At 51.7% G+C, this 139704-nt stretch overlaps 1 protein-coding gene and 1 pseudogene across 5 annotated transcripts; one reads left to right on the top strand and one right to left on the bottom strand.

Moving 5' to 3' along the window:
- Positions 1-35415: 35415 nt before the first annotated feature.
- Positions 35416-76831, bottom strand: SEMA5B (semaphorin 5B). 5 transcript variants are annotated; one of them, XM_075555648.1, is made up of 21 exons: positions 76658-76831; positions 70971-71070; positions 67005-67050; positions 55190-55252; positions 54748-54846; positions 54069-54282; positions 53216-53501; positions 50258-50393; positions 48063-48270; positions 47738-47945; positions 41385-41502; positions 41089-41270; positions 39641-39784; positions 39355-39502; positions 38969-39194; positions 38618-38836; positions 37930-38100; positions 37710-37859; positions 37358-37402; positions 36710-36915; positions 35416-36487 (listed from the first exon to the last, which is right to left on the bottom strand). In XM_075555648.1, exons 1-21 carry the CDS (start codon positions 76809-76811, stop codon positions 36329-36331), a joined length of 3282 nt encoding a protein of 1093 aa, XP_075411763.1. In that variant the 5' UTR covers positions 76812-76831; the 3' UTR covers positions 35416-36328. The 5 variants fall into 5 exon arrangements, with proteins under 5 accessions (XP_075411763.1, XP_075411765.1, XP_075411768.1 ...); XM_075555650.1 differs by having other exon boundaries at positions 37710-37856; XM_075555653.1 differs by having other exon boundaries at positions 37930-37997; positions 38623-38836.
- LOC142455649 (U2 spliceosomal RNA) lies at positions 45610-45744 on the top strand (annotated as a pseudogene).
- Positions 76832-139704: the final 62873 nt, after the last annotated feature.

The raw sequence follows: 139704 nt of genomic DNA, 5'->3' as shown, positions 1-139704 counted from the left end.
GCAGGCTGGGCACGGGCGAGTCCTCGGATGGGAATCTCCTCAGCTCTTGGGCAACTTCCGTGTTCTCATCTCTGAATGTGTGTGTGTGTGTGTGTGTGTGTGTGTGTGAAAGGAGGAGGGTACGCATACTTAGCTCACTTTTATGATGAAGCAAATGGGTGTACAGCACATTCTGGAGGTGGTGTCCCCCTCCTTTCCCTCCCTTTTGCCAGCATCTTCTCCCTGGATGAAGAACCGATGAACACAGGCTGCGTCCGTCTGCCTTAGCCCGCTCAGGAGGCAGAGTGCAGGCTGCCCTTGCTTGAAACTGTTCTCCCATTGGGCAGCACTATACAGCGACTGATGGCAGTTTTTCAGAATACAGATTCCACTCACTAGTTTTCCTTACATTGCACAGTGGATCTAAGGATCTTTTAAGATCCTGTCAGTTCTGAGTTCTAGCAGGCAAGAGACAGGAAGGAGGCACTAGAGAAAGGGAGGGAGAGGAGGAGAGAAATTGTCGTCTGGGGAACAGTGTGAAGGCCCTGTATGGGGCACTTATGTCTAATGGTGTCTCAGAGAGCCGTTTCATGCATCATTTATTGGGCTGGTCTTATTGATGTGTTCCTTAAAGGGAAGCTAGGACATTTGGGGGATGTTTGTCAAAGAAGCAATGCTTACAGTTCAAGATCATCTGTTCAGTGTTTTCTTTGATGTTTCAGTGGTTCCGAGTGCAGCAAGCAGCTTAAGGCCCAGTGCTTGCCTCAGTAACAATGACGGGTGCTTGCTTTGGCTGAGTCTGTTCGAAGCACCCACCTTACCTCCTCAGCTCAGCCCTCACAGCACACTGATCAATAGGTTCTATTCCTCATTCCATTTTGTACCGAAAACAACAACAATCACAACACACAAAGCAAACTCACTGCTATCGAGTCGACGCCAACGCACAGAGACCCTACAGGGCAGGGTGGAATGGCCCCTGTGGGTTTCCGCGCCTGCCGCTCAGTACAGGAGTAGAAAGACTCCACCTTCCTCCCTCTGTTTTGTACAAGAAGAGCAAAATGCCCGACACCAAATCGTTGAGTTGAGGTTGAACCACGGCGGTGTGGCCATAGAGCCCTGTACCCCAACCACTAAGTAGTAGGTTTGGGGGAGCGATACGACAAATGAGTGAGAAGGGCTCTTAGCTTCAAGGTCGCCAGTTCAAAACCACCAAGCCTGCAGAGTGAAAGGGGTTTCCAAGGGCAAGTGAGGGGCCACCAACCTCGTGTTTGCCCGACTGTGTGTCAAGTTCTGTTGTCTCATCAACTGATTTCGTCACAAAAGCCCCGTGAGGTAGGTGTTCCTACTTTCACTTCACAGGTCACACAGCGGATACATGAGGGAGCTGCCGTTCCCAAGTCCCGGACGTTCTTCTGCGTCCGTGACCTTCAGAGCAGGGCCCACGCACGAAAGAGACACATGGCAGTCTGGTTTAAGGAAACCGAGTTTGTCTTCCCAAAACTCACCGGAAATGGCCGTGTCCTCCGTTCTCACCTCCTCCCTCACACTCACCCTTCTACTCCACACAAAAGGCAGCGCTCTCCTAGTTAACACCGTTATTACGGAGGCTGTGGAATGTAAATCCTCCCAGAGGCCAAAATAAAGGAGACTGTGGCAGTTACATAACCTTGTCAACTTGCGAAGGGGTGGAGTCTAGCCTGTCAATCAGGTCACAGGCTGATGACCTCATTTGCAAGCACTAAGGAGATAAATAGCTCACTGGAGGCCAGATACACTCTCTGCTTCATCTCCCTGCTGACAAGACACATGGAGCTATGCTGATGGAACCAGAGCCCTGGAGCTGGAGGAGCCACGTGGAGACCCTTGCCAGTGCTGAGGTGCATCCACCACCACTGGATCCACAAGACTCCATCCACAGGCCTGTGATCTTCCTGCATTCGGCATCATAGCATGTGTTGAGTGAGTCTGAAGAGGAAATTATAGACTGGTATCGGACATATGGGCTAATATGGGACTTAAGGACTTGGTCTTAACTGGGCTGGAATGTTTTCTTAATATGCAATTATTCTTTATACAAAGCTCTTTCTTATACACATATGAGTGTCTATGAATTTGTTTCTCTAGTCTACCCAGACTCACTAACACAGAGACCATCACAAACATGCATCTACACAGCCAAGAAATCCATTTTGTCAGAGTGAGTGCAAGTGGGCAACATAAGCAACTCAACACAAAGGATTAAAAAAAAGACATAGAGAGTGAGTGCAAGTGGGCAACATAAGCAACTCAACACAAAGGATTAAAAAAAAGACATAGAACCAACTGTGTTAGGCTGGGTCGTCGAGAAAGACACAACCAGTGACAGTCACCTCTGTATAAGAAATAATTTTATTTTATTTTTAATCATTGTATTAAATAATTTTATTAGGGGTTCATACAACTCATCACAATCCATACATACATCAATTGTGTAAAGCACATTTGTACATTTATTGCCCTCATCATTCTCAAAACATTTGCTCTCCACTTAAGCCCCTGGCATCAGCTCCTCATATATACCCCACCTCCCCACTCCCTACTCCCTCATGAACCCTTGATAATTTATAAATTGTTATTTTGTTATAGCTTACACTGTCTGACGTCTCCCTTCACCCACTTTTCTGTTGTCCGTCCCCCAGGGAGGAGGTTATATGTAGATCCTTGAAATCGGTTCCCCCTTTCTACCCCACCCTCACTCTAGCCTCCCCGTATCACTACTCTCAGCACTGGTCCTGAAGGGATCATCCACCCTGGATTCCCTGTGTTTCCAGTTCCTATGTGTACCAGTGTACATCCTCTGGTCTAGCCAGATTTGTAAGGTAGAATTTGGATCATGATTAGGGAGGTGGGGGAGAGGAAGCATTTGGGAACTTGAAGAAAGTTGTATGTTTCATCATTGCTATGCTGCACCCTGACTGGCTCGTCTCCTCCCCACAACACTTCCATAAGGGGATGTCCAATTGCCTACAGATGGACTTTAAGTCCCCGCTCCACACTTCCCCTCACTCACAATGATAAAATTTTTTGTTCTGATGATGCCTGATACCTGATCCCTTTGACACCTCGTGATCACATAGGCTGGTGTGCTTCTTCAATGTGAGTTTTGTTGCTTCTGAGCTAGATGGCCTCTTGTTTACCTTCAAGCCTTTAAAACCCCAGATCCTGTATGTTTTGATAGCCGGGCACCATCAGCTTTATTCGCCACATTTGCTTATGTACTCGCTTTGTGTTCTTGCATTGAGGGAATACTTGAGCGGAAACCCAATGTCCATCTGCTACCTTAATACTAAACCTATAAATATTTGCATATAGGTCTATTTCCACATCCTCATATGTAAACATATTTACATAAGTACAGGCCTTTATTTAGACCTATATATATTCCCTTTGCCTCCTAGCTTTTTCCTCTATAAGAAAGAATTTTATATCAAGGAGTCATCTTTTATCAAGACATTTCGGTCTCGTTTAACTCAAGTCTGATGCTAGCTGGGACCCTCTCCAGACTCACGTAGCTGCAGGCTGATGACAATGATGGGTGAGGCGGGGAGGAGGAGCATCACAGCCCGGGGGTGCAGAGTCCGTGGATTTAAGGTTGATGGACACATAGGCCACAATGGACTGTCACAGAGTCCCACTGAGGAGGAAGGTGCAGTAGCAGAGAGAGAGTTCCCAGTCTCTCTCACTCTTACACAAAAATACATGACACCAAGGGGGGCGGGGGTGGGGGAATTAGGTGGAGAGAATGCTGACACATTTTGGGGGCTGTATCTCATGGCATGAAACAATTCAATCTGTATATAAATTGAATGGGAAACTCATTTGCTTTGTAAACATTAACCTCAATAAAATATTTTTCTTATTTTTAATCATTTTGTTGAAGGCTCATACAGCTCTTATCACCATACATACATACATACATACATACATACATACATACATACATACGTGTCAAACACATTTGTACATTTTTTTGCCATCATCATTTTCAAAACATTTTCTTTCTACTTGACCCCTTGGTATCAGCTCCTCATTTTCCCCCTTCCTCTCCCACGAACTCTTGATAATTTACAGATTATTATTTTTTTCATGTCTTATACTGACCAATATCTCCCTTCACCTACTTTTCTGTTGTCCATCCCCCAGGGAAGGCATTATATGTGTATCATTGTGATTGGTTCCCCTTTTCTCCCCCCACCTTACCTTTACCCTTTCATTATTGGTCCTGAGGGGTTTATCTGTCCTGGATTCCCTGTGTTTCCAGCTCTTATCTGTACATGATCTGTTCTAGCTGAATTTTTAAGGTAGAACTGGAATCATGATAGTGGGGGGGGGGGAGCATTAAAGAACTAGAGGGAAGTTGTATGTTTCATCTGTGCTATACTGCACCCTGACTGGCTCATCTCTTCCTTGTGACCCTTCTGTAAGGCAATGTCCTTGTCTACAGATGGGCTTTAGGTCTCTACTCTGCCCTCCCCCTCATTCACAATGATTTGATTTTTTGTTCTGGGTCTTTGATACTTGATCCTACTTTGACACCTCATTATCATACAGGCTGGTGTGCTTCTTCCATGTGGACTTTTTTGCTTCTCAGCTCGATGGCCACTTGTTTGTCTTCAAGCCTTTAAAACCCCAGATGCTAGTGTCTTTTGATAGCCAGGCACCATCAGCTTTCTTCACCATATTTGCTTCAGTGATCAGATGGGAAGGTGAACATCACTAAAAGCCAGGTTATTAGAACAAAGTGTTCTTGCATTGAGGGAGTACTTGAGTGGAGGCCTAATGTCCATCTGCTACCTTGATACTTAACATGTAAATATATGTACATAGATCTATTTTCTTATCATCATATATAAATACATGTCCATGCCTGTATTTTGACCTGCATAAATGCCCATTTGCCTCCTAGTTATTGCTTCTATTTCCTTTTACTTTCCTCTTGTCCCACGATCATGTTCAGGCTTCATTTGGGTTTCAGTAATTCCACTGTTACATTGCCCTTGATCAAGCCTTACCAGGCCTCCTGCACCCTCCTTGCCATCGATTTTACATCACTTGTTTTTCCCTGGATTTGTTACCCCCCACTTCATTTCCCCACCTCCCTGTCTCCCATTTCCCCCCTAGAACCGTCGGCCCCATTGGTTGCTGCTCAGGATTACTTATCCCACCTATCTTATCTCGATAGAACTTCAGAGGCTATAATAGCACAAAAACAAGACAGAGCAAAACAAAAAAACAAAAGACCAAAAAACGCAACAACAGCCAAAAACAAAACCAATAACAAGAAAAGAAGAGGTAAAACCTAAAAATAGTTCCAGGTCTATTTGTTGGCTTTTAGGCTTGTTTTCCAAAATATTTTTCTAAACCAACCAAAAACAAATCACCCCAAAGACACCCAAGTGAGTTAAACATGGAATTGCCATTTTGGGTCCATCCCTAAAAGAACTGAAAGCAAGAATTTAGACAGATACTTGTACACCCATGCTGATTACAGCCTTATACAACAGTCAAAGGTAGCGCCAGCCTGAGCATTTTATCAACAGACGAGCGGTTAACCGAAATGTGGTACGTACATACCGTGGAACAATGCTCAGCTGGGAGGAGAGACGAAACCACGAGGCAGGCCACAACAGCACGAACCTTGCAAGAAAGATGCTGAGCAAAGCAGTCAGTCACAGAAGAATAGATAGTGTATGAGAATCCTTGGATGACTAGAATAAATTAATGTTTTGAAGCCAAAGTTTATTCCTGGCTACCAGGAATTAAAGGGATGGCGAAGAAGGACTCATTACTTAGGGACCCTAAGCTTCTGTCAAGGGTGACGGGAACATTGAAAATGGACAGTGGTGGTTACACAATATGGTGACCGCAATTAATGACCCTGATGTACATGTAAAAATGGTGAAATCACAAATGTTCTGTCATATATGAACTTATAAAAATAATTAGACGAAGTCATGAAGCAAAATAGATAAGTACTGACTTCAACAATTTTAACGCAAATGGCAAACTAGGGAAGAGAAAGATGCACAGATTTATCATAGTATTCAATTATCACAAGTTTAACGAGAACAAGAAAATTGCAAGCATAAAAATAAAAAGAATAGCTATTCAAAGGAAGAGAATAAAATTATAGAAAGCATTTTCATGGAGGTCCACATAATGGTCTTACTAGTCAAAGGGTTGTTTGTTTGTTTTTTAATCGTTTTATTAGGGGCTCATACAACTCTTATCACAATCCATACATACATCAATTGTGTAAAGCACAGTTGTACATTCATTGCCCTCATCATTCTCAAAACATTTTCCCCTCCCTCCCTGCCTCATGAGCCCTTGATAATTTATAAATTATTATTTTGTCATATTGTGCCCTGTCTGACATCTCCCTTCACCCAATTTTCTGTTGTCCGTCCCCCAGGGAGGAGGTCACATGTAGATCCTTGTAATCGGTTCTCCCTTTCCACCCCACCTTCCCTCTACCCTCCCGATATCAACACTCTTAACACTGGTCCTGAAGGGATCATCTGCCCTGGAGGATTCCCTGTGTTTCCAGTTCCTATCTGTACCAGTGTACATCCTCTGGTCTAGTCAGACTTATAAGGTAGAATTGGGATCATGACAGTGGGGGAGGAGGAAGCATTTAGGAATTAGAGGAAAGTTGTATGTTTCATCTTTGCTACATTGCACCCTGACTGGCTTGTCTCCTCCCCGAGACCCTTCTGTAAGGGGTCCAGTGGCCTACAAATGGGCTTTGGGTCTCCACTCCACATTCCCCCCCTCATTCACTATGATAAGATTTTTTTTGTTCTGATGATGCCTGATACCTGATCCCTTCGACACCTCATGATCGCACAGGCTGGTGTGCTTCTTCCATGTGGGCTTTGTTACTTCTGAGCTAGATGGCCGCTTGTTTACCTTTAAGTCTTTAAGATCCTAGACATTATATCTTTTGATAGCAGGGCACCATCAGCTTTCTTCGCCACATTTGCTTATGCACCCATTTGTCTTCAGTGATCGTATCCTGGAGGTAAGCACAGAGTGATATAAATTTTTGTTCTTTCATGCCTTATAACTAATCCCTTCAGCACCTCGTGATCATGCAGCCTGGTGTGCTTCTTCCATGTGGGCTTTGTTGCTTCTGAGATAGATTGCCGCTTGTTTACCTTCAAGCCTTTAAAACGCTATATCTTTTGATAGCTGGGCACCATCAGCTTTCTTCACCACAGTTGCTTATTTACCCACTTTGTCTTCAGTTATTGTGTTGAGAAGGTGAGCATCATAGAATGCCAATTTATTTCTCTAATTTTTTTTCTTTTTTTTCCTAACCCTAACCCTAACCCCATAGAATGCCAATTTAATAGAAGAAAGTATTCTTGCATTGAGGGAGTGCTTGAGTGGAAGCCCAAGTCCTTCTGCTACCTTAATACTAAACCTATAAATATAGGCACATAGATCTATTTCTCACCCCAGAAGAATTTATTTCAAAGGACGGTATTGAATCTGCAGTCCTTGATCTTCATCAGCAAGGGCTTCAAGTCCTCCTCACTTTCAGCAAGCCAGGTTGTGTCATCTGCACGTCACAGGTTGTCAATAGTTGACGCCACATTCTTCTTCACATAAGCCAGCCCCTCAGATTATTTGCTCAGCACACCAATTGGACAAATATGGTGAGGAGATAAAACTGTGACACACATCTTTCCTGATTTTAAACCATGCAGAATCCCCCTGTTCAGTTTACACAATTGCCTCATGATCCATGTACAGGTTCTGCTTAAACACAGTGTTCTGGAATTTCCATTCTCTCCAGGCTATCTATAGTTTGTTATGATCCACACAGTTGAATGCCTTGGCATAGTCACTAAAACACAAATAAACATCTTTCTGATATTCTGTGTTTACACCTAGATCCACCTGCCATTAGCAACGATAGCCCTTGGTCCACATCCTCTTCTAAATCCAGCCTGGATTTCTGGAAGCTCCCTGTCAAGGTACTGCTGCAGCCATGGTTGAATGATTTTCAGCAAATTTACCTGCATGTGATATTAATGATGTTGTTCTACAATTTGTGCATTCTGTTGGGTCACCTTTCTTTGAAAGGGCACAAAAAATGGATCTCTTCCAGTCAATTGGTCAAGTAGCTGTCTTTCAAATTTCTTGGCATTGACAAGTGAGTGCTTCCGGTGCTTCATTGGTTTGGTGAAACATTTCAATGGGCATTCCATCAATTCCTGGAACCTTGTTTTTGGCTTAAGAGCCCTGGTGGTGTAGTTAGTTATGAGTTGGGCTGCTAACTGCAAGGTCAGCAGTTCAAAACTACCAGTAGCTCCTCAGGAGAAAGATGAGGCTTTCTATTCCCATAAAGAGTTATAGTTCCAGAAATCCACAGGGGCAGTTCTATCCTGTCCTTTAGAGTCACTATGAGTCAGCCTCGATTTGATGGTAGTGAGTTTGGTTTTTAGTTTTATTTTTGGTTGGCTTTGGCTAATGGTTTCAGTACAGCATGAATTTCCTCTTTCTGTACCAGATATCCTCCCACTGATAATCAAATCTCTGTCAATAGTGTTCGTGCAGCAAATCTGTTCTTGAGATGTCCTTGAAATTCAGGTGGGATAGGCTCAAGGTCGAATTTGGGTCTAATGAACTTGTTTTCATTTTCTTTGCCTTCAGCCTGAACTTACATAGGAGCAATTGATGGTCTGTTCCACAGTCAGCCCCTGGCCTGGTTTTAGCTGCTGATACTGGACTTCGCCATCATCTCTTCCCACAGATGTGGTCATTTTGATTTCTATGTTTTCCATCTGGAGAAGTCCATGTTATAGTGACCTTTTGTATTGTTGAAAAAAGGTATTTGCTGTGAACAAGTTGCTGGCCATCCTAAATTCTATCATGCAATCTCCAGCTTCATTTATATCACTAAGATCATATTTCCCGATTACTTTTCCTTCTTCTTTGTTTCCAACTTTTGTATTCCAATCACCAGTTATTATCACTGCACCTTGATTGCACATTTGATCAATTTCCAATTGAAGATTTTTGTAGAATTCTTAAATTTCTGTATCACTAGCTTGAGTGGCTGGTGTATAAATCTAAAAATAGTTGTATTGACTGGATTTCTTTGTATGGAAATAGATATTGTCCTATCACACACAGCATAGTCCTTCAAGCTAGATCTTGAGATGCCCTTTTTGAGAGGATGAATGCCATGAAACTTGAAGCTGTCATTCCTGACAGAGTAAACCATGTGAATTTCTGATTCAAGATGGCCAGTATCAGCCCACTTTAGCTCACTAATGCCTAGAATATCAATTTGCATTCTATTCCATTCTTCAACATCCAGTTTTCCTAGATTCATACTTGGTACATTCCAGTTTTCAGTTGTTAATAACTATCTGCAACTATTTCATCTCATCTTGAGTCATGTCTCATCACCAGCACATGAAGGTCCAGAAAGGTTTACGTCAGCAGACTGTACTCCATCTGTGTCATTCTGGTTGCCTCGACTTTGAGAAGGCAGCTCTTGCTCAGCCACATTTTGAGGGAGACTCATCTTCTGACACCGTGTCTGATAATGTTCTGCTTCTGTTCATGGAGTTTTCTGTATCTGTCAGTGTTGCACTGCTAGCCAGAAAGTTTCAGTGGCTCGTTTCTGTAATGTGGACAACCTATTCCTTCTCATAGTCTGGTAGCTGCTGGAAGCTGTTCATTTTGCCTAACCCTTCTGGTATTTGAAATACCTGTGACATAGCTTCCAGCATCACAGGGACACACAAGCCACCACAGGAGGACAAACTTGAAGACAAGTGGTGGGCGATCATCCCTACCACCCCAAGAACAAACCCACTGCCATGGAGTTGTTTCCAACTTCTGACAGCCCTGTATCATCCCTACCACCCCAAGAACAAACCCACTGCCATGGAGTTGTTTCCAACTTCTGACAGCCCTGTAAGACAGAGTAGCGCTGCCCCACGGAGTTTCCAAGACTATAATTCCTTACGGAAGCAGACTATCACACCTTTCTCCTGTGGAGCAGCTGGTAGGTTCCAATGGCTGGCCTTGCACTCAGCAGCGGAGTACTTAAGCACTATGCCAATGGGATTCCTAATAAACAGATAGGGCTTACAAAGAGAAACCAAACAAACACTGGAACTAAGAGGTACAATAAATGATGTGAAAAGTTACCTGAAATAGTACAGCAGCATGTTTGAGCTGGAGAAGAATAAACCATCAAGCCAACCAATGTATGCTTTATCAGAGTCCCAGAAAGAGCAGAGCGAGAGAGACAAAGGGGCAGCAGGACTCTGGACAAAATAAAGGCTGTAAATATCCCCAAATTGTAAGAGATATGAATATATTCAAGGAGTTCAACAAAGTACAAATAAGATAAAGCCAAAGGCATCAAGAACAGCCCTCAAAAGCAAAGAGAAAGAGAGCATTTTGAAAGCAGTAAGAGAGAAGGAAATTGTCACCTACAAGGAATCTTCAATAAATTTAAGTGCTGATTTCTCCAGAGTCCCTGGAAGCCAGAGCCAGTGGGATGACATATTTAAAAATCTCAAAAGAAAGAACTGTCAATCAAGAATTCTATATCCACCCAAACTTTACTTCTAAAACGATGGTAAAATAAAAGCATTCCCAGGTAAACAAAATATGAGGGAGATCGTTATAATCTCCTTTTTGAAATTTAGAAATACTAAAGGGATACTTAAGGTTAAAACGAAAAAGACAAACTCAATTATATGAAGGGGGAGGGGAAGCTGCCCAGTACAGAAAGTAACAAATATTCTCAGAATAAGAAGCCAGCGACAGATCTTGCAAGCCCTATTTTGTATCATTTCTCAGGAGCTTTGTTGATTGAAGAGAGGCCCGCTCCTAGGCCAGACTTTCTCTGTCACAAAGAGCAACGCTTTTTTAAAAATGGGAATAGAAAGGAAATTCCTCAATATGATGATGAAATTTTGTGGGAGGGAAACCAACCTACAGCTAACATCTTAATCTATAGAGAAGACTGAGAGCTTTCTCTTAAAGATCAGGAAGAAGACACATATGTCTACTCTGATCACTGCTTTTCCATTTTGACCAGGAGTCCCTGATTGAATAATTAGACCAGGAAATGTAATAAAAACTACCCAGATTGGAAAGGAAGAAGTAAAACTATTTCTATTGGCCTATGGCATCTTATATATATAAAAAATCTACAAGAAAGTTACTAGGGCTAATAACGTAATTTGGCAGAATTTCAAAATACAAGAGTAACACAGAGAAAATGGGTTTCACAGTGTGATAGTTAGGTTTTTGTGCCAACATGGAACCTGTAAGAAGATATAAGTGAGGTTTAGCCTGTCAATCAGGTTGCAGCTTGATGACCTCATTTAGAGGTGCAATTTATATAAATGGCTCTTGGGAGCCTGGTCCCTCCACGCCGCCCCCCACACACACACAAACCTCTGCCATCACCTTCTTGTGGACCAGCCATGCTGGATGCTGGGACCTGCTCAAGCCCTGTGGTGTGGCCACCACCATTGGATCCACACCACTCTGCATCCACCAGCCTGTGATCCTCCTGCATTCTGCATCATTGCACGTGGCTGTGTGAGTCTGAAGAGGGACTGATGGACTAGTATCGGACTGATGGACTTGAGTTGGCCTGGGCTGGGATGTTTTATTGATGTATGATTACTTCTTGATGTAAAGCTCTTTATTAAACAGATAGGAGTGTCTCTGGATTCATTTCTCTCATCAGTGTGGCCCAACACAACCAGCAATGAGCAATCGCAAAAGAAGATTAAAATAGATTTTCCTCTAAGGGTCCTATCAAATCTTCTGAGTCGCTGTTGTAAATGTGACCCCATATAGAGAGTATCTAAAAGAAAAATGCTCAAGGCAGACCTTGACTTTAGAGAATATTTAAAAGATCTCAGGGAAAGTTTCAGGAATTCCTTTATTCTCTGTGGCTGCAGACCTAAGAATATTTTTAATCATGAAGTAAAAGATTTGCACACTGAACATTGGAGAGCATTACTGAAAGGAAGTAAATAAGTGGAAAGATAGTGTGTGTCCATAGATTAGAAGACAATATTGTTAAGCTGTCAGTACTACCCAAAGCCATCTAAGACTTCACTGCAATCTCCATCAAACTTGCAGGCGTACAGAACAGGAAAGGCCAATTTTCACATTTATATGGCTTTGAAAAGCAATACAAATAGCCAAGGCAATCTTGAAAAAGAGGAGCATAGAAGAATGATCACTTCCCACTTTCAAAACATACGATAAAGCTACATTAATCAAGACACCCTGGCATGCTGTAAAGATAAGCAGGTAGACTGATGGAATAGAATTTAAAGTCTAGAAATACACTCACACCTCTCTGTCAATTGATTATTTTTTTTTACAAGGGTGCTAAGTCCTTTCAATGGGGAGACAGTAATCTCATCAATAAAAGGAGCTGGATACCCCATGCAAAAGAATGAAGTTAGATCCATACCTTACTAGCTTTAAGACCTAGTTTTAAACAATGTATTATTAGACATAACTCTAGAACCAAGACAAACAAAAGAAAAATAGATGAATTATACATCACATTTAAAAAAATTTGTCAAAGATCTTTGTCAGGAAAGAAAAAAGATATCCAATAAAATGGGAGAGATTATTTGAAAATCATCTATCTGATAAAAAACTTATATATGTGTTTATATATATGTCCATATATACACCAAATTCACTGCCACCAAGTCAATGCCAACTCATATGTGACCCTATAGGAACATGGTATAACTGACCCTGTGAGTTTCTGAGACTGCAGCTCTTTGTGGGAGTAGAAAGCCTCGTCTTTCTCCCACGGAGCAGCTGGTGGTTTCAAACTCCGGACCTAGAGGATTGCTGCCCAACTTGTAACCACTACACCACTAAGGCTACATAATTCAACAGCAAAAAGACAAGCAATCCAAAAGAAAAAAATGGGCAAAGGACCTGAACAGACATTTCACTGAAGAAGATATATAGATGACCAAGAAGTCCACGAAAAGATACTCAACATCATTAGTCATGTTTTGTTATTACTGGTCAAATTGATTCTGACTCATGAAAAGCTCAAGTATGCAAAGTGTATCTGCAGATCTGTCTTCACAAATACCTCAGGGAGAAGTCAGACCACTAATGTTTTGCCTAAACCTTTCACCTTTGACCTTCTGTGTGACCTAGGGACCCAACATTAGTCATTGTTGTTAGGTGCCATCCAGTTAACCCCTATTCGTCGTTATCCTGTGTACGACAGAAGGAAACACTACCGGGTCTTGAGCCATCTTCACAAGTGTTGTGTTGGAGCCATTGCTGCAGCCACTGGGACAGTCTATCTCATCAAGGGGCTTCCTTTTTCACGCTGACCCTCTACCTTTCGAGCATGCTAGCCTTTTCCAAGCACTGGGAATGGTCTCTCCTAGTAACACGCCCAGAGTATGTGCGATGAAGTCTTGCGTCTTCACTTCTAAGGAGCATTTTGGCTGTACTTCCTCAAAGACAGACGTGTTGATTCTTTGCAGTCCATGGCACTCCCAATGCTCTCTGCCAGCACCGCCCTTCAAAGGCATCCTTTCTTCTCCAGGCTTCCTCATTCACTATCCAGCAAGCTATTGTTAACCCTCAAAATAACATCTTTGTCCTTTAACACTTGTGTTAGGCTGGGTTGATTAGAGAAACAAATTCCTAGACACTCATATGTGTCAAAGGGTAATTGTATATTAAGAAAACATTCCAGCCCAGTTCAGATCATGTCCATAAGTCCGATATTAGCCCATATGTCTGATACCGGTCCACAAATTCCTCTTCAGACTCATGCAACACATGTAATGACGCTGAATGCAGGAAGATCTCAGCCCAGTGGGTGGGAAGTCTACTGCAGTGATTCTCAACCTTCCTAATGCCGTGGCCCTTTAATACAGTTCCTCATGTTGTGGTGACCCCAATTTCATTGCTACTTCATAACTGTAATTTTGCTACTGTTATGAATTATGCCACCCCTATGAAAGGGTCGTTCAACCCCCAAAGGAATTGCAGCCCACAGGTTGAGAACTGCTGATCTACTGGATCCAGCGACAGTGGAAGCATCTCAGTGCTGGTGTGGGTCTCTACGTCGTGGTTCCTTCAGCTCCAGGGCTCTGGCTCTATCAGCCTCTCTCCATGTGACTTGTCACCAGGAATGTCACGCAGAGAGTCAGTTTGTCCCGCCTCCAGTGAGCTACTTATCTCCTTAATGCCTCCAAATGAGGTCATCAAGCTGCGACCTGATTGATAGGCTAGACTGCACCCCTTCGCAAGTTGACAGTTGGTTATGTAACTGCCACAACACTTTAGAGAGCTCTTGTGGAGCAGATTGAGGAAACCCAGGTGGTATGGTGAGTTAACTGTTGGGTTACATGTCAAAGGTGCCAGCATCTCAAAGGTACCAGCTGCTCCAAGGGAGGAAGGTGAGGGCTTCTCTACTCTGTGGTCATTACATAATTTCATGTCAACTTGATGAAAAGGCTGAGGGGTGGAGTTTATCCTGGCAATCAGGTCTGAGCCTGAGGATTGCCTCCTTGTGGGTGTGGCCTTCTCATGAGGATTCTGGGAACTTCCTCTTTTTCTCCCTAGAGGTGGGCACACTCTTCTCTCTACTTCACCTTATGGTTGGCCAGCTGTGTGATGTCACACTCAGAGAGCTGAAGGGGCCGCCGCAGAGACCCACGCCAGCATTGAAATTCTCCCATTGGCATTGGATCCACAAGACCTTGCACCCACCAGCCTGCGATCATCCAGCATTTTGCATCATTGCATGTGACTACGTGAGTCTGAAGGAGGATTTTTGGACTAGTATCAGACATATAGGCTAATATCGGACTTATGGACTTGATCTGGACTAGGCTTGGATGTTTTCTCAATGTACAATTGCTCTTTGATATAAAGTTCTCTCTTACACATATATGAGTGCTTCTAGATTTGTTTCTCTCATCAACCTGGACTAACACCTACTCCCATAAAGGGAAACCCTCAGCATATCTCAGAAGCGAAAGAACTGAAGAAAACATTCAAGCCTTGAGTTGAAATGTGGAAAGATTCTCCTGGCAAGAGAGTGAGTGATGCAGGAAGCATCCAAAGAATAGGGCAAGAGTCCACAGAGGCGCTGTACCAAGAATGACTAGATCTGCCGCCGTTTCTAGCAGTAGCACATGAGCCAGAGCCAGCGGTGCTGAAGGAATAAGTCCAAGCTGTACTAAAAGCACTAGCCCAAAACAAGACTCTGGGAACAGATGGAATACCAGTTAAATGTTTCGACAAGCTCACGGAGCACTGGAAGCACTTACTTGTCAAGCCAGATACCTGGCTAACTGACTGGAAGAGATCCCTACTCATAGCTATTCAAAAAAAGTGACCCAACAGAATGCACAAATTATAGAACAATATCATTAATACCACATGCAAGCAAATTTTCCTGAGTATCACTCAACTATGGTGACAGCAGCACATGGATAAGGAGCTGCTAGCAGTTTAGGCTGGATTCCCAAGGGGATATGGAACAAGAGATATCATTGCAGATGTCAGATGGAACTTGGCTGAAAATAAAGAATACTAGAAAGAGGTTTACTTGTTTTTTATTGACTATGCAAAGTCTGTATGGATCATAACAAACTATGGGTAGCTTTGAGAAGAATGGAAATTCCAGAACACGTAATTGTGCTCGTGCAGAACCTGTGCGTGGATCAAGAACTGGTTGTGTTACATAACAAGGGGATATTGCATGGTTTAAAATCAAGAAAGATGTGTGTCAGGCTTATAGCCTTTCACCATACTCATTCAATCTGTAGGCTGAGCAAATCACCAGAGAAGCTGGATTCTATGAAGAAGAATGTGGCATCAGGAGTGGAGCAAGGCTTATTAACAACCTGTGATATGCAGATGACACAACCTTGCTTGCTGACAGTGAGGAGGGCTTGAAACACTTGCTGATGGAGATCAAGGATTGCAGCCTTCAGTGTGGATTGCAACTCAATGTGAAGAAAACCCAAATCCTCACAACTGAAGCAATAGGTAACATCGTGATCAATAGAGAAAAGACTGAAGCAGTTGAAGAGCTTGTCTTGGTTGGATCCACAATCAATGGAAGCAACAGTCAAAATAGCAACAGATGCATGGCCTTAGGGAAATCTGCTGCACAAGACCTCTTTAAAGTGTTGAAAAGTAAGGATGTTACTTTAAGGACTAAGGTTTACCTGCCCCAAACCGCGGTATTTTCAATGGCCTCAGGGGCTTGTGAAAGTTGGACATTAGCTGGGGCGGAATGAAGAAGAATCGATGCATTGGAATTAGGCACTGGTGATGAATTTGGAAAGTCCCAGGGACTGCCAAAAGAACAAACCGCATCTCTATGAAAGAAGTACAGCCGAATGCTCCTTAAAAGCAAGATGGTGAGACTCAGCTCGTGGTCTTTGAACCTGTTGTCATGGAAGACCAAACTGAAGAAGATCATGCTTAGCAGAGTGGAGGGCAGAGAAGAAGAGACAGACCCTCCAGGAGATGGATTGACACAGTGGCTGCAACCATGGGCCAACAATGGCAACAACGAGGCCAAGGGGGCAGGACCAGGGAGGGTTTTGTTCTGCTATGCAAATGGTCGCTGCGAGTCTGAACTGACTCTGCAGCATCGCAGGACAGCAGCAGGTGCTCTCTGCTTTCTGTCACTATAGATCAGGGGTCCTCAAACTTTTTAAACAGGGGGCCTGTTCACTGTCCCTCAGACCCATTGGAGGGCCAGACCACAGTTAAAAAAAACAACTATGAACAAATTCCTATGCCCACTGCACATATCTTATTTTGAAGTAAAAAACAAAATGGGACAAAAACACCCGGCGGGCCGGGTAACTGTCCTTGGAGGGCCAAATGTGGCCCGCGGGCCATAGTTTGAGAACACGGGCTACAGATGAATTTTCACTTTCTGGAATTGCATATAAATGGACTCATCTGGTATGCACTTCTTTTCAATCGGGCTTCTTTCACTCGGCATAATTATTTTGTATTCAGTCGGATTATTGCATGTATCAATAGTTCCATTTTCTTTACTGCTGGTTTGCATTTAATGGTATTGGTTCAGCTGGTGGTGGGTAGCTGGGTGGGGCTCTTACAAATAAAACTGCTGTGGACATTGGCATAAGCATGTGCGTTGTTTCTCTTGGGTAAATACCTACAAGTGGAATGACTGCATCATCTAATAAGTGCCACGCTGGTTTCCACAGGGACTGTGCTCGTTCACATTCTCATCCGCCGGGTGCAGGGACTGCTGGTTGTTCCACGCCCCCAGCACACGTGGCATCATCAGCTTTTTACATTCTAGCCATTCCAATAGGGTGGGGTGGCCTCTCACTGGTTGTAATTTGCATGTTCCTAATGACTAATGATGTTGAACAACTTTCCACGTGTTTACAAGTATTTGCCAGCCTCAAACTGTCTTTACTGAAGGATCTGCTCAAATCTCTTGCCCATTTTGATACAATGGGGTTTTTGCTTCTTTTTATTGATTGTTACCGTTCTGTTTAGATGCTGGATTGGTGAGTATTTGCTGCTAGTCTGTGGATTGTCTTTTCATCCTCTGACAGTGCCTTTTCAGTTAGAATGTCTTAATTTTGAAGTCCAAAATCCTTCTTTTGCCTGCCTGAACTTCCTTGTGCTCTAAGACCTTCTCTGTCGCTCTCCTCCCATCTCTCCTTCGTGTGGCTGGCTGCTGTTGCTTGCCTTCCCTGACTCCTTCTCATCCTAGGAAGAAGTAGTATTTCATTGACGCCTCCGCTCTCCGAAGTCATACTTTATATTGAAGAATGATCACCATCTCTATTGTGCTTGGTGTTGTGCATAATGGTATGTCAATCTCACATCCATTTGTTTACACCTGAATGTTTTGTCATGCGACAGGTTAAAAATTAATGCAATCGTGAACCAGCCTAGCCCAGACACTCCTCGCCCTAGACCTGCTCCTGGGGTCTCTGAGACTATCGGTCTGTAGGAGATCAGCCCCTCTTTCCCCTAGCCCAACGTGTCGCTCAGTACGCCTGAGTGTCGCACTGATGTACATCTACTTCCTGCCCACAGGATGGAAGGGCAAACAATAAGACATCTTCCAAGCTTCAGAATAGTCTCTATTAACACAAAACGTGGTGGGGGAAGTGGAAAGACACACAAGTTCAAGGCATTGAAAACACCAATGTAAAGTTTCCAGTCGCAAAAGATGAGCCCTTCCTATATCTTTTCAAGTACCTTGCCTTTGAACGTCGAGTGGTACATTGAAAAACATTTTCCTTTAAAATGCCAGCATTCATGATTTGCCCAAAATTCCATCATGGCAGCATTTTTCATGTAATTTTTCTTTTTTAGATCGTTGTATTGGCCTACACTTCACCTCGCGTAGATTGATCATTGAGCCACATTAAGAAGAGGGGTGCCATCATCACCACCATCAGGTTCTGGACATTGGTCTCCCAGTCATTGCTGTTAGCTCCCCACCCCTCCCCCACCCTGCCGGACTCCTAGGCAGTTTTCAATGTGGCTACTGTCTCTGTAGATCTACCTCCCCTGGGTTCCAGATACAGAAAATCATACAAAACCGAGGCAGGCAGCAAGCCAGGAAGAGCAACAGCAAACCCGGCAGCAACCACTAGGCAAGACCAAAAACCCTCAGGGAACAAGAAGGCAGAAAGTATTAAAATGGGTCAAAAGGAGATCAAACTATTTGCTCTTGCCTTTTAACTTAACGCCTCGGCCATAATCGATTGGCCGGTGCTCTCTGTGGGTAACGAGGGCATTCACACCCTGGACTGTGGCCACAGGGGACCCTGCAAAGGGGTTTTGGCCTTCCACCGTCATCCATAGCCTTCCATTGCAGCGTTCTTTGGGGTTTTTTTTTTTTCTTTTTAAATCCACCGTGAAAACTTTTAGATGGCAACTTATAAATTGTGTGGCGGCAACTAAAAGTTGATCAGTTCTTTGTGAGAGTATGTGGTAAAACAATAAGCAGGAATAGCAGTGATGATGATAAACCACTACTCACTGCACCGTCTCACATACAAGAACAAAGGTGGTGCGGCCGAAGTGCTGGGCCCCAGAGGGGATGTCCAGGGGGCTTCGTTGAGCTGTTTCTTTCTTATGGTTCTGGGAGATAAACGCAAATGTGCCACAGTTCTCTCTTCTCTGAAAATTTGAAAGTAATGCTCATAATAAAGTAGCATGCCGACAGGAGCTGCCAGGTGTTCGCTCCAGATTCAGAAGAGGACGTGGAACAAGGGGTCTCACTACGGATGTCAGATGGACCTCGGCTCAGAGCAGAGAAGACCAGAACAATGTGGACTTGTGTTCCACGGACTGCGCAGAGGCCTTCAGCTGTGCGGACCAGAGTGCACCGTGGATGACCTTGAAAAGAATGGGGATTCCGGAACACTCCTTTGTGCTCATTCGGAACTCGTGCATGGATCGAGCGGCAGTTGTGCAAACAGAACAAGGGAATGCTGCGAGGTAAAATCAGGAAAAGAAAAAAAATTGGTGTGTCAGGGCTGTATGCTCTCACCAGACTTGTTCAATCTATATTCTGAGCAAATCATCAGGGAAGGTGGATTATATGAAGAAGAGTGTGGCATCAGGACTGGAGGAAGGCTTATTAACAACCTGCGGTGTGCAGATGACCCAGCCTTGCTTGCTGAAAGTGAGGAGTTGAAACACTTGCTGGTGAAGATTAAAGAGTGTCACTTTCCATGTTGATTACAACTCAATATAAACAAGCCCCAAATTCTCACAACTGAACCAATAGGCAAGATCATGATCAATGGAGAGAAGATCAAAGTTGTCAAGGATTTTGTCTTACTTGGATCCACAGTCAATGCTCATGGACACGGCCGTCAAGAGTGCAAAAGCTGTATTGCATCGGGTAAATCTACTGCACAAGATCCCTTTAGGGTATTGAAGAGCAAGGACGTTCCCTTGAGGACTGAGGTATGCCTTACCCAAGCCATGCATTCTCTATTGCAGCATATGCATGTGAAAGTTGGACACGGAATAAGGAAGACCGGCGATGAATAGAGGGTGCTGATTTGAATGGCGGTGCTGGAGAAGAATAGTGACAGTCCCATGGACTGCTAAAAGGACAGACGGACAGGTATTGGAAAAAGTAAGGCCAGAGTGGTCCTTGGAAGCAAGGATGGCAAGACTTTGCCTAACAAACTTCAGACATATGGTTCGGAAAGACCAGTCCTTGGAGAGGAACATCATGCTGACTGAAAAGGAGGAGGACCCTCGAAGAGCTGGATTGATCGACAGTGGCTGCATCAAGGGGCTTGGATATAGGGACAATTGTGAGGCTAGCGCAGGACCATGCAGTGTTTCATTCTGTTGTGCACAGGGTCGCTAACAACAACAACAACAACAACAATGTTCATAAGCCAATCTTACCTCTTGTGGGTAGAGAATCTCCTTGGCAGGATATTTGAGTAGACATGGACCAGGGGAGTGAGTTCGAAGTCAGGGCCATTGATAGACAGGAATAGTTGGACTCACCCATGCTTACAGGGATCATGGAGTCACTTCAGTCATCTGAATGACGTGGCATGTACTGGCTATGCGACTTGAAGCCAAGATCGGAGAGAGATACTCTCTTTCAATCTCTCTCCCATGTGTTTCTTTCTGTCTCAACCAGTTTGATCTCTCTTCTGAAGTCCCTGGGGGGCTGCGACATGGGTGTTCAATCTTATCTTCATCTTCTCACCCAAATACCACAGAGGCTCAGCTGACTGCTCTTTGGGCCTTTGCACAGACCGTTTCATGCCAGGCAACCAGCCTGTGCCCTTTGTGCAAAGACCAGCCTGACCTTGTTTGTCCGGTGGGCCGAGTCCTAGGAGAGGAGGCTATCTCAGAGATTTCAGGATCTTGGACTTCACAGGACTGACGGCCTCATTTGAGTCTGGGAATCATTCTTGGGGGTGAAATGGACGTTCGATCTTCCCAGGGCTGGCTTGTTCCAACTCCCTCCCACAAATCGAGTAAAATAAAGTCTTTGATTCCCACATGAACAGTGGATGAAGGTCAAGGGAATACGGCGTTTCTAAAGCCCACTTGAGGCCCCAAGCAGCGAGAAACACCTTGCTCTCACCCAGATCAAATGTGCTGGAAGTGGCGGGTGAGCGGGGAGCCAAGGAGGAATGCTAGATATCCTGGGCCTTTCTAAGCTCCTGGAGTGAGGAAAGAACGGACAAAGGGATGGTCAGGCACTGCCTGTTTCACGTGGAACACAAAGCTTTGGGCATTCCTGTAACTATCACTTGCTTCTTTGAGGTTAAGTCTTGGAAGCCTTTTATTATAATGAACTGTCAACTCGTCACACTGGACCGGAGTCAGCTCATCCAATCGACAGTTTGGAGTCTAGGAGCCAGACAACTTAGGACATCCCGATAGACAAGTTTTAATGGGTAAAGAACAGATGTGGTCGGTCCTTCGAGGGGGTTCTGGCCAGTAGCACGAGAGACCCAGGATCGAGAGAAGGGAGTCCTCAGATATGGAGAACACTGGTGTCATCTCAGTCAAAGTTACTGTCCCCCTAGAATAAATCTTGGAGAATCACCTCTCAAAGAGAGGGAAATAAATTAGATAGTGTAATGTGTTCCCATCATATATTGGACCATCTGCCAAATGTGTACTGAGTGTTACAGATTAAATTGTGCTTCCCCTCTGACGTTTGTGTTGGAATTTTAACCCCAAACCTGTGCAAGTCTTGTTGTTTGGAAATAGGATTTTCTTTGTATGCTAATTAGATCATCCCTCAGTTGGGTGGATTCTAAATCAAATCACCTCTGAATTAGAGAAACAAACCCCAAAACAAACTCGCTGCTGACTCAGACCCCTTAGGATGAGGTAGAACTTTCCCAGAGACTGTCCAAGACTCATTATGTGAGTAGAAAGACCCGTCTCTTTCTTCAGAGTTGAGGGCAATTTCAAACTGCCAACCTTGAGGATTGCAGATGAATTAATAACCACTACCCAATTAGAAAAAAGGGCTGATTGCAGATGAAACACACAAAGAGATGCACACAGTGGCAGGTAAAGGCATGTGATAATCACTGAGGAAGCAGGAAATATCCGGGCAACCCAAGGAAGGAATGCGCTGCTCAGACCTGGAAATGGGATTTGTAGTTTCCTGAGCTGTGAGAAAAAAAATCCTATTGTGTAGGGAACTGCTTGTCTCCCTACCCTGGATTTTAGCCATGAATTTACTCTCCATACAAACTGCCCAGAGGTTTTTCTGCCCTTTGTTCCTTTCCCGCCAGAAGGTTGGCTGCCCTGACCCTTGCTAGGATTGGTGATCTTTCACTAGCAGCTGCTATGATTGGTCAATACATGACTGAGCGCATCTCCCCCCAGGCTCACCAGGAATGCTTCATTAGCATACTTACCTGTTTGATCAGTTGCCCGCCATTCCTTCCTTGTTTGGAGATGCACGACTATTGGCTACCTCAGCTGTACCTTATTTTACATGTGACGTAATGGTGCCAGCCCCTCGCTGGCTATTTAAACCTCTGCTCTCAGCTCAATAAAGCGAGGCTTGATCAGTTTCCTGTCTTGCCTCCATTTCTCGCACCCTTGCCCATCTTCATTCCCAGTCCCTCTTTCAGGTCCACGTTGTTGATGTCCTGCGGGCCAGGACACTATTCTGTTTTAGAAAGCCAGCCACTTATTATATTTGTAAGACAGCAGCACAATTAATTCTCCATTTAGAAATCCATCCCGCAGCCGAAGATGTGCAAGTATAATCTTTGTAATAAAATATTGAAAACATCCCGAAAAAGCCATCACTGGAGATCTGTCCAACTTTTGGTGCGAACGGAAGCGCTAGAAGCAGAAGACAGTCTCCGGGCTCTGTTGTTACGTGGGAAAGGCTGGTGCGGATCCATGTGTGTCAGGTAGGGAGGCAAATAGATTGCCCAGGACACACCTTTGGAGCAGATATTAAAATCAATATTCAGTTACGTATGGTGGAGTCCAAAGCCAATGAATGAAACTTCCGGAATGCAAGGCTGAATCTGAAATTGTATGTAAAATGTTGGCCTACAAAAGGTCAAGCTCACTGCTGTAACTTACAGTAACCCTGCACGACGGAGGAGCACGGCGCCCGCTGTGGTCGTCAGGGCTGTCAATCTACAGAAACAGACTGCGTTCCAAGTGCCGCCTCTCGGTCAGCAGCGTGAGTGCCTCACTGCGGCAACGCCAGGTCCTCTTTCCATTTTATTCCAAGGTACGTAGCTATTATTATGCCGTTAAAATTGCTGGTTGTCAAATATTGAGGTTGTTCTGACAGTGCTAGAAGGGTGCTTTGTCGGGGCGTGTGGTCACTGAACTCCAATGGGGTGACTGTAGACCGGTGCTCACTGCTGACAGAGATTAGTGGAGAAGCAGCATAATATCTTTTGGCACTTTATTTCTTTATATCACTTGCTTTTTAAAAATTATGTCTGGATCAAAGGTGATTTATCATAGATATATGATAAAGCATAGATTGACTTGATTTTGGTCATTTTTTAATGGTTTATGAAACGCTGATGTGGAAAAGTTGACATTTTTTTATATTCATTTTCATAAGATGGGTATTCCCAAATAGGATTTATCCTTGAAAAGATTCATAACCTAAACATAATTGAGTACCAAAAAAAACTAAACATGATTCTTAAAAGATTATTTTGTTTCATATAATGAATGCAAGATAGACACTAAGTCAGTTTGCAAAGACCAGACTTGTAATTCAGTCAGTTCTGTTACTCTGCTTTGTATTGTTTAAAATGATTTCAGCATTTGTTGGCAGACAAAGAATATCTTATCCTTAAGTTATCTCTAACTAACATCCTCTCTCAATATTCTTTCAAATTCAGTCTTCCCCTGCTGTTTGCTTACTACTTGAATGCCCTCAATTGTAGTTAACAATAACACTACTGGCTTCCTGGCGTTTTACTATTGCAAGACTAGCTGCAGTAAAACCTGAGTCAGAACCCGTGTGATGTGGTAAAAGACAGAAAACTCTGCATATTTAGGAGGCAGGATTCTTAGAAACAAGCAGTATAAAAGAAAAAAATACCAGAGCAGTACCCCACCTTTCAAAAGTGGAAAACTTGTAAGACTCACGCCATTGGTTATGGGCTCTGTCTTAGCACTGCTGGAACAGAAAGACCACACGTGGATCTTCCACAAGCATGTTTAGCTTCTCATGTTTAGGGGGCTCACCTCCAGGAGGCTCCCAGGAAGAGCCTTTCCTTGTCAGCTTCTGCTCCTGGCCAGTCTTCATGTGGCCTGTCATCTCTCTCCCCCATATGTTTCTCCCTTTTGCTCATTTAATCTCATAGATCTCTAAGGAGGTGGAGTCCAAGCTAGACCCTACACTGGTCCTGCCTCATGAACAGAACACAGACGACACATTCCTTGATGCCATCAAAAACTCAGCTGTCATCAAGTGGATTCAAACTCATAGAAGCCCTATCGGACAGGGTAGATCTGTGCCTGTGGGTTTCGGAGACTGTAAATCTTTACAGAGACAGAACATCTCATCTTTCTCCCGAGGAGCGGCGGGTGGTTTCAAACCAGGGACTGATAGCCAGCAGTCCAACATGCAGCCCTCTAACCCAGGAGGGTGCCTTAGAACATAGGCAATGCTGACCCGGAGTGACCCCTCATGGGTTTCCAAGGCTGTAACTCTTCTGGGAGTAGAAAGCCCAGTCTTTCTCCCATGGAGGTGCTGTGGTTTTGAACTGCTGACCATGCAGATCACAGCCCAATGAGTAACCACTAGACTACCAGAGGAAGAGAGGTTCAGATTTAAACCACACATGTTGGGGGAACCCAATTAAGTCCATAACCTCCCATCCTTTGACACCCCCCTTACGTATTTGTCACATGCAAAACACATTCATCCCATCATATCATGACCAAAATCTTAAGTAAATTCCAAATTTTAAAAAATATCATCTTCTGAAACACCTAAATCAAATATGGCTAAGATTTGAGGCATATTTCATCCTAGGTCAAAATTCCTCTCCCTCTGTCAACCTGTGAAATCTATATCCCAAGTTAGCTGTTTCCAGAGGACCAGGGCAGAACAGATACACGGCAGAGTTTCCATTAGAGATGGGAGAAATTAGCAGGTGCTCAGCAAATCCAAAACCCAGCAGAACATGTCACATTAGTTCTCGAAACGTGACAATAAGCTGCTGCTCTCTGAGACTTCTGAGTAATGGCCGTGCCTGTTAGGCAGGAATGGGATGTCCATTGACGCATGTCCAAGAGAGCCAAGCATGAGAACAAAGGGCGGCACACTGCACATGCCCAAAGGCCTAGGTTTTCCCCGCGGTGGGCATGGGTGGGCGTTAAGCCTGGATGGGCCCACCTGGGCCAGGTGAATTCAATCCAGCCAATGGGGTCGATCTGGGGTCATCCACCACGCCTCCCCCTGGAATCCTTGAAAAGGCAGGAGTCAGGGGGGAGAGGAGGAACTGGGGAGGGAACTAGGGAGGTCACTTGAGAAAGAACTTGAGATGGGTCCTTTTTGGAGGAGAACTTGGGAGAGAGATCTTTGCATGACGCCGAGCAGTCTCTGCCAGGGTGCATGGTCAAAGGAATCCTATGGGTGCCGCGTAAAACCTGAAGCTTCTTTTAACTCTCATTAAACTCACTTGGATCACAAGCCCGGCTTCGGCGTGAAATCTTTCTCGTGCAGAGCCAAGGAGCGAGGTGTAACTCTAGCCCAGAGAGAGATCTTACATAGAAATTAGCAGGTCCTCAGCAAATCCAAAACCCAGCATAACAATTCACATTAGTTCTTGAAGTGTGACAATAAGCTTCTGCTCTCTGAGACCATCTGAGTAATGGCCTAGTCTATCCTAGGGACACCTGCTATTCCACCACAGCAGGCCCATTCTTCTCCCGGTGGACATGCCAGCCCCCCACTTCAGCTCTGGGCAGCAGTCCATCCCGTGGCACACCTTACCCGCACCCCCATCCTTCAGTTCTGATTTGGTGAAGACCCGACTCTTCAGAACCTCGGAGACTGTGGCCCCACCCTTTGAAACAAAGAAGGCAAGGCGCCCCATGCACCTCCCAAGTCTGCTGATCGGCAAGCTGCTTCTTCTCCTTCCCTATCCCCCCCCCACCCCCCGCCACTTGGAGCATGACAGATGATGTTCCTTTGGCCTGTTTTCAGCCTGTGAAATTCTCAGAGGCAGGCAGATGTTTTTCTTTCTTTTGTCCTTTCTCGGTCTCCTTCAGTGTTAGCTGACGGTACTCTTGCTGGAGTGGTGGGTTAGAGCCGTCAATCACAGGTTTAATCTCTTTAACCGAAGATTGTCTCCATGACTTTGGTACACATTCAAGGACACGTGTCCTTAGCTTGTACAACAGAATTTTAGCAAATCTTAAACTGCTGTTTTCATTCTGCACAGTTCATCCTTCTCAACATCTTACTCTATGGGAAAGGAGAAGCCACACCCCCCTTTAAGATCTTACCCAGAATCTCTTCAGCCAGAGATCAGAGTTCACCACTCACAAGTTCTACCGCCACCAAACACTTGACCACAGTTCAACCAGGCTGTGTGCCACTGCACAGAAAGCATTGCTCTCCTAACTTCCAATCTTATGTTCATCATTTTCTCTCGAAATCTCACTCGAGTTTGGGACCATCGTTTCAGGGCACACCAAGGTCATGTGGCACAGCGCATACGACAGTGTTCGACATCCTACTTTGGGTGAGCAACTAAGGTCTTACAGCTCATGAGCAGGCATCTAAGGTTCACTCCATGTCTGGAACAAAGAAGAGCGATGGAAATGTAAGCCACATGGGGACAAGGAGTTCAGTGGAATAAGGAACGCCTGCCCCTCAGTCCCCATGACTCTGGTGCCAGAGAACTGGATGGTGCCGTCACGGCTACTACGCACTGTTCTGAAAGGAATCACATTCGAAGGTCCTGGGCAGAATGGGAGGGAAAAACTGTCTAACTCAAAATCATAATAAAGACCAAGCTTGCTGGTCAGATAGAACCCCCAAGAGAGTCACCCCATGGGTCCGTTTTCTGCACCAGAACCGGCAGATCTCTAAGGAGAACAACGCTGCAAATCAGTGACCGTGGAGCTCCAGAGGGCAGCATTTGACCATGGGCAAGTTTCAGACAGCGGGCGAGGTGAGGGCAGGAGGAGAAATGGACGGGACCCAAGGAGAAAGTGGGGTTAGTGAGATTCGATTGTGGGAAATGCATCAATGACATGAAACAAAATGTGTATGAGTGTAAAACTCACTTGTTCTGTAAACTGGCACCCAACTCACAATAATTATTTTATAAAAAGTTTTTCAGGGTGGAGACCCAAAGCCCATCTGTAGGCAATTGGACATCCCCTTACAGAAGGGTCTTGGGGAAAAGACAAGCCAGTCAGGGTGCAGGGTAGCAACGATAAAACATACAACTTTCCTCTAGTTCCTAAATGCTTTCTCCCCACCCCCAACCCCACCCCACTATCATGATCCCAATTCTACCGTACAAATCTGACTAGACCAGAGGATGAACACTGGTACAGATAGGAACTGGAAACAGGGAATCCAGAGTGTTTGATCCCTTCAGGACCAGTGGTGAGAGTGGTGATACTGGGAGGGTAGTGGGACGGTGGGGTAGAAAAGGGGACCTGATTACAAGGATCTACATATAACCTCCTCCCTGGGGGACGGACAACAGAAAAGTGGGTGAAGGGAGACGTCGGACAGGGCACGACATGACAAAATAATAATTTATAAATTATCAAATGTTCATGAGGGAGGGGGAGCGGGGAGGGAGGGAGGGGGAAAATGAGGAGCTGATGCCAGGGACTTAAGTGGAGAGCAAATGTTCAGAGGATGATGAGGGCAATGGATGTACAAATTTGCTTTACATAATTGATGTGTGTATGGCTTGTGATAAGAATTGAATGAGCCCCTAATAAAATGATATATATATATTTAAAATTTTAAAAGGACTTCACCAGAAGCACATTTAATGTGTGCATTTCCAGGAATATTCTGCTGCCTGTGCCAGGTGTCTTCTCTAGGACTCTAACCCCCTCACTTCATCCTGAGCACTCCCCGGAACGGCCTCTGACACCCATGGTCCCGCAGCAGCACTCTCTCCAGGCAGTCCAGGTTTTCACTCCTCGGCACAGAACTCGTCCATCCTCCAGCCATGATCCCACTTCAAAACTATTTTCACATTGCACGTCTTGTTTAGAGCAGCTCCCCTGCTTCTTGGTAGCTAATTCTGTCGTTATACCGGAAATCCTAAAAGTGAATGACTTTAACAAACAGAAATGTATATTCTCACAGTTCAAGAGGCTACAAATCTTAAGTTCAAGGGAAAAAGCTTTCTAGGGAAAAAGCTTTCTCTCTGCGTTGGCGCTGGAGGGCGCTCCTTGTCGCTTATTTATTAGTTTGTTTACTTACTTATTAAGAGTTTTATTGGCATATTCTTCACATGATACAATTTAATCGTTCAATCACATTAAGATTTGTGTGTAATCCTCACCACAACCAAGTTCTGTGCATTTTCTTCTCCCGCTTGTTGTTCTTAGCTCCCCATTCTCGGTCCCATCCTCCTGCTGTGCCCTGAGGTGTATATCAATCCTGTACTGTCTCTATAGATCTGCCTCTCCTGGATTTCACATGCAGAAAATCATAAAAAACACACGCAGCAAACAAACTTACCAGCAAAAACCCAACCATAATGACTAGACGAAACACTGAAAAACCTCAAGCAAAAAGAAAGTAGAAAAGATTAAGAACGGAAACTTTACAAGGGTGATCCAGTGATAAGGTATCACATCTTAACCTACCGTATATACTCGAATATAAGCCCACCCCAGTATAAGCCGAGGTACCTAATTATTACCTAGGAAACCTGAAACACTGATTGACTCGAGTATAAGCCTAGGGTGGGAAATGCAGGATGTGAATTAACACAGAGACCAGAGGGGAGAGATGGAGCGCAGGCACAGACATATCCTAACCAGTTCAGCTGCCTGCTTAAGTGACTCACTACGGGTGCTTCTGCGAATTGGAGCCATCCACGTCATAGAATGGCTCTGATTGGTTGGATGTGAGTAAACAAATATTCACAGCCCTGCAGTGTCGGCGGGGCTTTGAATGAACAGCGGAGGAACGGCAATCAACCGCGAGATGTTACACCTTGCTGGGGTACCAGTGACCCGTGTATATATGAGTATATACGGTAACTACATCTGTCATCATCAACTTTATAATGCTTCCTGTCTGATGGAAAGGCTACCCACATCCCTGGACGGTGGTCAGAAGGGATTCACCAGAGGCTTAATCCGTGTGGGGACACGGCAAATGGATTGGGGGCTTCCCCTGTCATCCATCGGCTTCTGCAAACCGGGTGTTCACCATTTAAGCTCTCCATAACATTCCTTCCTTCAGCTTTGGATGTTAGTCCTCGGATCACCAAGGCTTGTGTGCTGCTTCAGCTGGACTTGGTTGAGGCCGCATTAGATGGCTGCTTGCGTCTCCTTCCTGGCTTCTTGGAGATCTCCATCTTTCCTCTGCTGGTTTGTCTAATCTCTTAAGATTCTATCTCAGAAGAGATTGACTCAACATACACCCTACGCTAATCCTCCCTCATTAATATAACAAGCCAACACATTCCCAAATAGAATTATAATCTTAAATATTAACGCTAGGATTTACAACACATTTTCAAAGGACAGATTTCGGTCACTAACAGGCTCTTACAGGTTTGACTACATACATCTATACTTCAACTGAGATGATCACTTCAAGAGCCATCTAGACCTTTACAGTGCATGTGACATACTAACAATACGTCCAATGATGGTCCTTGTGCATATCACTAACGCCGTTATCCTGATTAGTGCTAATGGTGATTTATGCCACCCCATCTTCGGATCAGGCACAAGTTCAAGGGTACTACAAGTTCAAGGGTACTACAAGTTCAAGGGTACTACAACTGATGCTGAATTAGGCATTCAGCTTTTTCCCTACCGCCATCCAGCTGATTCCAACTCATAGAACCCCATAGGGTTCTGAACTGGTGAATCTTTACAAAACAGACTGCCTCATCTTTCGCCTGCAAAGCAGTCGATGGGTTTGAACTGCAGACCTTTTGGTGAGCAGCCTAAGACTTAACCCACTGTGCCAGTAGAGCTTTCAGAAACTAAGACTGAAAGATAATCGATAGATTTTTGGCTAAATATTACGGCCAAGGAGTCTCTGGGAGGCACTAAGAATGAGCCTACTTGGCTGCTAACCTAAAAGTTGGTGGTTCAGATTCACCCAGAGGCGCCTTGGGAGAAAGATCTGGTGATGTATTTTTGAAAGATCATAGCCACCGGGAATCCTGTGGGCCACCATTCTACTGCAGTGCAGATAGGCTCCCCATGAGTCAGAGTCCATTTGTGGGCAACTGGTTTAGGTTTGTGTGTTTTAAGAACCGTTGTGTTTTTTCATGCTCATTAAAGGGATTAATAGAATAATACATACCAAGATAAGTTGTAAGCTTACATCCAAGAAAGAAAATAATATTGGGTGAAAGATGCAGGAATCCTAGACTTCCGGTCATATCTAGAAGTTTTATTTCTTGACCTGAATGATTGCAATAAGAGTGTTTGCTTTACATTCATTAAAGTATACTTTTGTTTTGTATGGTTTTTTCTGTATCTGTGTATATATCTTTTAAATGACATGGCAAGAACTAAAAAGGGGGGTGGAGTTTGTTGTTAATTTTCTCTGAACCCAAAATGAAATTTTTCCATACATCCTGCCTCAAGTTTGGTAAAACACATCAAGCTTTCCCACAAAATCCTGCCAACATATGGATTCATTCTGCCCTGCAGGCATCTCTCCTCCCTGAACCTGTATCGGTTGCTCTGGAGGCCTCTTACCTCTTAGCAGCCCAGGACCTCTCTGTATCCGCCTCCCGTGATAGAGCCCCTCTCCTGGATTCATACTTCCTTTGTTTGGCTTATGTTTTAAGGAAGCAAAGGCACATACAAGGTTTTCTTGTTTGTTTTTGATAATTTCAAAGTCTGAAAATACTTTTATTTCATCTTCGTATGGCTGATAGTTTCGATATAAAAGTCATAAATAAATTTCTACTTCAGTCTTTTGAAGATATTTCCCCACAGTATTTTAGCTTCAGATCTTGTTGGTAAGAGGTCTTGTGCCATGAATATTCCTATTTTTTTTTAGCTCTGTCCATGAGGGAATCTTCAATCCTGCTGTGTTGAGCTTTCATGACTTTGTAGCTCAATAATGCTAGGGATTGGGGGAGCTTTTTATCTGGGATAACCCACTCTTTAGCTTTAGCAAACATGGCTATATTTGAGAGTGTGTGGTTATTTGATTGTTTTAGGTATTTAATTCACACAGAAAATTAGTTTCCCATTCAATAATTTATATACAAATTGTTTCATGACAGTGGGTGTCTCCACACTATCTCAATGTTCTTCATTTCCACTCTGCCTTCTTCGTTTGCATCGCCCAGTTTCCCTGTCCCCTCGCCTTCTAGCAGTTTTCCTGTTTGATCTCCTATAGCTGATGGTGCGGAGGGACACTTTCCTCAGGGGTGGGCTTCTTTTATAGGCTCTCTGGATGCAGCTTGTACTCAAGGTAAAAAGAGCAACAGTCTCAGGGGCTCCTCGGGTCTCAGAGGTCAAATCTTCCTTTTATATGACTTTTGAGTTTTGTCCTACATTTTTACCCCATTCCAACTGGGACCTTCTACTGGGGCCCTAGTTCCTGTATTCTTTCTTTTTTTGTTTTCATTATTAAAAGATAATTTATTGGGGGCTCTTTTTTCTAAAGTTGGGAATTAGTACATATGATATCATTCCATATTTCAGTCACGTCAGGTAGAATTGTACAATTGCTAAGACAATAGATTTCCAAACAATATTCTTTTTCTACACGGACTCCTTGACATTGTCTCCCCTTTACCCCACCACCACCACAGCACCCCTGAACCCCAGGTCCCTTATTCTACTTGCCTTCCCTATAGGTTCATCAATCCTGGGTGTCATATATTGAAAAACAAAAGCCCAGCCTTTCTCCTTGGAGCTGCTGGTGGTTTTGAACTGTAGACCATTTGGATCACAGCCCAATGCATATCCACTACACCACCAGGGTTCCTCCTGGATTGTTTTGATAATTTATTTCCTCCCACGGGGCTCTGTGGCGCAATGGACTCCTAACTCCTCTCAACACGTGATTCATTTCCTCCTTTGAGTTTATTAATGAGCGATTGGACCTCCTGACTCGATCGCTAGTTCTCTTTTCTTTCCTATTTCCCATCTCTTTATTTATTCACTCTTCAGGGAAATGTCCTTGGCTCTATTTTTCAAACCTCTTATGATTTTTTTCTGCTGTCAAACTTATATTTCCTAAGAGTTTTCATTTGTTCTTATTTTCAAGGGTGTCTTGGCTTCTTCTTATTTTGTGAAAGCCACTTCTTGGCTGATCTTGTAAAAAGTAGGGTGACTTTGAAATGCTCCCCTTCTTGCATTGTCTCTGCTTTCAGCAAGTTCTCCTTGATCCAATCTCTCTCATGTGGGAGCATTTTCTTCAATGTCTGTGATCCCAGGCTGTCCCATTCATATTTAGGCACGAAGCACTAAAGAACTAATTGCAAGCTCTTTGTACAAGGGCACAGCTTGCCAGTGAGTGTGTTTCACTGTAAGACTGTTGCATGGGTAGCCAGCTGGCTTCTTCTTTCAGAATCCACATGTCTTTGCTCTGGGTTGGTTTAGTTTCTTCAAAGAATCATCTTCTGATCTCTTGCCTGGCGGGTGGGGATGGAGAAGGGTGTAGCACACACTTTTTAACCAACTCCTGTCATCCGGGCCTCTACATTCCCCGGTGCGTGGCTCCTACAATTCCCTATTCTTCCTGATCTGGCTTTGTGTGGCTGCTCCCCGGAAGGGTGGCGGCTTAGGCCTGCCTCACCACTGGCTCCTCCACATCATGTGCTCTTCCACCTGATCTCTGTCTTCACGAATTGTGGGTCGGGACTACCGATACGAGTGGTACTGAATAGAGCGCCGTCCCGATGAAACACACAGGACTAGAGGCTTCCTCAGCCCCCACTATCATGACCCAGTCCTGCCTTTCACTGAGGGCAAGACCAGGGCATCTGCATAGGTACTGCTAAGAGAGAAGAGCCCACGACACACGGAATCCAGGTACAGGAATGGGAATAGCCATACCAGAAGGGAAGGGGGAAGGTGGGAAAAGGAGGGGAGGAAGGGAGAACCGATCGCAATGATCACCACATAACCACACAACCCCTCCTCAGAAACCGCGGGACAAGGGAGACAGTGGTCAGTGTAAGATATGAAAATAATAATAATTTATCATTTCTCAAGGGGTCACCAGGGTAGGGGTGGGGAGGGAGGGAAAAAAGAGGAGCTGATACCAAGGGCTCAATAGAAAGTAAAAAGTCTAGAAAATAATGGTGGTAACGTGTACAAATATGCTTGATACAATTGATGTATGGATTGTTATAAGAGCTGTAAGATCCCCCAATAAAATAATCTTTAAATTAAAAAAATAGAGTCTTTGTATTTCAGGTAATTTTGAAAGAAGGGGACAGGAATATCTCCGTGCCAGCATTAGCTCACATTTCTGGTTTATCTTCTACATGTTCCATGGCAAACGCCTGTTACTTTAGCACAAAAATACGTCCACCTGCAATAAGAGCTCTGTAAAGACCAGAGAGCACCAGGGCTCTTTGAGAAGCCCCACTGTGCCCCTTCCTGCTGGTCAGTGGGGGCCATAGAGACCCTGGCTTTGCACCGTCCACTTGACACATGCAACTGCTGTTCGTGGCTTCAAAACTCATTGCTGTGGATTACCACCCCAAGGCCCTGCAGGAGGGGACTGCCCCATGCAGCTTCACAGGTGTGGAGTGGTGAGCTCAAACCACCAAGGTTGGGTCAGCAGTCAACCGCTTAACCACACTGGCACCAGGTGTCCTCCCCAGGCCTGCTGAAGAGCACCGAGCCCTCCCCGTTGGGACGGCCTGGGTCTGCGTTCCTCTTCTCCGCGCCGGGCCAGCTGGCAGCCTTTGCCAAGTACACCAACTCATCTTCAGTGCATTACAGACTCCCCCGCCGTGCGGAATGGCCACGCCGCCAAAGATCCAGCAACACTTTGGGTGAGAATGCAGGATGTATGGGTAGCCGTGGCACCTAATGGCTTTCCGTTCCCACAGATGCCACTCCAGCCAATGGGAATCCTCTCTCTGGGACTCTCCCATGACCTCCTTCTACAGACCCTCCAATTGGACGTACACACGTGGCTCACCCGAGGCAGGCGTCCTGGGCCCTGAAACACACTTGAACTCCACAGACTCTCCCAGGTCCAAGAGAATCTGAAAATTCTGATTCTAACATGCCCAAGAGAATTCCGGAAACTCTGAACTCTTGGAGCGAACACTCACCTAGTCCGGAATGCCAGCATGGCAGAAATGCCCCTATGCTTGGCTGCCTGGGCCCCACGTTGGCCTGGCTGTATCGATGCCAAGGTGGGCTCATGTACTCCCAAAGGATCCCAGGCCAGGGGCCCAGGAGCGTTCTTCCTCCGCTCCTCAAACACTACCTTCCACTCCCCAAGACCCCCCCCTGTGCCACCAGGGCTGCTGGCTTCCCTCTCAGGATGGCCTGTAATTAGATTGCGCTGGGAGCCCGAGGCTGACGCAGCCAATTAGATCAGGCAATTGCTCTCTAGGCTCCTCGCCACATGCCCATCCATCTCCTCCAAAATAGAAGCAGTGATGTGGAGGGCAGAGGCCTTTTCAATCCGGCAAAAAATCCCTCCATTACCTCCCGGTCCCAGGCACACAGGCGGACTCACGTCTCCCTTGGGGCCGTCTTAAACTCAGCCCTGCAAATCCGTCAGCATCACCCTCAGTGGCACTCCCTTGTGGGACTCACACACAGACCCTTCTCTGCCGCTGCCTAGAAGTATCACTAAGGGGAGGGCAGAAACCTAAAGTCTTTGGTTTACCTTGTGTCTCTGGACTGATGAAGATCTTTATCCCTGGCCTCTTTTCCAAAGATTTCACAGGCACGTTTGCGTTCATGCGCAGCCAACAGAAGACACTCTATTTGAGTCACACCGGGCTTGGGTCATTTCTGCTGCCTGAGGAAGGTCATCTGCTAGCCTAGGAAGGTCATCTGCTAGCCTAGGGCACTGCTGTGACAGACAGACTACGCCGGACCACGGAGAGCACCCACACACAGGCACAAAGACAATGGGAGATTTGGAGACTGGATACCATCTTTAATTGATAACGCCACAGCCCAACATCCTGTTTGTTGCTGGAGCAGACTGCGGAGTGTGTGCGTGTGTGTGGTGTGTATGTGTATGTGTACCGGTATGTTCCTGTGTGTGTATGTGTGTGTGTGCGTATCGGTATGTTCCTGAACCAATGAGGGGTCAGCAGAGACTTCCCAGCAAGTCTCGGCTAACAACTCTGTTGAGCAGCGACTGGAAGACGGTCTCCAGAGAGACCCGAGGGCCGGATTCCTGCCTCCTGTGGTCTGGTGCCTCCGCTTCTCCTGGGCCACCTCTTGTGCGCTCTGATGAGGGCGAGGCTGAGCCTGCGCTGGCCCAGGTTAAAGGGCTTCTCAGCAAAGATCATCCACCAGTCAGTTATCGCTGCCTCGTACAGGAGTGATGTCCCCCGGGCAAAGTGCAGACTGCTAAGCAGGGGTGGCCAGCCTGGGCCCCCTACGTCACCCTGGGGCAGCACCATAATGGCCCAGAACCCAGAGCTACTGGGGCCATTTAGCGAGTTCCTCTCAGAGACAATCAGGCCCTCCCTAGGGCCAGCCGGCGAGGGGCAGACGTGGCTTATGGAAGTCCTTGCAACCCAAGCTGAAAGAGCCCGCTCGCCTGCCATCTCTGCTCTCCCAGAGCTCACATGCGTGCGCCGCAGGTCCGCAGCCCAGACATGGCAGGGAGGTGGGCCAGCAGGATGGTGGGTCGGGGAAGCCATGAGAGACTGGGTGAGCTGGAACGGCAGCACGTGCTAGCCTGAAGCCAGCCCTCTCCCCCATGGTCACCGCCAGCCAGAGCTCTTGGAAGCCGGAATGGCCCCCCACAAGGCAAGGCAGTAAGTTTTGGCCTAGTGTGAAGGGAGAAGACCAAGCGGGCTCCACTGTCCCCTCACCACCTGCTCTGTGCCTCAGGAAGGCAAGAACTCCAAGTCCCAGGGTGATGGTATCAGCTGTTGGGGAAGCACCGTTGTCCAGGTGAGGCCTCGGGCCGGAAGCTGGGTTTGTTCAGTGGGCTTGGGTAGTAGGTGGTCGTGTACACATTGGTCTGCTGCAGGGGGTAGAAATTGGCTCGGTCATCAGGGATCAGGTTATTCTTGTTCAGAGTCTGTGGGAGGAGGAAGCATGGGAGAGGAAGGGGTGAAGGGAGGGACAGGGGAAGGGGAGCGGCCAGGACGCAGGCTCCAGGAACAGTCAGTGAAGGCTGTGCTGGCTGCTAATATGGCTCTGTCCCCGCCTCTGCTCCCTCCTGATGCCTAGCCCAGTGTGCCCAGAGTTCTTGCCCGCTCCCCACTTGGCCCTCTGCTTCTTAGCCCTTTGGAGCCCCCACCTTGAACTCCATGGGTGTGTACTTCTCGTTCTTGGGGGTGCCCCCACCCTTGTAGTGCAGGTGGTTGGGGGTGGCAGGATGGACGAGCGTGGACTCCTGGGACTGACGCTGGCAGTGCTGGCAGGACAGGTATACTGCCAAGGTCAGGAGTCCGGAGCCCAGGAAGCAGGAGACGCCTGTGGCCACCAAGTGGATGAGACTGAACCCTGGGAGCAGGAGAAGGACGTAGTGAGAAGAGGCCGCTTTCAGGACCGGAAACTGAGCCGCCACCCTGGGTCTGTCAGGCTAGAACATGTGACAACAGCCATCGGAGGCTCTGGCCCATCCAGGAAAACGCTTTGGGGCCAGAGGTAAAGGAGTCAGGGAGGCCAGGCAGCCTGTCACTGGGCACCTCTGTCAGAAGACCGCCTGTGGATTTTGCCAGCGGTGACAATCAGAGGGTCTGCAGTTGGATGAGTCTCCCTTAGGAGTTGACTTGATGGCGGACTTCTAGCTGGGGGACGTGGATGGAAGTGCCCAGGGCCCCCCTCCCAACAAGAGTCGGCTGGCTGGAGCAAGAGGAGGAGAGAATCTAGATTGGGGAGTAGGAGGTTCCCCTCCTGCATAAGGGGAAGGAGGCATCGGGAAGCAGAGTCTGGGTTCTTTTACCTCCACAGCCGCTGGCCTCCTCCACACTGGATGCGGGTAAGATGGCTGCAGGAAGACAAGGCAGAGAGGGGTCAGCAGAGAGAAGTGGGGTGAAGGGTCTGCGGGGAGCCCTGGGTCAGCCTAGAACTGCAAGATTGAGGCCTCTACCCACATACCACCTCTAGTGAGGTTCAGCCCCAGCACTAGATGAGGCATGGCAGAGGACACAGTGAGTGAGTGCAAGTGTGTGTGTGTGTGTGGGGGGTGTCGCGGCAAAATGAGGTTTCTCTGGGAGACATGCTTCACCATGGGAAAGAAGGTGGGGGCTCAGAATGGGAGGGGTGGGTGTGAGGGTGCTGACCCCAGGACCTACCAGGAATCTCACTGTATGGGCAGGGTCGGCTCTGGCTGCTGTTTCCGATACAGGAGCTGGGCCCAGGGAGGAGCGCCTCGCAGTGCCGGCTGCGGCTCTGGGCTCCGTCCTCAGTGCAGGCACTCCACTCGGACCACGGGGACCAGTCTTCTGTAGGTTGTGATCAAGTTAAACCCCCGGGAACTCCTGGCTGGCGCTCCCCAGCCCTGAGCGGCGTTACCTGGGCAGGCCTGTGTGGCACAGACTGCCTCCTCTGTGTGCAGCCCCAGACAGATATCCTCGCCAGGGATGGGCAGAGGGCTGGTGCAGGAGCGAGTGCGTTGATAGTGGCCTCCGCCACAGGAGGCTGAGCACGGGGACCATGAAGTCCAGCAGGACCAGGCCCCCCTCGCTGCAAGGGAAACAATGCATTGGGAAGGGCCCATGGTGGGCAAGATCGAGACAGCCTTCCATTCCAGCCCAGGCTGGGTCACACTGAGCCCTGGCTTCCACCCCATCTCTCCCTTCACTCGAGGTCTGTTCCCCGGCCCAGTCAGGAAGTGCTCACACCTTCAGAGGTGGGAGAAGAAATGCAGGTAGCAGGGACGGGACACAACACAGCAACTGCCTTTCAAAGTCAAGCTCCTTATCTGGCTAACCATTAGGAGCGAGGGGCCTGACAGTGCGGGTGAGCAATGACCTTGTTAAACTGCAGGAGCACCTACTAAATCTAGGACAGGAAAGGGCTCTCGCGCCCTTGTACAGAGGTGGCAGGGAAATAGAGGTCATTTAAGCAAGTGGGTGGAATCGGGCGCGGGCGGGCGTGTGTGTGTGTGTGTGTGTGTGTGTGTTGTGTAGGAGCAGGAGAAGGGATGTGTTCCCCGGGCTGGGGTGGACCCCATGCAAGGATTCTTTATGGGAGAGATTACCTGGGCAAGCCTGGGGGTTGCAGTCCTCGTAGTCGGCCGCGTCACCCACGCAGGGCAGGCCCCCACTGCGGGGCTCTGGGTTTGTGCACGTTCTCTTGCGGACACGGAAGCCCAGCTCACAGTCCCGGGAGCAGGACGACCAGGGGCCCCAGGTGGCCCAGCCCCCGCTCTCCGTGTGCGGGGAGGCGCTCCCGCTGCGCAGGAGGTCGCCCACCAGGGCTGGGGAGGGGATTGACCTCAGCAATGAGGGGGCCCCCACGCCCCTACCCTGCTGCCCCTGAGCTTCACCCCCAGCCACCGCCACCGCCACCACCGCCTTGGGGCCTGGGGGGACAGGGCGTGGGGCTGTACCATCCGTGTCGCAGGCTCCTGAACCATCCGCGGGGCAGGTCCTCGTCTCCGTCCTCCTCCTGCCAAACTGCAGGCCGTGGGGGTCCGGCAGGGGTGCGCGGCACGTGAAGCGGAAGCGTTGCTCCTGCCGCGCCCCGCCCTGCGTCACGTTCACGGGCAGCCAGGGCGTCCAGGGCGTGTTGCGCCGCACTTCGGGGCAGCTCTCGGGGTTGCACGTCTTGAACTCCTTTCCAGGCGAAGCAGGTGGCCCTTTATTGCTCAGCAGCCTCCCGGCGGACCCCCGAGCTCCCGGCTCCCCCACCCTCTGCCTGGCCGCACTTGGCCAAAGGTGTCTCCACCCCACGTCCACGTTCGCCCCGCCCCCCCCCCCCCCGCCCCGGACCCACCACTCCGCAGCCCGGGCACGAGTTGCCGTTCTCACAGGACCGCCGCCGCGACTGCACGCCGCCCCCACAGTTGCTGCTGCACTTGCTCCAGGAGCCCCAGGACGCCCAGAAGATGGGCACCGGGCAGGGCGTGTTTTCATTGCAGAACCTGAGGGGAGTGTGGAGAGGGCGTTGGTCACCCCAGGGCGCTGGTTGCCTTTCCCGAACACGGGGTCCCTGGGAACCTGGAGCCCGGGAAAGATGGAGTCTGCCCTCCTGGGCGGGCCCAGGCCACGCGCTAGCTCACCGCTCCTCTCGGCTCTTGCCCACGCAGATGCGGCCCCCGTGGCGGGGCGTCGGGTTGCTGCAACTTCGCTGGCGGACCTGGAAGCCGATCTCGCAGGACGTGCTGCACAGGGCCCACGACGACCACGGGGTCCAGGCCCCGTTCCTGGTGGCGTTACAGAGGGGGCAGGCACAGATGGCCCAGTGGAGGCTTACCTCCTTAAATCTAGCTCACTGCTGGGCAGCTGGATTTCCTGTCCTTATCTGGAAGTGTCAGGCAGTGAGCCAGAAAAGAGCAGGCCCTCGGGCCATGGGGCCCAGGTGGTAAATGGTTAAGTGATTGGCTGCTGACCCAGAGGTCTGCTATCAGACACTCTGCAGGAGAAAAAGGTGGCAATCGGCTTCCATCATGAGTCACAGGGTTGGAGATCCTACTAGGCTATTCTACTCCGTTCTAACAGGCACTGGGAGTCTGAACCAACTGGGCCATGCATTTGGTTTCTTCCTTTGGACCAGGCCGTCTCAGGCAAGCACATTCGCTTTCTCGTTCACTGCTCAGATATGCATTGAGAACCTTCAGCAGAAGGCGCAGATATTAGAGACTCACTCACAGGGGACTAAGTGGGCCTTAGTGCCACTCACAGGGGACTAAGAATCTCTAAGGAAGGCCAGCCCCCACCTTCTAGATGCAACATTCCTGCTGATCTTGTTGGTTGGCTGGGATTTGTCCCTCAAACTCGTGCTCTCTGCCTACCTCCCCACCCTCACACTGTTCTCACAGGTCCGCTCGTCTACCTGGGCTCCAGTGTTCAAAGTTTAGCTCAACCAACTTAGCCCCTGAGCCAGTGACTGGAACTTTCGGCGCCTCAGATAAAACAGGGATAGTGATGATATTTTATTAAGGATTAACTTAATAAAACATATCTACATCACATCACAGCTATTTGAAGAGCATGAAGAATCTGGTATGTCCTTATGACCACCATTTATGGAGGGCCTGGGCTCCAGGCAGTGTGTGAGCGTTTTCCCTTCATGATCTCATTGACCTTTCTCGGTAACTCTCAGGGCGGGTACCTTCACTTAGAGAGGCCCAGGGTGGTTAGGTGGCTTGGTCAAGTTCACACAGTGTCAAACCAGGAGTGCCCCAGGTCTGCCTGCCTTGCCACTGCTCCTTGCTGTCCCTGTGTTTGAGACAGCTGGGGTGAGTAAGGCTAAGATATGCCTGGGGACTGATCCTCCAGCCTTCCTCTGCATTGAGAAGGCCCATACGAGAGAAACTTCTCTCCCACTGGAGTGGGAGCTCCCCCAGGGCTCATGCTTCCTGCCTCGGATATTAGCCACCTGGCCGGTCCTTTGCACAGTCCTGACGTGGTCTCTGTCCCTTAATACAAACACTTCTGGGTGCCCCCACCTCGCCCCCACCTCCCCAGGCCAAGGAGGCCCCTGTGTAAGCCCTATCTCTGTACATACCTAGAGCAGTTGGCGATGTGGATGGCCGGCCCCAGGCAGTCACGGCCCCCACAGCGGGGCGGGGGAGAGTTGCAGGTTCGGGCCTGACACAGGCACGAGCCTGAGTTGTCTCCATCTAAGTGTTCGCATGGTTGCCACGGCGACCAGGGGCCAAAACCCCCATCCTGAGTCAGGTCCCGCACCTACAGACACCCATGGGTGGCAGGAGATAGCTGTCATCCACAGGATCCCAGAGGACTCTAGGGCGGCTACCAGGAGTCGTAGCCGGAATTGTGGGGAGAGGAGGGGGCTCTCACAGGACACGCTGTGATGTTCTGAATCCAAAGGCTCATGTTGGAGCTGTCCTCCAGCGTGCTGCAGCTTCGCTGTTTCCCGTCCCAGCCGCAATACGGGTCCCGGGCCCCCAGGCACGCCCTGCCAGACAGAGATCCTGAGACGCAGGCCCACGGGTCTCTCAACCTCACCTGCGTCCCAACAATACACCTGGACATGCCTTTTGCGGCATCCCTTTCCACCCGTGTGCCAAATTGAGCATTTACTCTGTCAGGCATTAACGAATTACTTTTGTGCAACGACCCAATGAGGTAGAGACTCTTACTATCTGCCCCCATGTAGTGGATAAGGAATTGCAGGCTGCTGGCCAGAGGACCAACTCGACACCCTCCGTGACCACAGACTCTACCAAGAGATTGACTGCCCCACGCCCCTCCGCAAGGCCAGAGGAGCACGTGGGATCAACAGAAACCCCAAGGCACAGTGCCTCCGCTCAGACCCCATGATCAGAGACGTGAACCAACTTAAAGGTCAGCCGGCAGCAGCTCTCATCTCTGACAGCTCAGGAGAATCTGCGGAGCAGTTTTAAAGTACTGGTACCTGGGCCCAGTGCGGCAGAGAAGCTCTGGGGACAAGGATCATGGGGGCCAGGCTGAGAATCTCCAGGAGGAAGCCACTACAGACACGGAAGGAAGAACGTCTCCAGACCCCCAGGCAGGGCTTTCCCTTACAGGACCGCCTCCTGCCAGAGGCCCTGAGGATGTCACAGAGGGAGTGAGTGTGGGTGTAGCCCTCACACACAGGGGTGCCCACACACCTGTGCTGCTCAGTGCCAGGACCAGGGCCCAAGTGGACTGATATCATTGCTATCAATGAGCCCAGGCTGTCCCAGGTCCCCTCCACCAGCCCTGGGAGCGGCCCTCTCATCGGTGACCCAGAGAGGATGTGGCTGCCTCACCGTCTTCCCCTCTGAGATGCTTCTTTGGCCTTCCTCCTGAGTTACTCATGGCCTCTTGGACAGTTTGGTGGGATTTTAAAACATGAAAACCTAAACCCCGATTGGCTGTCCATCAAGGGGGAGGAAAGGAATCTGGAGAAGATTCTGGAACCAGGACTTGCTCTGCAAGCAGAGAGAGTCCTGGGCCCTGGAGCGAGCAACATCACCGAGGGTTCCCCAACGCACTGAGAGCCCACGGCAACAGGGCCCCCAGGAACCCCGGAGTCTCTTCTGCCCTCTCCCCACTAAATCCAGCCCCTTCTGATCAGAGTTTCCCGCAGCAGTAGGCCTGCTGAGAGGGTCGAAAGGGAACACGAGGGACAGGAGTGGACAGGATTGGACCTGGGAGGCTTGGACGAGGGAGGCTCTGGACACCAAGGACCTGCAGGGCACGTGTGGGGGTGGGAGGGACGGGTGCCGGGAGAACCCCACATTGTGGGAGTTTGCACAGGGACTTTGCATTGGCCAGAGAGGACCTTTAATCATGCTAAGGGTCTAATGGACACAGAAGACACAGCGAGCCGGGGATTATAGCATGAGGTTTCCCCCAGATACTGTTTCTGCTTTTGTTTCCCCTTGCAGCTTCCAGGAGAGCCTCTCACCTGTCATGTGGGACAGTGTGTTCGAGAGGGCGTGCCAAGTCTCAGAGAGAAAAGAGGGGGTGTGAGGGAACTCCCAGAGGAAAGGGAGGCTCCCCATGGCCCCAGAGGAGGGCAGTGAAGTCTACTGACCCCTGCTTGGAGTCTGACCCGTGCTATGGAAGGCAACGAATAGTTGAGGCCTCTGTTGCTGAGGGCCTCCGCGGACCCCAGTAAGCACGCCCTGTCCACCCCAGGAATGCTGGACACTGGCCTGCTTCCCAGGCATCTGTTTCCACTTTACTCAGTCAAAGGCAATTTGTGTCAACCACACGATGTCGGTGTGCTCATATTTTTATCTGGGAACAACGGCTGGATTTGGGGGCGTTTCCCTGGTAGAATCCATTGCACAAGACACCAGGGGACTGACGGCCATATGTGTGCAAGGCAATATGGGGACTTCTTTGACCCTCTGCCCCGGCTGACATTTGGACCTAGCCAACAGCTGGCACATTCAACCGGATGCAGAAGAGTCCCATGCAATCTCTTTCTCTCAGCTTCCAGAGGGTCTCAATAGCTACTTTGGAAACAACTTGAATTGGGAGATGGAGGGGCATGCTATGTGATCAATAATAATAACAAATGAGATTCTATTCATCTGAAATGCCTGCCGGCAGAGAAAATGGACAAGAGGCGACCACTTGAGCCAGTTTGCATGAGACACAGGAGAGCATTCTGGGGCAAGGTAGCGAGCCTCCTACTGTCCCTTTCACCTGGGGCCTGGGTCGTCCTGGGGCAGTTGTTCCCAGTCCGGATCGCATATTATCATCGCCTGGGGAGCTTTCCAAAATGCCCAAATGAACAGATCAGCCTAAATCTGAGCCTGTGGGATTAGAGCAGGCCCAGGCATGGGGATCTAATGATTCTAATGAACCAATCCGCTGTGTCAGGCTCACTTTGGTCAGGGCTCCCAAGCCCAGAAAGGACATGTGGTGTCTTTGAAATTCCTGACAGACTAGCAATGGCGGGAAGGAAGGAAACCCGAGGAGATGCTGCCCCAGCCTGTCCTGCTCTAGCTTTCCTTCTCGGCCAGAAACCCAGAAAAGAAACAGGAAGCCAACGTCTGAAAGGGCAGGCCAGCCCTGGGCACGGCCCCCCTTCAGTCGGAGGGGCCATGGAGAGTCTCCAACACCAGTACCTGTGCCCTCTTCTGGTGCACAGCTAAAGGGGGTACTCAGACCTCCCCTGCCAGGAGGATCTGCATTTGCTACTTTTTGCCCAGGGCCACTTCCCAGCTTCCAGCGCAGCGAACAAACGGGTCTTAAGAAAATGCAAACTGCAAGCAGAGGAGCGTTAGAGTGTCTTGACTTTTAAAGGTCTTCTCATAGCAGGAGCCTTCAGCCAAAGATACATCACCACGGCTGCTTTAACTGCCGTGTCTCGAGCAGACACGACCAAAGGGAACAGGTTCATCCCCTGGGCTTGGAGGCAGGACAGAGATGGATGGTGGAAGTCGTCAGCCGGATGATTCCAGGCATATACCATTAGCCTCACAATGGGAGTTGTCCAGCGAGGAAGGGTTTTATGGGCCTGGCCCTCAGGCCAATCAGGTGGGAAGACATTGTCAGAGCCACCTTCCAAATTTTGGAAGGAGACCAGGGCAGTCAGGGCGGAGAGTGGGGGAGTGTCTGTGAGGGAGCTGGGGCAGAGGGTCGCTGCAGGCAGCAGGAAGGGATACTGGAAGAGAAGGGATGGATTCTACACCAAACATCTGTCTGTGGAGCCAACCAGCGGCTCCAGGTCCTGGTCATGCTTGTGGGCTGAGATTCACCTGAGTAGAAGGAGGGGGTGAAGACATGCTCCTGGGTCTTGGGCAGAGGAGAGGACTACCCTCATCCATCCCAGCTTTGGAAGGAAGCAGTAAAAAGCCTGGATGCCTGTCTTAGGACGCAGCTGACGCCCTAACACCATACAACGTGAAAACAGACTCAGGCGCATGTGGCCAGTGGTTGGTGCCCAGCCTCCCAGAGTGCTCAGCTCGGCTGTGGAGGCATGGCTGGTTTGCTCTCGGCATTTTTATTCCCCTTGCAATAATGTGACTTGACAGGTGATCATCTGGGGATCCTACCTGTAGAAAACAAGTGGGACTCAAGTATAAGACTCAAATGCCCTGATTCGACTTTGCTGCTCCGCCCAGCATCAGGGTTCAGCGACAACAGCGGTGCTGTGGAACCTCGCTGTCCCCTCCCTGCAGAACCGTGGGCCTAGAGGAGTGTCCCAGGCATCTCTTCCTCCTGAAGACTCTGGTTCTTCACAGTCTCACCAGCTTCCCCCAGCTCCCCACAGTCTGACCTCTATCATACCCGGTTTGCACCCGACCTCCTGCTCCCTTTGCTACCTCCAAGCCCTTCAACACCCACCAATACAGGATGGAGTCAAAATCCAACCCTGGCATTCTCAGCCACCTTCTGCCCATTGCCCAGTCCCATTCACCACTCCTTCCTTGCACTCCTCCCTGACCAAATGACCTGTCAAGGGCAGGCTCCAGCCCTGGCTGAAGGCCACTTTGTGCCTGGGCTGAAAGGACTGGGAGACTGCTTGCCTTCAAAGATTTACCATCTCTTGCAAGACAAGGCCTGGATGGAAAATTTAGCAACAGTGAATGAGTTACAAATATCTGATAAGTTTCTATCTGAGGGCAATATATTAAATGTATTCTTGCAAGTAGGAGTTGGGACTAGGAGCCTGCTCCATCCACTCCACGCATCAACCTGGTATTGCAGGACTTTCAGGAATGGTGCAGCCCCTTAGGGGCCCTCCAAAGAAGATAAAAAGAAAAGAAAAATTTAATAGAACACAAGATAATGGGTCAATGCTGCCAGCAGGTGGCCTGTGGTTCACTGCCGAGCAGGGGTGCCGATCTACAATCAGCATCACAGATTCTGAGACTAGGGTCCAGGGCGAGAGGCCCCTAAAAGTCTTTGTGGAGCTGCAAACCGAGTAAGATATTAACACCGGATGCCAGCGAGTCGCCGCTTACCATGGCCATCTGGTGTGTATCAGGATAGAACTGTGCTCCTCTGAGCTTCGGTTGGCTGATTTGGGGGGACTAGATGACCGGGCCTTTTGGAGCCCTGGTAGCATAGTGGTTATAAGTTGGGTCGCTAACCACAAGGTCAGCAGTTCAAAACCAGCAGCAGCTCTGTACGCGAAAAACGGGGCTCTCTACTCCCGTAAAGAGTTACAATCTTAGAAACCCGCAAAGGCAGTCAGTTCTACCCTGTCCTCCAGGGTCGCTGGGTCGGCATTGACTCAATAGCACGGAAGGTTTCTTGTTTTTCCCTTCTGAGGTGCTGCCAGGTGATCTCAGATTTCCAATTTGGGGGTAACTGTTTGTACCAGCCAAGAATCTGCATGCGATCCTAGCTAGCACTTAGGATTCCTGAGCCAGCAATCTCAGGGCCCCACAAGGACTTGGCCTCAGTCAATATCACTTGCCCCCGTCACAATGTGCCCACTTTCGCGACGAGGAAGCTGAAGTTCGACTGGTTAGGCATCATGCTGGAGACATAACAGTTAGTAGATGTTGGAACAGACATGGAAACCCAGGTGGGCCGGATTCCACCACCTGGGGAGCTCCCCTCCCCCCTCACTATCTCTTCGTGAATGTCAGAAACAGGCTAAGCGAAGGTCCCTCTCCCTAGCAGTCGCTGACAGCTGGGAAGGAAATGGCTGCGTCTTTAAGCCTAACTCATCTTCCCTCCTCTTATGCCAGCAGCCCCGGGGACGGGCCCTCAACACACCACTGGACTTAGGAAATGCTCAGTGCTTGGCTGACGAGCCAGGTGTTGGGGCCAAGGGGAGCTTGGGTGTCTGCCAGCACCCTCCCCCTGCACAGCGGCCGCACCATCACCGCCCAGAGCTTTCCCTGCCCTCCAGACCTCTGCCCAGCTCCCCGTACACCCTGCCCAGGCTGGAGGACAACCCTTGGCAGCAGTGACAGCCTCTGTCCCCCAAACCTTAAGGACAGATGGGCAGTCAGGAGGACTCTGTTCCCTGTGGTCCAGGTGGCTGTGGCTCTGCCAGCCAAGGCCAGCTTTAGATTGCCCTACAAAAGAGGGGGTGCTGTGGGGTGGGGCTCACATTTCCATTTGGCTTTGGGATGGGTTTTTGGGTCCACCCCTACCCCCTAGAAATCTCCGGGTCAGTGATGCCAAATGGCGAACACCCCGAAGCTACATTACCAAAAAGCTACTTTCAAGCAACTGGGTAGTGAATGGAACTTCTCCGAGTGGCCCCTACCCTCTGGCGCCGCCCTTAACATGCTACCTCAGTCGCTTCTAAGGTAAGGAGGATGTGGAGCAATAGGCTTTCGGCTTACTAGGAGCATCGGCCCCACCTGTCCCCATGCACCATAATACGTGGTTCGGTTTCAGAGAAAGACTGTTCTCGGAATCGACAGGACCTCCAATCAATCAAGTGGGCTGGAGAGTGTGGCGGACAGGCCTGACCATGGGGTTGACAGGAAAAACCACCGTCCTTGGCAAAGCACACACTTCCCCTAGGCAGTAAGAGCTTTAGGTGGATTACCCCAATTAACCCGCACAAAAGCCCTGTAAGATAGCTTATGCAGGGAAAACCCAGGTTCAGGGAGGTTAAGTGGCTTGCCCACAGCCACACACTGGAGACAGTGCCAGGGGGCATCCAGGAGGACCTGACCCTTGGGCACCACCGCCCACCTCCACAGTGTGATTGAGGAGTGCAGGGAGCTTGGCCTGTCCATGTGCCCCCTCCTGCTTACCCCTGGCTTCGGTAGGCGACACACCTCTCCAGCGGGACCCGCAACACGCTGTCGCTGAGCCCCACAAAGAGTGCCCGGGCGCTGTGCAGGATCCGCAGGCTGCGCAGCGGCTCCCGGCGCCCGGGCGGCAGCACGTGCAGTTCCTCCAGGTAGCAGCCACGCAGGCCCCGGCTCGCCTTGGACAGTGCCTTCAGGATGGTGCCCGACTCTGCAAGGGGGCCCGGCGTGGGTGGCCTGAAGGTCCCAGAGCCCAGCCCCGAGCTCCTTCACCCGCCCCCCCCCCCCCCGCCCCTACTGAGACCCAGGGTGACCTGCGCTGACTCACCGGTGCCGATGTAGAGCACGTGGTAGAGCGTGTCTTGGGCCTGCACAAGGTCCACCACGAGGTGGGAGAAGCGCACGCTGTCCTGCGTGACACAGGGCTCCGGGGTCACCGGCTGTACGGCCTCGCTCATGAGGAACAGGCGCTGCGCGTCCTGCAGGCTGCGCTCCGTCAGGTTCTCGTTGGGGCCCACCTCGGGCAGGGTGCCGCACTGCCGCCAAGAGCAGGAGGTGTCGAGCATGCTGCCGCCACCGGATGCAGCACCAACACCCCCTTCCGTATTGCAAGGTCACGGACTTTAATTCTCTGCCCCTCACCTGTCCTTCCCATCCAGAAAATAAGCTACTGCTGGTTCCCTTTCGGTGGAGGAATGCCTCTTCCGGACAAAGAAGGCTGGGCTGTCTAAACATGAATTATTTATTGATAATGTCCTCCAATAACAAATATTGATGTCTCCAACGTGGGCCAGGAGCATAGATGAACCATAGAAAACATGGATGGGTTTTGAGCTAGCTCTTAACTGTAGCCCGAATCTAAGAACAATTAGTTCTTACAATATGGTCCTACTTGAGACCTGCTCTCATGACGAGATCGCTAACGAGGTGGGTGCTACACTGAAGTGTGAAGAAATCCAATGGTGCCCAGAAAGAATACCATCTGAGGTCTTAAAGGCTTGTATTCAAACAGTTGCCAGGTGAGGTAACAGCTGAATCCACACGGAAGAAGCACACCAGCCGGTGTGACCCAAGGATTGTAAATAATACAATCCAAGGCCAGGGGAGGGACTGGTGTAAGAGCTTAAACTGAGCGCTCAGTTTGCAGAAGGCTGTGGGTGATAGTGAAAACCAGCTGCAGGGTCCCCACTTGGATTGAGGCTCCAGTGGATTCTCTCTGACCACGGACCATGCATGTGAATAGTCTTGTTATCTATCTAGACAGAGTGCAGTGGAAAATGGACTAATACAGATGTCGTCAGATTAAAATTGAACACCTACCTTATCACTTGCTCTCCCTTTAAACCCATTTGAAATTCGTTCTCGTTATTATTTCCTGTTATCTTTTCAGATGAGATTTTTCAAGTTGTTGTTTTTATTAGGTTTTTGGTTTATTTTTGCTTTTTTGTCTTTGTATGTTTTTCTGTATTTGAAATCCAGGATAGGTAAGTCGATATACACAGTAACTAGATGAATAGTTTCTTGGGGTTATGGGAGGGAATATCAGAGGGGAATGGGGATCTAGTAGTAATGAGTATAAATAAGAAAATGTTCTGAAATTGATTGTAGTGATCTATTAATATGTTTAAAGTATTCAACTGCACATGTGAATTACCGCCAACGTCAATAAAACTGTTGCCTTGGGTGCCCGTCTCTGGGGTGAGCCAAGCCCTCCCTGCCCTCTCCTATGGCCTGAGGAGCAGAGACATTCTTATGCTTTCTAAAGCAAAGCTGGAAGGAACTCCCGTTTACCGAGCATCCACAGCATTTAGCTATGAATGGAATTGGATTAGCTGGCCACAAACACCAGCAACATCAAGTACATGTTAACCAACTGTGCACAAATTTCTGCAGTGGATGGTATGATCCTTACTGTGCAGAGGAGAAAGGGACTCAAGAAGTTGAAGGTCACAAAGAGACAGGGCAAGATCTGGTTCAGGGTTGTCAGACTGGGACACCTGAGATCTTTCTCTGCTCCACCTGGCCCCTTGGGCTGGAAATAGGGCAGAACACAAGTCGACCCATCACCCCTCAGAAGGCCCCACTTCTCCATACAGGACTGGGGATGTTTGCACTGACCATCCTAGGCCCTGCCCCTTCTGACCCTCAGGAAGTCTCCCGGCATTTGTACCCATGTTTGGTAGACCAGGAGACATTCCAGCTCAAATCTCTGCATTCTGGCCAGAGCTCCATGAGTGATCTCCAAGTTTCCTGCCTTGAGCAGAGCTGAGGTCCCCTTCCTGCTCTCTGGAGGTGCTGGGCCACATTTAGAGGTAGCCCTGCCCATGCTCCACAGACCCCAATCTGCTCTCCTCTCTCATGCCCTGGTCTCTGAGGTTACCACCTCTCATCTCAAATCCCCAAGATGGGCACAGAGCAGCAGGGACTAGTTTGGTGTTTGTCTGCTCTGAGAAAAAGTTGGGCCTCAGCTTGTGGCTGGTGGTGGGGAGAGCGGGTATAAGAGAGGGGGAAACAGGGCTGTACCTGGAAGTTGGGGATGGGGTTGGCAATGGGGAGCCAGGCAGCCCGTGGATTCTCCTGGTATCGGAAAGGGCCGTTGAAAGCCTGGGAGATGGCACTGAGGTTGAAGGCGCAGACAGCAGAGGCGGCGATGCTGTTTCTGAAAGGCAAGAGACAGTGGGATGCCGCTCTCCCTCTAGGCATCTGCAGTACCTGTAGTAGCTGCTGAGGGGATTCTAAGCATGGCGACCTTGTGTGTGTCAGAGTAGAACTGTGCTCCGTGGGGTTTCCAAATTTCAGGGGAAAAAAATAACTTCCTGTTGGTGAGTTGGTTCTGACTCATAGTAACCCTGTTGGGGCAGGGTAGAACTGTCCCGGTGGATTTCTGAGACTAGAACTCTTCAAGGGAGTAGGAAGCCTCATCTTTCTCCCTTGGAGCGGCTGGTGGTTTCGAACTGCTAATTCGGTGGTTACCAGGCCAATGCACAACCCACTATGCCACCAGGGGTCTCCAGTGGTTGCTGTTTCCACAGAGCTTGCTGCTTTTCTCTTAAACGTCACAGCCGGCTGTCCCCTCACAGCCTGGCACGTCTTGAGGTGCATTAAGCACGTCTGATGAGCCTGCTACTTTCTTTACCCTTGGGCTGTCGCAGGAGGCAGAGACACGTCCTCACACTCCAGGAACCCCCGGGGGAAAGACCCACTGATGAGAAGCACTGTGGACTCTTTGCAGCCACTTCCTCACCCCTTCCCTGAGCAAGTGGAAGGGGAGATCACACCTGTGGTTTCCAAACCGCTGGGGGTCACAGTAAGAAATGCATCCTTAACGCACACCCCAGGATGTGCGGATGTGTGTCTAAAGTGGGTTTCATGGAACATTACTTACATTAACAAAGTATTCTGACCTTTTTATTCCATTCTAGCTACTTCATTTCTTTTGTTCTTTATATTTTAACGCCGGTTGCCAAGCCATTGGTTTATGCTGTAGCCCACAACACGGGAACCTTCTCCAGTGACTTCTAAGACCTTTCTCGGTCACAGATTCACACACCTGAAAGGGGGCGGGGGGCTCCTGTGTGAACCACAGAGACGAGGCCACTGCACAGAAAGCTCCCAGTTCTGCTGTCTGCACTGCATCCTTTCCCGATGTGTTCACCTCTATTCACCTCTACCTGCTCTCAGCCCCATCACCTGGACTCAGGTACTGTACCGCCCTATCGGTTGGGCTCCCTACAGCCTGTCCCGCCTCCTCCATCCCGAGTGCACACCTGAGCTGGCCACTGGCCTCCCCTTGCTCTTCGGATAATGACCAAGCAAGGCCCGCCAGGACAGACATCTCCACGCCTGCTTTCCCCCTCCGCATGCTGGCCTTGGCTCAGCAATTCAGGCATTTCTTTCCACCTCAAGCTTTCTTTGCACATGCCCTAGTTCATACCTATTTATTCTGAACATACCACTTCCTACAGGAAGCCTTCCCTGATCGTCACTCCTCCATCCTCTCATGGACTTCCCTGCACACTGTCCTTCTCCTTGGTAGCATTTATCACAATTTGATCTGTTACCCTCGCTAGAATGCATGTTCTTGAAGGCAGGCTTTGCCCTGTCTGCTATTGTTCCTTAGTATGATATCTCCCTTCCCCTCTGGGGCCACCTCCCACCTGGTATGGAGAAACTCAATTCACTGCCATTGAGTCGATTGCTTCTCAAGGAGCCCTATAGGATAGGGTGAAAGTTTCTGAGGCTATAACTCTTTACGGAGTGGAAAGCCTTGTCATTCCATGACTAGTGGTCTTGAACTGCTGACCTTGTACATAACAGCCCAACGCATAACCGCTATGCCACCAGGGCTCCTTGGTGTAGAGAAGGCACTCGAGAAAGACTTGTTAATAAACTACTCACAGCTGTACCAGTGTTGACATTTCCTCTAGTGTCCCTGCCTCTCCAGCTGCTCTGCTCTTCGCTCATGGCTGCCCACCTCCTGGTTCTGACCTCTGGGTGGACATAATCCTGCCGAGCGCAGCCTGTGGCTCATGGATTGTGTGCATCGTGCTGTGTATCTGTCCTTCTGGCTCAAATGTTCTCTGTACTCCAGTTTCCCAGCCTTGCTCTCCTCCCTGGGCACCAGATTGTCTTTCTTGTCGTTAGCTTGGCCCTCCTCCAAGGTAAGCAGATACGACGATACGTTTCTGACGTGCTTACAAAGAAGCCCGCACGGACCCACACATACTGTCCTCGGCCTGCGCGGCCACCTGTCACTCGCCACGCTGACATCGCCTGGGTTGGTCTCTGCACAGAAGCAGGCAGCGGGGGGAGGGTCTCGTGATCCCAGCAAAGGAAGCCAGAACGCTCAGTGAGGTCTTCTTAGCTGCCATCTTTATGGAAGCGGACTGCCAGGCCTTTGCTCTGTGGTGCCACTGATGGGTGTGACTGGCCCAGTGGTTTGCCCCATCTAGGGACCCTTTGGGAGCATCAATGGGGCGTCACTCTCAACTTTTAACTAGTGCCATCCATCGGGATCCCTCAAAGAATGTGGGAGACAGTGGGACTGACAGAAGACTCCGCTGGTTAGACTGCACGAATCATGGAATCCTGCGGTTGGGAGGGGCCTTGGGGCCGATCTCTCTAAGGAACCCTGATGGATAACCATCCCCCCACCCCCCACCAGAGCTACCAACCCCTCAATCAATGACGGGCTGTTCCACTCGGCAGGTTATTCCTTCCTGGAGTCAGGATCCATCATCTCCTTTCCATCTGTCCCACCCGGCCCACGCCCACCCTCGGCAGCAGCCCAGAGCAACCCAACGCTGACCACCATGAACTCCCCGGGGCAACCCTGTTCAGACGGCTCAGCCACCTCCAACTTACAGAGAAGACACCAAGGCTCAGAGAACTACCCGCCCAACCCCGCCAGGTTCAAGGTCAGGCGCGTGTGAGCCTCCTGGGGCACAGAGGGGAGAGGGTGGCCGAGGGTCGGGGACTCACACATTGGTGGTGAAGACCCCGTAGATGAGGTCCTGCTCGGGCAGGTGGAAGGCACTCTGCAGCTCATTGTAGTAGAAAGGGACCTCGCCCGGCCGCGAGCAGTTGAGCCGCGCCTTCATGAACGTGGTCCACGTGTCCTCCAGGAGGAAGCGGCCGCCCACGTCGTTCTTGCACACGCGGGCCACTCGAGAGTACACAGTCCGCCCGCAGTCGTGCTCAACCGCGTTCTCCCGCAGGAAGAAGTATGCAAACAGCCCGATGTCGTAGGCTGCCACGAAGTTCGGCTCTGGGAGAAAGAAAGAGACGAGCCAGGAGTCAGGCTGGAGGGCGAGAGTACGCCCACCACTCAGTGGCACCCAACAGCCTGCCCACTGGTTCTAACTGACCCGCTTCTGTGCCCACTCAAAGTTCAGATACAGTAACAGATACAATGCTGTCTGTGGCTTAATCCGCGTGGTTCTCACTTATAGAGCCTGAAGGAAACCCTGCTATTCACAGAGAGGTGCAGTAATGTGCCCAAGATCACACAGCTAGTGAGCGCAGAAGCAGGGTTAGAACACGATCATTATGCCCTTCCCATCATCCTCCACCCGACCCCCGACTCAAACTTTTACCTTCATCAATCCCTAACTTTCTATCTCCTCACAGCTTGCCCTCGACCCATTTTAGATTCTCTGGATCCCAGAGCTGGCAGCCAGCACATCTGTGTCCACCTGGGACCCGTATGGTTCTGGAACAAGCAGTAGCCCTACTATGGGCTGCTCCTGTGATCGGTCAAGTAGGAGTCCTTCAGAAGTCAGGCGGGAGGAGGCACGAGGGAGTCGGGCTAGGGTGGCAGGGTCAGCCCCCTTACCATTGAGCCACTTGGAGTTATACTGGGCAGTGCGCAGCGGCGGCCCACTGCCCAGGCTGCGGTAGATGGCGGGGTCCCGCCCTGAGAAGTCGATGACTGTGGCAGCGTACAGCTCCCCCTGGGACGAGATGACAGCTGTGGAGTTGTGGCGGGGGTCGTAGGGGCAGCGGGCCACGCCGTTGATCTTCTCGATGATTCGGCTGAGGTTCCCCACCTGGGGTGAAGGAGAAAAGGGGCATTTTCCCCCGAGGCTTCCTCTCTCCCTACCCCATGACCTCCCAGGGTCCCACGCCCCTTCTCCCTGGGCCTCTTCCTGCCTCCTCCCCAGCTGACCAACCTGCAGCCCCTCTGATGGAGTAGCTCGCAGAGAGGGCGAAGGTCCTGCTCCACCGCCTCTGGACACCCCACCCCCTCACCTCCCAGGTAGGTTTGCCCAATAAATACAGGAGGCCCCCTGAAATTTGAATGGCCAATGGACATGGATATATATAATTTTAATTAGTATATCCCAGTTATTTCATGGGATATAGTTATGCTAAAATGCTATTTGTTCTTTATGCATAACATAAATCTGTTTTAGTGTGTGTGTGTGTGTGTGTGAAGTCTGGCAACCTTACTCCAAGAGCCTGTGGGCTAGGAAGAGCGCCCCTCGGTGCCCACGGCCCCGCAGCCAGCGCACCTGCCTGCTGGTGCACACCGGGGAAAAGGCATTGGTCCCACACATGAACACCTTCCGGCCAGCGACGGTCAGGACGCGCACGTAGTTCTGACACTCCTCCTGGGGGAGGGAAGGGGACACAGCTGTCCTGGGAGGGCCTCGATGGCTTCTCCCGATACCGCTGCGCCACAACCCCCACCTCCAAGGCTCCACGTATTTTAAAGCGCTCCCCTCTGCCCCAGACCCACTGTTCTAAAGGCAGTGGTTTCAGAAGGGGGTGGATATTGTTGTATGTGTGGAGGCAGATTGCACCTGCCCGTTCCTGCGTGGGTCATGCGGGGGAGCGCAGCACCAACTTCCCATAGAGCCATACCCGGACCCCACTGCCTCAGGGCAGGGGGTGCTGCACACACTGCTGCCTGTCCTAACCCACCCCCGGGCACCCCCCGCGGCCCCCCCGTACCTCGGTCTTCCCTTTGCTCTGGCAGGAGCGGCGTGTGTCCTCGCTGGAAGCCCACTCTGTGGCCTGTGGAAGGAGCATGCGGCGTCACACGGTCGCACCACACCCGGGGCTGGGCCCCTCTTACCCCACCTGCGTCTGCCGGAGGGGGCTGCCACGGGGACTGGCAATGAGCGGACATCCCCTCACCCTGACACCCTCCCCACCTGGCGGGGGCAGGGCGGGGCAGTCTCCCAACCGTGGGACTCTTCGAGCACCAGCTTCCTCCTCTCCATCACGTCCCCCTCCCTACAACTCAGCCCAAGGACCCCCCAGCCCTCCCTTCCCAGGCCAGCCGGGCGCTGCAAGTAGCCAAGGGCCTTCAAGCCCACCCCAGGCCCTGAATAGAAGGGAACTGGCCCTCAAGAGGCAAGAGGGGGAGGGGGAGGCTGGATTCTGTGGACCTGAGGGGAGCCTCATGTAACTCTCCCTCGGTGGTCCTGCCTTCCTTCCCTATCAGTCAAGGAACACTGGTCCAGAGCAGCTCACTGGGGGCCACACAGCTCGGGATGGACGAGGGGGACTGGAGCCCACCCCCCCTGGCTCCGAAGGCTGTGGGTGCTTCCTTTATGCCCATCTTAAGAGCCCGGGGCTTCTCCTCCCTAAGCCTGCCCCTCGCCAGCCCAGGCCCTGTGCTGCGCGCTCTGCTGGTCCTTGCGAGGCCCTTCGTGCCACGTGGGGAACTCTGCCTGAACCACAGCTTTCACTAGGGACCCCGAGGGCGGGCCCATATGCCCGGTGTCTGGGCATTCGTGGAGGGCTGGCCCCACCCCGGAGCCCCTTCTGTTCTGTTCATCTCTTCTGCCTCTCCTGTGCCCCCTTCCCCCACGCCCGCCCCCGAACATTAGCTCCAGGGAGGAGAGATACCCTTCCGGTCCAGGCAATGTCAACAGCCCTGGCATGTGGCTCATTACAGATTTCTGGGTCACATGTATAAACATGAACTACCTACCTATCCTGGGAGAGGGAGCCCTGAGCCAGCAGCTCTTTCCCAAAGCAAAAAACAAAAAAACCCACCCTCCTGCTTTTCATTTCCAACACAACTCCTTCTAGCTGGTGAGCCTCTCACTGCTGTGGAGCTGGAGGGGCTGGCATATGGAGGGGAGGAAGGGGCTGCCGTCAGCTTCTGGTACCCTGGCACCCAGGTGACTACATGTGGTACAAGGGCAGGCTGACTTGTGCAGGACCCTGGAGTCCCCATCGAACAGGTGAGTAGGTTGGGCCTAGTCCACTGCCAGGCCTGCCTCAGGCCCCTGCTGCTCCCACCTTGGAGAAAGGCAAATGAGCCCTTACTTCTAACTGCTGTCCTGAGATTCGGCTGGACAGAACCATCAAGTGGGCTGTCATCGTACTCAGGACTCCATCCATCTACGTCCAGGCTGAGCCGGATGTGCGCGGCGAGGGGGACATAACCAAGAAATCTCTGGACCAGAAAAGGGCAAACCCCGCAGACGTCACTGGCTTAAGGCTCCAGGCAATGGCCAGCTGTGGGGACACTGTGGGCGAGGGGCTTGCTGGGCTCTGGAGGGCTCTCAGCACTGGGGCCCAGAGAAGGGAGCCAGCCTTGCTCCCAAGGCGGAAGGATCGCATTGGGTAGGTGTATACGGGAAAACGGTGTTTGGTACAACTACACTCAGCTGGACAATGGGCCAGGCGTGTGCCAGGAGCTGGGCAGGATGCTTCCCATTGGTCTGTACCACAGCCGGACGAGGCGCCTATTGTTCATGTGACAGATGAGGAAACTGAGGCCCAGACAGGCGGCGCAATTTGCCCACAAGCCCACAGCTGGCAACCTCCGGAATGGACCCAGGGTGTGAGCTGCCCTTTCTCCACAGAATACAGAGAAAACACGTGGCCTGAAGAGACGAGGGCAGGGTGGACGGTGATACCACAGGACGGGTTTTGTTGAGTCCTTTGATTTATTTTGGAATTGATTTCTAAACTTATTTTTATCAAAGTAATAATGTACATTATTTAAATTTAAATAGTACGACTTTTTAAAAAGGAGCCCAGGCCTCGATGCCATTTCCCAAGATCATCACGTTCAACTCTTTTGGCTGTTTCTCTGGTCTGCTTTTTACCCGATTTCTCAAAAATGTACATCGGTTTTAAAAAGGTACATCCACCTCAGATTTTATTTTTCAACTTCTTGTTACGGAGGGGAAGGTTTTTTCACGTACTCTCCACCTTTATCCTTCAGCTCTCTCCAAACTATTACAAGTATATACATTGTAACTCATAGGCATAAATATTTATACTATTGTGAATATATAAAAAAGGTTTTGCTCCCAACAGTGCATCGAGTGTCAGGTACCATGGATGAGGTAACAGGAGCCAACAGGAAAGAAAATGCTCACTGCTAACTGGAAGGTTGGCGCCATAAACTCACCAGGGGGCCCACGGGAGAACCAGCCTGGCAATCTGCTCTGGGCAGATTTCAACTCAAACTGCCATGACCAAACTGCCAATTCAGAGACACACTCCCCCCCAGGGGAGGGTGGGTTTCCAAAAGTGTAACATTTTATAAGAGTAGAAGCCTCGTTTTTCTCCTGAGGAGCGGCTAGTGGTTTCAAATGATTGACCTTGCCATTAGCAGCTCAACCGGTCACCACTGTACTACCAGCGCTCTTTCCAGATTCCAACCAAACCAAGCCCACTGCCATCTCGTGCACGCTGACTCACGGAGACCCCACAGGATAGGGTGGAACTGCTCAGGTGGGTTTGCGAGGCCGTGACTCTATGGGAGTCGAACGCCCTGACTTTCGCCCCTTTACACATGAAGGCCTGGAAAACCCGATGGGGCAGGCAGCTCCACTCTGTCCTACTGGGCTGATCCGAGTTAGAATGGACTCCCAACAGCACACAACACCAGGAGCAAATGCTGCCAATCAGGCTCTGACACAACGCCCTCCTATTACTTAACTAGCTCGTGTAAATTGATTTAGGCTTAGCCGTATGCATTTATCATGCATCAATCCTGCGCATACCAAAAAGAACAATGAAAGTGAAATCTGCGGGCTAAGCGCCTTAAAAACCTCTTGGAATGCAGAGCCCATCTCTTGGGTCAGCCATGTCAGTGTCCCTCGTCAAGTACCCTGCTTTGAACTACTGTGGGGTCAGGGATGCACCTCAATCTGGTTCCTGGGATTTGCTTCCTAGTGCTGCCCCTTTCTGAGATTTTGGATGCTGGCACTTCCTTGCTCTTTCAGAAAAGTGCCCGCTGAACATTTTCAGACAAGTCGGGACACAATCTGCCCTCAAATGGTTTGTGGACAGAAAGGTCAAGGGGTTGAGTCCTCGAATCAATGGCAGGAACAACGACCAAGCTCATGCCTGCACAAACGACGACAGCTACACCACCATCGCAGTCTGGTGGAGTGACCGAAGATCCCTTTGACGGAGAGACCCGTCCTGATTTCAGTCATCAAAATGTGAACCCAGGAACCTCTTGGAATCAATGAACTATGCATGTTCTGATGGGGTTTTCTTTCCTGATTTATGTTGTTGTTGTTGCTCTTCCTGGACTGAAGAATTGTCTTGTCCTTTCTTTTTTCATTCGTTTGCTTTGTGAAACCTATTGTTAACTTCCGCCCAGGCACTGGTGGTTCAGTGGCAGAATCTCTGCCTCCCACGCAGGAAGCCTGGGTTCGGTTCCCAGCCAATGAGCTTCATAGGTAGTCTGTCAGTGGAGGCTTGCGTGTTGCTAATGTGCCCAACAGGTTCCAGGTGAGCTTCCAGGCTGCGATAGAAGAAGCAAGACCTGGGGACTATCATCTGAGAGCCAGCCATGGAAAGCCCTAGGAATCAAAGTGGAGTTTTGATCACAGGGATGGCGAGGAACTCGGTAGCATTTCCTGCTGCTGAACGAGGAATCACCGCGAGTCAAGGGTTGGCTTGATTGTAGGGAACTGCGTGTCCCCCTACCCTGGATTTAAGCCACGTACGACCTTTATGAATTTCCTCTCAGTTTCCTGCCATACAAACTGTGCCCTGTGGTTTTACTGCCTTTGTTTCATTCCCGCCAGATGGTGGCTGTCTTGACCCTTGCTAGGATTGGTGCTCTTTCACTAGCAGCTGCTATGCTCATTGGTCAATACATGACTGGTGGCATCTCCCCCCAGGTGCCAGGTATGCTTCATTAGCATACTTACCTGTTCAATCAGTTGCCCCCCATTTCTTCCTTATTTGGGAGATGCACGACTATTGGCTACCTCAGCTGTACCTTATTTCCATGTGACGCAATGGTGCCCGCCCTTCGCTGGCTATTTAAACCTCTGCTCTCAGCTCAATAAACGAGGCTTGATCAGATTCCTCCATCTCTCTGCGCCCTTGCCCGTCTTCATTCCCAGTCCCTCTTTCAGGTCCACGTTGTTGATGACCTGCGGGACGGGACACTTGATGGCTGCAAACAACGATTTTCCTCAAGGGCCCGGAGGATCTCACAAATTCTTCTCCATATAACTTTCCAGATGCACACAGGGCAACAAGTCAGATCACCTGCACTATCCCTCCCTCCAAGCAGCCCCTCCAGTCCTCCTGCCCCGGGGAGAGGGCTGCTTCTGAGGCCTCCTGACCGGGACTTAACTTCTTCCCTCCCCGTGGTCTCAATCCCATGCCTTCCTTTCTTGGGTAACGTGCTCGGTTTAGGAGGCATCTCGGTATCTTCTTAAGACAAGGAGCACGATAGACCGAGGTTTACAAGCCCTTGCATGTCGGATGTACCGTCTCTTCCCACTTAGCGGATTGCTCTCATACAGAGTTCTAGGATCAAGTGAATTTTCAGAGTTCTAAAGGCATTTATCCTTCTTGTGTTTCCAAGATTCTAAGGTCGTCCTTCAGTAAATGCCTCACGTTTCACACCGTGCGCCTGAGAAGGGTCTCTTCAGCCCTCTCCATTGGAAAACTTTGTTTTGGCAAACTTTCTTATTTTGTCCTTAATTTCTCCCTGGACTTTCCCTTTGTGAAACTCCCTTTGAGTCCATTGTTGCATTGACCCCCAAGGTGTCTGCTAACTTTTGCTTATTTTTCATTTCTTGTTTCTTATTGCTCTAATTCCTGGGAGATTTTCCTTCAACTTTATCTTCTAATTCTTTGATTTCATGTCAACATTTCCCCAATTGTGTTTTTCACCTCCCATGACTTTTAATTGATCATTTTATAAATAAAATGGTTCTGATATCTATGAACCCACTAGTTTTAGAAAACACGTTCTTCTATCTGTTTGCATGCCTGGTTTCTTCCGGCTTCCTCTCTCCAGTCTGCTTGCTTGTTTATGTTGGTCCTTCCCTGAGAAAGCCTGGCAGCGCTGGGCTACTTGCTTCTCTTTTCAAGTAAAGCATGAATCGTTCCCCTGAAAAGACTTAGGACTCTTAGAGAAATGATTGGTCCCAGGTCGTGCAAGGAATGTACAAGATGAGCCTGGAGCATCTTGTCACACCAGAGAGAAAGTTACCAAAGGTCCAGCCGGAAAGACCCGGAAGCCAACTCAAAGAGGCGTTAGCCAACTGGCTGAAGATGGGATAGTCCTGACAGATGCTAACTACCATGATCAAATCTATGTGCATTTAAAATTAATGAAGACATAAGAATAAAATTAATTGATCAGCCCCAAAGGCTATCATCAAAGCAATAATACACCACCTGAAAACTGCTAGGTGAAGACAGAGTCGGGCATGTAACCTGTCTTTCCTGTATCCTGAGGGCTCTGGTGGCGTAGTAGGTTAAATGAGGGGCTGCTAACTGCAAGGTCAGCAGTTCCAACCCCTCAGACTCTTCACAAGAGAAAGATGAAGCTCCTGCTCCCATAAAGATTGGTTGACAATCTCAGAAACCCAAAAGAACAGTTCTACTCTGGTCTATAGGTCACGAGGAGCCAGAAAGGCCATGGTTTGGGGTCTCCTGGGTCACAGGGTCACCAAATAGATGAAGGGAAGCTCCCATGGGAGGAGTCCAGTTAACATACGAAGAAGGAACAAGAACTAGAGGATCGCCACATTGTAACACCTAGAAGATTAATGAGTTTAGGTCATGATCATCGATTATGCTAAAACATCAGTTACAGAGGGGAAACCAGACCCTGCGCACCTGCCCAGGGAAGGACACCATTTCACCTATGAAGCCATCTTGCCAGGATCTAAATTTAGTACAGTCTTCACACGTGACAAGTGATTTGCAGGTAGCACAGGGGGAGTATAGGAGCACGCTGAATTATCACACCCGGACTGCAATCAATAAAATCCAGGGACACTCTGTAGGACAAGTGGTCATGTTTCTTCATCAGAGACATGGCAAAGAGAAAGAGGAGACACTTTTAAGGGAGACACAAAGTCGCGATATACAGAGTTCCTATTTGGACCCTGATCCAAACAAACGCAAATTTTCTTTTTAAAATTTATCAGTCATGTGGGGAAATTTAGACATTGCCTGGATATGTAATGATGCTGTAAAATTAATATTAATTTCTAGTGGCTTTTTATTTTGGCAAATCCTTCTCTTTGAGCAACATGTCCTGAAATATTTATGGATGATGTGATAGACCTGAGATTTGCTCTGAAATGAGTCAGGGCAGGGGGTGGGGTTACAGATGAGGAGACTGACTGAGCGAGTACAGCTTAATTGATGCTGAGAACACTGGGCTTATTGTACTGTTCTCTTTTTAGCCTGAAACCTTGTGGAATAAAGGTTTGCTTGGTTGAGAAGTAAGGACCAAAGAGCTGATTGAAAACTTCATGATGGGGCTTGTACAGACTGACCCCACTACGTTACACTCAGGAAGACTGCTGGAGCCATGGAGCTTCGCCAGCAAGCACTGCTCCGTCTCCTGCCAAATGTGTGCCTCCTCATGCTCCTCTAGTTCTAGGTCAACACCCCATCAGTGTCTTTATCATTGTTAGAGTCCCTGAACCTGGAATCTCTCCAACTGGGCCTCTAGAAGACGCGGTTCTCTTGGTGGGGGAGAGGATTGCGAAGTGGGATGGGTCTCCTTCTTATCCCACGGACACACAGCTTCTAGCTGCTTCTTCCCTTCCTCCATTTCAAATAGTACGAAAGAAAACCAAGCCCAAAGAAAAACCATGCATTCTCATAGCAAGCCCGTAGGAGACCTGCCTTTCCATCTCTCGATTTGGACAATTTCAACCAACCCTTCCTCTTAAGCCTTGGACACAGCCACGTCCCACAATACCTGACACCCAGTCACCACGCCCTCCTGGGGTTTGGCTGGGTAGGCGGCCTACTTCTGTGCCATTAGCTCCCTTTGTGAGTGGTCTGGGGGGGGGGGAGCTCTCGCTCCTCTGCTGATATCCTCTTTCTCCTTCCCTGCGTCCCCGGGGCTCCCCACCTTTACTCTTTCCATACTGTCCTTACACAGAGAGATGTGAGGTCTGTCTGCCACGGAGCTTGCTTTAAGCGAGGGCTGCCCCAGAAATTCCAGGGCACGCGTCCCTAATGACACATGGTTTTCCTGCTTCAGGACAGAGCAGGCGAGACACGTCGGAGCCTGGATAATCTCCCTGCAGACTCACCACCTCCCATGGACACCTGTGAGTCAGGAATGAGGACAAAACATGCAAACATCTTCTGAGCATTGAGTCCAAGCCTCAGCGGAGTTTACATTTCAAACAGCCCTCAGGTCTGCCAGATTCCCAGCTTGGAGGATGTGGAGATCAACTGGAAGCGACTCAGGAATGAGCCTCCGTGCCGACCCAGGCTCAGACAAAGCCCCATTCTGTGTCCTGGTGCGTATGTGCACAACAGTCCCCGGCGCGGCCCTCTGTAGGCCATCTGGCAACCCAGGATCATCAATCCGTTGCAATTAGGCCTCCAGCCACGTCATCCCTGGAAGTGCCCTGGCACGGGCCGCTGGTGAGGTCTTAATCGCCAAATCCAAGGCAGAGCTCTGCAATTCATCACTCGAGCCCCCTTAGCAGCCCCTGACACTGTGGCCGCTTCTCTTCCTTCCCGGGATGGGTTCATTAAGTTACACTGACGAAGAACCATCATAGATGTGACCTGATTCCATCTCTCTACAGCCCCCTACACACACACACACACACACACACACACACACACACACAGCTCCTCACAGCATCAGGAAATTTCGATCGTCCTTAAGGAGAAGTTCCAAAGGGAACCAAATCCATTGCCATCAGCTCCATTCTGTCCAAAAGCAGCGCTGCAGGAGAGAGGACAGAGCAGAGCTGCCCTAAGAGACAGACTGCTCCCTCTGTCTCCCACAGAGCGGCTGCTGGGCCCCAGGCACCCAGACATTCCACTTCACAGCCGGCAGCTCCCACCACCACCAGGGGACCTCTGAGGAGCGGTTAGTTAACACAAAAAAGTGTTTGTGTATGTGCAATTCAGTATCTTCATTTTCTTTTAATATACTCTATCTGAGTGGCACAGAGGAAATGTACCCTTGGCAGGTAAAATACCCGTGGCAGCAAATATGTTAATAAAGCTAAAAAAATTGAAGGAAAAAATCTGAACTACAGCCTGTGATCATCATGGATAAATATGGAAAATATGTTCCTGATAAAAATACTCTGATTTGTGTAGAAATCCCCATATCCTGTTTTATATCCAATTGATTCACCAGAATGAAACCCAAATTTTAAAGTTCTAAGTGGTCTCCTTTGTGGTACTTATGCCAAAGAAACAGTTGGCTAAAATGTCGCAGGCATAGCATGATCTCGTCCACATGCGATTTTTAATTCAGGTTAGTGCTTTGCGGTCCCTCTATCGGGCACTGGTCTGCACTGAGAGGTTTGGATAGGAATGCTCAGTAGTCCCACAATTGATAAAGCGTTTGGTGAAGTCACACCGTGGAGCCAAGACGACTGACGGCTCAGGGAGGAGGTGCTGCAAGCCAGCGTTTCCCCAGCTGGTGCGGAGCCTCCCTGGTGGGGACACGCGTCAAGCTTGGCTCGGTGGGCCACTTCTGATGGCAGTTGCTGACAGTGATGGATGACTCAATAAGCCAGGTAAGCACAGAATGACTTGTACTTACTAGAGGTGGTGGGAAACACTTGAAACTGTTCACTACCGATTAGTAAGTAGCCATAAGTCAGCCGGTGCTTACCTGGTAACGGGAAGTTATCCTTCCCTGCAGGCTGAGGACTACAAACGCAGAAGCAGGGTCCCGAAGCCCAGGTAGGACAGTGATGGGGCAACTCACAGAAACCAGGGTGGACTTTCACGCCAGGCCAGCCGACACCCCAGGGGCTGAGGTGCCACCAGCACTGAGGGAGGAGGTGCTGGCTGGCCTGGCCCACCTGCTCTCTCTTGTGTTTGCCCCTGTGGTTAGGTGGTACTTGGTAGGATGGGAACATTTGCATACCATTCCTCTCCTTGCTTCCATGGTGGAGGGTGTTGTCAGAACTTGTGAGGTCCCTCAAGGTCCCTAAGAGTGACCGCAGGGAAGGTAGAAAGGCCAATACCTGGTGCTCCTGTAGTTTACAGAGTCCTTCAGAGACCAGCCCAAAGCTGAGCTCCTGTCTCCAATGGGAATTAAAAGTGTGGGCAAAAGATAGCTGGGAGAACCAGACCCTGGCCTCAAGACAGAGAATCCTAACATCTGACCAGCTGCCAAAGAGACCTGGAGAGGCCAGAGCATTTGGGCGGCATCTGCTGCAAGCCCCTATGGCTGGGCCATCCTGATGTCCCGGAGCAGCAGTTCTTCCATCTGGCTGCTGGCTGACAGCACCTGGCAGCTTTTAAAAACCTCAGTGCCAGGCTCTACTCTGACCAACCAAGTCAGTGTGCCTGGAGGTGAAATTCAGCATCGGTGTTTTTTAAAACCCCACCTGGTGACTCCCAAGAGCAGCCCATGTCGAGGGAGGAGCCTAGTTTCCACCCCATAGAGGGTGCCCAGCCGAGCAAGCCAGAAACCGAGCTGGTACCACATGGGACAAGCACTTGCTAAGTTCTCCGTGGTACCACCCTCCGGCACCATGCCTGGTGGCCAGGAGCTCTGCCACCTTTCAGAACCATTCTCCTTGGATAGAAGACATTGATGGGTGGGCATGAGTTCACATCAGCAGGGCAGGGACGATTCCAAACAGGAGGGGGAAGATGGGTGTACGACTACAAGCCACTGCGCAGTATGTGTAGAAATTGTTGCCTTGCTGGAGTTCTGCTGTGTGGACTTGGGACAGCAAGGAAATGAAGGTGTCCCTTCCTCTGACTGCGCCTCTCCACACCCCAGCTGCTGATGGCTCCCTCCTCCCGGTCCCCCACCTGGACGCTTACAATAACCCCGCACCAGGCTCCTCCCCTGATCCATTCTCTACCGGAAGGGCCACATCTGTTCATGCCACTTCTCTGCTCAGACAGACCCTTCAGCGAGTCCCTCTTGTCTTAAAGGTAAACTATGAGCTCCTTGGCTGGCTCAGCAGCCAGGAGCCTTTGCATGGGGCCTCTCTCGCAGGGCCTCACCCCTTGTAACCCCCCACTCACATGCTCTGATCCAGCCTCGGTGAGCCCCTCTCTCATGGCTCCACAGCTATTTCACACCTCACTCGGGTCTCCCAGCTCCAGAGCAGCTCCTTTAGAAGTCTGCAGAGCTCTTGCTGAGCCCAATGGGTTTCTTGTGCTTCTGTACCACTGAGACCCCAGCACCCCCCCACCCCCACCTCTGCACGCTTCCCACGGCACAGCCACTACTTCTCTGCACATCTAGCCCCTCTTCACTCCTTCTGCCACTCTACGGGCCCCAAAGTCAGCCAAAGACCATCTTGGCAGACTGTGGGAGTCAGAGAAAAAGCCACCTACCTGCCTGGATGCGGGGACATGACCCACACCCACTCTGTCCCACAGCTGCATAGACCTCCCCCAGGCCCTGCCTGCTGGGCTTGGCATCTCGGCTTCATTTTCTGTGGGTGCCAGGTGGGCATGAGGCTGCTGTGAGTGAGCTAGCAGGCTCTGGGAACGCCCCCTGCTTTGCTCCAGCACAGGTGCTCATGAGGCTCTCTGCACCACATGTTCTTTCCCTGGCTGGGGGCCCTGAGGAGCAGAGGCAGAGCATGTCCCCAGCCCCCAGCTCAGTCCTGAACACACAAAGTGTTCAATGAACACTCGGTCCCCGGAGACCCACAAGCCCCCCTTGTCCCAGAAAGAGAATGGTGGTTCTTTCCTCCTTGAAACAAGAGGAAGAAGAGGCACCCTTCCTTCCTCCGGAACGTTCAACCTCTGCAGAGGTGGCCTGGCATCTGTTTTACAAGCTGGGATAAATGTTCTGCATCAAGGAGTCCCATTAACACAGCTCCCAGAGCACTTGGGGGATTACGCAGAGGGAGCCAGCCTTTCTTGGCCGCAGATCAATCAATCACAGTTCAATGGCAATGCTGGATTGGAATGGAGTCATCCTGGGGAAGGCGCTGGGGGGGGGGGAGACCCTTAGCCTCCAGTGCCCCCCCCTTCCAACACCCTGCTGTGGACTCAGGCTCTGGGCTCAGGATGACCTCCCCTCCCAGGTGGCCCAGCACTGCCCCAGCTTTAGAATACAAAGTCCTACATCCCAGGAATCCCCCAGTTCCAGGCAAATGGCGGCAGCTGTCACCCGAGACCATCACCAGGTTCTTCGCACCTCGGTGCCCTCCCGTTGTGGCCACGCCCGAGCAGCTCCCAGCAGCATCCTCGCTGGCTAGTAAGTCAGGGTTGGAGAGAAGGGGGCATGTCTCCCATTCCCAACCCGTGGGGCTCCATCCCGAATCGCAGGCCTGTGCTGCCCCTGAAGCCTGGGGGCTTTGCAGAGAAGGGGGACAGGGGAAAGAAGATGTACCTGCAGGAGGGAGGCGTTGGCAAGGCTGAGCCTGAACAGGTAGTTCCTGTGAAGACAGAAGCATCATCACCAGTCAGGCTGGCCCTGGGAGCTTGCAGACGCCGACAGTGGGTTGACTCCTGAGCAGAGTTTCACCTCCACCCCCGCACCCCCACTTCACCTTCATGGCAACCCTTGAGGGTAGATGGAGAAGACGCCACTGTACAATCGAGGGGGGCACTGAGAGGTAGGGCAATTGGTCCAGGTCCCAGAGGCAGTGGTGCGTGGCATGGAGATTGACTTGTGTGACCCCAAACCCAGTGATTTCGTTACTCTTGGCCACCCCAGCAGGCTCAGAGAAACCCCACTCCCCGCTCCCAACTCCACAACCATAGAACCTACATGTGCTCAACTGAAAGCTTTACCAAGGCTTTACACCAGCGGTTCTCGGCCTGTGGGTCACGACCCCTTTGGGGCTTGAATGACCCTTTCACAAGGGTCGCCCAACTCATAACAGTAGCAAAATGACAGTTATGAAATAGCAACGAAAATAATGTTATGGTTGGGGGGGGGGTCACCACAACATGAGGAACTGTATTGAAGGGTCACGACATTAGGAAGGTTGAGAACCGCTGTCTTATAGGGACCCACCCTCCTCCATGCGCCACCTGCCTCCCCAGCCCTCTGCCCCCCTCCCCCATCCCATAGACCAGCCATCCCTGGCCTCACTCAGCCTGGGCCCTGGGTGCCTGGGTGCCTGCTGCAGGTGCACTGAAGTCTGGATCAGTCTCTCTTCTGGGGCAGGTCTTTCTATGACCGTGTCCCTTCCTCCCAAACAGCCCCATCCATCCCTTCAAGGTCTCTCCCTCACCGCCCAGCCTGCACCCTATCTGACAGCTGCTCCCGGTCCAATGGGGACAACAAGTCATAAGCAAGTATCGGATGCTTAGTGACCCGTGAGGCGCTGGGCACTACCATGCCTGTGCAAAGACCCTGCGCCAGCGGGCCACTTCCCACGGGCTCAGGCCTGTGAGGGCGGCAGACTTCACTACGCACACTCTGCAGCGGACACTGCGAAAAGGGCAGCTCGGTCACTTGCTGGCGTGACTCAGGCCTTCTGTGAGCCTGAACCTCGCCATCTGCAGAGTAGAGCCATGCACACCCATCTTGGCTGTCACCAGCAAGCAGAGAATCGTCCTTGGCTCTCTCTAAGAAATGTTTTCCCTCCCTTTCTTCCTTCTATCTTCTTTGGCTTGTGGTTTCTGAAATTCAAGGAACAACTGTTCTAGGAAGTCCTGGCCTGCTTCAGCTGTGCTGAGCAAAGACACCAGGGGAAGGGTCATGGAAGGAGCCAGAACAAAGGAGGGGCCCCACGGAAGGAACCTGGGGCCTGACAGAGCCCTCAGACTGGGGGGTCTTCCCTTCCCCAGCGTTGGCTCCAGGTTGGCTCCCATGCAGCTTCTCTGCTGGCCTGTGACTGGGCGGGCCTCGCTGGGGACCTGGGCTTCCTCTTCCTAGGCCCTCAGGAGCAGCTTCCCAATGTCCCTCTGGCCTAGGGGCAGATGACCTCAGCCTTCTGGCTCCATCTCAGGTAACACAGGCATCTGCTCACAGCTTTAAAGAATTAGGGGGAAACATTGCAGCATTTCATTCATTTGTATCCCTTCAGAAACTATTCATCGGAGGGGGAAACAGAGAAATCGCTGCAGCCTGACCGGCCCTAAGTCCCTCATGGAGTGAGGCGGGGCAGGAATGAAACCCAAATTTCCAGGCTGAATTCCTGAGGCCCAAGAGGGGCAGGAAGAAGTGGGGGGGGCATGTTCAAGCAGAAGGGGGTGGGTGGGAAGCAGGCTAGAGAAAGGGGAAGGGAGAGGATAAAGACAATGTGCATTTCAAGGCATGTGAGTGGCCCATCTAGAGTCATTTCCTCCACCGATCTGAGGGCAGAGGTAGGCTCAGGGCGGTGGCTCTGTTTGCATCTGGACTGGGAGTGGGGAGCCCCACAGTGGAGTAGGACGAGTGACATGACTACAAGCAAGTGGCTTCACTTTTCAGAGCCTCTGTTTCGACATCCATAAAAGGTGGAGAATCCCAGGCCCACCTCCTGGGGGACGGTGGCCATGGGCAATGAAAGTTACACAGTTTCATCTCAACTTGACCAAAGAATGAAGGGGTGAGTCTAGCCTGTCAATCAGGTCACAGCCTGATGATCTCTCCTTGTGGGTGTGGCCTTCTCATGAGGATTCTGGGAGCTCTCTCTTTCTGCTACACATTCTTGTTGACAAGCCACATGGAACCACGCTGATGGCAGCCAGAGCCCTGGAGATGCTTCCACCGCCACTGGATTCACAAGACTTTCCACCCAGCAGCCTGTGATCTTCCTGCAGTCGGCATCACTACATGTGTTGCCTGAGTCTGAAGAGGAGTTTATGGACTAGTATCAGACATATGGGCTCACATCAGACTTATGGGCTGGATCTGGACTGGGCTAAGAGGTTTTCTCAATATACACTTACTCTTTGATATAAAGCTCTTTGTTACACACATATATATACTCCTGTGTCTCTGGATTTGTTTCTCTAATCAACCTGGGCTAACACACGGAGGGTCAAGACTGATGCATAAAACAGCTCCTGGCACATGGCAAGAACAGGTGAGTTCCCTTTCATACGATTTCAAAAAATGCTTTCCACCCCAGTTTCACAACAGCCCTGGGAAGTTGAGAGGAGAGGGACCGCAGCCTCGGCTTTACAGATTGGGAAAGCAAGACACAACGGTCAAGTTCAACAACGTGGTCCATCTGATCCTGCCCAGGACTCTGTCCTCGGCTGTCTCCTTATCGTATGGTAACAGAGCATGGAGGCGCTAAGGAAAGCCGGAGGTTGAGAATGGGCAGCTGCAGGGCATACTCCAGAAAGGACAACCTGTGGCCACCTTCTCCGCAACCCCAGTTCAGCTGAACCAAAACCTATGTGCTGCAGGCTTCTTCAAAAGGACAAGTAGAGGCCACACTGGTAACACAGATGTGGCAGAAAGGTTAGACCCCCAGGTTAGGCGACCTGGGTTCTAAGCCCCATATTCTTTTGTCATATTGCTATTGATCAATGGGGGGGGGGGGATGGGGGCATCAATGTCCCCTTTCAAGGTCTCTGCTTCTTTGTGTTTAGCATGAGGACAGTTGGATTCGACCAGCGAAACTCAGTCTGCAATGTGCAACCCAGAACCACCTGGAGAGCTTGCTAGAACCCAGACTGCTGGAACCCACCCCTGGGCTTATCCCGTGGGTCTGGGGTGAATCCTGAGGGCCTGCAAGTCCCCTGGAGATCTGGTCACACTAGTTCGCCCCACTGGCGTGTACCATCTTCAAGCCCGTTCTTGCCAGATGTGCCTGCTCTACTCCATGCCTCCACAAGTGCTTTGCTGGGCAGAGGACCAGGACCCGTGTCCTGGGGGAGTCAATTCCAACTGAGCGAGAGTCCACGGGGCAGAGTAGATCAAATGGCCCCCAGAGTTCCCAGGGCTGTCCCCTGGAGAGCAGCAGACTGCCACCTCTTTCTCCCAAACAGCACATAGTGGGCTTCAACCACCTTTTGGACAACGCGTCTCTAAAGGCGATCAGGAAGCAGGGAGTCCTTAAAAGGAGCACCTTGTCTGTGCTGGCTGCTCTCGGGTGCAGGTGGCCCGCCAGCCAGTAGGGGGCTCCTGGGCACCTTCTCTGTGGAGAGCTCCCTAAGAGGGCTGGCAGGAATGGGTGTGGGGAGGTGGCCAGCAGCAGGGTGTCCCTGCTCTCAAGAGCTGCCACTACTGAGGTGTGAGGTGTGTTGAAAGATCTAGAGCTTTCGAGGTGTGCTCCCCCCCCCACCCGCCCAGCCACCAATACTCTTCCTTTTGTGGGGGACACACACTCAAGACAGAGGTGGACAATACCCCCTGCACCCCATTCCAGAGCCTGCTTCGTCCTGACCAGATGCCCTGCCACCTCCTTACCTGGCTCCCACGATGAGCTGGTTCCTGGCAGGATCCAGGGCGAGCTGGGAGAAGTCTCGAGCTCCAGGGTAGGTGAAGTTGGAGAGCCATGGCTTCAAATCTGGAGCAGAGAGACGCAGCTGTCCCATTTCTGCTGGACCCAGGGTTCCCAGCTGCACCAGGGGCACGCCAGAAATGGGGAGCCAATTGGGAGTCAATGGGGAGCCAATTTGGAGTCAACATGAAGGAGGCAGGAGCCACCCAGGAGACTTGGGTTCCATCCCGTCTCCATCTCTACTCAGTGAGGGGACCCTGGTGGGGGCATCACAGTTCCTTCGTGCTCCCCAGTTCAGAGAAGGGCTGCACCTTGCCCTCAGCTGCCCCAGGGGAGCCCTCCATTGCCCTTGACCCCCCCACAACCTCTCAGCCACAAACGATACACTAGAAATCTCGTGCCTGGACGGTGCCCACAGCCTCCAGACCTGTCTCCGGCTTCCATGCCTGCCTGCTCCTGCGCGTTTCCCCGCATGGCACCCCGAGAGCCCATTCTCAAATGCACAGGTAGACATGTCGTGCTCCTCTAAACCCTCCGTCCCTTGCAGGTGCTCCTGGGAAAAGTCCCAACTTCTGGTTGGACCTTGAGGTTTGGCCTCACTTTCCTCCCAGGTCAAATGCCAGGCACAGGTAGGATACTGTCTGTACTGTCTCCCAATTGACTGAGACAATTGACTGGGAGAAAAAAGGCTTCACCTTTTAACTTCCTCCTCAAACTCTCCAGCCGAGCCACACTAACACAGACCTCCATGCAGTCCCCTAGTTCAGCCAGCAAGAACCTACAACCCTGGCCCTTCGGTTCTCCCCTCTAGGGGGGTTTCTGTTAACCTACCTCCTCCTCCTCCTAACCTAACCCTCCTGGTTCCCCCAGGCCCGGGGTGAGGGCTCCTTCGTCCCTTTTGGCGATCACACTTTGGCCCTGGGGATAGGACAGGTCTGCTCCTAGGATACCTAGGCCCAGCCCAGCTCCCAGCACCGTCAAACGAATCCTGAGCCCCCGCTCTTCGAGAAGCCGATGTCACCCCAAGTAAGGTGGAGGCAGGGAGGGGGGCAGGTGGTCTCTTCCCAGGAAGCCTTTCACAGGGAGACCCTACAGCCTCTGGCTTGGTGGGGAGAGGAGCCTAGGGAGAGCACCCCCTCCCCCCAGCACAGCACCCCTTTGCCTCCCGTTGGAGGCCCATCTTGGTTTACAAGACATGGCCAGCTCCCCTTTCCTCCCGGAGCAAGAGATCCACAGGCAGAAGGGTCTAGCAGGGTCTAGCCGTGAAGCAGAGTGGCTCTCTCTCCATGGTGCATGGGTGCATGCGCTTAGCAACCAGCGCAGGAAGGGTATGGGGGAGGGGGAGGGAGGGCTGTGTGTGCGTGCGCTGGAGGAGAGAATGTGTGTGTGTTAGAAAGAGGTGTGTGTGCACGTGCGTGTGTGTAATCCAAGGGAAATAAATCATTGCTCGTTATCCCCCCACTACAGAGTAAAGGCGCCCTTCATTTCTGCACGACAGGCAAACACTTAATCGCTCCCTGGAGAACTGGAGGTTTTGCGAATTGGATGTGTTTCAGAAAACTGTGATATGCACGACGAAAGGAAAAAGAGCAGGGAAAGAAAGAAATTCTGCAGTGAATGAGGCAACCCCCTTGGACCTGCCTCTGCTCCCCACCCCCAGCCCAGCAGGTGACTAGAGGTTGGTGACAAATGTCACAGAGCCTGGATGACACCTGGGCAGTACCAGGTGGCGAGAAGTGGTCCTGGGGTCCGGGGTGGGCTGGGTTTTTCAGCTGACCTCTGAGTCATGTACCTTCCAGCAGTTCCAGTACCTTCGAGACTGAGTCAAGGACCCTCCTCCTCCAGGGAGCCTCCCTTGATGACTGCAACCGCTCCTTGGTGCATCATCATCGTTTGGGCCCCCTTCCCGCACCCCTGGGGTGCAGTGTGCGATTGCCACCTGAGGAGGTTTGTTTGTTTTCCGTGCGTACGGTGAGGTGTCGGGGGTATGTATGGTATGTGTAAGGTGGGGGCTTGCTTGCCGACTGGGTGCTAGGTCACATTTTTATTCTGCCATGGGCACCGGCGGAGATACGGGCAGCTGCGGGAAGACAGGGTGAGCTGGGTGAGCCTCCGTCTGGGAGTCAGCTCATCCTCACCCAGGCACTTCTAGAGGAGGAAAGAGGGCAGGGGCTGGGGTCACAATGGGGGAGTGGGGAGGGTGCTTGTCTCTGCCCCTTCCACTCTGAAGGGATGGACATGGGCGGTGGGGGGTAGATGGGGGAGGCCATCAGGCATGGTGGCAATGGAGAGGGGGCAGAGTCGTCTCGGGAAGGGAGCCCGCCTCTCACTAAACAGGCCAAGGGAACCCGAGGGGAGGCGATCTTTGAAGCCCCAAGTCCTGCCCTGGCAACGTGTGCTGCGTGGGCTGGGCTTTTGAGGGCAACACTGGGAGAAAAAGGACATCTCTGAGATGCGCCTGTGATTTTAATGCTCCGCACTGCAATCCCCCTCCCCCACTGCCAAGGTTTAACTCCAGGCTGGCTTCTCCTCCATGGCAAACGAGAAGCTCCACAGGCCAGAGAGCCCCCCAGGCCCCCCACCTCCCCGGGAAGAAACTCCTCACTGTAAATCTAACCTCGCCAAGCAGGAAGACCGGGCAGTCTGTCAGCTCCTGCAGCTGGCGCACCCAGGGGTATCCACAGAGCAGTCAGGTGTCCAGGGAGAGGGGAACTCGTATGTCACAGCCCACAGAGCAGATACCATACCCAGGAAGTGCGGCATCGGACAGGATCGTGAAAGCAGGGGGGTTGGTGCTCTGCTGGATTTACGGTCACTGGCCCTGGGGCGGCCATGGCCCAGAGTGAAGGACACCCTACTGTGTGCTCAGCAGTATTAAGGGAGGTGGGAGACAAGAGACTCCTGTCCTGGCCCAGGACCAGCCCTGCAGGGGAGCAGATAAGTCCCAGCCATTCAGGATGCGGTGGGTGCTCCCCAGGGGCTCCCGGCATCCTGGCTTTATGGGGTGCCACGCAGGTCCTCCTAAGAATGTGGTCAGTGGAACAGAAACCCTGCAGCTGTCACAATGGGGAACACTCTGAGGGGGCGCAGAGGGAGTCCAGAACCAGGAAAGGTAAGTAGAGAGAATCTTAGCAAAACAGGGAGAATTGGTCACCCGACTTCAGTCGCCTTTGACAGCCCGGGTCTAGGTCCTTCACTGGGAATGGAGGGGGAGAGGGGTAGGGGTGGGGAGGGGACAGCAGGTTCCTTCAAGTGACTCACATAAAAAATGGCCTCCCTGCTTGACAGTCTGGGGGACACACTCAATGCCAGCGAGTTGTAGATGCAAACATGGGAGGGGGGACGCATGCTTGCCACACCTCTATATTTCCGACAACAATGTACAAACGACGTCAGAGAGCCCATGCACCCGGGCAGCATTTCCTGCCCCTTCGCCCTCACCCCATAGGCCCCACCTAGACCAGCCTGGCCGGCAGACAGGGATTCCACTGCCCATACAATTAGCCAGGGAACAGTGTCCCAGGCAAGCCCCGGAGAGGAAATATGGCATCAGGCGCTGTCACAGGGGACCCCAACATGAAGAAGCCACCCCTCAGAACCCCCTCTTCTGCCTTCCCACGCAGCCTTTCTCCTCAGTGACAGCCACCAGCACTCCAGGAGCCATCAGAAGTCTGAGGGTGTCTGCACGTTTTTTGTCGGCTTAAAGACATCACTAATTTCCTCTAATCCACTTAAGCCTTCAAAGCCCCAGATCCCAGCTCAAGCAAGACAGCACGGAGCTGGCAGCTGGAAGCCTTCCTCCCGGAGATGAGATCCAGCCCACAGCTGGGAACCCCACACTTCCAGAACACCCCAACCGCTCACTGTGAAGCCCCGCCTTGATTCATCTCCCCGAAAAGCCCAAAGCCCAGCCAGTGTCAGCTTCGTTGATGTGCTGTGCTGTTCAGGTTCCCATCCTCCTCACAGGGAGAGCGGTGCGTTTCCCGAAGAGGGCACCTGAGGGAGGCCGAGGGCCCTGTGGAGGAAGCCCGGGTTGGCAGACCAGTGCTGAGGCCCGGCTCTGAGCTTCCATGCTATGCACCAAGTGTTGCTCAGATGTGGGACCTGGGGACGGCTGAGACTGCTCCTGTGGGCCCCAGCTCGCCATAGTCCCGAGTCAGTGTCCTGCAGGCCGGTGAACAGAGAAGGATGGGCAGCGCCATGGCTGCTCGGTTCTTGTGCTTTGTCTTGACAGATTGCCACGTTGATTTCAAGAATTAGGATCGAGAATTATGTTCCCCTCAGAATACGCCCCCTCAGCCCCCCAAAATCAAAACCTCACTGCCATCGAGTTGATTCCGACTCATAGCGACCCTGTAGGACAGCGTAGAACTGCCCCCTGTGGATTTCCGAGACCTTTCACGGGGGCAGAAAGCCTTTCTACCATGGAGTGATGGTGGTTTCAAACTACCGACCTTGCAGTTAGCAGCCCAACGCATAGCCGCTGAACCACTAAGACGCTATAGACTCTGCCCATGACCCTCAGTGTGGGAAACACCGGCCCACAGGAGGGCTGATGAGTCATCAGGGCCCCTTTCCTGGGAGCCCCCGAGACCCCACAGAAGGGCATTCCGACAGCTGTCTTGCCATCATCATTTCCAAGATGTTTTCTGCTTGAGCCCTTGATATAAGCTCCTCTTTTTTCCCTTCTCCTCCCACCTCCTGTATCCTTGATCAATTATATATCATTTTTATTTCTTATATTGTCCTTTGTCTCCCTTTACCCACATTTCTGTTATCCTACCTCTTTGGGGAGGGTGCTATACATCCGATCTTGTGATGGGTTTCCCTTTTCTCATCCTTCCCCCCCCCCCCCGCCGACCATCCCCCTACCCTCATGATATCGCTACTCCCATTACTATTTCTGAGGGGTTTGTCTTTCCTGACTTCCCTGGGTTGAGCGCTCTTATCTGCACTAACATGTGTTCTCCGGTCTAGCCAGATTTCTAAGTTAGAACTGGGTCATGGTAGTGGGGGGAGAACGCATTCAGGAACTAGGGGGATGATGTGCAATTAGTCGGTGCTATACTTCACCTTGGTTGAATCGTCCCTTCCTTATACCACTTCTGTGGGGGTTAGCCAATTAACTACAGATGGGCTTTGGGTCTCCACTCCAACCCCCCTTGTTCAAAGCAATACAGTTGTTTGTTTTGGATCTTTTGATACCTGGTGCCTGATCCCATCAACACCTCATGATCACACAACACAGGCTGGTGTGCTTCTCCCAGGTGGGCTTACTGGTCAGGCACTTCTTAACGAGCAAGCCCATCTCCATTCTCTTTCGGGGGAAGCCAATGCTTCCAGAGGAGCTAGGGTTGAGACAGCAGCCAAACTCTGGCCCATTCCCAAGGAGGCTTCTACACCTTTGTTCTCCAGCAAAGGTGTCCCAGAGAAAGGCTGCCTCTCCCTCCAGGTAGACCTCCAGGAGGAAGGGTCTGAAGACAGTACCGGGACACTAAATGCAGAGCCCTCCAGCCCTCCCTGGTCGTCCTCCTGAACTCATCTATCCTCGGAAGAAGTCTCCATGTCCTACAGGAAATGACTGTCCCGGGCACATCCAGTCTCAAAGACCCTTCCAGGCACTGGGGACTCAGGAGTGGGAGATGGCACTCACCTTCAAAGGCCACGATGGGGTGCTCCCTCCGGGTGCAGAGCTGTTGCTCAGTGCTGGGCTCGCTAGAGACATCCTGGGAGCTGGAGAGGTGCAGAACCAGCAGGGTGAGGCTGGGCAGCAGCAGGGTGACGGCCAGGGGGCCTGGGGCGACCATGGTGTGGCCCCTCTGCAGGCTGAGCTTCTGGACCTGCAAGACAAGCACTCTGCTTCACCAGGTGCCCCCGTCAGTCAGGACCAAGGCGAGAAACGTCTTCACAGCGGCGAGGGACCCAATGATGTCCTTCCTTCTTTCCTAGTAAAATTTGTATTTTATTCATGTAACTGTTCACTCTGTTCTAATCATGCAAAACTTATAGCTCATGTCTTGAAAGCCAATATTCCTTGTCACCGTATTCTAGGCAACACCAACAAGTTACAGGGCCGTTTCAATTACAATCCCAACTGGTTTAAAGTTCATGCAGATGGTAAAGGTGGTGTCTTAAGGTGGTGAGGGAGCATTGAATAAATGGAGTTGGGACCGGTAGCTGTGGATTAAGTGGGGGTGCATACTCATACCTCAGACGAGGGAAGACTCCAATGGATTGAAGATTCAAAACTTAAGAATAAAACCATCATGAATTTGCTCTGTAAATGAATGATCACTCCATCTCCAATAAAAGGAAATAAAAGTATAGCATCCAAATAAACACCCCCCCCAACTCCAAAGTCCAGACTTGCTTGCACTGCACAGCCACTTAAACCCACAACATAAACCGAAGGGGCACTGTTGTGAAGTCGCTTCCGGCTCACAGCAGTCCTCAAGGCAGAGTCGACGCGCACCAGGGCCTCCCAGACTGTGGATCCTAACAAAAGCAGACAGCCTCAACTTTCTCTCAGGGAGTACCCAATGGGCTTAAACCGCGGACGTTGAAGTGCACAGTCCCATGCTTAGCTCACAGAGTGCCTTGCATGGCTAATGGTTAAGCCCTCCGTGTTCCTAGGTGCTCTCCACAGGACTGCATTCTCGCATCTGATCTAACCTCGCGGTGACTCAGCTGACGCAGCAGCGTTGGTGAACGAGAGCTAGAGCAACAAGTGCACGGGTGAGTTGAGTTCTTTCTTCACCTCTAGGCCCATATTCTCGGCATCACTTATCTCAGATACCATGCTATTTGTGTCTTACAGGTATGAAGCCTTTGTGGAAACTGCATGGTAAAAAGGGCTGTAAAATTGGGGCTATTCTACTTGAGAGTCTGAGAAAACCAAACCAAACCATGAAAATACTAGAAGAAAATGTAAGCCGAATGTAACCTTGGAGGGATTCAAAATGAAAAAACCACAAAAAATAATGATAGGCAAATCTGATCACAGGAAAATCAGAAACGCCTACTTGTCATCACAAACATGCCCCGTCCCCCTTCAAGCCCAATCAAAGGGAGAATGGCAAAGTGGACACATGTAATTGGAAATCATACCACAGACCACTGTCTCCAGAACTCCCAGGGTCCCCAAGAGCGTATGGAACCCAGCAGGAAATAGTAGCTAAAAATGCAAATACGCAGGCGTCCAACAACCGTGAGGAGATGCTTGTGGATCACTAGCCGGTCAAAACAACGAGACACTTCACATCAGCGTTGCTAGCAACATGGACAACCCAGAAAATAACACCTGCTAGAGAAGGCCCGTCTCTAGTTTCCCAGAACTGAGGGAGGGACCAGAGAAAAGGAAATTTTGGATTCCATGTAGAATCAGGCGCTCTTACTCAGAGCCCTGGCTGCTGTATCTTCCTGTAGCATCCTGATATGGGAGCCCCTTTGTAAAGGTCTTTTGCATTCAGTTAAATGCTTTAATAAAGGGAGCTGGGGTTGAGCCTTACTTGGGCAGAATAACCAAAGTGTTGCCATTGGTTTATACTGGCAAAATGCAGTACCATGGTTCAAGATTGAGTGATTTTATTTAATAATTTTTTCCCCACTGCTGGGGCATCTAGCCGCCGTCCTACCAATGGGAAAAGGGACTATACTAGGCTTTAAATACTGCTGTTCTGTCCAAAAGTTGTTTGAGATCATTTTGCTAGTGCTGACAGTTCATGTCCATTCCAGTCAATTGATCGGATGCTCTTTTAACTAATAATAAGAACGATGCAAATCAAACTTCAGACTGAAATGCCGCATCTCATTGACCAATTGAGCAAAAATCCAACTTGGCCGACACCCTCCTTTGGAGAGGCTGTGGTATAGTGCTGGTATCTGACATATCGCTGGCAGGTGTGCAAAACGGTGCCACGCCTGTGGAGGGGCCTGGGAATAGCTGACCAATTGGCAGCGGCACTTGTCCCTTGCCCTCATCATTACATTTCTGGGTATTCCTCGGTGGTACACACTGAGAAGCCGGTACTTCACAGCCGCTCAGGGGCACCTTGTTGGAAAGGTCTGTTGACCTACCTCTGAAAGGTCACAAGCTTGAAGCTCTCTAGAGTAGAGTCTGACTATGGTGCACGTGAGTCAGAATGGACTTGAAGCAGCGCTCCTCCGAGGGCGGGCCACGGGCCAGTCGACCTCCCAATGACATCAACCCCGTGCTGCAGAAACTTGGATTGTAATTTAACTGAGCCATTGCATGTCCATGAAATCTATTAAGATGTTTAGGCTTGTATTTTGCGTGCTTCTAAAAAATTCATTTCTCTGGTGCTTTACTTTTATTGAGTTTTACATAAGTATCCATCTGTGACGGAGTGTAAATTGGGAAAAGGAGGGAGACAGGAAGGCAAGGAAACGCTGCTCCCACCGACACCACGGGAGGGTGAGCAGCAGTCAGCAACCGTGACCAGAGTGGCCCCTGCATAGGTGCAGAGGGACGGCGGCACAGACTGCTCATCTGAGAACCCCACCAGGGAAAGGGCCGCAGTACAGAAGAGGCGACATCCAGCTCCTAGAATGGTCTGTCGCTGTAGAAAAGAATGAGGGAGCTCTCTACTTTGATGTCCCGGGTCACCAGTCTGTGGTGTAGACATAAACAAGGTGCCGGCGGAGTGTGGCCACTACCTTGGTGCTCAGAAAGAGGGCTTCTCCCAGGTGCCGCTGAGCCAGTTTTCGACTCCTGGGGACTCCAAGGGACAGAGGAGAACTGCTCTCCCGGGAGGGAGCCGGGTTTCCAAGCTGTCAACTTTCAGGGAAGGCACCTGTATGGGGAGGTGTGGGACTACTAACCCACCTCGTGGCTGCTTGAAGCCACCAGCTGCCCCAGGGAGTAAGACAAGGCTCCTGCTGCCATCACGACTCATGACAATGGGGTTGGTTTGCGTTTTAATCGGGATCAGAGGGCCAGACCTTTCTTCCTAAGAGATACCAGGTGGGTTTGAACTTCCGACCTTTCAGCTAGCAGTGGAGCTTGGAGGCGCAGCGTCATCGGGATTCCTTTTCGAACATAACAAACAAAAACAGACCAACCCAGTGCCCACATGTCAATTCCAACTCAGCAACCCCAGAGGACACGGAGCTGCTCCGTAGGGTTTCCAGGCTGCAAAACAGACCGCCCTGCTTTCTCCCTGGGACGGGGTGGGGTGCGGTTGCAGAGAGCCAGCCTTTCAGTGAGCCGCCATTGGGCCATCATGGCTCCTTCCCACTCAGCACCAGGGTAGAATGAAGAAGACACGCTACGTTTGCCTGTGTTAGCATCCACGCACACTGGGAAAATAACTGAAGCCACGGTCTGCAATGGCCTCGCAGGCACGCACGACATGACACCTGGGCTCCTTCCCTGAAAGACGATACTCTCGGGTAAGAAGGCAGCCAGGCAGAAATGGTGTGCCGGAGCTGTGGTGCCGACGGAGTGCTGAATACACAGGGGACTGCCAGAAGGATGAGCCAAGACGTCTCAGAAGAACTACAGCCTGAAGAGGCCTTGAGAAGTAGGATGGGGAGACGGCAATACGCTGGCTTCCGGAAAGACCAAGCGCCAGCAAAGGGGAAAGGGTCCCTGATGACAGAGTGGTCCCGTTGAGCACAGTAGGGGGTCAATGAAAATGAGAGGACCCCTCAATCAGATGAAGGGGCGCAAGGGCTGCCAACATGAGCCCCAACATGGAGACGGGATGGGGATGGGAGACACTGCATTCTGCTATCCTTCAGGTCGCCACCGAGTCGGGGCTGATCCATGGCGACCACAGCAATATCCAGCAGCGAAGCGGTGGCTGGGATTTCACACCAGATACCCTTGTACGCATTTTCACTCTTAAACTGGGTCAACAAAACATCTTTTCAATGAAAAAAAATATTTTCATTAAAAAAAAAAAAAAAAGCTTTAGTTCACCAAATATTCTGAAACGGAGTGGTCTGTGTCCCCGACTTGGAGAGTGAAAAATGAGAGGGAGTGCCTAAAGATCACTATCTTAGTCATTAGAGAGCAGAAATAAACTGGTCCTGGCCATTTTAAATCAGACAAGCATATGGTTTACTTTGCTAGGAAGAGCAACTTCAAGATAAATGACATCACATTCATCATCAAAGAGAACAGTTCAAGATCTATCTTGAAGTATGAGATGCTGCCTGTGATCGGATAATATCTATCTGTCTACAAAGAGGCCAGATAACATATCTATTATTCAACCTTAAAGCCAGTGAGGAAGAAATTAAAGAATTCTACCAGCTTCTTTTGTGCGAAGCCGATCATGCATACAACTGAGATGCACTGGCAGTTGACGTTGACTGGAATGTGAAAGTTGGAAATAGAGGAAGGATCCATAATTGGAAAATAGGACTTGGGTTATAGAGGCAAAGTTGGAGATTTCAAGATAGAACTTGGCAAGACTCATGACTTCTTCACTGAAAACAACACTATAAATGGTGATTATAATATGGAAGGAGCCCAGGCGGTTGGTGGTTACACACTGGGTTGCTAAGCTCAAGGTCAACAGTTTGAAGCCACCAGCCACTCCCGGGGAGAAAGATGAGGCTTTCTACTCCCTTAAAGAGTTACGGCCTCAGAAACTTACAGGGGCAGTTCTACCCTGTGTTGCAGGGACACTAGGAGTTGGAATGGACTCAATGGCTGTGAGTTTGGGGTTTTTTGGGGTGGGGGATTCAGATGGACCTCACCAGATGGAATGAGCAGGAATCAAACCGGCCATCTCTGTGGGAAGAGAAGATGGAGAAGCTCAATATCATCAGGTCCAAATGTGGAAGAGACCATCAATTGCTCATCTGTAAGTTCAGAGAGAAGCTGAAGAAAATCAAAACAATTCCATGAGAGCCAAAATATAACTTTGAGTAGACTCCACATGCTTTTAGAGGCCAGCACGAGAACAGACTCGATGTGCTGAACGCAAAGACCAGCTGAGCTGTGGGACGCCATCGACCCCATCATGCATGAAGAAAGCAAAAAGGTAATTTGAAAGAAAAAACAGTTAAAAGTGGACGTGTGTTAGGCTGGGCTGACTAGAGAAATCTAGAGACACTCATATGTATGCGAGAGTGAATTTTATATCCAAGAGTAACTGTATATTGAGAAAACATCTCAGCCCAGTCCAGATCAAGTCCATAAGTTCGATATTAGCCCCTAAGTTGGCTATTAGGCTACTCCATAAATTCTCCGACAGACTGACACAGCACATGCAATGAGACTGACAGCAGGAAGATCATAGGCCGGTGGGGTGAAAAGTCTTGTGGAAGCATCTTGGGCTGGAGTGGCTCTCCCTGTGTCTCCTCCAGCTCCAGGGCTCTGTCCCGCCTCCAGGAAGATGGGAATTCCCAGAATCCTCAGGAGAAGTCCAGGCTCACACAGAGGCCGACCTGATGGACAGGACTGCCCCGGTGGATGATCATTATGTGTTGCACTTCACTTTCCAAATATTTGGTGAACAAAATTAGTTTTTAAGGAGCTTAAAAAAATTTTTTTATTGAAAAGGTAGTATACTTACTTGATTCAAAAAGTACACGGTAAAGTAAAAAGAAAGGAAAATAAAAGTGAAACTTGCTCTTGAAAGTAGTTAAAGCAGAGAGAAGAAATTAAGTAAAGCCGCTGAACAGAAAATTCCCCAGGACCGATTTCTCACCCAGGGAGAATTTGTTCTCAGCAAGGGGCTTGGCCTGGCGGGGCGCCCTTGGGTGCTCGCCCCCTTTCCCTGACCTTTCTCTGGGTCTGTAGTCTCAGGGATATCAGGGCAGGTGAGGGAGCAACAATCAGATGGCAAGACCAACCTCTGGAGTAGTTTAGGTTCCAGCTCTGCTCTTTATCCACTGTGTGACGGTAGGGAAAGACTCAACCTCTCTGTGCCTTAGTTTGCTCCTTTGTACGGGGGATAATCATACTAACAAACGACGTTCTAGATTCTCACAGCCGTGGAGTCTATGCCACTTCATAGTGGCCCTATAAGGCAAGGTGTAACTGCCCCTGGGGAGACGGGGGTGGAGGTCCGACGCTGGGCATCTTTACAGTAACAAACTGCCTCATCTTGCTCCCCAAGGTGCAGCTGGTGAATTCGAACTGCTGACCTTGCAGGGAGCAGCCCAGGGCTCCTCTTTCTCAGATAGTCAGGAGAAGTAATTGAATTTAAATCTTTAAAAGGCCCTGGACCCAGTGCCCTGCAGACGATGAGTGGCTAATTAGTGTGAGTGTCTCTGGAAGAGAGGAGGCCAGGTGGCACTGGGTCGGTTCACCCCTCGGTTGCTCAGCAAAAAGCTGGCGGTTTTAACTTGCCCGGTGGCTTTGAGGAAGAAAGGCCGGGTGACATGCTCCCGTAAAGGTGACAGTCTAGAAACCAGATGGGGCAATTCTCTGTCCCACGATGCCACTATGAGTTGAAATGGGCTCCTCACTCTAGGGGCATAGGCTGTGAATTCCTCCTGCCCTGCGAGGTCCCTGCAGATAAACTGTCCTCCTTCCAGCTCTGTGTGGCAAGGCCGATGTGCAGGGGCTGAGTCAAAGGCCTCGGTCGCTGCAGCGGGCAAGGAGGGGTGCTGCCCCCTCTGTTAGTAGCGTGGTACTGCACCCTGCACTATCCCATATGGTTCCCAAGCCCCCCTTCCTACACCTTTGTCAACAGTTCCTTTATTAAACTGTCCTCCCACTTCCCGACTTGAGTGGGCCATCTGTTTCCTACGGGGACCTTGACTGATATGCCACCTAATTAGTGATATTCAATGCATATGCAAACATCCTTTTAGACCTTAGCCGGGGCTTTCCCCCAGCAGGCCCAAGGGGTACATAAGGTGACTAGACAATTGGCATCCTCATATTATCACCCACCCCTCCTCATTTGCCCATGCCCCCCTCTACCAGGCTTCCCTAACCCTGACCTGACAACCCCTCTCCTCCCTGGCGAGGCCCTAGTGAGGCTGGACCCTGGGTGTGGCCAGATTCTGAACTCCTAGGGCCTGAATAAAGAGCACATGCGGGCTTCTTCCCTGCCCACCCTCTGCCCCCCGACCCTAGGACTTAAAGTACCCGAGTCTCTAGATGAAGTTCCAGGCTCATTATGGCTTTTATGTAAATATATCCTGCAAGTCCCACCTGAATCAATAATTGCTAGATTAATATCACCTCCTCCTCCTGGGCCCAGCACATTGGAAGCCTGGAGAGAGGCAGCATGGCTGTGTTCGGTGGAGGGGAAGAGGGAGAGCAGGATCCAGACCCCCAGGACAGGGAGGAAGGGGTGTAGTGGATGGAGACACGCCACACCGACCAGCACTGCCTAGAGATGGAGAGATCGGCTCTGCAGGGTCCCTGAGCAGAGAGATCAATGTCCCAATCCTCAAGCGGCCAAGGGGCTCATGCCTGGGACCATAAGAGGCGGGGCAAGTTAAAGACATTGATGGTTCCACGGTAGAACTGGCGCCTCCCATCTGAGAGACCTGGGTGGATGCCCGGTCAATGCACTTCCTGTGCACTCACCACCCACCTGCCAGCGGCTATGATGCTGACCGTGTTTTAGCAGAGCTTCTAGACGAAGATTAAGAAGAAAGGCCTGGAGATCTACTTCCAAAACTCAGCCAAGGAAAACCCTACGGATCACAAGAATCAGATCCACAACTGGTGGCGGGGGTGGTGCAGGACCGGGCAGCATTTAGTTCCATTGGGCACAGGGTCACCACTGAATCAGGGCTTACTCCAGGCAGCTAACCCCACCAACAAAATCTGGGCCCAGGGCTGGCTTGGGGGTAGGAGGGGGGGGCGCTGATCGGATCTGGCACCAGAGCAGGGGGACAAAGAGTGCTCTACCGAGAAGAGGGAAGGGTATCTTCCTAACTCCCAATATTTCTCCACTTTTAGAAGCTACCTCTCTTCCCTGCACAGGTCAGAGGGTAAACCATATATGTATCACGTGATCTCCACCCGGACACTAGTTGCTTGGTCAAAGATAGTCCGGTGATCGAAAATCACCCACCAGCTGCTCTCCCCTGGCAATCTGCGTCAAATCAATCCCTGTGGAGGAAACATTAGCTCCTAATGGGGGCCATGTGGTGGCCATCTCCTGCCTGCCACACAGGGCCACCCAGAAGACAGAGCTCCGGCGCAGTGATAAGAGTCGGAGCAGGAATGCTGGGATGCCACCAGCCTTCCGGGCCCACGTCTGACTGCACTCTCCTTCCATGCGGGAACCTGGTACCAACAGGTCTCCTCTTTGTCCTGGCCCTGGAGTTCCCTTGGATCTCTGGTGTCGCTCACTCAGTGTCCATTCTCACCTTCCTACCGCCTCACAGAGGTACAAGGGAAGTAGTGGTACAGGGAAGCCAATGGGCAGGTCTCTAAGAAGGTTCTCGTCCTTCCCTCCTGGGCACACACGTGTGAAGGCAGGAGCAGCACTGGGCATCTTTAACTGTGAAGTGACCTTTGGGCATGCGCTAAGAATGAGGAGAGAGCCAAAAGAAAGGAGATTTCTCAATAATCAGGCGGGCAGACACAGTACCAACAACACACCGACCATTATGCAGACAGTGCGACAAGACCAGCTCTGGACCATGGACCCAGTGTCTCGCCTGGGCCAGGTGCTTCATACTTGTGTGCCCGTTTCCTATCTGTGTAATGGGGAGTACAGTAACACCTACCTCCCAGTTGTTGTAGACTGTGATGTCCAACGAGCTTGGGACTGCATGGCCACAGGCAAGCACTATGTGTTGCCTTTTGTTTCTTGTTATTCATTTGTTTCTGAAAAGGCACTCAATTTGTTCAAGCCTTTGTTTTCCAAATCTGAGTTATCATTTGCCAAGTGCCATACCTGCACCGGACGGACTGGTTTCTCTTACTTCCAAGTACTCATAAAGTAAACAGGAATTTCTATTTCTAATATGTGTATCTGACTGGATGCTAAAATCATACCACAGTTTCTCTGCTCCAGTCAGCTTTCCTGAAGGCAGCAAAGTACCATGGTGCAGTGCGGAGAATCCGTTGACATGGTTCTTAGAGTCAGTCTTTTTCACTCTTTCTAACTGACTTGGGAGAAACTTGCAAATGGGGTATATAAAACTCTAAAGAGAGGGTTGGCCAGTTTTGCCACCCCACATTGGGTTTTAAATGAGCCATTTCAGAAAGGGAAAGGGGGGATCTCACTACTATCAGGAAAGAGGAGCCAGGATAGGAGCACATCTTTGGGCCCTGCGATCCTGGTGCACTGAAATTCCTCCATCCAGGACACAGAGGGCTGTGAACCAGAGGCCTGCCAGGGAAGTGGCAACAACAGAAGCAGCAGCTATAAGCACATGAGCCATCATGGCCACAAAGCCAGTAAACCTGTGTCTTTGGGCAGGAGGCTCGCTTGTGGAGTAGGATGCCTCCAGGCACTTAATTGGGAGGCCACTAGATTTGCTAACTGATGGAGCTAGAGCTGAGAGTGGCCGAGCAGAGCAGAGGCCAGGGAGCCATGTGGCTGAGAGGCTAAGGACTAGAGAGAGGTGTGTCTGTGGGCATGGCTGAGAAGAGTCCCTTCTGGACCAAAGGACTGTATTCTGAACATTTCTGATCCTGAATTGTGACCTGCTAATTTCCCTACTGAAACCCATAACTGTGCATATAGCCTGAGTTTTGTGTGGCCGGTGTCATTAATTACTAATTGTGTGGCCCAGCAGAAGAATAGAGTGCCTTGGAAGTAACAGTTGGTGTCAGGATTGGTAGAGATGGTTGGAGGGTGGGGGTCAGGTCTGACTTTTGCCTTGACCTTGGACTGATCATTGAGCTTGATTCTTCCTCCTTGGGAAGAAGCCCTGGGGGTGTCGTGGTTACACTGGGCTGCTAACAGCAAGGTCAGCAGTTGAGAACCACCAGTCACTCAGCGGAAGTAAGAAGGGGCTTTGGGGCAGTTCTACCCTGCCCTATAAGGTTGCTGTGAGTCGGAATCCTCTCAAATGGCAGTGGCTTTGTATTTTTGGTAGCATCCGAGGAAGCCATGTTTACACAGGGAACACCTGGAACTTGGGAAGCATTTTTACCTGGATCCAAGTGGGTGGTAACAGGAAGTGCTCGGCTATTAACTGAAAAGTTGGCAGTTCAAGTGCACCCCAGGTAACTCAAAAGGCCCCGTGAACTGCTTCTGAGAGATCACAGCCACTGGAAACTACGGAGGGCAGCTCCCCTCTTACACGCAGGAGGTCACCCCAAGTCGAGTCAGAAACCACTCGCAGCCACTGTTTGTTTGTTTGTTTGAAATAAGTCTAGTGGCTTCATTTGCCATAGAAAGAAGGTTTGTAAAGAAACTAGAACTAGGTCTGCCACAGAGCAGACCCCTTTAGAAACTCATTATTCCATATTTATTAGTGTGCATGAAACAGCCAACTGTTTACCTAAGCATCTACCCGAGGTTTATCATTCATTCCCTGATAGGACACTGGCTGTGCTCCAGGTCCTGCATAGATGAGGGCGGTGGGGAGATGGGCAAGATGACATAACCTTGGTCCCTGCCCTCAAAGTGCTTTCAGTCTCTCAGGGGAGAAGAGACACGTCCCCAAAGAGCTTTCTAGCACAAGGCAGAGGCGGCCTGGGGTCTGAATGGGGAGGTGGCACAGAACCTGTCCTTGACCCTGTCCTGGGGTCACCTGTCACTGGTACTGCTGTGTGGCGCCTGGCAGAGCTGTGACAGGGTGCTCTAGGGATGGGGGCAGGGAGGCGCAGCACCAGCTGACTCCTGCTATTTCGGGAATCCCTTAGTGACTAGGAAAGCATTTTCCCAAATCAGCGGGCAGAGAGCTTCTATTGCCTTCTCTCACGCTGCTGCCCCAGTTCCCTGTGGGTCCTCGTACGGGGGTCACTCTAATGGTGCCTGCAGGCGTGTGAGTGCAAATGCAGGCCTGTGGGAGAGAACCCACACACCCCTGCCATGGGACTTCTCTGCACGCCTGTTCCCAGCACAGATCGCAGGGGAGGAGGCTTAGCGAACACTGTGGGAGTAGATGAAATCAGAGGGATGGTGAGAAGGGCAGGGGGCCAAAGCCTGAGGAGCTGGAGAGCCAGTAGTTACAGAAGTGGGCCAGAGAGTGTGCGTGATTGGAGTCCCCACAGAGCCCAAAGCAGCTCCCAGCAGGCAACCCCTGTACAGCCCTGCCCTCTCCTGCATGCCGGGGTCCAACTGTCCCTTATCTTGTGGGACAGAAGCTAAGATGCCACACTGAGAACCAGCACTTCCATGTAGCAAACTGGCGAGTGGAATAAATAAGGGGTCCAAGCCCTAGAGGTGCAGTGGGTTATATGCACTGCGCTGCTAACGACAGGGTCAGAGGTTCGAAACCACCAGCTACACTCTGAGGGAAAGATGAGGCTTCCTACTCCCATCAAGTCTTGGAAGCCCACGGGGGCGATTCTACTCTGTCTGAAAGCGTTCCTGTGGGTTGGAATCCACCCCACAGCAGTGAGCGAGCACTCCTGCCATTGACAAGCCTGGAGGGGAGACGGAAGCATGTGGAGAAGACCAACAGGAAGTGGACGGTGAGGGGGTCCTCAGAGGGGCCTAGAAACAATGCTAGGTATCATCAAAACAAAGCACCACTTCTTGGAGTCATGAGGGCTGCCCCATCTGGGGCAGCATACCTGCAAACTGCACCTGGGATTTCCTCTAGTCTCAAGAAGCATGGAGCTGCATTGAAGTCCTGTCACTGGAACCCAGAGCCGCTAGGGAGCCCTGCCATGGACACCCACCTAGGCACACGAGGGCAGGTCCTAAGGGAAGTGGTTTGATCACACACATTAATACCCAGGAATCCCTTTTATGTTGTAAATCCCAACATGATCCTTGGCTGATAAAAGGTTGCATGGAATCCAACCCACCAAAAAAATAAATAAATAAATAAATAAGAGATGGGCTGGGAAAGGGAGAACGGAATGAATGCCCATGGGGAAGGGGGAAGAAGGCCTCAGGGAGCAGAATTCAAATGGGGTTGTTAGGCAGATAGGCAGGGATGGGACCTGCCTATTGACGCATGTCCAAGAGAGCCAAGCACTAGAACAAAGGGTGGCGCACTGCACATGCTCAAAGGCCTAGGTTCTCCCCCTCCCCCCCAGTAGGCATGGGTGGGCGTTAAACCTGGATGGCCCACCTGGGCCAGGTGAAGTCAATCCAGCCAATGGGGTCGATCTGGGGTCGTCCACCACGCCTCCCCCTGGAATCCTTGAAAAGGCAGGAGCCAGGGCAGAGAGGAGGAACTGGGGAGAGAACTTGAGGCAGTCTTTTTTTTTTGGAGGAGAACTTGAGAGAGAGAGAGAGAGATCTTTGCGTGACGCCGAGCAGTCTCTGCCACGCTGCATGGTCGGGAGGAATCCTATGGGTGCCGCGTAAAACCTGAAACTTCTTTTAACTCTCATTAAACTCACTTGGATCACGAGCCAGGCTTTGGCGTAAATTCTTTCTTGTGCGGAGCCAAGGAGCGAGGTGTAACTCTAGCCCGGAGAGATCTTACAGGGTCTTAAAGGGAAGAAGGATAGCCATCGGGCTTAGGGAGCAGAGAGGGCAAAGCGCATCCCAGATGGAGGGCCCAGGACCACTCTCAGATAATGCAGCCAGGCTGGAGAAATGAGCTGTGGGAGGTGTCAGGAAGAAGAATCTGGGAGAGGAGAGAAATGAGCAAGCCCGTGGCCACCTCACTGAGTGGCTTGAGCATCCACACAAAACGTCAGGCGCCGGTTTTTGCCGAAAGGAGGACTCGTTGGTATGTTGAAGTGCTGGGGGCAGTGGCAATGGGAAGGGTAGTTAGCCTGGGTCACCCACCCCTAGGGCAACTCTGAGAATCCAGGAGAACCCTGCCCCACACCAGAGCTTGGCTGAAGGTCAGTGCCCCGGGACTGGAGGACACACCGAGCCAGCCACAAGTGGTGACCACAGAGAAAGAGGCAAATTGGAGGGTGATGTAAGAGGTCATGTGGCACCAACACAGGGAGAACTTAACCCAGCCAGGGCAGGAGAGACTTCTTGCTGACTGACAAGGGGCCGGGGAGCCCTCTCCAGAGCAAATGCAGACATGCCTTCAGGAAAGTCACGACTTGTGGCCCTCGCAGATAGCAGCTTCAATAAAAGGGACCACACTGGCACTGCCAAAGTGCCTAGCAGTGCGGTGAGCTCTCCCCTGGCACGGCCCATCGCAACCTTACGAGAAAGCGGTGTTAGCAAGCATTCCCAGTTTATGGGGAGGAAGCCGAGGTTCCAGGGGCTGAGGGGCTTGTCAAGTTCCCAATGGAGTTGGGATCTAACCTGGGACCAGTGCCCACACTCTGGACAGACAACCACACGCAGGGAGGTGGAGGCGGCCGCTTCTCCCTGGCACCTCGGCAGTTCTGGGGCAGCACACTCTCCAAGCAGCCTTCCGGAGGTTAATTTGGTTTCCTGAGTTGGCTTCTCTACCAGGGAGAGCGTTTTCTAGCTATAAATTATTTAAACGGACTTCCTGCTGCAAATCCGTCTCCTGCACATTTGGGCCGCGAGAGCCAGGGGTTTTTCCAGGTCCTGCGCGGCGCTGGAGGACCAAATTCCAGAGGCTCCAGATGGACAGGGCAGGGCCCGCGCGCTCACAGCCCTCTGGCCGCCTCCGGAGCCCGCGCCCAGCCAGGCTAGGGGAGACGGCGCAGCCCCCCTGGGCCCCCTCCAGTCGTCCCTCCATTCAAAGTCCCCGCTTGGCGGAGTGCCTGGGAAAAGGGGAGGGAAAGAAAAGGAGAGGAAACGGGAAAACGAAGAGCAGAAAAGAATGCGCACAGTCTGCGGCCTGGCGGGAGGGGAAGGCCTGGGGGTGCCCTCATCCTTGCCCAGCCCACCCCGAGCCGCCCAGGGCCGGGGGCCCAGCTGTGGGCTGCTCCGGAGCCAGGCCCGGCGGTGTCCCTCCCACCCTTTACTCACCACTTGGGGGGCAAGGCTAAGCGGAGTTGGGCACAAAGATAAGATTGAGATGCAGATTCCTCCCATTGCTCTGAATAGAGCAGATTAGATACGGATTTTGCTTTCTTCCCATTTAGACCATCTGGGCGACCCGGGGTGGGGGTGGGGTGCAGGGAAGGTGGGGTCCAGGTGGGGGAGGGGCAGAGGCTCGGAAACCCTTTCCTGCAGGTTCCAGCCCCTGCGAGGGCTAGTCTTGGCATCTTGCTTTGGACTCCTGGCGGGGCGAGATCCCCTCTTTCTCCACCCCAGCCACACCTAGGAAAACTTCAACGAAGCGTCTCCTCCATTGGCGCTCAGCCCTACAGCTGCAGATAAGGAGGGAAAATGTGCCCTTGGATTGCTTCACAAGGGGTCTTGAAGATCACCTGGTCCAACAGAGTTTCGCATACACGGAGACACTGAGGTTTGGAGGGAGTGCCTGGTGTAAGTTTGGGCACAGGCTAGCGGTAGGTGAGACTAAGTAACAGTAACAACAACATATTAATAGCCCTGAAATCGCACACCGGACAGTAGTCCGTGCCCGGTGTCTTATGCCATATGACCCTCACATTGCCTCAGAGTTTGCCCCATCTCATGGATGGGGAAGATGAGGCCACGCAGGTGAAGTAACTTGCTTCAGGTCAGACAGGTGGAAGCTGGATGTAAGTAAGGCCAGGTGTTTGGGCTGAGCCTTGGGTTGTGTGGATCAACCACTGGACATTCCAGGCATGTCCCAGTTACTGAGGGGGTGAGGGAGAGTGAACTGCACTAAGAACCCTTTATTGTATTTTGTTCTACGTCGTACTGTCACATGTAGCTACAACAGGTTGTGTTGCCAGAGCTCGCCAAGGGAGAAAGACACGGCAGTCTGTTTCCCTAAAAACTGACAGCCTTCGGAACCAGATGGACATTGCCCTGCAGGGCCGCTGAGAGTCTGGAATCTTCTCAATGGCAGTGGGTTTGGTGGGTTGTGGGTCTCCTGCTAATCCCCAATGACAGTGTTTGGATTCATCAATATACTGGTGCGTGGTAAAGTCCAATCAAACTCCCTCCCATGGGTTTCCAAGACTGTAGCTCTTGATGGAAATGGAAGCAGCTGGAGATTTTGAACTGTTGACTTCACAAGGAGCAGCCCAATGCGTGACCGCGATGACACCGGGTCAGCGGAAAAAGAGGAAGACCCCTGACCAGCTGGATGGCCAGCGGGGCTGCAACAGTGGCCCAAACGTGACAATCGGTGTGAGGAAGATGCAGAACTGGCCAGGGTGTCCTGTTGTAGCAGGGTCGCTGTGAGCGCCTAATCCCAGCAACAACCGTTTGTAAACATTAACCAATTTACAATGGGGTTGTCGGACAAACCCCATCCTAAGGACAGAACTACCTGTATCTGACGTAGCCCTGTGAGGGGCCCTGGCAGTTACGTGTTGGGCTGCAATCTGAAAGGCCAGTAGTTCCAATCCATGGGAGAAAGGAGGTTTATATTCCCATAAACCAGTGGCTCTCCCCTTCCTCATGCCGCCACCCTTGAATACAGCTTCTCATGTTGTGGTGACCCCCCTCAGCAGAAAATTATTTTTGTTGCTACTTCATGACTGTCATTTTGCTACTGTGATGAATCGGGTGACCCTGTGAAAGATCGTTCAACCCTCAAAGGGGTCGCGACCCACAGGTTGAGAACCACTGCCAGAAAGTCAGTCTCAGAAACGCACCGGGCAGTTCTACCCTGTCAGCTCACGATGAGTTGGCATGGATTCGGTGGCAGTGGGTCTGGTTTGGAGTTGTGTGAGCAGCACAGGGTGGAGTGGCCGGAACGTCACCCTCTCCTCCTCACATGTCTCTGGCTCCTTACAGTGGTCCCTCCACTGTGATCCGGATCTTGCTCTCTGTGACTAGTGTGTGATTAACACAAGGTGAGAACTGAGAACAAGACTAGAAAGACTAGGGAGAAAGACACGGCATGTTTGCACCCTCTGGGAAAACAACAGGCATGGGCATGGTGAGGGCAGTTTGTAGCGGGCCATGGGCAACTGGAGGGAGGCAGGCCCAAACCCGGGGGTCCAGAGGCCAGCCTTGGAGGGGGGCGTCCTTTGGTTAGAATGGGGCTCCACTTCTCTCTGAAGTCTATGTGTTGTTCTTCATTCTTAAAGTGCGTGCAGTGACTGTGCTTCAGAGAGCTGCCCCTACGACAAGCCAAGCCCTCAAGGAGGGTGAGCTCAGAAACAACACACTGTGGCCTGGCCTGGCCCAGTTCCACGGCTGGCTGCAGACCAGACCATTGTGATTCGTAGGGTTGTGTGTGTTTTCATTGTATTTACGTGGTGGTGGTTGAGAATATACACACAAAACATTTAACAGTTTCTACAGTGGGTTATCATTGACTGAATTGGGGACCTAGATCCCCAGGTCTTTCTTCTTAGTCTGGAAGCTGCCCCCTGACACCTATTCAGCATTTTAGATAAACCCAAAGCCAAACCCACCACCATCGAGTCGATCTGGACTCACTGCAACTCTGTATCAGGGGGGTTCCAAAGCTGTACAGTTTGACAGGAGCAGCCCAATCTTTCTTCCAAGGTGGGTTTGAACCACCAACCTTGCAGTTAGCTGTCCAATGCTTCCCTGGCAGGGCTGCCAGGGTTCCTTAGCATCGAACCTGAGATTTTTACACTGAGCCTCCACTGCCCCCTCCATAGAGTTGCAGTGAGGCCTAAAGGCATGGAGACTTATAATAGGTGTCTGTCATGCCAGGCACAGATTAGTACAAATGGTGGTGGTTATACTAAGGTGGTCTGATGATGAACAAGGTTGTGTGTGTGTGTGTGTGTGTGTGTGTGTGTTTTCCCTGTTTCCCAAACACTCTAATATTTTATTGTTTTCCGCAAGGCAAAGGAAAACAAAGGAGCCTTGCCTGCTTTAATTGCTGGAATTAAATGCTGAGGCTGTTGCCAAACACGAATCAAGCTTATCTACTCATTAGAGCCGCCTCCTTCCCCTCCCCGTGGGCAGTGTCTGTCTGGAAACATTGTGCTATCCGAGTTGGTTGCTCTGGAACATGAAAGCAACATTTGAAAACATGGCTGCAGCTCAAAACCAGACACCGATCCAGCCACAGGCCTGAGCGTGGGTTTTCAATCACAGGTTCACGCGCTCCACGTAAGCCTTTGTGGGAGGGCCCATGTCTACTGCTCCTGAGCCTGAAGCCATGACGCCCAGAGAGCTGCTGTTCTCCTGGTCTGTCGGCCCTGGATGGAGCCGCGGTCCGTGTTCAGCCCAACAAGCAGAATGGGGGGGGGGGGCAGTCCTCACCACCTTCCTGATCTCGGCATTGTCTGTTGAGGCATTGATGTGTCATCTCACTGGAGAGAGGCAGGACCTTCCCTCCTTGTCAGGACTGGACCAAGCACGGGTCCTTTGCTAGCGACTGGTCTTTCCTGATGACGTATTCTAACGCTCCCATAACTCAGAGACCTCCCAAATTATAGAGCCAATCCCACAGTGCTCTGGGGGAGGAAGATCGGGTATACGCTAACGATCCCCACAGATGGTGGTGGGTCTTCTGTTTGATGTCCCCTCAGATAGCCAGACCCCCAGAACCCAGTTGGCCCGTACTGGCCCCCTACTACGCAGCTACATTTCAGGCTGTTTGACTGGGAGCCGAGGTAGCCTATGGGGTGTAGCCACCCAGAATCCTAGGGCTGCAGGACTGGAAACTCACCAAAACCAAGGCTTTGAACCAGTTTGTTCCAGTTTGATCCCCAGAGGACGGAGCCATTTCAAAGCCTACTTGCAAAGCACTCGCTGTGAGAAGGACAATGACTGCAGGTGAGCCCATGGAAACGCGAGGTGGACTCAGTCGAAGAGATGAAGTCAGGTGTGAGGCAAGACTTCTGGATGGATGGGTCCCACGTGGCTGCCCCATCCATGACTTCTCTATTGCTGCTTAATAAGGGACCACACATTTGGTAGCTTAAAGCAACACAACTTTCTGATTGTATAGTGCTGGGGTAGGCTCACTACAAAGTCACCGGTTCAAACCCACCAGTCGACCCTCAGAAGAACAATGAAGCCGTCTGCTCCCATAAAGAGTTCCAGGTTCCTGTTTTGAGTCTGGGTCAGAACTGACTTGATGACAGTTGGGGGGCTTATAGGTTAGAAGTCAAACACTGATCTCACGGGACTGAAATCAAGGTGTCGCCACGGCTCGGTTCCTGCTTGCCTTTCCCAGCTTCTAGACTAGAGGCTGTCTACATTCCATGGCGCGCTCTCCAACTGCTGCTAATCCACAGTCCCAGCCTCCTCTGCCCACGGCTGAGGGGGGTCCTCCACACTGGAGACTCCGTGGGATCAAAGAATCCAGCTGCTCTCCCGTCTTAGGATCCTAACCTCAATCCTGTCTGCAAAGTTGCATCTGGCCCACAAGGTCACGCAGTCACAGAGTCTGGAGATTCAGATGCAAACATCTTTGGGGGTGGGGGGGGCATCATTCTGAGTCTCAGCTATAGCTGGATGGCCGATGAAGTGCCGCAGTCCCCAAACATCCCCAGCAAATCATAGCCATGTCAGCCAAGGAGGGAAAGGGGACGCCCGCTGAGGGATGCAGGTGAGGGACTGTGTGGGCGTGGGCAGGAGGAGGATCCAGAGGACCAGAGGCAGAGGGCAGACCCCAGGCAGGGTACCAGCGCCCCGCCCATGGGGGAGAGGGCAGTGAGAAAGGGCAAAGTGGGCATTTCAGGAAAGACCTTACAGGGGAACCACACTTTGAACCACAAAAATGAATTTATGAACACGAGTCCCGATGTTTTATACCAAGGGGTGGTTATTCACTTCCCTGAAGGGTTTTCCAGAGCACTCTTAGTTCTTAAAATAGGATTTACACCCAATCTTTCAGTAACACATACCGGGATGCTTGTAAATCTATTGCAATGAAGTGAGACCGGTAACATCTGCCGCCTTCTGCGCTGGTGGTGTCGGAGGGAGACAGAAAGAAGCACCAGCTACAGGCTGTGGGGCTGACTCCAGTCTCGGTCCTGGCGGCCATCATCCCCTTCTGTCCTCACAATCCCCTCACCTGGGGGCACCAGGTGTCGGCCTGAGGCTGGAGAGGCGAGGAAGCCACGGATCTGGGGCTAAATGCCAGTCCTCGGGCCCCAAAGCCCTGCTCCTTTTGACTCCCAAGGAGAGTTGTTCCGCAGGGCAGGAGGTGTGTGAGTGTGCCAGTACACACAATGCAGCCCTCTGACACGCCCAAGACACACGAGGCCGGCTATTGTTCACCGAGGGGGTCATTTCAGTGGGGGGGGGGCACTGGAGCTCTTTCAATTAGGGACAAAACCTTCCACTCTAAAACTAGGAGAGTCGAGAGAGACTTTAGCCTGAAACAAGCAAAATGCCAAAATTGACTTCCTGTCTCTTTGGGGAGGCGGCGTGGTAGCAGAGGGAGCCGGGAAGCAGAACACAGCCTGCTGGAAACCCTCCCGGGCTTGCCAACATGACGGCGGCATACCAACATTGGTGCCTCAGTTTGCTCCCCCTTATTGCACTGCCCGCGTTCCTTCTGACCTCCCGGTGTGGCCCTGGTTTCTGGTCCTTCCTTCCAAACATGTCCTGCCCACAGCGTCCACTCTCACTAGGAGTGTACCCTGGTTGGTCTCGGGCCCGGCTCCCTGGGGTCTGCACACAGCACTATTGCACCTGCCCCCAAGGGAACTTGCCTCCCCCCCACCGTTTCCCTTACCCCGCTCCTCCCAAGGTCCTCATTTTGGTCAATGGTGCCGCTACACACACACACACACACACACACACACACACACACACACACACACACACACACACACACACCCCTCTCTGACTCACACTCAACATTCTCTTACAGCCCATAGTCAATTTGATGTCAAGTTCTGGGCCTTATGCCTCTACCAGACCAAAACCAAACTTACTGATAGTGGAGAGGGCTCCTGAAAGGTCTGCTCAGTCTGCTAAACCCAAACCCAAACTCACTGCCATCGAGTCTGTCTGTGCCCACTCAAGGCGACCCTACAGGACAGGGCGGAACTGCCCCTGTGAGTTTCTGAGGCTGTAACTCTTCTGGTCCCCTGAGACTCAGCAGGTGGCTTAGAACTCGACCTTGTTGTCAGCAGCCTAACGTGTAATCAAGTTTGCCACCAGGGCCTTTACAGTGGGTCTCAAACCCAAACCTCAGACCCAGCAGGGGACATGAGTTAAGTGGATGGAGGAGGGTCAAGGGAGGACACAGACTCCATCTGGACAGGGCAGCTGCTGCTCAGCTGTCCCCGTCTCCAGCTGACGGTTCCTTGTGAGGACATGTGTCCCAATCTGCCTGTTTGTAAGGGGAAAAATAAATCTCTACATCTGGATTCATGTGAGATGCTCTTATTTCTTCATGTTGGCAATTACTTCCACGTTTAGAAATCCCGATGTGAGCCAAACAAAACGTGTCTGTTTCTGACCCCTGGACCCCTACCTCTCCCCTACTGTTCCTGCTCTCCGTTCCCACTGCCAATAGCCAGTAACGCCAGGCCTCCCTCCTGCACAAAGGACCGGCCTCCTCCAGGGCCTGCCTGGCCCACTTTCTCCTCCTCTCCTCCGTGGGTCTCAGGGCCCTCTGAATAAACATGCCAGGCTCTGCAGAGCGGAAGAGAATGGCGAGGGGGCATGAGACAGAGGAGAGGAGGCTGATGCCACTCAGGGTGACAGAGCCATTAATTAACAAGAGTTAAACATCTGGTGTTTAATTAACACCTCCCTCCTCTTTCCCTTCCCCAAAGGGGCCCCATGGTGGGTGACTGAAGCAGAAACCAGGAGAGCAGACATTGAAATGAGAGGGGAGCGGGGAGCCTGGTTCTGGTCTCCAAGTGCTGACGGCTAAGAGAACCACAGGGTAACTCCGAGGACAAGCGAGGAAGAAGGAGGCTCATGTTTCCACCTAAGGGACTTGTATTAGACTAGAGGTTTCTGGAGCAGGATTGCCGATGGAATTCCACGGCTCAGCTGTGGCAGCCAGCATCGGCTGCCTCCCTGATAGGCATTCCCCATGCTGTATATATGTCTACCTTATTGGCGTGCATCCAGCCTCCCTTGCAGGGAAGTGTGGCTATGTGACGTAGTTCTGGCCAACGAGAAGTCGGTTAGAGGCTGCCTGCGAACTCTGGGAAGGCTTTTGCTTCCCGATAAGAGAAAAGTACAGCTCTCCCTCCTCCCTGGCACACACAGGAGCACGACGTCTTGAGCCACAGAGACCGTGTTTTAACTGCGACCCAAGAGGCACAAGAGGAGATTATTAGTGAAACAGTGACCACAGACCAGCTGCTCCTACAAATTGTAAACCTCTTAGGCGATGGAGTAAATCCCTATTTTAAAGCACAGAGGGTCGGGGCTTCTGTTACTTGCAGCCAAAAGCGTTCTTTGGTGATCTACTGCTACCACCAACACTTCAGGGCAAACTCCTCCTTCCAGGTTAATAACTAGACGGCCACGTGTACACTCCAGATTTGAGTGAAGTCCGGAGTGTACACTGCTGCTCCAAGCAGTCCTCAGCCTGCACTGCCCAGGACCTGAAATCAGGAACGGAAAGCTGACAGCAGCGTGGACTTTGGCTGCGTTCGATGGTGAGACACAGGGCCAGCCCTCCCGTCTCTGTCCCTCCCGCACCAAGCACAAAGCCCACCGTTTAGTGGGAGCGCAGCTGACACGTGTTTGTGCGAATGAATACATGAATGGATGGATGAAGCAATCAGTCCCTTCTTGGTACAGATGCCCCAGTGACAACCACCTGGCAGGGAGGGACTCTCTTGCAGCTAGAATCTAGCTGATTCAAGACCTACCGGCTCAGGCGCCCGGCCTGAAAGCACGCTTCCTCGTGAGAAATCCTCCTCACTCCTCCCCTAGTTCCGAGGGTGCCCATCTCCCCTCACCCCCAGCACCTCATTAGACGTGCCCTTTGGCAACAAGGGGGCTTCCAAATGTTCATGGAAAAAGCCCGTTCTCTTTTCATTCTGAATTCCCATGAGCTTTTGGAAGCCCCAACCTATGCATGCTGAGACTTCAAGCCCCATTTAAACACGATCCCTAGGTGAGTCTCAGAGATCCCTTACAGATGGGGGTCTTGTTAACCTGTGGAGTCTGATTTAGTAGATCTAGGGTGGACAGGTAATTCTCAGCAGAGGGTTGGCTCCAGCTCGAAGCCCTGGTATGTAATCCCTGATGTCTAGAAACCACCGAGGGGAAGGGAGTGGGGGTTGACTATGTATCGCTTTACCAAAAAAGTTTAAAATGGGATATTTTAAAAATGTGATTGGTCTTGAATGCGTTCTCCCCATGATGACTTCCTTTCTAGGGTTGTGTTATGGACGTTCGGCTGAGGAAGAATGCTAGACTGCCTTCTCCCCGGGCACCCCAGAAATGACCTCCATACCATCTTCAGAAGCGCTGGAGGGATTTCTTAAGTTTAAATAATGTGGAGTTTTATGGGCAAAAAAGAGGCTACGTTGGAGGTGGGGTGGGGAACAATTGTTACTGGGGTGAGCCTCAGTACGGGGACAGAGCATCGATGGTCCAGCTGTTGCAGGTGCTGGCCATTAAAATACATCTGTAGCCTTCTCCAGAGGCCAGTCCTTAGTCTAGACAGAGCAATCTTCTCCCCTTGATGTCCCTGGGAGGTGACCAGCCTCATCCCCCATCTCATGCCCTGTGGCCAGTCCCTGGCAGATGCAGTCTCAAAAACCAAACTCACTGCCATCAAACGATGGCCAACTCCTAGCGACCCTATAGGACAGGGCTGGCCCTGTGGGTTTCGGAGACTGTAACCTTTCCGAAAGCAGAGAGGCCCCTCTTTCTCCCGAGGAGAGGCTGGTGGTTTCAAATGGCTGACCTTGCGGATGGCAGCCCAACTCGTAACCGCGGTGCCACAGAGCCTCAAGGTGGCAACAAAATCTGGCTTTCGATTCACAACTCAGAGACCTCACAAAGAGACGGGGATGGCACCTTTGTCTGGCCTCTGCCTTGGCCTCTCCTTCCCCGTTTCCTCACGGGTTCTTTGTGAGAGGGCCCCCAGTCAGTCACATGTTCAAAGGCTCCCAGGCTCTAAATCCCCTTCCAGGGTCCCCGAGTTAAGGCAAACCCCTCAGGGCCTTCGTAGAGGATGATGCTACGCCCAAGCCCTGCACACAACTCCTCTGGCCCAGGGTCCTGCCCCCTCACCCAGTCTGCAAGAGCAAATACAGACCAGGCCCCCCTTTCACCCCCTTGCCACTGGAGCCTGGACCGGTGCTGTGGGGATCCCTTCATTCTCCTGACCTCTCCAGCTCCCGCTCTCTCCAAGAAAATGGGCAACTCCTCTGTCTCCTGGAAAGTGGTAAATCCTGGTTTCCATGCCACAGGGGATCAGGACAGGCCCCCAGGAGCGCCTCGGTACAAGGCTCACAAGGCACCGGTGAGGACGCCGAACGATTTCAGTTTGATCTGGATCAGACGTCTGAGCCCCTGCCTCTCCCCTCACATTACACTTGTGGTCATCGTGGCCAGCTTTCTTGCTCTCCACACCATTGGCACAGCTGGTCGGGGTGGAAACCAAATGGATCAAAATCACCCCCTAAGACTTGTCCTCAAGGCTGGCCTCCCCAGAGGCGATGGATTGTTGAGTCAAGAGAGGTGGTGGCCCTGTGAGGTGACTTAGCACTGGAGTGGGGGTGGGAGGGACCTGTGGGCTCCAGCCACAGGTGCTGTGGCCCTTAGATGGGAAGGCTGGGAGGGGCAGCTCTTGCACTATTTGTACCCGGCCCAACTTTCCACACCAACACAAGGGGAAATGCCATTCTTTCAAAGAAGGGGCAGGGGAATCAAGTACATTCTCATTTCCCTGAGGCGAACCGTGTCTTGTGTGGACACCTGGGGACATCCTGCCCTTTCCCTCCACCTCTGGGCTAGGCAAGCATTGCTCCATCCAGGGTACCAGATGGGGGCGAGGAGGGCCTTCCTTTCAATAACATCTCTTGGTGAACTCATCAGCCGGGCACCCTCGCTGTCATGACATCCTTGTGTCTTTTCTGTCACCTAAGCCATACGTAAGTCAAAAGGCCTTAACTAACCAGTGCTTTGGGCTTAAGTCTTACAGTGAGTCTACAGGATAGAGGGGAACGGCCCTGGGGGGGGGGGGTGTCATACAGATGACGTAAATCTGTATGGGAGCAGAAAACCCCATCTTTCTCCCTGGTGGGCTCAAACCGCTGACCTTGCAGTCAGCAGCCCACCCTGTAACCACTGCGCGAGGGATCCTTCCATTGGAATCAACTCGATAGCAGTGGGTTGGGTTTGGGTTTTGTTTTGGTTCTAGTGGCCCAAGTACCGGGAAAGGGCATCACCGCTCTCCTTTGGAAAGTTCCATGGTCTTCTGGCCACTTATTAAGGCTTACATCTGATTCCACTTTCCTCACAAATGACCCCAATTTTCCAAATCGCAGATAACAGCTCTCTGGTGAAAATGCATGGTTTCTGCCCTCTGATCATCATAATTATAGCTAAGCTTTATTGTGGTCTTGTAGAACACTGTGCTAATTGCTTTTACAAATGTTTGCTTGTTTTTTTCCCTGCGGGGGGATGGGCGGATGCCTTAGGAAGCAGGTACTATGGTCTTTTTACAGATGAGAAAACCAAGGCATGGAGAGGGGTGGGTGACTTCCCTGGGTTCACCCAGTGAAAGGTCTGAATCAGACCTCAGGGTAGGTCGGGGGCCAATGCCTGGGTCTTTAGCCACCCTGCCTGCCGCCCAACACAGGTGATGCACCCAGCAAGGCAGGAGGGGCTCTGTGCTTTCTCCGTCCTGTAGGAGTACAGAGGGGAGCTCCCAGCAGAGATGTCACTCAGGTCGCTGTCACCCAGTGTGGTAACTCCTGGTTCCACCTTCTCTGTGGACCTCCCTCTGTACCAAACAACACAGGGTCCTTGCTGTGGTTAGGGGCCATGGCTGCACAGCAGTGAAGCTCTGCCTGGTCCTGCGCCAGCCTCCCCATGGTTCCTGCGCTTACACCCATTGCCGCAGCTGCTGTGTCAATCCATCTCCCCACCAGGGGTCACTGTGAGTCAGCACTGACTCGATGGCACTGAGTTCACAGTATCTGGTTACATTAAGTTGTAAAACATGCTGAAAGTCCTCCTCACTTTCAGCAAGCAAGGTTATGCCGTCTGCACATTTCAGGTCGTTCACAGGCCTTCCTCCAATGCTGATGCCATAGTCTTTGTGCGAGTCCGGGCAGACTAGAGAAACAAATTCATAGACACTCATATGTGTATACGAATGAATTTTATATACAAGAACAATTGAATCTGGAGAAAACATCCCAGCCCAGTCCAAGTCCCTAAGTCTGATATTAGCCAATATGCCTGATACCAATCTATAAATCCCTCTTCAGACTCACAAAACACAAGCAATGATGCAGAATGCAGGAAGATCACAGGCCAGTGGGTGGGAAGTCTTGTGGATCCAGTGGTGTGGGAAGCATCTCAGCGCCAGCAGGGGTCTCCACATGGCTCCTCCAGCTCAGGGAACTAGCGCAGTTCCACGTGTATTATCAGTTAGTGTCACCCAGGGAGTGCACATGTGTCCCGCCTCCAAAGAGCTATTCATCTCTTCAGCGCCTCCAAATGGGGTCATCAAGCTGTGACCTGATGGACAGGCTAAACTCCACCCTTTCACTAGTCAAAGTCTAAAACTGACAACAGATTATGTAACTACCAGTCTTCGTCCTATAATCCAGCTTCTCTAATGATTTGCTCAGCACATAGACTCAGTAAGTCTGGTGAGAGGCTACAACCGTGTTGCACACCTTTCCATATCTGAAACCAGGTAGTATTCCCTGTCGTGTTCCAACAACTGCCTCTTGATCCGTGGACACTGTGCTTCAGGAGCCCAATGAAGTGCCATTCTTGTCAAGGCCATCCATAGTTTATTACCATCCACACAGTCGAATGTCTTGGCATAGTCAATAAAACACAGGTAAACATCTTTCTGGTATTCTCTGCTTTGAGCCAAGAGTCTTCTGACATCAGCAATGATAGCCCTTGTTTCATGTCCTCTTCTGAATCCGGCCTGAACCTCTGGCAGCTCCCTGACAATGTACTCCTGCAGCCGCTATTGGATGAGCTCCAGAAAAATTGTACGTGCATGTGATATCAATGGTGTCTTATAATTTGAGCATTGTGTTGGGTCCCCTTTCTTTGGAATGGGCACAAACATGAATCTCTTCCCGTCAGTTGGCCAAGTAGCTGCCTTCCGAATTTCACGACACAGAAGAGGAAGTCCTTCCAGTGCTTCACCAGCTTTTTGAAACATTCCATTTGGAATTCCCTCAATTCCAAATCAAGGTAAGGAGAAGCAAAAAGCTGCTAATGATCAGAACGTGGAATGCGTGAAGTACGAATCTAGAAAAATCGGAAGTCATTAAAAATGAAACGGGACGCATAAAGATCAATATCCTAAGCAATCCGGAGCTGAAATGGGCTGGCACTGGCCATTTTGAATCAGAAAATCATATGACTTACCAGGCAGGAATGACACGATCAAGAGGAATGGCCGTATTCATTGTCAAGAAGGACACGGCGAAGTCCGTCTTGCAGTACAACGCTCTCTGTGACTGGATTAGCTCCCTCCACTTTCAGGTAAAATCAATCAATAGAATCCTTGGTATTGTTTGTTATCAATTTTAGTCATTGGATAACATGTGGTAGTGTAGGTGTAAATTGCATATATGTAATACCACTTAGGACATGAATACTACCAACAAACCTGTTTGGTAAAATTTTTCTGTATTGAATTAAACATTATTAATCACAACATTAATAGCAATTGAAAAGAAGCCTTTTAAAATTTTTCTCCTTCTCTTCCTGTTTTTACTACTTCATTCTCAACGAGTTTCCAGAATGCAAAGTAGCACAATAGCTTAGCTAAAACGCCAGCAAAATGGACAAAACCAGCAACTGACGATAAAAACATCACCAGCAAGGAAAACAGCATGTGCTTAGAGCCAGCGCAGACGAAACTCAAGTGATCCCATGGCTCTGATGGCGAGCATGCTGTTGACAGGAACTGTGGAGCGAGTTCGAATCACGCAGCCCTCCATACAACTACTCCCCCACCCCCAGCCCCGGCAGGACAGACGAGCACAGCAACTGCACCAGTGGAAGCTCATGCTCACGGCCATCAAGCCCATCCGGCTCAAGGGATCCGACAGGCAGTGGAGAACTGCCTCCGTGGGTTTCCCAGAGTTTTAACTCCGTGGGAGAGTAGAAAGTCTCATCTTTCTCCAGCAGAGTTGCTGCTAGTTTCGAACTACTGACCTTGTGGTCAGCAGCCCGCGTGGTAACTCATTATACCACCAGGGCTTCGGGAGCTCGTAAGAAAGGTCAAAAAGTACATGAACATCGTGCTTTAGATTTGTGGATTTGTTGCTACATGAAAACCGGGATTATGAGACTTCTTTTGTTGTTGCAACTGACTACAGGGATATTTTTATTAAAAATATATTCTTCTGCTGAAACACTGCCTGAGTATTTGGGCGTCACCACCTCTGATAGTGTCACCTGATGTGGTCTGCACCTCCCGAGTGAGGCCACTGGCTCCCACAGAGGGTGCCTCCTCACTCCCCACGCCCAGGCTAAAGCCAGCCAGCTCCTCTCCCTCCTCCCAGAGCTTCTCCCACGGATCCCAGCCCTGCTGATTTCTGGACGGATTTTCTTCATCTCTCCTGGCCAGGGCCTCCCGGTGGCTATCAGCACCTTCTATCGCAATTCTCTATTCCCAAATGGTACAGCTCCTCTGCAGACGGTCTAGTGCTTCCTCAAAATGTCGAACACAGAACTGCCACGTGATTGTTACGAGCTGTTGACTCTGACTCAGACTGATGCCAGTTACAACAGGGCAGAAACAGTGCCCAGCCGGGCACCAGCTTCACATTTACTCTTATGGTTGAGCCCACAGCTGCAGCCACTGTTGGTCCATCTCACGGAGCTGCTTCTTCACTGGCCTCTACCGGGCCAGTCGGCAAGTCCAGTCCCAGGTGTAGCTACCCAGGAGTCTTGAAAGCAAGTGGCCCAAACAGACACATGAGCACACTGTTCATCCCAGCCAAAGGTTGGGCCAACCAAAATGTCCATCAGCTGATGGATGAACAAACAAAATATGGTCAATACTATGCATAATGGAATATTACACAGTTGTGAAGAGAAATGAAGCAAATCCTGATGTGTTTTAGGATACTAAAGAGACCTCCCCCTATCTCAAATCTAGTTTAAGGAGACCATTTATTAAGTCTCAAATGGGACATAGATAAGACAAAGATCCATCTTCCAATGCGGGAGACCATTAGCACCAGGCCAAAATGGCAGCTGAGGATTCAGTTAAATAAGGCCCGGGGCAAAGGAGAAACTATCACAACTTTGTGTCTGGTGGCAGATCAACACATCACAGTCACAGGCGGGTCCATGCATGGGACTCGGACAGGATGTCAGACAGGAGGGCTTACAAGATTGGTCCAGGGCCTCAGGGCACAATCATGACCATGGGACCCCAGCACTGTCCATCCCGGACACACCATCCTGGACACACCACGCCCCGAAGGGAGACTGCTCTTCCCTGGGCTGACCGTAGAGGGGTGGAAGTAATCCACTTTCCAAAGCACGCCTACAGCAAAGCCATTTCCATATCTGGTCAATGGCAGGAGGGGATTTACCAGGGGTGTAATTCCCCGCGGGGGCTCTGCAGATAGATTTTGGACTTTCACAACCATCCATAGCGGGTGTCATCCAAACGGGGTGCTCAGCATTTATGCCCTGAATCAGTTAGCTGCCTGCCACAGAATGGACGAAATGTGAAACCGTGCTGAGCCAAAGGAGCTGCAAAGGACAAATATGCTAAGAAATCAGCCACTACACGGCATAGAGAAACCAAAAAGCGTTTGTGGTTTCCAGTGGCCAGAAGGCGTAATTCTCATGGCGGGAGCAGTGAGTTCACGCTAAAGAATGGGCTCGGCGGTCGGCGGTGCAATGCTCTGGAAGAGGCTGGATAGCGAGATCGGCTGCACAGCTGAAGAAGGGGATCAATGTCGCCGATTGTTCACACAGGAACGACTGAATTGATGTCTTTTTGCTTGGGGGACTTTCCGCACAATAATTTCTTTAAGAAGATTCTCTATTCCGGCATCTCCAAGCAGAGCTCCCAGCTCCCCTTTACCCTAAATATCTCAGCCCCACCGCAGTATTTCTGGGGTGAGAAAAGTCCTCTGGCCTGCTGAGTTGCTCGCTGCCGCAGGAGCTGGCTCCTTCTGCTCCACCACGTTCCAGGCGCACAGTCCCGGGAAAAGCCACTGCTCGCTAGCTGTGCCAGCGGCGGGGGTGGCAGCAAGCAGCGAGGTGGATAATCCAAGGTAGTGGGGGAATGTAAAACTCATCTCGATTTGGCCGTGGAAGGTATTTCTGGACCCACAGTGGAATGTGGGTGGGTGTGATGTACTGGGAATTCACAACATTGCAAACCAAACACAGAAGCTCCCTCAGCAGGCCCTGGCTGCTGGGTTGGGGAATTAGAAAGCTGTCCGCCCTATTCCTATTTCCGGCTGGGCTGGGCAGCGCCGGGGTTGAGCCTGACACTGCCTCCGCTCCGAAAGGCAGACCAGCTCGTGCCTGAGAACCGGAGGTCTGCAGGAGCTGGGCAGCTAAGCGAGGGGTGCCAGGCGGGATGGGGCAATAGGTAGGGACACAGCGCGAACTATGAGCCCTTAACCAGGACTGGCCTCTTCTCGGGGGAGGGGAGGGGGGACAGCTGCTACTGGAACCACACAAAACACAGCTGTGGAAGCATTTGGCTCTGGGGCAGTGGTTCTCATGCCATCAGCTAGCATCAGAATCACCTGGCTGGCAGATGGAAACAGATCACTGGGACGGGCCCCCAGAGTTTCAGGCGTAGCCTCGGGGGGTGCGAGCGGGGGGGCAGCGGCGGTGGTGCAAAGATTTACATTTCTCTCGGGCTCCCAGACAGCGCTGGTGATGGTCCAGGGGCCACACTGGGAGGTCACTGATAGAGCCCGGTGACTTTAACAGGGGTAATCTGGATCTTGAAAGCTCTCCTGCTGGGGGGAGAAACGTGTATATCCTTCTGGCGACTGTCAACGAAATGCACCTCCGTCCTAGAGCCAGCCCCGTGATCTGTGGCGTGCTGGATTCCTGGCAGTGATGGCCAGTTCTTTCTTCCTAGTCTGTCCTGAGCCCCGAACGCTATTGACACCTGTTCAGCACAAACCTCCACTGAGGGAGGGTGGCAGCCGTGCACAGGGTGCCCTGGACACGTTCTTTAGCATCAGCTCAGGTCTCAGGAGCCTAAAAGTGCAGTGTTCCGCCGAAGAAGTGGGCACACACATTTATTACGTGTCAAATACACGTCAAAAATGTTCGTGAAGATTTAGCGATACTGCAGCTGAGGGCCTGCGGTATGCAGATGGGCCACGACTTGCCCGAGGTCACATGGCTAGTGACAGCTTATCAGTCTGACACCAGCAGGAGCTTCTTCCCAAGCCAGTAGAGGCCCTCTCTGAAACATGCAGTTAAGTCCACTGCTGATTCACAGTATCCCTGGGTGTGGAGAGGTGTTAATGCGTTGGCTGCTGTTGTCCATTTGAGACTTAAGAGGGAAGGGGTGGAGTTTGGCCTGTCAATCGGGCCTCAGCTTGAGGACCTCATTTGGAGGTGCTAAGGAGATGAATAGCTCTCTGGAGGCAGGACACACACTCACTCCCTTCCAGACATTACTGACCCAGGAGCCTGATGGAGCTACATTGATGCTGCCAGAGCCACGTGGAGACCCCTGCCAGCACTGAGATGCCTACACTGCCACTGGATCCACAAGACCTCCCACCCACTGGCCAGTGATCTTTCTGCATTCGGCGTCATTGAGTGTGTTTCGTGAGTCTGAAGAGGAATTTATAGATTCTATCGGTCATATGGGCTAATATTGGACTTATGAACTTGATCTGGACTGGGCTGGGATGTTTTCTCCATATTGAACTGCTCTTTCTTACACACATATGAATGTCTATGAATTTGTTTCTCTAGTCTGCCCAGACTAACACAGCTGCTAACAGAAGGGTCAGAAGTTTGGGTCTTCTACCCAGAGGTTCCCTGGAAGAGAGGCCTGGCGTCCTACTTCCTAAAAAGGAGCCGTTGAAAATCCCACGGAGCACAATTCTATTCTGACACACACAAGGATGCCTGGCCTCTGCCTTAAGGATCCTGGCAGCCTGTCCATCAAAGGCAACTCTGACGGGAGGCTCTGGATCCAGAGCCAGGGGACCCAGAGAGAGGAGCTACAGGTGTCTTTTGCCTCCTCCTAACAGGAAGGGTCTACAAGCCTCAGGGCACTGGGAGTAGCATGTCACCCTGGGATGATCGAGCCTGAGGAGCCTACTCCTTAAATTAAACCCGCCACCATTGAGTCAGATTCTGACTCACAGCAAACCTATAGAACAAAATACAACTGCTCCATAGTTTCTAAGGCTGTACCCCTTTACGGACGTGGGTGGCCACATCTTCCTCCAACAGAGCAGCTAGGGGTTTGAACCACCAACCTTTGGGTTAGTGGTTGAGCACCTAGCCACTGGGCCACTTGTCTTCCCTTTTTTTGAGACAGACAGATGGCTGCCATCAAGTTGACTCCAATTTGTGGTACGAGGAACCCTGCTGGCATCGTGGTTACGCTCTGAGTTGCTAACTACAAGGTCGGCAGTTAGAAACCACGAGCGGATCTGAGGGAGAAAGACTAGGCTCTCTACGCCCATAAAGAGTTACCGTCTGGGAACCCACCCTGGAGGGCTGCGATGAGCCAGAAATTGACTCGATGGCAGTGAGTTTGGCTTTTGGAGTCTGGGATGGCCTTGTGTCCTGGGTCAGCCTCATGATTCTGGACACGGTGGAGAGCATTGCTCTGCCGGTGTCCAATCCATTGACGGAGGGTCTGTCACCCTTGCCTGCTCTCAACTCCGCCAAACACACCCTCCTCCCCTGCTCCAAAGAGTAATCTCTCCTGAAGACCTGTGTCCAAAGCAAGGGAGTTAAGACCATTTTCTGTTGTTATCCATAAGGTTCTCGTCACTGGCTAGTTTTCGGGGAAGCATAGCCTTCTGAGTGTGGAAGCGCTGCGGAAACCTGCCCACCATGGGTGACCCTGCTGATATTTAGAATGCTAGTGATCTAGCTTCAGCATCACAACCACCAGCCAGCCTAACAAACTGATGGGCAGGGTGGTGTCAGGTCTCTAAAAGAGGGATGATAATGACATTGATGACAGAACAGCAGTCGTAGCAGTACTGCATACTGGTGAAGATGACAATGTTTGTTGGGCTGCCCGGGAGTAGGCTCCGCATGCAGCCGATGCTTGCTGAGTGCGTGAATTCCTGCGCCGCTCTGCCACACCTAGGCCACTTCTGCAGCGAGGAAAAAGAAGAGACCCTCACTCTCCGGGCAGGACCGTTGCCCCTTCTCTCTTGCCTTCCTCCTACTGCAAAGGAAAGCATCTCATGCCATGGTCTTTGGTGACAGGGAAGAGGCTGGGACACAGGTTCTCCTCTCCCTTTCGGAGGGGAGTGGATGTGGATTTGCATTGTGAGATGCGGGAATCAACACAACTCTATGCCATGGGTTCTGCTGCCCACATGTGAAGCCAGCCAGCCCTCTTCCTGTCTACCCGGCACACCCTTCTCCCCTCATCCGGTGCTGGGGGCTCAGAACTCAGCCTGCACCACTCCTCTTCAGAACCGCAATCCATTGCAAGGTGTTCTTAGACAACAGCTTCAACTCTCTGTGATACGGTTTGACTTTATTCCTAACTAAGGGTTGATTTAACCCCTTACCTTCCGATGGTGCCAAAGGAGTCCAGTGCTGGGGAGAGAGCCCTGCCTGAGCGGTGGGAGTGGCCAGGGTCCTGGAGCAGCAGGGATAAAGGTTCATGACCAGGATCACGCATATGTCCTCGGCAGAGCCCCACAGGGTGGTTCACAGGCAGGCAGCCATCATGCCCAATGATTGATGGCAGTCAGATGGCTTGACGTCAACCCCAGACCCAAGGGCTCTGACTTGGAAGTTTCCCCCAATCTGCCTGCCAACCCTGCATCCTCTGCACGCCCTGGGATGCGCTCTTGTTCCCCCATCAGGCCCCGATGTGGATCATCCGGGATCACACTGGGCTAGGTGCAACCAACTTAGGGCTGGGAGCCTTGAAACAGTGTGAGGGCCCCCATTGACTGACAGGTAATCCAGCGTCTACGTGCCCCCCATTGACTGACAGGTAATCCAGCATCTACGTGCCCCCCATTGACTGACAGGTAATCCAGCGTCTACGTGCCCCCCATTGACTGACAGGTAATCCAGCGTCTACGTGCCCCCCATTGACTGACAGGTAATCCAGCATCTACGTGCCCTGACTCAGACATCTGGGATCTGGAAAGGAATGGACCCCCAGGTCCTCAGCAAAGTCACTACCTTCTTTAGAGAGTCCTGAGATTGGGGCCAGAGAGAGAGAGTGGGTGTCCATCCCTAGGCGGCCCCATGACTCCAGTCCACTCATACACCTCTCTCCCTTCCTACCCCACCTTCATAGCTGAGTCAGAGCTCGCGGCTCTTGGGGTGGGGCCAAGAAGCGACCTAGTCCAGGGTGCATGGGCTGGACCGCTCAGCTTCTGCACTGCCAAGTACAAGGGGTGAAACCCCAAGCCCCAGTGTTCCAGGTGGATCTCGACCTCTACCCCAAGGGGCATGGGCAGAGCCTGTCGGGCAACCTGGCAGGAAGGTGCTACAGTGGGCCCTCTTGCCTCTTTTAGAAAGGTGAAAGGCCAAGGAAGGAAGGGGGAGGAGGAGAGGGTACAACATAGATAGGGAGTTGAAAGAACTAAGGAGTCCCTGCGTGGCACAAATGAGTAACTGCTCAACTAGTTGCCAAAAGTTTGGTGGTTCAAGCCCACCCAGAACCGCCTAGGAAGACAGACCTGGTGATCAGCCCCCACAAGGTCTTGGCCTTGAAAAAACCCTCCGAAGAAGTTCTGGGGGGGGGTTACAGCGTGTTAGCATGCACTTGACAGTGTCTAACAAGGACAGGTTAGTGCTGTCCGGATGGTGTCTAGGCAGTGACAGGCTAAGTAAGTGTCTGGAGTCCCAGCTCAAGCTGCCAAGAGAGTGGGCAGCAGATTCCCAGGGAGCCGAGGAAGTGGTGGGGAGGATAGGAAGAAAAATACAGGAAATATTGCTTCCTTGTCTGAAATCCCTGCACGATTTGCTCTGGGAGGGCTGAGAGTTTTCTCAGTGCCAGCTGGGCTCGGCCCTACCAGCTCCCGAACCTTCCAGAACGGGGTTGTCCCAAGTAGTGCCCCATGCACACCTGTCAGCATCCAGATCCATCTGAGAGTAAATGGCTGGTTATGGGAAGCTGGTTATGGGAAGCCCATCCAAGAACATTCCCATCTGCTGCAGCCCCGGAGGGAGAAGGCTCACGAGTGGTGGGCCACCAGGGAAAGGGGACAGGGAGAGGGGACAGGCAGAAGAGAACCCCCACTCAGCTCTGCAGCTCATGCCAGAAGTGCTTCCCTGCACTGCCCCCTCGTCCACAGAAAGGCCAAAGGGGGAGGGGCAAGTGAAAGCTAGCCCAGAGCTGGGATCTTCAAGGCTGCATCACCACTCCCACTAAACATGCAAATGTGCATAGGGGTGTACACACACACACTCCTAGGGATCTGTGCACTCACATATGTGTGCACATACCCACCTATGCACCACCCACATCTGTGTGTACACACCTATGCACACGCACTTAGGCGCACATCCACCCAGACACACACTATGTGTGCCCACAGCTATGCACTTGCACGTGCAGACCCAGCAGCAGTCTCCCCCTGCATCTCCCACAGGTGTCAGGTGTCAACCTTGCTTCTGCCCCAGCCGTTGGCACCGAGGAAGCAGGTGACTGACCGGTCCTTCTGGGCGTGGGTGTGGGGAGTGCAGCAGGAGCATGTGCCGGAGGGCCTCCCGGTCAGGCACAGTCGGAAGATGGGGAGATGGGCGGGCAGAACTGAGCGCCTCAGCCCTTGGCCCAGGGACCGGAGCAGGAGGGATGCTGACGGGCCGGACACAGCGCTTTCTGACGTGTATAAAAGCACCCCTTCTCAGAGTCAGGAAGATGGTCAAGGACTGACAAAGCCCTTCCAGAGCTGAATGAATGTCTCCTTGTAAACCTGGCCATGGCTGCCAAAGCTCCTGGAGCCCCTTCCTCATTCATAAAGCCTGGTGGTGACCGGAATAGCAGCTCACAGGCTCACCATTTGCAGGCATGTCTCTATAAGTACTCTATCTATTCCTCGCCCTGGGGGGCTGCCCATCCCTCCTCCTCCCTGCCTCCAGCTCGCCCTTTCAGTCCTGTAACTGCCCGGGTCTAAGAGGCGGTGGTAGGGTCCCTTAGCTTACAGTCACTGGAAGACATCAGAAACCTAAAAATTCTTGGGAGCGTGCCTGGAAGTGTCCTCTGCTCAGAACCCAAGGACAGCATGGACGTGGAAGGGCATGGGAAGCAATGCCCTTTTTCTCCCAGAAGCCTTAGCCAAGTGCCTGCAGGTGTGGTGTGCAGGCAGCTGTAGGGAGCACTGGATGAGGAGGAAAAGGGAGTGGGCAGCAGGCCCAGGGCAGGGGAGGCGAGCACAGCTGAAGCCCAGTTTGCCAGGGAAGCAGGCGCTGCCAGCTGGTGGGGAAGGAAAGTGATGGATGCTCCCCGGCCCAGCTGCGCCTCTTCTGGCTCAAGCCTGGCTGCGCTGGGGAAGGACGGGAGGTGGAGATGGAGGTCAGACACGAGGTTCCTCCCCACCACCAGTCCTGCCCTGGCTCATGCTCTGTACACACCTGGTTCAAATTCCCCTGGGGCATACACACACACACACACACACACACACACACACACACACTTACTCACTTTCATCCCTTGCAGGACCACGCAGGGTGGCGGCAGCGGCGAAGAGTAAAACCTGTTTGTAGAAGCACCGAGCACTGCCTGGCACCTAGGAAGCACTCGATAAATGGCAGCCGTTATTTTACCAGCATTATTAGTGTTGTTAGCATGCAGCCCCTCTCCGTATCTCACTCCCGCGCACAATAACCCTCCTAAGGATGCTCCCTATCTTTCATCTCTCCCCTCCACTCCATCCTACACAGAGCTGCTGCCAGACCTGCCCGCCACAGTGATTTGGTCACATTATTCTGCTGCTAAAATGTCTCCACCAGCTCCGTGACAGAATCCAAACACCCTGCATAGCAAGGCTCTTTCCATCTGCCACACAGCCTATCTGTTCAGCATCCTCTCGGGCGGTGCCCTTCCACCACCACTGCTTCATATCCCAAATCTGGCTGCCATCATGCACATACCCAGTGTGGTAGTTATCTCATTTCAGGTCCACTGGAAGATATACAAAGGCGTAGGGGTGGTATTCAACCTGTGACAGCCTGACTGTGACTCCTTGTGGGCATTGTCTTCTCATAAGGAGGGTCCTGGGGACCTCTTCATCTCTCTCTGCCTTCACCTCCCTGCTGGCTGACCCTGGAGATGGGTCCACCACCGTGGGACCCACGAGCCTTTGCAGCCAGCGGCTTGTGATCTTCCTGCGTCATGTATCACTGCACGTGGCTGTGTGAGGCTGAAGAGGGACTATGGACCAGTATGGGACTTATGCATTTCAGGTGGACGGGGCTGGGCTGTTTTCTCAATATATAATTAGTTCTTGATAGGAAGCTCTTTCTCACACATATATGAGTGTCCCTGCATTAGTTTCTCTAGTCACCCCCGCCTAACACACCCACCATGCACCTCCATGCCCTTGCTTCCTCTCTTGTTCTCGCCACCAATGAAAACCTCTCCATCCTTCCAGGCTCTGGTGAATGCCAGCTCCTCTCTAACGCAGATCCCGTGGCCTTCCCACAGCTGGTGGCTTCCTCTGCTGACACATGTACCCTGGGCTGGACTGTCTGTGTGGGCAGTGCCTCTCAGAGGATGGCGCCTGGACCAGAGGCACCTGCATCACGTAGGAACCTGTTAGAAATGCTCATTTGGGCCTCCACTCTTGTTCTACTGAATCAGATGGTCTGCAGGTGGGGCCCAGTCGTCTGCATTTTAACCAGTCCTCCAAGGGACTCTGAGGCACATCCAGGTTGGGGAACCACTGGCATTCAGTGTGATGGGCGTCATGGTGGAGAAGTGGTTAAAGCAGTTGGCTGCTCCATCGGAGAAGAACGCAGCAGTTGGTTTCCCCAAAGACTTCGCCCTTAGAACCCCTACTCTCCCCTCTAAGGTGGTCATGAGACAGGATCTCTTGACAGCGGTGAGGTTGGTTTAAATGGGATATTTACGTATCTATCTATCATACCCACATGTCCCTGGTGCATGTCAAAAGAAGTTGTAGCCACGGGACAGGTCACTTCAAATACATGCGAGGGGGCGGTTTTAAAAACTGCCCCGGTGGTCCCACTGTGCAGCTTGGGCCCACCCACCACCACACCCAACTGTGGAATGGGAATGGTGGCAATGACATCGCCGCCTGCGCCGCCTCCCCATCGTCCTGAGGATGTGATGAGAGCATGCAGGGAAAGCCCTGGGCTGCACAGTGGACATGGGACCGTCCTGACTCTAGGCTGGAGGGACAGGCTCCAGAGCCTACGCAGGGTTGCCAGATGAGCAAAAATGTCGAATAAACAACATACCTTTGTAAGCAGAAGCAAGCCCACATCCATTCTGCTGACGGTCATCCAACAGCGGATGCAGCAGTGCACTGACTAGGAGCTACCAGAGGTGCAGGCCAGCTTCAGGAAAGGCCATGGAACAGGGATAGCATTGCTGAGGGCAGATGGATCTTGGCTCAAAGTAGAGAAGACCAGGAAGATGTGCGCTTGTGGTTTATTGACTACGCCAAGGCATTTGACTGTGGGGATCATAAGAAACCATGGATGGCCTTGAGAAGATTGGGAATCCCAGAACACCACATTGTGCTCATACGGAACCCGCACACGGATCAGCACAAGGGCATACTGCATGGTTTAGAATCAGGAAAGGTGTGGGTCAGAGTTGTACCTTGTCACACTTGTTTACTCTGTGTGCTGAGCCAACCATGCGAGAAGCTGGAGTCTGTGAAGAAGAGTGCGGCGTCAGGATGAGAGGAAGGCTTACACGCAACCTGCAGAGTGCAGACAGCACGGCCTTGCTTCCTGCAAGTGAGCAGGACTGGAAGCACTCCAGTCTGGATTATAATCCAATGAGGAAAGCCAAAATCCTCATAACCGAACCAACGAGGTAACAGCATGATCAATAAAGAAAACATGGACGTTGTCAAGGATTTTGTCTGGCTCGGATCCACCATCAACACTCACGGAAGCCGCCGTCAAGAGAGCAAAGAATGTGCTGCACAAGACGGCTTCAAAATGTTGGAAAGCCAGGAGGTCACTCTGAGGACGAAAGTGCCCCTGCCCCAAGCCATGGTGTCCTCCACTGCCTCATTCTACACGCGAAAGCCGGGCACTAAGGAAGACAGAAGAAAAACGGCTACGTTTGAGTCGCGGTGCTGGCAAAGACTAATGAAAGGGCCACGGGCTGCCAAAAGAGCCAACGGTTCTGTCCTGGAAGAAGTACGGCCAGAAGGCTCCTTAGAGGCAAGGATGGTGAGACTTAGTCTCCTGTGCTTTGGGCACGCTGTCGGGGGAGACCAGCCCCCGGAGAAGGACAGTGTGCTTGGTGAAACAGAGGGGCAGCGGAAAGAGGAAGACGCTCGGAAGATGGATGGAAACAGTGGGTACAACAAGGGCTCAAGCAGAACAATGGTGAGGCTGGCACAGGACGGGGCAGGGTTCGTTCTGTGGCACTTAAGTCAGGACCGCCTCGATGGCACCATAAGGAGCCCTGGTGGTGCAGCAGGCAAGCTTGGTTTCTACGGGAGAGGCTGGGAGTTCAAACCCAGCCTGTGACTCCCAGTGGTTCTGCAGGAGAAAAACCAGGCAATGTCCTCCCAGAAACTCACAGCCATGAGAACCCTAAGGCACACTTCCACTCCGTCACCTGGGTTCACAACGATTCAAGAACGACCCAGCAGCAACTAGCACGTTCCCAATACGGAGTGCGACAGGTCCTTGAGTGGTGCAATTGACATGCTCAGCCGCAACAGGCAGGTTGGAGGTTCGAATCTGCCCAGAGGTGCTGCAGAAAGAACCGAGGCACCACCAACCAGCCACCATGAACCCTGTAGAGCGAAGTCCTATTCTGACGCACAGGGGTCAGAATGAACTGGCCAGCAGTTGGACAACCAACCCTGGGAGCTAAGTCCTGCCAGGTGGAGGAGACAGGACTGGGACCCTGAGCTCAGCAGCATCGGGACTGGACAGCAGGGAGGACAGCTCAGCCTGCAGCAGCATGAGTATGTGGCAGCAGAGCCAGGGTTGGTAGAGTCAGGTAGGTGCGCGGACACCTCGCCAGGTATGACGTCCCCAGACCTTGAGAGCCCCAAGTAAGTTGGGGAGTCTCAAACGTGGGGGCACAGAAGCATCACTTGGGACGTTGGCTGACGTGCAGAACCCCAGGCGCCGCCCGCCAGACTGATGCATTGGGTCTGGCCGGGTGCCCAGGAGCCAGCATTTTAACCAGCATTCCAGATGACTCCAATCCAAAGGCTCGGTGGGCCCCTTTGGGAAGCAATGCAGTTGGAGCTCAGGAACTCTCTGCCAACTAAAGGAATGCTGAAGGCAAGAGAGCATGGCAGGAAGGCCCGGGGCCAAGTCGCCCTGCAAGGCTGTGTCCTGGGGGACTTGGGGGTTGGCCGAGGCAGATGGGGAGCCAACCTGCTTGACAGGCAGGAAGCCAAGGCGCAGTTGCAGGCAGGCAGGCAGGCAGGCAGAGAGGGTGATCACTCTGGGTGAGGGCACCACCCAAGAGGGGTGAGCCCTTGAACTTTCCCTGGCCCTATGCACCCTAGGGTGCCCCCCTCTGTATGCGTCCGAGGACGTGCTGCCTCTTCCACAGGCTGATGAGATCATGGCTCAGGAATCTGGGCAGTTGCCCCTGAAAAGAACTGCTCACTCAGCTGGGGAAGCCCGTGTGGGCCAGGCCTTTCACAGGCTGGCAGGGGGGGAAGGGGTGAGGCTAGAGGTGGGATGGGGGCGGGGCTATGGGGCAGAGGCGGGACTCACACACACTGGCCAACCCGCATTTCTGCCTTGTCTTCTGAAAAGAAGAAAATCAATACAGGGCAGTAGAGGCCCATTAGGGCAAAGCTTGCTTTTTAATGGACTCTATATCCCACGGGTCGATGTGATGTCCCTAAAAATCTAACAGCTAAATAGGTAAATGCCGGCGAAAGGAGTTAGGTCAGGAGAATGGGAGGGGCGGGGAGAGAGGTGAGCCTCCCTCCCATCAGTGTTTGTCTAACTCGCGGCAGCGTGCAGCCGGGCTGCGGGATGGGGTCTCAGTCAGGTGGTCTAGAGTGGGGTTCTCAGGGTGCTGCCTCAGGGCTGGGGGGTCAGCACAGCAGATTTTATGCCCGAAGGAAGGCTCCGTCATCCCCAGGGACTTGTTGAGCTGTGCAAAACCCAAAGTCCACTGCCACTGAGTGGGTTTCCATTCATAGGGACCCTGTGAGGCAGAGAACAGCTCTGCTCCCAGGGGTTTCTGAGGTTGCACATTTTTACCGGAGCAGAAAGCCCAATCCTCCTCCCAGACTGGGCTGGGCTCCTTGCTGCCAGCTATCATCCATCTAGTCCATACCGACTCATAGCAACCCTATAGGGCAGGGGGATTCAGAGACTGTAACTCATTAGGGGAGTAGAAAGCCCCATCTTTCTCCAGCAGAGGGGCCAGTGGTTTTGAACTGCTAGCCTTGCGGTCAGCAGACCACCTCATCATCCCTATGGAGGTCCAAGGAAGGGGACGAAGTGGGGGGCTGTTGTCACCCTGCTCATGGAGACCCTGTGTGTCACAGAGCTGAGTTGTCCTGGCTGTCATCTTAACAGACCCTGACGGCCAGGCCTTTCTTCTGCTGTGCGACTGGGTGGATTCCCACTGCCCACCTTTCCGCGAGGAGGTGAATACACACTCTGTTACCGCCGTGTCCTTTCAACCCACTGCCACCGAGTCCAGCCCAACACAGAGCGACCCCATGGGACCGAGTCCAGCTGCCTCACAGGGTTTCCAGGACGGTCCAGCGTCTCCTTGCTCCCTCGGGAGTGGCTGCTGGATTTAACCCCCAACCTTGTGGCTAGCAGCCCATTATCTAGCGCACAGTGGGCGCCCCCAGGGCTTCCTGTAACTGCCCTGCCGGTGTAGGCTGCACTTTCTGCCCCTTTTCCGGCCAGGTACCTGCACAGTCTTCTTCAGCCAGGGAAGATGGAAAGAATTCTTAATCACAGCAGCAACAAAAGTGTAACAAGAATGAAGGTGAATAAAACTCCTAAGTCTCTAAAGGGTCGTTACCCAATGGGGTGTGCTCAGAGAGCAGCCATCACCCTAGGAATGCCAGACAAGGTAAGCAAGGATGTTGGAAAGACAGCTGCCTGCAGAGAGTATGCTGAACTGTCCCAGCCCACCGCCTGGGTCAGTGAGCGCCTGCTTGGAGGTGTCCGCCTCCGAGCTGCAGATTCCGCCACATCTCCATGTCCCCCAGCCGCCCGTTAGGGCTCTGTCGTCCAGGTCCAGGAGAGACCACACCTTCTCTATTTCCATATTTACCTAATGCCGCCTCCGAGGTTATACGTCCCATGGAGGTTCACCGCCTGCTGTGTAAATAGTACACACTTCCCTTTGTGCTAAAGCTGCCTTTTGCCAGCTTCAAAGTTGCCTCCCCTCATGGCTCTGACGTCCGAGGATTGGAGATCAAGCCCCCGCCTCAGCCCAGCCACAGCTTTCGCACACAGATGGAGGTGGGGAGCATCCACAGTTGGGTGGTCACCCCCCTTCCATTCCTTTCTGCACCAGAGGCCTGGCAGATGTGTAGTCTCATCTCAGAAAGACCTTCCCTTGAAGATGGAAAAACAAGCTCGGTGTTCAAGTTTCCTAGGGCTGCTAACTCAGAGGTCAGCAGTTCTAAGTTACCAGCCGCCCCAAGGGAGAAAGATGAGGCTTACTACTCCCGTAAGGAGTTACGGTCTCAAACACCCACAGGGACAGCTCTACTCTGTCCTGTTCAGTTGCTAAGAGTTGGAATCGACCCAACGGCAGTGAGATGACTGCGGCAACAAAGTCACGGACTGGGTGGCTTATGAGAACAGTGATTGGTGGTCTTTGGCGGTCTCAGAGTGCCGGAGGCCGGGAGTCGGTGTCAGCAGGATGGTGTTCTCTGGTGCTCCAGGGAACCATCTCTCGTGCAGCTCTGGGTGTCTGGTCCCCCAGGCATTCCTTGGTGTGTAGAAGCACCTTCACACGGCCACCTTCCCTCTGTGTCTGCGTCCTGTCTTTCTCATAGGACAGCACTCGGAGAAGATTGGGAAACCCCCTACTCATGCTAACTGAAAACAACTCCAAGAGCAGATTGCCAAGTAAAGTCACACTCATGAAGACTGGGAGGGAGGCCTTTGGCACATCTTTTGGGGCATGGGTGGGAGAACACAATTCAGTCCACCACAACACGTCTGGTTTAGCTGAAGTCGGAACCAAACGCCACGTTGTTCCAGCGCCCTCCTAATAACATCTGGCTGTTGGCTGGCCTTTGGGGCCAGACTAGAACATGGGGCCAAAGCCTGTAGGGGAACGTTTCCAGCGACTCCACAGATGGAGTGCTGGCTTCCATGAGACTGTTGGCAGCTCCCCACTTGTGACTATGGCGTTACTCATTTCCCTGGGTGTGTGGCATTCTGTCACAAGGGCAAAATGAAGCTGACACTTTTTGGGGGCCAAACACGCGTATTGGCCTGACATTTCACTGCTTGGAAGCTTTGGTGACTTCCTCCACCCAAAACCAGATTACTCCCTTCTGTTTAGTTCTTGGGCCAGTTTCTGAAGCATGATACAACCCAGACTTTATACCAGCTCATTCCAGTGTGACACTGTGCGGAGAACGTGCCCCTCCACCTCAGACCCCAAACCAAATTCACTGTCACGGAATTGATGCCAACTCAGACGGACCCTCGAGGGCAGAGCAGAACTGCCCTTGTGGGTTTCCGAGACTGTACCTCTGTACAGGAGTTGAAAGCCTCATCTTTCTCCTTCGGAGGACGCTGATGGATTTGAACTGCTGACCCTGCAGTTAGCAGCCCAACATGGAATATACTCTGTCACCAGGGCTCCTCCAGAATCCCAAGGGCTGCTCTCCAAGCACATAAGAGACTCCCGAAGCTGGTTCACAGTGCAAGACCCCAGGTCCTGCTGAGGCTCAGTGAGCAGAGGACAGCCAGAAATCCGGGCACCCCACACTTTGGGTGACAAGGAGTCCTAGAAGCCCCTATAAGCAACCAACACCAGTTCTGATATGTTAAGGGACATCTGAATGTGACAACTTCTCATGAAAACCACCACCTGAGACCCTTGTCAGGAAATAAGGTTGCCACACCCCCCCAGGGCACAATTGCCCACGAGAGCCCATCTGTCTGCCGTTTCCCTTTCTACTCAGCGAACCTCTGGCAGCACCCACAAACAGCACAGCGAGGCGCTGGATTCTTGTGACAACGTGGGAAGTCTCAGGCACGTGTCTGGGCTGGATTGAGACAGGGACACCTGTGATTGCTACTCAGGGCGTGGGGGCACGGGGACAGGGCGCCCCTGGAACGAGGGCAAGGTGGCAGCAGATGAGGTGGGGTTTTCCATCAGTCAAACTGAAGGAAGTCACAGGAGTCACCGTCCAGGAACAGAGAAGAAGGATGAGGTATGGGTTTGGGAGTCAGCCAGAATCCAGGATGACGTGGGTGGAAGGAATGGAGAGATTCCAAATAAGAATTCTGGGTACAATTCCAACTGTTATTTCGCAAAGCCACGCGAGGTGGCTCGTCACCAGTCCCTGCGGCTTGTCAGTCGTCCTCTTGTCCGGAGGAGGAGTAAAGTGACCGCGGGTGAGGAGGCTGGGACAATCCCGTGGAGGCTGGGCGCCGAGAGGGTTCCGGAAAACAGGCGCACACTCATGGTTATGGACTGAGTGGTGTGTTGCCGTGTGAGAGTGTGTGGACCCTCATTCTCCAAAGAGAAGAGACGCAGAGACCGACAGGGAAATCTGCCCTGGGTGGACAGAGTCTGGCTATAGCCAGCCCAAGTACATCCGAGGCGACAGGGCCAGGTCCACCCAGGGACCCGGGCTTGCAGCCTCCCCAAGTGTGGGCTCATAGGACGCTGCTCACAAAGCCAGTTGGTGGGACTTGGGGACCTCCGCCCAGGAAACTGACACACTCATCTAGTTAAAGGACTAACGGGGCGCAGGGAGGGCTGGAGCGCTCTCTTGCCCTCTTCTCCTCCCAGAGCAACACTGATTACCATAGCTTGACACCCCCAATCCCCTCTTGGTTCCAGGGATTTTCCCCTATCAGTGCACAGTCCCTGGAAGAACGTTCCCTTTGGCTCTCAGGACTTCCAACCCCCTCCCAGCATCGTTCACAAAATCAGGAAATGTGAACTCTAAATAATTTATAAACACGTTAAATAAGACTAGTTCAAGCCTGATCCCTAGGGAGCTCGCTGTTAATACTTCCCTCATTTAACATCCGCCTGCGCCAGACATCATTAGGAAGGAAAATCTCCTTCTTTCTCTTTTAAAAATCATGTAGCCTAAATGGTTTGGGATTATTTGCGGCTTTGAATCGTTCCTGCCACTGCTCCCTCCTATTACGGGGATAATTAAGAATTGACTATGGTTGGCAAAAAGCATTCTGTGGCCAACTTTGTATTTGGTTTTTCAAGTGCCCCAGCTCTCCGCCTGCCCCCCCCTTCCCTTTCTTGTCAGGGCAGCCTTGCAGCCCCGGCCCCCCAGCGGCCCCCGCACCCCCAGGCCTGCTGCCTGCAGACACACTGGGAGCCCCATGGAGACCACGCACTGAATGGGGGAAGGCAGGAGGCCATTCACTCTCGCTCATTCCACTGCCCCATTTCCTCCAGGCTCCTTGCCTGGGGCCCTCGGGCCCGGGGCCAGAGTGTGTTTGTTCGGCTGCCCTGGTCACCCAGGAATGGGCTGGGCTCAGATCCCAGACCTGTCCACCGGCTGGTCCTGCTCTCTTTCGAGAGTCACTCTCTCAGACTGACTCAGGCACGATTCGAGGCTGAACCTTGGGGGGGGGGGGGAGTGCACCAGAACGAGGGGTCTCCGACAGGCGGGCAGACCCTGTAGGTTGTTTTTGTGATGCAGTGGCCACTGCCCCTATCAGCCCTGACCAGGGAGGTGCCTCCACTTCCCATGGTCAGAAAGACCACAGGGGCGTCCAGCGCGGCTAGTCCTGTGGGAGCAGACCCAGACCCTGATCTAGTGAGAGTATGTTGAAAGGCACCCTGGGGTCCCAAGGCTAAGGATTCGGCTGCTAACTGAAAAGTCAGCTGTTCAAACACACTAGTTGTTTTAAGGCAGTGGGTCCCAACCTTCCTAAGGCCGCGACCCGTTCACACAGCTCCTCATGTTGTGGGGACCCCGACCATGAAATTTTCATTGCTACTTCATCACTGTCATTTTGCTACTGTTATGAATTGGGAGACCCCTGTGAAAGGGTCGTTTGACCCCCAAAGGGGTCACGACCCACAGGTTGAGAACTGCTGCTCTAAGCCGAAAGGATGTAGCAATGTGCTTCCATACAGACTGGGGCCTTGACAACACCGGGGTGGGGGCGGGGGTGTCGGGAAAGCAAGAAGGGGAGGGAGGGGAGGTGATGGGCATAAGACCAGGGCTTTATGGGAGACTGTCACCGATTGGATGAGCTGAGCAATGACATGGAATGTGTTTTCTTTTGTATGGATTATATTCTCCAAACAAAAAGGACTATATAGCAACAAAACCAAACATAAATCCAGTTAAAACTTCTGAGAGAGAGACGAGTCACGCCTTAAAACCATCCCGGTTCCTTCCCCATCAGATCTCAACATCCCTCAAAGGAGGAAAAGTAAGAGCGATGCGGGCTTGGCTTCCTGTGTGAAAGCAGCTTGTGCTTTCAAAACGGTTAGGGCCTTGGAAACTCGGTGTGAGAGTCTACCCTGTCCTATAGGGTCACTACCTTTGAGTCACAGAAGATTGGGTAACCACAGGCTTAGGAGCTATGGATTGGACCCCAAAAAGCATGTGGGGTCCTCACCCCAACCCTGGCCAAGGGGAGGACGTGTGGTGCAGGATGGTTTTCTTTGCAGATGCTCATCAGTTAAATGAATGAGACCCACCACGCAGAGTGGGTCCCCGTCCCTGACTAGTGGTTCAGGGAAATAAAGGACAGGCGTGGACATGAGTCACACACAGCAGGGAGGCAGGTGTCCTGAGATGATGGGGCCACATGTGTCACGGATTGGGGGCAGTCACCAGAAACTAGGGCAGAGGCGAGTACAGTCGCACCCTCCGAGCCCCGAGAAAGTCAATGAGGCTGAGACCCTGGTTTGGACTTGGAGCCTCTGGTCCTGTAAGAACCTAAATTTCTGTCCTTCAAAGTCCCCTGCTTGGTGGGATTTTGTTGGTTTGGGCACCCGGAGGAAACAAAGGTAGGTGGACTTATTTAGTCCCCGTTTCAGACCAGGACCACATCTGGATCAGCTCAAGAATCTCTCTCTCTCTCCCTCTCATTCTTACCTACAAGGGCTTCCAAAAGATCACGAGAAATGGAAACATCGTGGAATTTTCCCACAAACTTTTGAAGTCCTCTCGTATCTCCGTATCACTAATTTCTTTCTCTCTCCCTCTTTTTTTTAACACTAATTTCTAGTATTCCAAAATCCACACAATTCTTTCTACTCAAACCAAACCAAACTCGTGGGTGGTCAGTGAGCTGATGCTGACTCAGAGCGACCCTACAGGACGGGGTATAATTGCTCCTGTGGGTCTTTGAGACAGTCATTCTTCACAGAAGTAGAAAGCCCTGTCTTTCGCCAGAGGGGAAGCTGTTGGTTTCGAACTGTTAACCTTTCAGTTAGCAGCCCACCAAGGAACCAGTATACCACCAGGATTCCCTGTTCTTTCTACAGTCTAATCTAAATCTTTCCTGCATTATGGGTTGTCCATAATGCAGGAATGGGAGACCCCGCCTTCTCTCTGTAATAAATCACCAAAGCGATCAAATTAATCAGCCAGTCGATGTCACCATCCGGGTCCCCTCTCCATAGGACTGACTCTCTTTAGAGCAAACCACACCACCTCCATAGTTCAGAATCCCTGCACTGGATCCCTGTGACATCCCTCTGAAGGGAACCCGCAGGCCAGGCGCTGCCGGGGCACCAGCTTCCAGAGCAGGTAGTATGGCAGCTTGGTGCCTGCTGACGCACAGCTACCTTCAGAGACACTGGATGGGACCCTCTGTGGCATCCTGGTGGGGAGGCCAGTAACCTCAACTTCCCCTAGAGGTCGGAGGTCACTTATGCGTCAGGCAGGACCAGCTTGGTCAGAAGCAGTCCACCACAGCTTGTACCGGCTGTCACTGAGTCCATTCCGATTCATGCTGACTCCATCTCATACAGTTTCCTGAGGGCGGATTGTTCAGTAGACCTTTCTTCTAAGGCACCTTGGAGTGGACGTGAATCCCCAGCCTTTCACTCAGCAGCCAGCTGTATTAAGCAAGTACAGCATCCCGTTTGGCACATCTCACCCAAAACCACTGCCATCGAGTCCACTGTCTGACTCGCGGCCACCACATAGGTCAGCGTAGAGCTGCCCCATCGGGCGCTAAGGCTGGACATCTTCATGGACCTGAACTGCCATACCTTTCTCCCATGGAGCAGCTAATAGGTTCAAATCACCGACTTTAAAGTACTGTCACCTATGAGGCTTCTTGCTTGGCACACAGTGACTAGCTATCATGATTCTCTCTTATTATTGCCCCATCATCTCCACCTCCACAGCTAGGGGAGATGCTTGGAGATTCCTACAGACTTCCTTCACACTCAGGAGGGGGACTCACTGTTAGAAGGGCGGCTGAGTTTGTCACTGATGTCCTTTTGTCTCCTGTCCATGGGGGTTGCTAATCTGTCCACGTCTGTATGTCGCTGTGGGGTTTCTGCCTTGGGCCATGTCCTTCTCCCCTTGTTTGCTCCCTCTCTGACCCCCTTGGTCTTCTCTGCTCCACCCAGAAGTCCCAGTAGAATTCTGAGCCCAACATGAGCACATTTCCTTAAGAATAATGACAAAGGACGCTACAGAGGAACAAACAGAAAGACAGACTTTATTCTACATGACACAATTGATTCCTCAGGGACAAGACTGAACATGTGAAGATTCAGAGAAAATGCACAAGGGAAAGAAAGGGGGGGGGGCAATTCTCGCCTCTTTTGGTCCCAAGGACTTCTTTGAAATAGATATTTCTGGATTCTGAAACTTTTCGGAATGAATACTGTGTTTAGGATAGGGTTGTTTTTTTTTAAGCTACCAAACTGTTTCTAAAAGTTATGCGGTCCAATTTTATGTTAAAGGAAGGACATCTATCTTCTCATCTGCATAAAGTGATGTATCTTGCTTGACATTCCTTTCTAAACGACCTACAGAAAAATCGATTGTTCCTAGAGTCCAAGTACATTTCTACTTAAAAGTACAGAGGAAAGTAAAGTAAATTACTTGAATGAAAAATAGGGAAAATGTTGTCCTCTGTAACTCAGGCTGTTATGAAGTACTGGATACAGGATCGAAGACCCAGAGGCAGATCTGTGGAGCCAAGTGTGGCCAGTGCCCTCAGCAACTTGCCCAAACTCAGAAACCAAACTCACCGATATCGAGTCGATACTGACGCATAACGACCCTATCGGACAGGACAGAACTGTCCCTGTGAATTTACGGCACTGTAAGTAACTCTTGACAGGAGTAGAAAACGGAGTGGCTGGTAGCTTTGAGATGCTGACCTTGCAGTTAGCTATACCAGCAGGCTGCTCAGCATTTGGCAGATCAGCCCAAACCACAAGAAACTAAAGGGCCCTGCTGTGCAGGTCGTTTCACGTGCCTGCGGCAGACAGGCAGACAGACAGCCTGCTGTCTTGGAGGGTTAGGCCTGGTGAGATTTGGAAGGAGTCATCCCCAAGTCCCATTGAACGGCCCCCATCTGCCCTGTCAGTCTTCCTGGCACGTGAGAGAACTGAGAGAACGGGAGCCATGTTTGGGGGGAGAGAAAACATGGGGCAAACCAAGGAAGAAATTACCATGTGAAAAGAGAAGGAAGCTTGTCGGAATCTAGGCAAGTTTTCCACTGTCAGGACTCTGGGAAGATGAGAAAAGCTGAGCCAGGGGATGGCGCAGAGCATGCGGCAGATTGGGCCCAGCTCTGGGTTGCAAGAGGGTCCCCGGAGCTGGGGAGTGTTTCCCCGCCTTTCTGTGACAATCCCTCCCCGGAAAATAAGCCTTCTCTGCTTCTCGCCAACGCCAAGTCCAGAAAACACAATGCCGTCCTTTGTCTGGCTCTGAGTGTATTGTAGACAGATTCTTCTGTTCAAGGTTTCTGCCTCGGTCTTAGAGCAACGGTCTGGGGAGAAGGGGCGCTGGGCTCCTGAAAGGGCGTGGCACCATCGTTGCAACAGCAAGCCCAGGGGTGCTGGCTAGCAGTCTGTTTGAAAACCCACCGTGGACAGTCATTTTGATGCTTCGACACAGAGGGACGCAAGACCTGGTGAAAAAGCACCCCCCAAAAAAACAGTTTTAGGCGGACTTTCACACGTAACATTTGAAAAGAAAACACTCCATTTCCCTGGTGCCTCTCAATTTTCTGGGAATGTTGAAATCCAGGATAAGATCGTCCTGGTGCTCAGCAGAAGGCAGAAGGGGAAGCAGGGGAGGGCAATGGGGGGGTTTGTTTCCCACAGTGTGTGTGTGCTGGTCCTCCTTCTTATAGTGCAAATGGTGGTTAGAAGGGAAACACACACACACACACACACACACACACACACACACACACCAGTGGAAGAACACTCTCTGGGAGGTTAACCCCTAACCCTGCATTCGCTCCACCCTCTTAAAAAGAAGTTTGAAATTCCTTCCCAAACGTTGCTGCATTTTCCCTCCCTGAGAAGGGGAAGCCCCTGCATAAAACATGAGCTCAGGAGGGCAGAGCCTGAGTAGGACCGGTGGGTGAGGCGGTGGGTGAGGCGGCAGCGGTGGGGCCCAGCAAGCCTGGGGAAGCCTGAGAGTTGGGGGGAGGGGTGTGAGCAAGGAGAACAGAGGGGTGAGGGGGGAAGGGAGGCTATTTTCTCAGGCTGCATTTCTCGCAGGCTCCTTGGAGACAGGAGAAAGGCCGGGGAAGGTCTCCGCTGGGGCCGGCCCCCTCACAGAACTCGCAGGAGGCTGAGCCTGACCCGATTGAGCCACATCAGATGGGGACGGAGGACCTCCCGGAAACTGCCAGCAGCCATCTGCAAGGAAGGGAGGCATCTGGGAGGGAAGAAACACAGCAGGAGGAGGAGGGAGGGAGCCTGGGCCAAAGACAGAAGACTGGACGGCAGCTGGAACGCACTTCATTCCACACTCATTCAACTCTGAACAGACATTCGGGCCCCAAGGAGCCCTGGGGACCTGACCGTCAAGCACTCAGCCTCCTGGGACCCACTGAGTCGCTCCACGGGAGGAAAGGCTGGCAGTGGGCTCCCAAGCCGAGACAGCCCAGAAAGCCCTCTCTCCTGTCGCTGGGGCCACAGTGGTTGTCACCACCACCATGCCCCAGGCACCGGCTCTCCACCTAGCTGGAGTTCCCAGCGGGCAGGGCCAGGTTTAATTTCTGTGGGTGACTTAGCCCCAGGCCTCGGGCACACTGATTTCTGAATGACCGCTGGGGGCCCGACAGAAGCCAGCAGCCTGTCAGCAGCCCCACCGGCGAGCAGGACTTAGGGTCTGCTAGAGGTCTCCTCACCAGTGAGCGGGTTATTGGAACTGCTTGAATGACCTCAGCGAGGGCCAGAAGCCAGCAGCAGGAGAGAGATGTTAGGGTGCGGGGCTCCTCTGGGGAGAGAAGCGTTATGAAAATCGCCCCCCCCCCACTCTGAAAGGGCAGGATGTTTACGCTGCTGTGGGGAGGCTGTGGGAGTTGCAGGCCCAGTGGACAAACGGACAACCGCCTGCGATGGGCTTGCAAGGAAGGCCACAGGGGTGGCCTTCCTACCCCCCTCCACCCCCCCATGCCGAGGAGGAACGAAAGTCCAGCACCTAACTCCTCTCTAGAAAAAGCCAGGGAACGAAGGCATCGTGGCTCGTTTGGTTTGGTTTCTTCGTGATTTTGAGAACTGCATGATCCACTCCGGAGCACTGCTGGTGCTCCAGAACATGGTGAGACCCAGGCCAGGAGCTCCCGGGTGCTTTCCGCCAGTCACAAGTTATGGGCATCTGACGAGACCCGCCGCAGCAGTATGGTCGGAAGGAGACCCTAGGCCCCGGGTCCTCAAACTTCTTAAACAGGGGGCCAGTTCACTTCCCTCAGACCCATTGGAGGGCCGGACCATGGTTTAAAAAAAAACTATGAACAAATTTCTATGCACACTGCAATGTCTTATTTTGAAGTAAAAAAACAAATGGGGCAAAAAACACCCGGCGGGCTGGACAAATGTCCTCAGCAGGCTGCATGTGGCCCATGGGCCCTAGTTTGAGGACGCCTGTCCCAGGCACTTTTCCCCAGTGGTCTTCACCTTGAGCTCCATCAAAGCCCCCTGGATGGCTTGTGAGGGCACAGGCTGGGGGTGCACCTGGAGCCCAGTTCTGCGATGTGTGGATGGCTCCCAACCTTCAGGTCTACCAGGCTCCCTGCGGGGTCGGGGTCAGGGGCTGCTGGCCAGAGCACCACACTTCAAAACCGGCTGTTCGAGCTCAGGGGTCGGCACACGGTGATTGGAGGGTCACATGGGGCTCTTTTGGTACATGCACGAGGCTCTGAAGCAACACTGAAAATGACACTAAAACCATTATCCAGATAACGGTGATTTCATTTGTTTCTAAAATGTACGGATGGCGCCCGAACAATTTTTGAATTGCGGTGAGGGACCTGGTTGGCGCTTCCGTCTCAAAAGTGTGCGACCCCTGTTCTAGACGGTTTGAGATGAGTGGGCTTTGTCGGGTGATTTTTCTTTGACAAAGGTGGTGCCAGACCTAGCAGGAACCCCAAGGTGAAGGTGCGTTTGGAGCCGAGGACGACCGTTCCCCTCAAAGCTCAGAAACTCAAACTCACTGGCATCGAGTCCATCGAACACACAGTGACCCTACAGGGCAGAATAGGTGTCTGCCTGAGGATTTCTGAGACAGTGTCACCCTTTACAAGAGTAGAAAGCTTGATCTTTCTCCTGCAGAGAGTGACAGGTGGTTTCGAACTGCTGACCTGGCTGTTAGCAGTCCAGTATTTCCCCGACATGTTCAGGTAGGATCTACAGAACCACCAGTGTCCTGCGGCCCACTGGCAGGGCCGATGGGGAACTGAGGAAGAAAGATCAGTTCTAGAGTCGGGCAAGCTGACAGCAGCAGGAGAGGGAGAAAGCAAACAGATTGTGGAGCACAATTAACCCAGGGTGGATAATCCCAGGGCACTGGGGAGACCTGCCAGCCCCAGGGGGCAAAAATTTACAATCCCTCTAGGATGTGGCAGTTTGAAACAGGCCCGCTCCCAGCTGAGACAGGACTTCACACCTTAGTTATGCCCAGGCCCCCCAAGGCCTTGGGGTAGGGCCTGGAAAGCTCTGCTGGGAGAACAGCCAGAAACTGCTCCCCCTCCCTGTCCCCCGTCTGGCATGTGGACCTCATCAGGGGCCGCGCCTGGCACCCACTTTGCTGCACTCCCCAGTGCCGCTCCTCTGCCCTCCTGGGGGCCGCCAGCTCCTCAGAACCAGAGGAGGTGTCCCCCGCGCACCAGTAAACAGGGAGGGGAGAAGCTTTCGGCATGCCTCTCCCAGATGGTCACTGGGACTCCTGGGCACAGGCTGGACCTGAGCCCCTCCTCTTCAAAATGCCATCCTCGTAGCCCTCTCCTTGCTCCACCAGGGCACACATGTTTGAATCTGACCAGCCCATGTTCTGCCAGCCCACACTCTTACGTGAGGGGGCAGGCTTGGAGTCACTGAGCCCAGCAGAGCCGCCCTTGACCCAACCTCTGTAACCCAACCCCTCCCTAGCTTCGTCCCACCCTGGGCCAGAGGGTCCTGTGACCTGGGTCTGCGGCTATGGGTTCCAATGCTCGGGGTGGTGCCACAGGACTGAGCCGTGACTTAGAGGTGGCTTTGAGCAGTCCCTGCCACCCCACCTGCCAGCAGGCCCAGGGAAGCGTCCCCCCACTTCCTGTCTGTCTCACGTCTACCTGCTTGTACCCTCTGTAGGAGCACATGTGGGCCTCAGGGCCTCGTGCTGGCCCTGGTGACTCTAGGTGAGTTTCATGGTACCCTGGGAGCTCTATCAACCCAGGGTCCACCCTGGCCACAGGTCCTGCACCTTAGGTGAGCAGCCCAGCTCAGGCAGGCAGGGTGGGTGGTAGCCAGCTCCATCCTGGGGCCACGGGGCCACACGCCACTCCGTGTCACCACCACACTACAGGTCTAAAAGCCGCAGAGCTGGAGCTTGTTTGCTCCAGGCAGTCCATTTTGTGAGATTTCTCTCCCCATCTCCAACGCCCATCAAGCTTCACACAGGAAACCAGCTCCAAGCTCCCGGGGGAGATGAGACCAGAGAAAGAAGAAGCCAAAGGCTCTTAAATCATTGTTGGGGGGAGAACAGACCCTGGTTAGTTCTGTGGGTGGCCATGAAGCCTTGGGGACAGTGGGGTGGGGTGGTCCCTCCAGGGTCACTAAGAGTGGGCAGTGGGCTCCAGGGAGGCAGGGGGCTGGTCAGAGATATGTGCAATGGCTTCTCCGGGGAGTGCAGGTCCCAGGCTGCACAGTCCAGCCCCTTCCCGGCTGCCTTCTTTAGATACTGTTGGTTTAGGGATTGTACTTATCCTTCAGAACCAAGCATCATTAGGAGATAAAATCTGCTGCAGATGGATCAAACAAGGCATCTCAAAGCCCCGCAGGCTGATTAGGGGAAGATTTGCTGGTGTTTGCCACCTGAAGCAGCACTCCCCTCTCCCCACACACGATCATCCAATCATCGATCATCGCTTCTCTGCCTGTGAATCCTCGGAGAAGCCTGCCTTCCAGCTCTGAAGACAAGTTTCCGCAGAGTCGGCTTAGGGGCCAAGGGCCAGCACCTGCCATCTCAAGGAGAGGATGCGGGAGGGGCTGCTTTAGTGGTCTCTCCCTCCAAATTCCCCATCCACAGTTCACGTGTAAACACACAACGCAACTTACTTCCCACCTACCACGTTATTGGTTCCGAAGTGCCGCCCCTTCCAGGAAGCCCTCCTAGATTGATGAAGAGCAAGACCACCGCGCTCCTGAGAAGCAAGAGACTTGAGAGTTTCTTCTTCCTCGGTGGTCTTCTGCTTGCAAGGACAAGACTTTACTCAAGGAAGAAAGGCAAGCCTCTTGACTGGTTTCTCTCTCTACTGGCACATAACAGGCTGTCTGTCTCCTGCAGTAAGCTCCCCATGGCAGGCCTGGCCTCCACAGCACGCACCTGGCACAGGATCCCAAAGGGCGCGAGCAAGTGCGGGCGTGTGTGCATCCAAGCGCACGCATGCACACGCTTCACACACCCCGGGTGCTCGAGCCACCCTGGCCTCTGAGCCACTTCTGGGGTTGGGGCGTCTCCCTGCAATGGGACCTTCTTTTACAGAACTCACACCACACAGACAAGGGGCCAGAGCAGCAGCTCTGGGCCTCACCATCACATTTCTGCGAGGAAGATCCAGAGGGCGGGAGGGCCAGAGTGCCTCTCCGGCCCAGTTGGAGGTGGGAACCTGAGGGAGACTCTGGGAGTCAGAGCCCAGCTGGTTACCTTTCACCTGGCCACCCTGAGACCCGATGCCACCAGGCCCAAGGCCATCTGGGGCCCAGGGAGAGAGCAGCAAGCAGCGTTCACCTGACCCAGTGGTTCTCAACCAGGGGCGACTTTGCTTCCGCCCCTGGGGGACATCTGGCAATGCCTGGGGACGTTGTGAGTTGTTACAAATTGCTGCTGGGTCCAGTAGAGAGAGTAGAGGCAGGGGAGAGGTTTAGCCATCAAGAGTACACAGGACAGGCCCTCCCACCCAAGAATTACCCCGCCCCCCAAATCAAGAGTGCCAAGGTTGAGAAACCCTCCCCTGCCCGCCACCACCTCTGGGCCATGACTATGACATCTTAAGAACAGCCTTCTCAGATGAGTCAGAATCTGTCCTCTATCCTGCCTTCCATTCCGGGCAGGATTCAGAGCTCAAGGGGAGTGGGAGGGTGTGCGGCACAGTCTTCCACCAGAATCTTCTGGAGCGCTGGGGGTGTTCCCAAAGAGACCTCGGCGATCACCTGGTCCAAGCAAACCCACGGCCCGGGACGTAAGGGGAGAGAAGCAAAGGGGCAGGGGCCACGAGCACAGCGCGTGTGGACCACACAGGCCACCCAGGCGGGAAACAAACTGCGGTCACTGAGGATAAGGACTTAGATGAGTGGCAGGGGACAGGGCTGCAACGGAGGGTCTTTGAATGCCCAGGGCTGCCCCTCTCCAGCCTCACGGGGTCTCCTTTGGTGCTCACTGGAGGTGGGCCCCTGCCACCGCTCGCCCCAAGAAAGTGGGGCCACCTGTGCTCTTTCAAAGAACGATCTCCATGCGATTGGATGGACAGCAGTGACTCTCAAGGCTAGACTGGAAGCTCTGGGAGCAGGGAGTTCAGGTCAGTGGAGGAGGACTCAGAAACAAGGGTGAGAGCAGGCGCACGTGTGAAGAATAGAATCAGCATCACTGAAAGATACACACGAACATGTTTGACCTCGCAACCGGAATATCAAATTATTATTTTTTCAAAAGCAGAGTGACATCTCGTTTGTTCCGATGTCTTTCCTGGCAGTGCTAGGGCAACCTGGCCGCCAGGTCCCAGCAGGGCCACCCACGGGGCAGGCAGCAGGACCCCACAGCGCTTTCAATGGCCCCGGGGGGTGATGTCAGGCTGGGAGGAGGCGAGGCACCACAGAGCCAGGGAAAGAAAGGGCGACCCTCGCTCTGCTCCTAGCCCTGCAACTGGCAGGTGTTTGGCAGCAAGGGCCAGCCGCCCGGTGGGCACCACGTGCTCCCTGCCCTCCCAGCACACCTGGCCCCAGCCGGAGGGGAAGGCACCAAGGACAGCCGCTTCCTCCAGGTGTGCTTGCTCCCAGCCCATTCTTCTCACCCCAGGTTGGACACTGCTCCCTAGAGCCCCCACCACCCCAAAAATAAACCTGCCATTTGCAGACACAGCGAGCGCACACGGGAAAGGACATCGGTCCAAGTACTCACCCACGAGTGGCTCAAACTGCAGTCCCCAGAGGAGCCCAGACACCTGGCGGGGAACTTGGCTGGAAACTCGAGAAGCAGTCCTGGCCACCCTCAGTCTGACTGCCCGTCCAGCTCTGGAGCCCGGTCACTGTCAGCAGCAGATTCTGGACCACCACACACGCCAGCGCCCAGGGCTCCGAAGGACTCAGGCTTGTGCGGGCTGATGAGTCCCAGCTAGGGGACCTCAGCCCGGGGGAGCTGGGACTGCTGCTACTGCTTTCAGAGAGAAAACGTGTCCCTGGAAAACCATCCCCGGCCTCTGCCCGCAGGTGAAGTGGGCCAGGAAACGGTTCCGTCCTGCCCGGCAACCGTGCTTGGCTTGGACTGGCTGCAGGGAAAAGGGGCACCGCGCAGCAGCCGCCCAGGAACAGCGCGGGCGCTGTCCTCTGTCCCTTGCACCGCTGAGCCTGGCTCCCGGCGCCAGACAAAAGCTCAGCTCCCAGCCCAGCACTGACACGCCAACCGCCAGAGCTTGGGCTGTCTTCCCAGTAGTGACCCGGCTGCCCGGCCCCAGCAGGGCTCCTCTCCCTGTGAGTTTCCGGGTCTAGGGTGGGTTCTCCGTGGGGGGTGGGCTGCTCATCCCAGAGCTATTCCAACTCTGGTCGGATCTTCGGGCAGAGGTGTGATGGCCTGGTGTGCAAGAGTGTGAGTGTGAGTATGCGTGTGCGTGCGAGTACGAGAGTGAGCGGAAGACTGAGCGGCTGGGTGTGGGAGAGGGAGTGTGAGGGGGTGAGAGGGCGAGAGAGAGGAGGCTGTGTGTGTGTCAGAAAGAGCAAGGGAAAAGTGTGAACGGTTGTGTGTGAGAAGAGTGTGAGTGGATGAGAGACAGTAATAGGAGAGGAAGAAGGTGTGTGCACGAGAGAGAAGCATATGTGGGAGAAGCAGAAGGGGCCGTGTGTGTGCATCTTGGGAGATTTCTGTCTCCTTGCCTTTCAACTGAGCGCCCCTCTCTCCTCCAGCATTAAGAGCAGGGGTCCTCAAACTTTTTAAACAAGGGGCCAGTTCACTGTCCCTCCGACCCGTTGGGGGGCCGGACTATAGTTTAAAAAAAAACTATGAACAAATTCCTATGCACACTGCACATATCTTACTTTGAAGTAAAAAAATAAATGGAGCAAAAACACCTGGCGGGCCGGGTAAATGTCCTCGGCAGGCCACATGTGGCCCGTGGGCCATAGTTTGAGGACCCCTGATTAAGAGGCTAGGCTGGTAAGAGAGTCCAAGGACTGGGAAAACATCTTTAGCAATGACACATCAGACAAAGGCCTTATTACTAAAATCTACAATACTCTGCTAGCTTCCCAAAAGAAAAAAACTAATTACACACCGAGGAGGTGGGCAAAGGACCTGAACAGAAGTTTCACAAGGGCAGAAATCCGAATGGCCAACCAACATATGAGAAAATGTTCCCAATCTTTAGCCATAAGAGAAATGCAAATTAAAACAACAATGAGGTGCCACCTAACACCCTCAAAGATAGCCCAATTCAAAAAATCAGAAAGCAACAAGTGTTGGAGGGGCTGTGAGGAGACAGGAACTCTCATCCACTGCTGGTGGACCTGTAAGTATGTACCACCACTATGGAAATCGATCTGGTGATATCTAAAACAGATGGAGCTACCATACGACCCAGCAATTCCCCTACTGGGAATATACCCAGAAGAGACAAGAAACAAACCAAGGTCAGACATCTGTGCTCCAATGTTCATCACGGCACAGTTCACAATCGCAAGGAGTTGGAAACAACCCAAATTTCCATCAACTGACGAGTGGATTAAAAAACTGTGGTATATACATACAATGGAGTATTACGCATCACTAAAAAGCAGTGATTGAAGCACATCGGGGCATGGGAAGAACTGGAGGACATCAGGCTAAGTGAAGTAAGCCAAGCACAAAAGGACAAGTGCAACACGAGTCCGCTGAGGTAAGCTTGGGAAAAAATGCAAAAGGGACACAGGAAAAAAGCTACTGTATACAAACATTCCTGGGGTGAGGTCCAGGTAGTATGGCAGGGGCAAGAACAAATCCAGGTATACATATGGTAGCCAACTAAAAAGGAGGTGGGGAAAGGAAAAAAAAAGACATGGGTAGTGGGGGAACAGGGCACTAACCCACCCAAGTATTGTTTATGTTTCCACAGGGAAAGAGGGACCAGATTTCAACCCAGTGCTCCAAGATGTGAATGCAACATGCTGGCACCGAGTAGGAGACCAGTGGAGACGTCTGAGGGGCTGGCCCCAATCCCAACTACGTGGATACCTGCCCCTCCCCCCAGAAGAATTTATTTCAGAGGACAGCACTGAATCTGCAGCTCTGGGAAAGGGACATGTCTGATCAGAGCACATGGGAGCAAATGAAGGGGGAGGAAGAGAGAGTGGAGCACATCCAGCCCCACCAAACCTGAGGATGATATTCCCGCTCAGAGCAGCCAATCCACAGAGAAGACCACATGGCTGGCCCCACTATGAGACACAACATCCCTCACTGACCCATAGCCCTACAGGGGACAACACTGGAGACACAATGTGGGAATTGCGCCTGATCTGATCCCACCACACCGAGGCAAAACACTAAGGGCATGCAACAGAGCAGCAAGGGGAACAGAGCAAGTCCCCAGGGAATGCCAAAAATAGACTTTGGGGCCAGGGCTTGGCACCCCAACATACTTGACCACAAAACACTCCTAAAGGCCAACAAGCAGTCCTTGAACTAACTACAGGCCTTTCTTGCTTGTTGTTGTATTTTGTTGTCATTGGCTTGTTGTTTTTGTTATTGTTTTCTTTTGTTGAGTGGTTTTGCTCTGTCTTGTTTTTGTGCAAGTTATTATCTCCGCAGGTCTGTCTAAATAAAATAGGCTGGATGAACAATCTGGAGGAGAAAACAATGGGACTGAAAGTTCTGGGGGGACATGGGAGAGGGGGAGGTTGGGGGAAAGGTAGTGGTGTTAACAAACCCAGGGACAAGGGAACAACAAGTGATCCAAATCGGTGGTGAGGAGGGTATAGGAGGCCTGGTAGGGCATGATCAAGGGTAATGTAACAGAGAATAATTACTGAAATCCTAATGAAGCCTGAACATGATAGGGGGACAAGAGGAAAGAAAAGGGAAATAGAAGAAAGCGCTAGGAGGTAAAGGGTACTTGTAGAGGTCTAAATACAGGCATGTACATATGTAAATATATTTAATATATGAGGGTGTTGAAATAGATCTGTGTGCATATATGTATAGATTTAGTATTAAAGTAGCAGATGGACATTGGGTCTTCACTCAACTACTCCCTCAATGCAAGAACACTTTGTTCTATTAAACTGGCATTCCATGACGCTCACCTTCCTGACACAATTGCTGAAGACAAAGCAGGTGCATAAGCAAATGTGGTGAAGAAAGCTGATGGTACCCGGCTATCAAAAGGTATAGCATCTGGGGTCTTAAAGGCTTGAAGGTAAATAAGCGGCCATCTAGCCCAGAAGCAACAAAGCCCACATGGAAGAAGCACACCAGCCTGTGTGATCACAAGGTGTCGAAGGGATCAGCTATGAGGCATCATCAGAACAAAAAATCATATCATTGTGGATGAGGAGGAGTGCAGGGTAGAGACCCAAAGCCCATTTGTAGGCAATTGAACATCCCCTTACAGAAGGGTTGTGGGGAGCATACAAGTTAGTCAGGGTGCAGTGTAGCAACAATGAAACATACAACTTTCCTCTAGTTCCTAAATGTTTCCTCCCCCTCCCCATGCCATGATCATGATCCCAATTCTACCTTATAAATCTGGCTAGATCAGAGGATGTACATTGGTACAGATCGGAACTGGAAACACAGGGAATCCAGGACAGATGCTCCCTTCTGGACCAGTGGTAAGAGTGGCGATACTGGGAGGGTGGACGGAGGGTGGGGTGGAAAGGGGGAACTGATTACAAGGATCTACATAACACCTTCTCCCTGGGGGGCAGACAACAGAAAAGTGGGTGAAGGGAGATGTTGGACAGTGCAAGATATGACAAATAATAATTTATAAATTATCAAGGGTTCATGAGGGAGGGGGGAGCGGGGAGTAAGGGGGGGAAAATGAAGAGCTGATACCAGGAGTTTAAGTGGAGAGCAAATGTTTTGAGAATGATGAGAGCAATGAATATACAAATGTGCTTTACACGATTGATGTATGGATGGATTGTGATATGAGTTGTATGAGCCTCTAATAAAATGATTTTTTTTTTTTAAAAAAAAAGAGGCTAGACTCGGGTGATAAGAGACGCAGAGTCCTCAGGAGACACCCTCCCTCTTCCAGCCCCTGGAGGGTGAACATGCCACCCCTCGGTCTGCTGCCTCCTCCTTGGCGGCTGCTGTCAGCAGGCAGCTCCCTCTGCTGAACGCTCTCTGGTAACAGCTTCAGAAGCAGAAGCATTCCAGCAGGGAGCCCAAGGAGCCGGTGCCAGCAAGTCCGCCACCCTTCCTCTCTTCAGCGCAGGTTTTCTCCTCTTCCCACCTGGGTCACTGCCATCACAGTCCTCCCCCTCTCCCAACCCGGCGCTTCTTCTCCAGAAGGTAGAGAGATCCACAGCCTTCCCCTTCCCACCTCCCATCTTGGTGCCATGTCCCTCTTCCCTCCCCTCCCTGAAGAAGTGTGTCCTGGGCTGGATGAGGAAAAACAGCGAGCCTGGCCACAGAGCTTCCTAAGGGCTCAACAGAAGGGCAGTGGGTATCTACAGAGCCTGCTACCTGTGCCCCAGGTAAGCAGGGGGAGCAGGAGCTCCAGGCCGTCTGGGGGCGCACAGGACTGGGGATTATTCCCTCTTCTGTAAGACTAACTTCTGTAACACCTGTAGGTTCAGCATCCTCTCAGTTGCACCTCCTGGTACCCAGGGAAGACCAGGATCCCTCTGTGGCTTGCTCTCAACCTAGTCTCTTTGTGCCGCCTACATTGTCCTGCCACGCGCCACATGTGCTAAGGGAGCCTGGGTAGAGATTGAGAGAAGGAATATTCCAGATAAAGACTTGGGACTGAGATGAGTACTTTAAACAAAGACCCCAGTAGGATGTTGCTGACAGCGCTGAAGGGTTATTAGCTTGGCCAAGGGAGTTGCCCACAGAAGCAGCTCCATCTTGGGGGCAACTGCTCCCATTCGACTGTGTTGCCAAATCTGAGAGTTAGCTTCTCCTGAACGTAGGATATGAAAGTATGCATGGAAAATGGGAATATTAGGAGCTACTTCGTAGGATTGTTGTGAGGGCCAACTGCGGTCAAACACACAAGCACGGCCCATTGTGTTTGGCCTTTCTCCTCCTTCTTCATCCCAAAATGAAGCTCCTGGCTTCTGCATTGGGAAGGAAGCCTCCAGGTGGGCTGGTGAAGAAGCAGAGGGGCCCAACTCTGATACACTCAGAGAGGCAGGGAGCAAAACCAGTGTGTGGCCACACTTCAGAGAGGCAGTCGGCTGAGGGTCTGCGCAGATGGGGGTGTAAAACACGCAGCAGGGCAAGCCAAGCTAAAGAAGCGGGAGGCTTCTGGCAGGGCCTGGAGGGGCTGTGTGGAAGAAACGGGCATGGGTGTTGGGTGTGGGGACACTCCCAGGCTGACGGGAGGAGCTATAGAGCAGAATCTAGGGGCCACATCAGAGAACACCCCGAAGCAGAGCCAACAATCCAAAGACAGGACAAGATCAAGCTTCTCCTGAGATCCAAAGAGAAGTACAGAAAATGGCCCACATTCAATCAGAAGACTCTCAGTTGACCACCGATGCTCCACTGGAAGGTCCAGGGGCCCCAAGCCTAAGGAGACAGCCTCCGGGCAGAACAGAATGCAGTCACAGAGGTCAAGCTCATCGGAAACGGGGCTCCTTGAGGTGAGGGATGGCTTCCCTCCTGCAGCTTCCTCTGTGAAGTGAGCCCAGCTGTGCAGTCTTCAGACTTCAGCAGCAGACCCCATCCTTCCAGTGAAATCTAATCTAGAATCACATCGGCACATAGATCAGATAGAAGCAGGGGGTGGAGGGTGGAGGGGTGGGGGCAGGACCCTGATGCGCCGTCCCTCCTCGGTCCCCGGCGTAGGGTAGGGTTCTCTGGAACACAGCACGAAACTACCGCTAAGGACTTTTTCCTCTCTCCTGATTCCCAGGGTTTTTATCCCCCAGGAGGCGAGCTTTGCTGGGCACCGCCTAGTGTGAGTGGGTCCCCAGGTGGGGAGGAGGCCTCCCGCCTCAGAGCACCTG

Source organism: Tenrec ecaudatus, chromosome 8 (assembly GCF_050624435.1).
Source record: "Tenrec ecaudatus isolate mTenEca1 chromosome 8, mTenEca1.hap1, whole genome shotgun sequence".
NCBI classification, from domain to species: Eukaryota; Metazoa; Chordata; class Mammalia; order Afrosoricida; family Tenrecidae; genus Tenrec; species Tenrec ecaudatus.
This window is presented reverse-complemented; position numbering and strand designations above follow the sequence as displayed.

Coding starts and splice junctions, on each gene's coding strand:
- SEMA5B (XM_075555648.1), bottom strand. CDS start 76,811: ATGGTCGCCCCAGGCCCCCTGGCCGTCACCCTGCTGCTGCCCAGCCTC. Junction 71,071..76,657: donor CCCCATCGTGGCCTTTGAAG/GTGAGTGCCATC, acceptor TCTCTGCTCCAG/ATTTGAAGCCATGGCTCTCC. Junction 54,847..55,189: donor AGAGCAAAGGGAAGACCGAG/GTACGGGGGGGC, acceptor TCCCTCCCCCAG/GAGGAGTGTCAGAACTACGT.